Source organism: Alosa alosa, chromosome 14 (assembly GCF_017589495.1).
Source record: "Alosa alosa isolate M-15738 ecotype Scorff River chromosome 14, AALO_Geno_1.1, whole genome shotgun sequence".
NCBI classification, from domain to species: Eukaryota; Metazoa; Chordata; class Actinopteri; order Clupeiformes; family Clupeidae; genus Alosa; species Alosa alosa.
Genome location: NC_063202.1, coordinates 10,420,586 through 10,548,970, shown reverse-complemented (window position 1 = coordinate 10,548,970; position 128,385 = coordinate 10,420,586). Strand labels below are relative to the sequence as shown.

The following is a 128,385-nucleotide window of genomic DNA, read 5'->3' as shown; positions in this document are numbered from 1 at the left end:
AGAAAGACAACAAAGCCCTGGGGTCCCAAGTAATTACTCCAATATAGAAATAAGAAAATTCCACAAAAAAACAAAACTTTGCATACCATGGCTGAATTAAACACTGCGAAATAAAAACAACCAAGATGTGTTGGCCACTACCACTCTAATACTAATGACAAATGATTAGAGCTCTTGGTGACGATCTGGCAGCTACACAGGGAGCTCCTGTTCCCTACACCCCATTATGTGTGTTCAAAAATGGCCTGTTGACGTGAAATCTCGTTTGAGGAGCTTGTTTGAAGGAGGCAGTGCGACGTGCATTAAAGGATTAGTTTTTCATGACAGCTGAGGCAAATCTGCATCTATCTCTCTATCTCTCTCTCTGTCCCAGAGTGATGCTCTCACACATTATCACCTACTGAAGGGCAACCCCAGGCTACAGTGTGTGAGGACACTGTTAAGTTTTTACATAATATCACAGACAGAGCTCCTGACATGTCGTAATGGAGGCGGGGGAGCGAGCCCTCTGATTATCACAGTTAGGTTGACAGTGACTGGATGGAACCCAGAGGGTTCCCCATGATGGCAGAACAGGAGATGAGCGCCTCAGGTCCGCACTCAGAGCAATAAGTTAATGAAGCCTGCCTCCATCTCCTGATGGATAGAGAATGACACTGACTTGTAGGAGGGCCTGTCTGTTTATCACTGGATGGAAATGAATGCCACCAGGAGCCACGGCTTCTTTTTTGTTACCCTCTGTGTCATCTGTCACAAAGAGGAGGTCGGGCAAAAAATTCCATTATTTGTCTCTTTTTCCACTTGTGGGAGGCTCATATTTTGAAGTGGTCAGGATATTTCGGTCTCAGATTACGATGCCGCGTGTGAAAACGTGCTGAGCTGAATCAATGGGGTCTGCAATGATGGAGACTGTATATCTGTTTTCAGGGGAAGAGGGAGGCATGCAGCACATCAGTGCACACAGCACAGTAAAGCACTACTGCATAATGTGGACATGCTCCACTACCAATATGACACATACACGTTCCCCCAGCAGTACTGGCTTTATTCTATGAAATAGTGTCTCTGCAGATGTTTCTCCCAAATGCACGCACACATTTAAAAAATTAATCAGATTTTTTGGTGACACACTGAAATTTTCTCTCAATTACATAACACACGCTGACCTCCCTGATCTGAAAAGCAATGGACCATGTTCTTTCATTTGACTGCCAAGTACTGTACTCCTTTAACGTGTGTGTGTGTGTGTGTGTGTGTGTGTGTGTGTGTGTGTGTGTGTGTGTGTGTGTGTGTGTGTGTGAGAATGTACTGTTTCAATGTTTGTGTGTACAAAGAGGAGAGAGAGAGAGAGGAGAGAGAGAAAGCTAGAAGAAGAGAGAGGGGGGGTTGCCCTGATAATAAAATGGGCTCTTGTTAAGCATAGTACCATATGCTAAGCCCAACAACAGCTCCCACAATAAGAGAGAAACATTGATGAAAAACATTGCCACTTTACAAAGGGAAATGATGCACTGAGAGCCTGAGCAACAATGCACTATACTGTACTGCTGTACATGTAAACATTGACTTTACCCACACACCTGTAAACACATGTGTTGATATCTAGGAAATATCGATGAAAATATTATTAACTGTGCATACGCACAACTGAAGATAAACACCGAGCATACAGACAAATATACAGTACAGTGCATACACTTCCATACATACATTCACACCCCCACTTCCCAATGAATAAGGCATGAAGATCATTGACTTGCTTTGCTCATTGAAGATGCACTGTTTGATAAGCATCCACACACACATTCACAGAAAAGCATCCATGCACAGAGAGCCAAACGCCTATTAACAAAAACAATGAGAGAAAGAGAAGAGTGAGCACAAGTGAGTGAGAGGGATAGAGAGAGATAGAGAGATAGAGATAGAGAGAGAGAGAGAGGTAGAAAGAGAAAGAAAGAGTGATGTGTATAATGACACATGCATCAACACTCTCTCTTACCTATCGGCTGGGAGTGGATGGAGGGACTGAAAGCGACGGGTCATGGAGCATCATTTATATTCACATCACAGAGAGCCGCAAAGCAGTGCGGAGGACGACCAGAGAAGAGGGGGAAGAGAAGAGTGGAGAGGAGAGGAGGAGAGACAGGAGGAGAGGAGGAGAGAAAAGGAAGGTAGCGCTTGAATATCAGGCGGGAGATGATGCCACCGAAGCAGAGGCAAAGCGCTCTCTCTCTCTCTCTCTCTCTCTCTCTCTCTCTCTCTCTCTCTCGCGCTCTCGCCCTCTCTCTATCGGTCTCTCTCTCCCCACTCCACTCTGTGTGCCAGACAGACCCCCTCCCCCTCAACTTAATGCTCTGCCTACTAATAGGATAGAGAGAGTAGTCTGATGCTGCTTACTATCTCTCTCTCTTCCTCTCTCTCCCTCTTTCTCCTCCTGTCTTTATTTCTCTCCATCTTTGTATCTGTATCTTTCTCCATCTGTGACTATTGATCTCTATTTGGCAAGGCTAGGCAGGTATTTCTGTGTCTCTGGCATTGGTGTCCTTATTTCTTTGTTTGCTGGATAGGGTAAAACTGCAGACTGTTTAGGTAGCTAGGTGTCTGTTCTGTAGCCTTGGCAACGGAGTGGAGGGAAGAGGAGGAACAGAGCGGGAGGGAGAGAGAGAGGGAGGGAGGGAGGGAGGGGTGAAAGTGTGTGTAGAGGATGAACAGATATCACGATTGAACATCTCTGAGCAATCTCACCCAGTCATAATGTTGCCCTGCCTGGCGACATGACAGTGCTGCAGTCTGAACTGCTGGCTTCTCCTGTTACAATCCCCAGTGTGGCTCATCACAGCCTTCTGCTCCTCATACACACTCCAGCTCTCTCTCCCTCTCTCTCTCTGTTACACACACACACACCCTCTCTCTCTCTCTGTTACACACACACACACACACTCTCCTTCTCTCTCACTCACACTCACACACTCACACACACACACACACACACACACACACACACACACACACACACACACACACACACACACACACACACACACAAACATTCACACACTCTCTCCTTTTCTCTCACTCACACATTCACATGTACACACACACACACACACACACACACACACACACACACACACACACACACATGCAGGAAAACATGCACATATACATAAAAAATTACATGTGAAAAGAGAATGTAAAATGTTGATGTGAAAATATACATTTATGGGTGGATGTACAATAGTACATATACAATCCTCTATCCAGACACATAAATACACACACACAGACACACACACACACACACACACGTGTATGGAGATATTTCCCTCTTGTTGCTTGGCACTTCTCTGTCTCTGTTTCTGTACATGCAAAGGAACAGAGCCCACCCACTCTCCTGCAGCGTGCATGTATGCAGTAAGACTTCCTCCTTTCCCTCTCTCTCTCTCTCTCTCTCTCTCTCTCCCTCTCTCTCCCTCTCTCTGTCACCCTTCATCCTAGTTGTCACCTGTGAAGCAAGCACACTGCGCGAGGAGACCATGAATGGAAATGCGCATGAATGCGGCGAGGCTGCAAGCAAACAGGTGCTCAGGGGATCCACTCGCTCCAATAAGGCATCCATCTCAGCCAACCCAACAGGCACACAGCTCACCCCCCCACCCCCACCTCCCGGCACAATCCTATCCTAAGGTCATTCTTTGGAATTACCTTTCACACACATCAGCCTGTGCAACATATATCTAAAGTGAATACATCACAAGATTTACCATAATACTGTAACAATTTCATAATGAAAAACGAGATGAGTTTAAAACAAAAGTTACCTCCATGTTCAAAAAGAACACTTGCCTTCTAAGCAGCATGCTGACATCAGCTCTTCCCAAAGGCTTCAATCCTCATGTAAGAATGAGGTCTCAGTAGCAGGAAATAAATACTGGTATTTATTCAACTAGAAGAATACAAACGCACTGAAACCTACACCTCATATGAGAGCAGAGTTGTTTTCTAAAGCAATGTCAGACGCCATCTAGTGTCAAAAAATAGTTACACGAGGCCATTTTTACTGACAGGGATGGTAGCAAGGGCGTAAGTACAGACATGTCCAGACCAATATTTTGATATTACAAAATTTTTCCTACCCATATTTTAGTGAACTCATTCATATTATTTTTGATGTGTACGTTTCCAGGACAACCAGTTTAGACAGGCTTAATTGCCTGAAACCAAATGGGGATTTATCTTATGCATGAAAGTGCCACAGCACAGGGTAAGAGGACACAAGGCACAGGGTACTTCTCGTGTGTGTGTGTGTGTGTGTGTGTGTGTGTACGGCACAGGGTACTTCTCATGTTAGTAGCAGACACAGAGGGCAGAAGCAGATGTATACCACAGGAAAGGGGAAACTTCTGATTATTATTCTGGTAACACTTTATAATAACTACACACAGTTCATAATTTATATATACCTACTGGCCTACTGAATATAAAAATGTGGTCTATTAATGTTTGGTGCCAAAGAGTACAACATTGAGATTGATGGTTGTTGTGTCCTTACCAAAGCTCAGACCAAATGTACGCCATTGGGTGGTAGACAAACCTGTCTGAACTTGATGGGGAAGTGGAAGATCAATGTAAACTAGAGAATGTAATTCCTGGGAATTACGAGTGCATGAAAATGACGCTAGGACAGACACGGTGGTTGCATAGCTTAATAAAAGTTGATAGTTTAAAAGTAGACAGTTTAAAAGTTGAATGTAGATATAGTTGTTAATAGACAGATAGTTTAATGAATGTTGATACACATAGTTTAATGAATGTTGAAAGTTTAAAAATTAAATGTAGATAGTTTAAAAGTTGTTGATAGACTGATAGTTTAATGTGTGTTGATAGACAAATAGTTTAAAGGCTCTATATAGGTAGATAACTGATTGTTGGAATGGCTCTAATGTTTGCTAGCAGTTATGCTAACAAAGCTAATAATGCTAACCAAGTTATTTAGCTAACTTAGCTAATGTTTTCTAACCGGTTAAAAAAATGCTAATAATGGTAACGATGCTAACAAAATAACTATGCTAACCATGTGACATAACTTAGCTAATCATTTTTAGCAGGTATGCTAAAATAATAATTATGCTAACAATGCTAACAATGTTAACAATGCTAACCATGTTACTTAGCTAATAATTTTTAGCAGTTTTACTAAAAATGCTAACAATGCTAACGATGCTATTGTGATGTCATAATCTAATGTTAAGTCTATGGGGAAATTTTAGTAGTTTTTAATTAATAGTTTAAAAAGTATAAAAGTTACAAAGTTGAAAAATACATAACTGAAGTCACCTAAGTAAGACCTACGCAACGCATTTTGAATGAAGTTTCTACGTTAAACGGTTGAAGCCGCATTAAACGCACAAAAAGCGTTAGAAGAAGAACTAGAAAATGTCATTTTGAGGAAATTACCAGTGCATGAAAATATAAACATACTGTATATTAACATAAGATGCAAAACAAACTTTTATTTGGAAACAGTTGGCAGGAGTCAGAGTTGATAACAACTGACAGTTGAAATGGCTAAACAGTTAAATATTTGAGTAGTTTAAATAGTTAAATGATTTAATGAGTTGAATTATTGTAGTGAGGACATTTATTTTGAAACAGTTGTGGGCAGAGGAAATAGTTGAACAGAATCTGTAGTCTTAAGAGAGCCAGATTGTATGCTTAAAGCCTGAGACAGAGTATATAGTTTAAAAGTTGAATGTAGATAGTGTAATGGATGTTGATAGACAGAAAGTTGAATGGATGTTGATAGGCAGATTGTTTAATGGATGTTGGTGGATAGTTTAACGGGTGGATGAGTGAATGGTTTGAAGAGGATGAATGGATAGAAAGTTGGATGGAATGTGCCTTATATCCTTGTAGAATGGGAGACACAGAGAGAGTTGGCCTAGTTGAACAAAAAGCAGTTGATACAGGTGCAATCAGTTTAACTGGCCCTTTGATGGGTCCTAGTTGAGCAGCTGGAAGTTGATACAGGTGCAAATCAAGTTAATTAGCCCATTGTGATGTCATCAGCCCAATGTTAAGTCTATTGGGAAAAATATGCTTGTTTTTTATTAATATCTCAAAAAGTATAAAGTTTACAAAAGTGAAAAATACATTCCCCAAGTGTCCTTTTCAAGACCTACGTTACAAAGTTTGAAAGAAGTTTCTACGTTAAACGGTTAAAGCTGAATTAGACGCAGAAATGTGGTGCTTCACCTGTAGGTCTCACCGTACTGTGTTTTACCATAAGTGGCATAACCAGACACAACAGAAGAGTAGTTATGCTGCAAAGAAAAACGTATAAAAGTATATCTCAAAATGATATAAAACAAAAAAAAACATTAAAATTCCACACTGTATTGTAAGGAAACTCTCACTTGACCTCATCCCTGACCTAAATCCATGCCTCATACTCCCAGTCTTCTTTAAAAAGAGCAAGAGCTCATTTTCTTTTGTGTGAGAGCCTCAAGGGGAGGGTGATAGCTGGGTTTGGAGCTTTCTTGTTTACAGAATAAGTAGCCTTGCCTTGGAGCCTAATGAGAGAAGAGGGGGATAGCAAACTTTGACTGCTGTCCCACCCAAACTCTAGGGACTCTCTCAGCTGTAGCAGACAATTTGCCTGTACTTAAGATCAGGCCTGATACAACCATCAACAGGGTCATTTTGACGAGACTGTGGTTTGTCTTATAACTGACTAATTCTGGTTTGAATAGAAAGCGACAGACACTGAGAGAGCAAGGTGAGAGTCATATTGTGAGAGACGGAGCGGCCAGACAGAGAACAAAGACAGAGAAGAGAGAGATAAGCTTGCATCTCACAATTACTTGTCCACTCGTGTCATATTCTCTCTCACTAACTCATTGTGGTTGTCACATCCTTATTCTGCATAGTGTGTGTTTACTGAAGGTCAGCAAAAAGGAAGAAGACTACTGTATGTCAGATACAAAAGCTGAGATCTCTGTTATGGCAATGAAGTGTTGGAGGCAGTCAAGAGAGACCAACAGCAGTTAAAGCAAGAGTGGAAATGTGTTGCTTCTCTTCCCCTTGTTGATCATTTATTGACAGTCTTTACAGTGGTGTTCTATACTATCTTTATAGCTCTTTAATCCAGAACTGGGAATAGAGAAGGTAGGGAGATCATGAGTAAACTAAACCAGTAGAACTGAAACCAAACCAAGGTTGAGACCACAAACCTGTTGATTCACTGTGGAATATGTATAGTGTTTTAAAGTTCACCTTTAGTGGCAAGGTGTGTGAGCTGAGCTGGCTTCATTCCTTATTTGAATGGGCAGTCACTTACTTTCTGTCGTTAGGGACATATGTTCATCACTCATGTTAACCAAAGCATATCTGTCTTCATGTTGAGAGAAGGACTTTTCTGACATCAGGGGCAGCTGTGGCCTACTGGTTAGCACTTCGGACTGGTTCGAACCCCGACCAGTAGGAACGGCTGAAGTGCCCTTGAGCAAGGCACCTAACCCCTCATTGCTCCCACAGTGCTGCTGTAGCAGGCAGCTCACTACTCCGGGTTAGTGTGTGCTTCACCTCACTGTGAGTTTACTGTGTGCTGAATGTGTTTCACTAATTCACAGATTGGGATAAATGCAGAGACCAAATTTCCCTCATGGGATCAAAAGAGTATATATACTTATACTTATCATTCACCATAACCAAAAGGGACCATCTAGCCTCCCATCCATTCCATCCAGCCTACTTTAATAAAGTTCTTAAAATGCCACTGCCACAATGTTTTTCTTGTAAAACAATACAATACATTAAAACAACATAGCCTAACATGACAGAAGGCTAAAGGCAGCATATTGACAGTAGGCCTATGCTACAAATTATGGCACTAAATGTCTACAAAGTGACGAGTGAGGAATTGCATTATCAAACAACGGTTCATATTCTCGAGCAAAACACCTACCGATGGCCTCTCAAGGAAATATGGAAAGTTAGCACATAAAACATTTAATACAACCTACTGTGTTGACATTTTTTTTTTCATAAGGTAGGCTATAAAATAATCAGTCACGTTTCCATGTCTCTTGTTGAAAGTGTCAGAAAGAGGCGACACGTTTGAAATACCTATGGTCAAATTAAATATAGCTTCAAGATTGAAATGGGTTAATACATCTCTCGTGCAAGCAGCCTGCGACCTTGAAGTGCTAAAGGGGCGGGCCACCGGCTTTCTGAAGTCCCTCGCTTTCAAAAGTTGGTGGTCATGTCATTAGTTTCCTCTGCTCCACCCCGAAAGTTTTCTCTGTTAACAGTGAGCGTTACTGTATCATCCTGCGGGGAAATGAGCACCTGAGTCGCGGAGCATACAGTCTGTCGCATTTACAGGTTCATTTTAGAAAAGTTTCATTAGTTTCGAAGACAAACAGGGGAAGTTAGCTGAGAAAAAAAAAAGAAATCCGCGTCCGTCAGACATGGTCGGACAAACCAACTAACTTTTTGTGACCAGTTATTGTCCTAACAATGAGGCGTTTACAATCATTCGCCACTGTGCTCTTGAAGGCTGCAATCTTACTTTTTGCCACTGTAAAGGTAAGTCATGAGCTTTAAAAATGTGTTTTCTCTTAGAGACTGGTTCTTCTTGGCTAATGGCAGTCTGGGCAGTTGTTATATAGGTACAGCAGCCTATTGTGAACAAGTTAACGACAACCCCAAACCTTCTTTAAGACATATTTTGTATAGGCCTAATCTAGATGAATAGGTCTATTTACAATACAATCTTATAAAGAGATTAGTCGTCAAGCGTTGGGATCATATTGCATTTTTACACGTCAATTTAGTGGATGTCATTTTCGTGGAAACCGTTCACCTGTACAACTTATCTGTTCATTTGTGAAGTGTGAAATATGTCTCTTATATCTCAAAAGTAGGCTACTGACTTTTATCTGTATCTCTAACGTTAAGAAAGATATTATTGTAAACAGAATTGAAGCTGTCAGAAGATCATTAGCCTACCTCAATTTCTCTCTGATTGCCCTACTGTTAATCTAAAATTATGTGAATATTTTGTTTATAGTGGAGAGCACATTGCTCTTTGCTTTGTTCATGTTTGTTTTTTGCTTTGTTTGTTTGTGTGTGTGTGTGTGTGTGTGTGTGTGCACGCAAGTGTGAGTGTTTGTGGATGTTTGCATGCACATGCGTTATGCTTTTAACTATCTGTTCCACTGGCAAGTTCTGTTGCCTGCTATAACAATGGATATTTTCCATGAAGTGAACTGTTAACCAGAAGTTCACCGTATCTATGCAAATATCTGAGGGTGGTAGTTTCATATCTTCATAGGCCTGAAAGGCCCTACGGTGGCTTTGGCAATGATGCATCATACCCACTGAAGTTGTGGTGTTGCACCATACCCGATGCATTCAGGTTTAGGCAATGTGTGCTTTGTTGTTTAAGCTTACTTAGTCTACTCTACTGTTCTGTGGCTTCTGAGTCAGAGGTTGTGAAGATTCAGTTGAACTACATATTAGAATCCATCCCTAACCTCTCTGTCCAGATATGATGGAAAAATTCACTGGGTGAAATTGTGATGGCTCTTCTGATATTCCTGTCCAGTTGACAATTACCAACACTTATTAGGCCTACTAACAATTATTTTCAGAGCAACAAACATGATGCCGTTTATAGCAATATAACACCTCTCCATCACACGTAAAGATAAGTAGGCTATAACAAGTGTGGTTGGTGAGGACTGCACACTTCACAGTTCAGTTTCACACATTTCTAGTATACTTTTAGCTAAGCTGATACATCCTCACATACCTGACAAGGTGTTGGAGTCCTACCCATTTTTTTTGGACTTACAGGTCTCTGATAGGTAACATCAGAAGACTGCCAGCATCGTCACCGTCTCCGTCTCCGTCCCCAAATCCCCATTTAACCTCTGATGCTGACCTTTCGTTATGTAACCAGCACATATCAATGACGGGTAGATTTGGCTGTAAGACAGCTGACACGCAATAGCTTGATCTGAGATCTGTGCACCTATGGAGTACAAAGCATTGAATCCATCATCAGTTTAATTTCAACAGTAAAGCATATATTACTGCATTTTAATTTAGAAACCACACTTTCATTTGATTAATTAATACTATTTCTTTTCTCCTTAGTATGTACAATATTGGATGTTTAGTTAGTTTGCACAATACAAGGCAATACAATACAAATGTATATAATAAAATACATTACTGTTTCAATCACCTACATAAAACTAGCAACTAAACTAAACACAAAGGGGCTTTATCTAGATGATTTCCACCGTATGATAGCTTTACAGTGTTTATTAAATTGGTGATTCATGGTGTCAATTGTGATCAAAGGAGTTAAATCTATAGTCATATTTTCCGTGCGGAGTGTTTTTTTTAATCCTTGATGTACCCTAGAGTCTGCAAGTAATGACCCAGGAAAGTACAGCATTTTGCATACATGTCCTGAGAAATTGACGCCCAGCCAGCCGAGGCAAAATCAACTGATAGGCTGCTAAACGAGGGGAACATTGTGACGTGGATATCTCCTCATCACAGAACTGTCTCGGAACAAGGAAAAGACAGCTTTCCTTATTCCTCTTAAACACTGTCCATGCCTCACAGGTGCAAACTGGATGTGGGCTGGCCCCCTTTGTGGGTAAAAGAATGCTTTGACATTTGCGAGTGAATTTGAGGACTTTAAGTTTTCTCTTTGTGTGACCTCCTGCATACTTTCAGGCAACATTTGCATAAGCACTTGCATGCCCGAGTGCATAAAGTGCATATATTACATGTGGCACAGCTCTTTGGCACACTACATGGTGCTGGTTTATTTCCCTTTGTGGTTATTTGTGCTGGCCACGTGTCTGAGCCTTCTCAGTCTCATACATATCAGTGGTCCTCACCTGACAGAAAAAAAAAATGTGTTCTCTGAGAAGTCAGTCATTGAAATCAACAAAAATGGGATATGGCCCTTTATAAATCTACTGCTTGACTGTAAATTACTATTGTTGTCACTATGATAGATTTAAATGTAGTGTTTATAATATAAACTAAGGCAGAAAGACTACGTAAATTTAAATTCACTACGTACATTTTTTTATCATACTTCATCAGTTTGCTGAATTTTTAAGAGGTGCAACATTTTGCCTCCAATAGGATCAGGGAAATGAGTGCCTGGTTAAAGCGAGTGCCTGTTTAAATGACTAGTCTAACAATGGGCCTCCTCTAACTCGCATATCTTTTCCAGCGGCCCAGTAATAAATGAGGTCAAACATTTTGCGTTTTTTGAGATGAATTCTGCATATTAATTCCAAACACAAAGAGCTCCAGTAACCATGACCCATGAAAATGGGAATCCATTCTTTTCCACTGCTCAATGCTGTCATTGTGTGGAGATGGAACGCCTGGATCCTGTGTGCCTTAGAACAGGGAAGAGAAGCAGTGGCTATTTAAAATAGCCAGAACTAGCTGGAAAGGTCAGACCATTTAAATCAGATTCCTGTTTCAGAGATTGTTTATGGCACAATTAGTTTTGCAGGCACTCTGACCATTATTGAGATTGTGCATTAAGTCTCTGTAGTATACATTGATTATGTATGATTATGATTATGTACAACACTGGAATGCCTAAATCTGTTTTGCCTCTTTAAAAGATAATCACTGTAATGGCTTTGTCTTTCTAGGCTTAGTGTCATAAGAAAATCCAAACTGTATCTGATAACTAGTTGCATTGCTAGTGGCATTGTTCGGTGTTCGGAGTTGGTCGGTGATGCTTCACTGAGTAAACTTTTCAGTTTAACACTGAAACTGCACCAAACGTTTTTATGCCAATGCAGCAGACTTCACAAGTTCCCAGCCACCACTGCTGCTGTCTTTTGCTGAGCCAAACACCCACACAAGCAAGCAGCCGTGATGTAGTGGGCTGGTTATCACCCCGGTACAATTTAATTGGCAGGACAAATCAGTGACTTTATCAGTGCTGGAGACAGACAGTCCACTGATCTGCCTTTTTGGAGAGAGCACATTGGACAGGGGAGCGAATGGGTTTTTTTTTTTTGTCTTTCCCCCGCTTGTTCTCTTTTACTGCCACCATGCAAATGTGAAGTCTGCAGGTCTGTTCGGCGCGTTTGCATGTCCCTTTTAGCTGCGCTGGCCACTGTAACCCGAACAGGAAGTAGGGGTCTGATCGGTTATACAATTACGGCTGATAGAAATCTGCAGTGAGTAAGAGGCCTGACTGAGGGACAAGAAGTGCTTCACTGCTAAATATCACATCTTATTTCCCTAGTCCAAGATGGGCCTGGCGATACAGTGGCTGGGCCAGTCCTTGTAGGTGAGAGGAGAGAGGAGGGCTGAAGGGCTCTTTACCTGGCCTGTAGGATAGGACAGGCCTGCAGTCAGAACCAGCTGGTGACAAGACAAACACGCAGAGCAGGCTGTGGCCACTTTGATCTCCCATCAACGTCAGCATCCCTTTGACATCACCATTGTAAACTCCTCACACCTACTGTAACCTAAACTGACAACTCAGTCACAGCCAAATGAGCACAAACAAATCAGCCTCACTATTGGTGCATCATACTTGGTATGAACACATTACTGGTACGTCATTCATTCATGCAGCGAGAACACTGTCTCTACGACTAAAGGCTTGATTTAGTAAAGGTTTGTAGATACAAGACTGATATTACCTTAAAATGTAGCCCATCTAAGGTATCAACAGGAATGAATGACTAGATCCTGTGTATCATTTTCAGTATTAGAAAGTCATAATCTTCAGTATGCCCCTGTATTTTAAAGAAACATTATCTTTTCAGCTTATATCAGGGCCTGTATGTGAGTCAAGGCCTCAGGGTCTACATCGATACTTGTAATCTGTTATCAACAAGGACAATGGACAAACAGTAGAATTAGAAGTGTAAGGTTAAGTATTCTGTATTTTCCACATTCTAATGCTTGTCTGTTTTGAATGCATGCACGGGAGCTGCACTTGTGTTCAACAGAGAAGCAAAACTGAACCGAAACAGACTGTGTCTGAACCAATTAATCATAATCATAGAATATGTGGGGATATGTTTTCTATTATGCTTCTCACATGAATTATTGTGTGGGGAAGTTAAAATCAAGCAAGGCTTTGTTTATTGCTCATTCCAAGGAACTTGGAGCTGTCATTAGAATAAACATCGCTGACCTGAATATACCATAGCCTCTTGGTAACAGACAGCCGCCAAGCATTCACAAGATGCACTGGACCATCTCTGCAGATGAGTCTGGACAAACATCACTTTTATTTCCTATAATTGAGCTTATTAAGTGGATTTAGGATATTACAACATGTCTATAATGAAGACTTTCATTTCACAAGCCGTTTCTCCTGTTTATCGGATTTTCCCTGTCAGTTTGCAATATTAGCTAAAGAATCAGAGTCTGTGAACGGAGTTTTGCAGAAAATCCAATGACCTATTCGGTGATCTGGTCAACCACTGGCCAAATTAGTTATTCACATGGTGGGCTGTTAAATGCAATAACAGCAAGGATTCTAGACTAGATTCTAGTCTTTTAAGAACACTGATTGTGGTGTGGAGGTGTGCACACAATCAGGAACAGTAATTATTATCTCTTGCATAGCCATCATTTTTTTGAAGCAACACCCTTCAGAAGTCCCATCCTGGTAAGCCATAATCTCAGAGATGAATGAGAATGAGCTCATGTTAGGAAGTAAACAATACAAATTGCTCAACGTAAGATTAGTCATAATCCACAGTGGAATAATAGCACTTAGTCAACATACTTGTCTTAAGGTAAAAGGTTGAATTTTCTTTTCAAACATTGTCTGACATACAGTAAGATTAGTTGTTCCATATGGGTTTAAAACCATGCTGGTGGAATGAGTTTCCCAGTGCTCTCTGTTCCTGTTATAGATTTGGGTCTTTCAAGAGGGGTCTAAAAGACATATCTGTTCAACATGCACTTAGTTTATTAAGTGTTTCTTATGTGTTATGGTTTGTATATTATAGTATTTATTTATTTTCATTAGGCTATTGATTGAACTGACATTGTTGTTTATTATTGCTGTTCTCCTTGGTGTAGTTTTACCAACCTTTTAAATTGTTTACTGTTAAATGTAACTATTGTATTGTTGTTATTTGTATGTCGCTTTGGACAAAAGCGTCTGCTAAATACCATAACCATAAAACATTTGAAATGAGTTTACTTTCATTTTAATGTGAAATTAGTCTCACAGCCTCTACTGTCAGAGTACGCAGAGTTTGGTTCCCAAATGCAATATCTTTTATTTTAATGAATTTTCATAAATCATTTTTTTTATTTTGTTTTTCAGGTATTCAGTGGAACTGCAATTGGGTTATCATTATTTGATTCATCTTTACTCAATTAAAACAACACAACTGTAATTGTATTAATATTACTTAAAATAAACAATTAAATAATATGACTTTTATTAAAGTTGTTGTGTTTTGGAACTGAACTCGCTGTGCTCAGGGGTGCTGCTATGCTATGGGCTCACGTAAGTGAGACTCATTAAACAACATGGACAAAATTACAGATCTTCCCTTCTGACAGGTCTTTGTGAGCCTCTGCCTTAAACTAGTCTTATCTCCAAAGGCGTCCAGGTCCCTAGGATGTCAGTTACGCAACACCATGTAGGTAATTAGCTTGGCAGAGGAGTGAGTGGGAGCAGAGAGGAAACAGTTATGTTTATTTCTTTTGTTTAAAATCTTTTCCTTTAGATTAGCTGGTATTGCACATTGTAGCTTGAAGTGTTACACATGACTAGCCTTAAGGATTGACTCCAGAGTACAACATCACCTCTTGCGCTGTGACTGTTTACTGCGATGGTGCTCCGACTGTACTCTTTGGGTGCCCCTCTTCAAGTGGTAATATGTAAATCCACAGCTCTGCAGAAGGAAGTTGCTTGAGCATGAACGTAGCAAATAACGTAACACGCAACATCACAGCAAACTATACCGCTGCGCAAGTGACCACAGGAAGGTAATATCCTGTGTCATGACACCACTAACCATAGCCTCATTCCAAAGCCTATCTTTAACCAGCCAATTATGCATTGCTGTTGAATCATGTTGTATCATGTTAATTAGGCTTGTTTGTGGGAAGTCCCCAACCAATTGTGCAAGGAATTTATTTTTAATTTCCCGTGTATAGTGGAAAAAATGACCAAAATAAACAAGGATGATGCGCAGGTGGATGGGTCACCCATCCCTGTGTAAGAGTACAAATGGCATTTTTTATCACATGGATTCAAGTTGCCTGGATCTCTGACTCGCTACAAGATAGCCTACTCCAAATGATGTGTGCATAGCTTACATGTCCTGCGCATGTACAGCCTATGAACAAAGTTAAAAATAGAGTTGAATTGGCATTGTTGCTGATGTCATGCCTGCGTTCTCTAGGGAAACAGGGCAAACCCTTAACTGGGCCTAGCCCTGGTCTGGTCCTCTTCCTGTGTGCGGCTGGCGAGCAGTTGATAAGCCTCCCTCAGAGCATGTCCGCGAAGCCCCGGTAGCAGCCTGTGGTCAGGGTGAACTGAACGCCCTCTGTCTGATGCAGCTTGCTGGCGGAAGTGAAAGCAAGTCTATTGTTTTGACCCGCTATCTGGATGGCTGCAGGTTGATTGCACCAGCGACACTCATCAAACGAGTGAAAGGTTGAGTATGGTGAACTGGCTGTAACACCCAAAACATGAATTCATTGTTTTTTCCTCTCTGTTGTTTGGTGACCAGCTTAACCTTGGGCTTCAAATGTACAGCAGTGCTTACTAAGTCACAACTGGGCCTCAGGTTTTTTGTGTTAGGCTAGAATTTCAGCTGACATGACCACCACAGGACTTTAGTTCCTGTTTTGTTTTTCCTTAATTTCTTAACACATTTGTTGTGTATGTGATTTCTTACTGTGGGATTTTCAAGGCATGAGAAATGAAGACATTTTGGTCTTTTTGTGTTGTATGGGGAAGTGCAAAAGATGTTTAGTTAACTATGTTAGATGATGACACGGTCACACTCAATAACTAGTCACACTGGCACTGACTAATTTTGTGTCTGTTTCGAATTGGTCTGTATTTCCTATGCACACAATGAAGAAGCACCATTAAATGAATTGACTTAGTTTGTCTAACTTATATTAAGCCATGGATGCTAAGCACAGCCTGTTAACTTATTTACTGAATGGCCAATAATATGTTGTGCTAGGCGTAGCTAGTGTTGTGCTGGCAGCCCAGCAGGATGGGTTCAGTGATGAGACTGTAATGGGCATCAGGTCCTTCAACAGAGGGATCATCAAGCAAGGACTGCAGGGGCCAGGGGCCTTCAGGGGTCATTAGCCTCCATAGTGCTCTTAGGAGTGAAGCAGACACCTCTCTGGTCAGTGGTGCATCTAAAGCTGTGCAAATTGCACTCGTGATCATTTAGTATTTTTGTACTTCCTGCCACATTCACAGTTTTCACGGCTTAAAAGGGGAAGGAAACTGTGTCGTCTTGGACCATTGCACCCAGTATGGGGATGGGGCAGGGGGCTGGTTAGCTCTAGACTAGACTAGAATACTATTCTCTGCTGTATGAAAATGTTTAGTTGTGCTTTTGAGCAAGGAAAGGTCTGTGCTTATGTCAGATAGTTTATTTGTTTATTTGTTTCCTTTTTCCCTATGCCTTTTGTTGTTGCATCAAAACAAATGTTGTGGTCTCTGAAACCTAACTGAAAAGATAACATGGAAAGGTTATGTAGAAGGAAATGTAGATATGCAAAAATGAGATGTGCAAATCTGCAAATATACAGCCAGGCTAAGTGCAACAGATTAGTCTAAACCATTTGATAGTATTTACACACATTTCCTATAGTTCAAAAGAGTAGTTGCATGTACTGCGTGTTGCAAGCACTGCCACCCTTAAAATGTGGTTTAAGTCTGTATAACATAATTATGACCGCCGCGCAGCGAAGCGGCGGTCATATAGGTTTAGTCAGATTTGTTTTTTTTTTTTTTTTTTTTTTTTTTTTTTTTTTTTTCGCATGCCCAAATTTCCGTCAATGATTCCGGGACACTGAAAGACCGGGGTACACCTAAACTTGGTGGACATGTAACCCACATGGATAGCATGGAACCATCGTTTTTCGTTTTGATCTGTAGACCCCTGCTGAATTGGACCCCGAAAGGAGGGTGGGGGCAGACACAGTTTTCTGTGAATATCTCGAAAACCGTAGGGTTTAGGAGGACCATTTTTTTTGTATGTTGATCTCAAGGGGCCATGTCAACCCATTCCATAACCACTCATTTCATGTATAGCGCCACCTAGTTAAACACAAAAAAGTAAAAATGAGGTGGTGTAATTGAAGGTATCTGTGACCTAACATAGTCAAAACTGCACGAAATTGGAAGTGTAGGATCATTATGACACCCTCTGTATGCACGCCAAGTTTTGTGGAATTCCGTTCATGGGGGGCCACACAATAAATTAATTTATGTTACTATACACCAACTGGCCTGTAGGTGGCGGAGACAGTTTTCTGTGAATATCTCGAGAACCGTAGGGCCTAGGAGGTCCACCTTTTTTTGTATGTTGGTCTTAAGGGGGCATGTCAACCCATCCCATTACCACTTATTTCATGTATAGCGCCACCTAGTTAAAAATTAAAAAGCAAAAAATTAGGTGTTTTCATCTCAATATCTCTGGCTGACAAGGTCAAAACTGCACGAAATTAAAAGTGTAGGATCATTATGACACCCTCTGAATGCATGCCAAGTTTTGTGTACTTTAGTTCATGGGGGCCTTACAATAAAATAATTTATGTGTACATTTAGTGGCGTACACCAACAACAAGATTCGGGACACTGAAAGACCAGGGTACACAAAACTTGGTGAGCATGTACCCCCACATGGATAGCATGGAACCGTCATTTTTCGTTTTCATCTGCTGCCCCAGCTGGACTGGACCCCGAAAGGAGGGTAGGGCAGACCAGTTCTCTGTGAATCTTTTATGGTATGTTGGTCTCAAGGGCCCACATCAACCTGGCTCATAATCACATTTCATTTGCCCCGGTAAAAATGAAAATCAGTAGGATTAAAAGAAAGCCAAAATAAATATTTCATCATCATCATCATGGCTGCATTTTCAGTATTGGCGAAGTAGTCGTTTGTCCACTAGATGGAAGCATAGTTGCAGTGAGGCGTAATTTTGTTGGAAGTTAAAAGTGGGTTGGAAAAAACAATGGGCGCTTCATACAAGGACTGTAATTTACCGCAGGCGAACATCTAATAAGGATAGGGACGATGTTCACATGAAGTGTAATTCCCATTTCTTCTTGAAGCCGAAATAAATCTGAGGATGTTTATCGGACATGCTTGGTTTTACTGCAGATGCGTTAATCTTGTAATATCAATAAGGACCTAGGTAATGTTACCGTTAAGCGTTGGTTGAGTGATGGAGGCATTTGATTTATTGCATTTGTAGAAAACTATAAAAATGCGGTTATACCAAGCAAATGTATAGCAGCACTGTTTGTATCTTCGACTGTCATTTATTGCACGCGTGCTACAAAATCATTCTGTGCAATGGAAGATTTACCAACGTTACACCGGTCTGATACAGTTTTGCCTATACATGCGTGAGACTGAGGCGCCTGTTTATTTTGTTTTAAGTCGCGTGCAGGGTGTGAGAGGGGAATCGATGTGCTTTGATTACAGCTTGGTAGTTGTAGTCTGTGAAATTAAAAAGCGTGTGTGTGAAGTATCAAACAATGACACCTTCATTTCATTATGGCTGCTTTAGCAAAACACCTTAAGCTACTGTGTAGTGGGTCCCATTTAGAAGTGTCTACTTCATTCGCTTTCCTTGACTCATGGAGCTGCGTGAATGTTATTACAACTTCGCCCGCGACGGACAGTTTAAGTCCGCTTGATACTGTAAGGCGTGTAAGCCATTGGTTTCAAAGGAGATTTTATTTGTGTCGCCAGCATAGCCTATTGACAATTTATGTTGTCAATAGGCCTACCTTATAATCCTACCTGTAGTTTAGGGAAGCTAACAACTTTCTATTAGGATCTAGTTTGTTAGTTACCGTTTTGTCATAAGTCCCTGATGCATTTTTTGCATTTAGAATAGCCAGAGCGTGTATATCTCAATCGGGAAAATTAAACAATATCGGTGCCTATGGACTAGGCTGGGTGAACCCAGCCTGATCTGCCCGCTATTTATTTTTTGATTTCTTAAAAGATTGAGCTTGGTCTGATGAAAGCCAGACTAGCCATGGACCTCAGTTAAACAATGCAAGGGAACATGAATCAGCTTATATTTGCACTAACAATAGCGGACAAAAGCTCTTCAACTTTGGCCCGTTAAAATGTGTATGAACAGTCTAGCGGCGCATTTCATCAAGGCCCATTTGGACATGTCAGTTATTTGCACCACTGGTTAGATGTAAAACAGCATTTCGTTTCAGACTAGGCTACTGTTACTTAATTTGTGCATTAACAATAACGTTTCAGACTACTGTTACTTAATTTGTGCATTGACAATAAAGTATTACATGAACTAAAGATGACTAAAATCTTATGTAGAAGAAGAAACATTCACAAAAAATCCATCCATCCAAAATGACCTTTGTTTTTGATAGCTGTTGAAAACTTGGCATGGAACTGACAGAGATGTTTTTGTTTATAAATACACAATAAATAAATAAATAAATAAATAAATAAATAACATTATGCTGATACCTTTTGCTTTTCCCAAATACAATGTAGCCTACAGGTGTAAGTGACCTTTCATCAATCCAGTTGCAATGGATGAACTGTGATGAACTGCCCTACTTGTGATTGTTTAGAGATTTTAAAGGTTTTATAACAATTCTACATCTTCTTTGGCTATTCTACAATCTATTCACCTTTTCAGCACCAGTAGGGTACTTTCTGTGCAGCCGCACACACACACTCAGGCATGCCAAACAAGCATACACAAAAGTTTCAAGAGTGGGGGATGGAGTAAAATATGGAGACAAATTGAAGTGGAACGGACGTACAGGACTGAGCGGCGGTCATTTTTTGTACCGCTATGCGGTACATCTAGTTTTACCATGCTCCTGTCCTGATCATCAAGATGTCAGTGGAACAGAGTGTTGAGATTTGATCCTTTATGTATGTTAACTTTCAAACTTCAAACACAGAAATGTGAATGGATATGAGGATCTACTATATAGCAGCACAGCATAACAATACAAAACAATTACAAATTATAGATAAATAAAACTGGACTATTTTATGCAAGCATTGTCATATCATAGATGTGTGTACATGGAGGATACTGTTGGCTGATCAGTTAATAGTTTTAAATTACAACCTACAACCTTTCATTTCACTTTTTTGATTAAAATGTTTCCTTTTTTATTATTTCAGGTTTTACATACACAACAATGTAAGTGTCTGTTTAAAATGTCTTCCATATGGTCTTGATCAGATTTAGTATTTATTTATATTACTTGTCTATTATTTTATGATTCTTTTGCAATCATCTAACAATCCTCACTGTTTTCTTGCTTTGAAGGCCAGCCTTGTACCTATAAATCTAACCGCATCACCACAAGGCAAATCTCAATACAAGTGGCAGTAAATGCCAAATGCGATGTTTACAATACCACCTTCAACCAGACGGGGGATAGCTTGATCATCAATGAACTGACGCCAGGAACCAAATACTCTTTTACCATCAACTGTACTGATGTGCAGAAGTGCTGTGCTAACTTCACTACACGTATGTTCATGCAGCTTCCTACAGTGACTTTATTCAGTGATACCCTAACCTGTGCATTTCAATAAAATGCCAACAAATAACAAATACTATGACTCATAATTCCCAACTAAACAGGAAAACATGGTAATGCTGCTGATGTACTGTAGCTTGTATGTAAATATTTTGTATATCCCTATAGTCTATATATATATATGTATTAAGGTTTTGCACCTACGTCATAATGTCATGTGACCGTTTGTTTACAACTAGAGTGGTAGGCAAGAATGGTAGGCAAGGCTACAACAGTCGGGTTGCATAGGCTACACATAGTTACAAATAGCTTCAAAATTGAAATTTTAATATCAAATATTGACCGGGATGCCGACCACTTGTGTAGGCCCTAACAGTTGGTTTTACAATAAGAAGCAAAAAGGCGACAAACAACCGTTTAGCCTACCTATCCTCATGGTTGTGGAGGATGATCGTTAGCAGCTGTGAAGTCTTTTATTCTCAAGATAGCCTAATGGTGTAGCCTACTGTCTGAAGGCGTAGGCTAAAATACAACTATCTACAGTCATCCAAAAAATGAATTGCCAGAGACAGGCTATGAAGGGAAAAAGTGCAGCATTTTAAACATGGCAAGATTATTTTTACCGGAACAGTTTGTTCTAATTTGTCTCGTGAAATTCGTGCTTGTGGACATCAATCACCTATCTCCTGTCCTTCTATTTCAAGTTATCATGTGTGTCATTTGATTATATAATCACAACAAATGCTAATAAATGAAAACAGAATAGGCTTTTGTGCTATAGGCTAACGTTACAGGTCACTTAGGCTAACTCCGTATGTCAAAATAAACTGATTTGATCCTAATAGTTTAGCGATCACACACAACAAATTAACACAGCAACCTCAAACACCACTGTTGAACCCTAGGCTACTGCTTCAGTCATGTAAGAAATAAGCAGTTTATGAATTATCTTTACCCGTTTAATCAAGTCCACATGACCAAAATAACATATTTAAAGGCTGAGCTAGCATAACAGCCTAATATATGGCGATGCTGCAATGGATAACTAATAAAAAGTTTCACACAATTAATGAACTTTATCACTCACATTCTGAGTTTTTCTGGGTGGTTATATATCCATGCAGATCGTCTTGGAATAAGCCATCGCTGTTATATGATATAATATGTTACAGGATTCATGACTAACGCCATTAATGTTATGATGCTGACTGGCTGGCTATAACAGTAGCTTCTAGGCTACCGTTTTAAAGTCTGCTGAGTCTACTGCCTACCAAAACCTGTCGCTGTTCAGTTGAAGTTAAATGATCAAATATTGTTTGATTTTGTGTCAGCTTTCAGAAGGAAGACATGTTCCTTTCTGGTCAAATTTCGCAGCTTCTAAGAAAGGCTATCGTCTTCGTGTAAACCGAGTTTTGAACAGAGAAAAAAAAGTTAGGCTACCATTAGGCTACATGCAGGTTCTCGATACAGATCAATGCACCAAATCAGGGCGATTTTAGCGAAACAACGTTCCTGTGACAGGCTATCAAATATTGAACAATGGGATAACGTTTCATCATCACCTTTATTGATGCCTGAAATGTTGACATTGCTGAAATACAGAGATGTAGCCAACTGAGAGGCAGCTGCAGACAACGATGTTCAATGGGTTCAACTTGTCCTTTGCCTACCAGCTGGATGTAAACAAAGCTATAGAACCTAGAATACCTCACATGAAAAACGTTAATAGTCTATGGACCCTTTCAAGAGAGTTCCATTATCAGCATCATAGTTGGCCCCACAAGACTTCCTTTTTAACATTCCATATGTTATCTTAATGCAGAGGAAGTAGATTGGGGCCCAAATAGAACGTTCAAGCATTGTTGAAAGGGTCTATAGCCTACATGTATTTGTGATGATGTGAGTCCAGACAGAAAAAAAAATCTCACACCTTTACTCCCCCCTTCCCACATCCTTCTCTTGCACGCACAGAAGCAGTCAATCTTACAGTCATGCACATCAACACAACATCTGTGAATGTCACCTGGACAGGGTGCCCCGTTGCAAATGCCTCGTTCATGTTCACCACACGTAAGTCTTTCACTACCTCCTTGGAGGAGTGCGCATGCTCACCAGCACCCCTCAAACACCCACGCATGTGAAACGGGCGAAGGCATTTCAGTTTTTTTTGTGATGATACCACCGTATTTCCCGCGTGACCAGCAGGAGCTGACAGCTGACCAGCCCCCACCCTCTCTCTCCCTCACCCGCTTTCTTGCACACACAGGCCCACAGGTCGTCAGCAACTTGGCCGCCAGTAACGTCACTTCCGAATCCGTGTCTCTTATTTGGGTCAAGGGCCAGGGCGAAAGCTCCTTCTATAGAGTGCTTTGGGAAATCAAAGGGGCCAGTATGACCGAACAGAAAAGCACCGGTGACACCTTTGCCACGATAGCAGGCCTGGTCCCGGGCACTAAATATAATTTCATGGTCAAATCAGTCGGGGCTGATAACCAGACTGAAGGTGACGTAGCTGGTCTGCAAGTGATAACCAGTAAGTTCTCATTTTGATGGGTGACTGTTCAGTCCTGGGGTCTTCTTACGGTTGCTTAAGTCCAACATCTAGCAGTTGGTTTATTTGTTTGTTTGCCTCACTCAAATAGTTAATTAGTCTCCTGTTGGGATTTTGCTCACAGTGCTTCTTAGTACTGTAGACTAGTGCATTAGCAGCAAGTATCAAAGGTCCTCCTTTGTTGAAAAAGGAGCATGATGATCATATTAGTGTGTCATCACCTGTCCAGAAATCTCACTTGAAGCATGAAAACTGCTGCTTATAATTTGTGGTGTAATGAAACTGTTTTCAGTAGGTCATCTAAAATGTAAAATATGTTTGGTTCTTAACAGAGCCAGGAATCGCTGAAAACATCACAGCTGTCCAAGGGAACAGCTCTTTGAACGTGTCCTGGGACAAGCCCCAGGGCTCTGTGTCAAAATATGTGGTGCAGCTTGGAGGGCAAAGCAAGTCACCAGTCTCTCTTCATGTTGAATTTGAAAATCTCCAAGCTGGAACTGTATATAATTGCAATGTGACTTCAGTTCTTGAATCAGAAAACAGCACCTCAGACTCTGTTGAGTTGGCTACCAGTAAGTAGAGGTCTCAGTGATATCTATGGCGTTTCTGTTGACCTGCTATTGGTGTTGAAAAACAGGATTTTTCAATTAAGTTCCTGGACATGTGTTTTGCTGATAGTCATAGTAGAAAATTATTTCTCTCTTTTGTTAGTATCTCACCCTAGTCTTCTTCTCCCCTCTCTCCTCCCCCCCTCTCTCTCTCTCTCTCTCTCTCTCTCTGTATCTCTCTCTCTCTCTCTCTCTCTCAGAGCCCAACCCTCCATACTCTGTCAGCATCAATAACAGGAACAACATCTCCTTGACTCTCGCATGGAGCACTCCTCTCCTGATGAAATCAGGAACACAACTCTCTTATGTGGTGTTGTACTCTTCCAGTGACTCGTCAGAGCAGGTCACTAAAAATGGCACCTCTGCCATACTGTCGGGTCTGCACTCTGGGACACAGTATAGCATTAATGTGACCACCATTGGACCTCAAAACCTGAGGAGCTCCACTGTCTCTTTGGCTGAATACACTTGTATGTGTCACATGTTTTTTTTGTTTGTTTTACTTACACTGCTTCCATGAGTTGAGTTATGTAAAAAAAAAAAACTGAGATATTAAAATTTGCTGTAGAAACAAAAAAGAACCCCTAGTGATGAGGGATGTATTTTAATTGTAGTCATTTAAGCACATTTAATTTCTCAGTTTTGTCAAACTTTTGGTAAACTTCTGTGTAAAGTTTTACAGCCATATCTGATCTCGCCAGCATTAATGGCGTTTTCAATTGCCATTGGGTAAGCGCCTAAATCACATCTTGTTTTTACAGTGCCCAACCCTGTGATGAACCTCAGAAGCACTTCTATGTCTACCACATCAGTGAAACTGGAATGGGACAGTCCTCTTGATCCTCAGAGTTACTATAGATATGTGGCCAAAACAGTATCTCCAACGCAGACAAATCAGACTGTGTCTGAAAGCAGTGTTGACATTACAGGCCTTCAACCTGGAACTGAATATAACTTCAGTGTCACAACCACTATATCACCATCTCCTATTGTCCAGGGGCAGTCTGAATACGTTTTGGGCTATACAAGTGAGTATTTTTGTGAGACAAGTTTTGAAATCAGACTTAAATGTGTTTATTTCATCACAGTGAGAGAATGGTTACTTTGTTTTTACTATGGATTTTTGCCTAAAAAGATTTTGTCAATTTATTTTTCCAGAACCCACGACTGTAGTTAATATCTCAGCAGTGGCTCTCAGCACAACTCAAATTTGCCTCACATGGGAATACCCAGCAGACCATAAAGAGTATTACACATATGAAGCACAGATTGTTAGTGGCTCTGTCCAGAGCATTAGCACCTCTAACAAGAGCATAGTTTTTGACAACCTGGTCCCTGGCACCAATTACATGTTCAAGGTCATCACCAAAGCAAATAACAAGACATCTCAGCCAGTTGATGTGTCCTCATTCACAAGTAAGAACCCATTTTCTTTGTCACACCTTGTTGTAGGTTGTCACACCTAGTTGCACCCAAGTGATTCTTTTGATTTTAGCCCTGGCTTTTAACTTTTGGCAAACTGGAACTTTAGCTATTTGCCAAAGCTTGCCACATAGTAATAACAAATCATTAATTAAAATTAAACGAATTGAAATAGTTTTTTGCTGACCTCTGTTGATCTTTTTGTAGAGGTTGGGAAAGCAACAGGCCTGACTGCGATCGGAACCACAACAAGCATGGCAGTCACCTGGGACAGTCCCACTGGAATCGTAGCGACGTACGTCATCGTAATCTGCCAAAGCCAAACTCCGATCCAAAATGTGACTGAGGTGACAAACCAATCGGTTGTTTTTGAAAATCTGCTGCCAGGCAAAAGCTACACAATCAAGGTGACTACCAAAAGTGGACCATTCCAGGAGGACTCAGACATGGTCACAAATGCCACATGTAAGTTAAGCATTAAATCCAACAGGCCGGTTTCTTGTACATGGATTAAGCCTAGTCCTAGAGTAAATGAGAACTTCAATGAAAATGTCCACCGGAAAAGAGCTAAGTCTATGACACAACTTGATAAACAGCAAATATTTTGCAAAGATATTTCTTTTTCAATCCATCCTCAGATCCCAACCCTCCCAGGGAGCTAGTGGTTGAGCAATTCACCAACAGCTCCTTAAGCCTGACGTGGAAGAGGCCTCTAAATATGACATTGGGAGAGTACAACTACAGTGTGACCAGTACAAGCACTTCCAATGTGACGATGAATAACAACATAACCATGAATAACCTGTTGCCAGGCACTCAGTACAACGTTACAGTGAAGACTGTGGGTCCCCTGAACTATGAGAGCACAGCGGTCACAATCTCGCAGTACACCAGTAAGTCTCATATCTCAATACAGATTCAGCATGCTCTCTCTCTCTCTCTTTTTCTCTCTCTCTCTTTCTCTTTTGCAGTTTTTGCTACACTCACAGCGTGTGTGTGTGTGTGTGTGGGGGGGGGTCTCCTCTTTGGGGAACCCGTCTCTCAGTTCTGTCTCTGTCTCTATAAGTCTTCCTAAAGTTGGTGATGATCTCAAATCAGTTGTATTTAGTTCAAATGAACAGAGAGGTGTCATTTCAAGGCCTTGTCTCTTACAGATCCCAATCCGCCGAGTGGGCTGGAACAGCTCAGAATCAACACGGGGAGTGTGACAGTGAATTGGACTCAGAGTGATGCTAAAGGGGGCTATTCGTACCAGGTGACTGCTTACTATCCTAACGGGACGCAGGTTAAACAGCTCTTATACAATGAGACCACAGCAACTATAGAGGACCTGCCGTCTGGAGGGGAGTACAACGTCACTGTCATCACTCGGACTCCAGGGGGCACTCAAGCTCCAGCCAAGTCCATCATTGCATTCACAAGTGAGTTTGGTCTCCATCACTATCTCTTTATCAAACAGTGCGTAAGAACCATACATTTTACATTTGGTAAAGTGGGTGAATCAGAAGCTTGTTTAAAAGCACCCCATGTAATAATTTCTAAGAAGCTTTTTTATAAATACATCAAAGTAAAATGAGTGATTGCATAGGTAGGCCTATGGTAGGCTACGTGACCGCAGTAGGCCTGGGATCCCCTAGGGCCTGGGCTACTTCGCAAACTGCTGAAAACGACTTGATTTCTCGTTTTTCGATTTTGTATTTTAAAACGGAAATCAAATAATCCTTAGTTTTTTTGTTTTGTTCATTTTCATTTCCGAAACGGAAATCGATTGGCCAGAAGATCCACTGACCGTTTATAGTGGTGTTTGTGTGTGTGCAATTTCTGTTCTGTCGTCAACATCAGGCATTTCTTTCCTTGTTAAATTTGTGACATCCCCGAATTACTGCTATGCATATTGAGCTTGTATGGCACTCTTTTTTTCCAGAACCCAACCCAATCACTGGGTTAGTAGCTATCACACAGAACGAGTCTACAGTGTTCTTAAACTGGACCAAACCCATAGGCTTCCCTTCAGGCGGGATTTACTACATAACAACCAACTGCAGCGATGCCCAACCCAACCGGACAATCCACGTTGAAACCATCTACATCACAGGACTGAGCCCAGGAATCTCCTGTTTCTCCACTGTGTACAGCCAGGTCAACAACATCTCAGGGGACCCAGTCAGCATCGAATATAGCACAAGTACGGAAGCTTGTCTTCCATGACTTTCTTGTCCTAATTTTCAAATCTGGGATGGCTCACTATACACTTTTTTTTTTTTTTTTTTTTTAATGGTTTGTCATGACTATGTGCCGTCTGAGTGAACCCTTACCTAGATTTGAGCCCCTAGTCAGATTTTCAGTCACAGGACTTGGCTTGCACTCAGAGTTTTGCTTTTCCGGCATGTTCTTAAGCACAGCCCTCTCACTGCTTCCACACGATCCAGTTTTCGTAGCACTCCTCTCTCTCCTCTCTCTCTCTCTCTTTCTCTCTCTCTCACACATGCCCTCTTTTTTATACACGCTCTTCCTCTCCCCCTCTCACAGAGCCTCCTAAAGTCTCTCCTGAAGTCAAGCATGTTGGCAAAATGGGCACCCTCTATGTGACATGGACACCCGTGAAGGGTGTCGACAAGTACGTTGTCTCCTTGGCCACTGCTGGAGCCCCCGTCCAGACTGTTAACATTAGCAACAATGAGAGCACTAATCACAATCTGTCACACACATTTTCCGACCTGCTGCCCGCCACCGTGTACAAGGTCACCATTACGACAGTCAGCGGCTCCTTCAGTGAGTCGTCAGATCCGGTTTCCATAGCAACCTGTGAGTACTCAAACCCGACTGATTGGATTGTCTGTAGTAGAGTATGATTGCTGAATTGTCTGCCACATCTTGCTTCCCTCTCGGCTGACTGCATCCAGCCTTACAGTGCATTAGGAACATCAACTGAGAAAACCATGCTCACTGCTTTTCTAAACTGTAAGATTCACTCAACCCTTTTGTTTTCCCCTGTAGATCCCACCAAACCTGGAGCAATCACAATCATAGAAACAACCACAGACTCCATCACACTAGCATGGGTCAGTGCTCCAAACATGACCAATGGCAGCTTCAATTATGCTGTCACATATGAAACAGCAGGAGCTAATAGTAGTGAAATCACCACCAACAACATCACCCATCTCCTGTCCGGCCTCAGTTCTGGAACACCTTACAACATCTCTGTGGCAACTGTTGGTCCAATGGACCTCAAGAGTGACTTGGTGTTCTTGTACCCTGTGACAACAAGTAAGGCTTTTGAACTACAAATAAATTGCAACTACTATGCAACATCTTTATGAACAGTCAAACAGACAGTCAAATGGCAAATACCAGTCCTCTCTGATCCCTTTCTCTGTTCAGGATTGTATGGTAGCAGGTGATACCTTTAGGTTGATTTTAACCATCAAATACATAAATGAGAAGTCTCACATCCCCTAACTCTGGTGCACATCCTCTTGTTTGGGCAGGACCTAAAAGCGTAACCTATCTGATTGTGTCCGCAACAAACACAAACAGCATCACAGTGCAGTGGACACCCCCTTCTGGTTTCAAGGATGGATATAAGTATAACGTTAGCGGCCCGAAAGGAACACCATCGAGCACCACCCAAAGCAATAAGTTCACATTCACTGATTTAAGTGCTGGAAGTAGCTACAACTTCAGTGTACAGACCCTCACTGCCGACAACACTGCAGGAGCTCTGGTGTATACATCAGGTTGCACAGGTGAGCATTGGTCACACAGCCGTGGAGGTCAGTTGGGTCCTCTAGGCACTGGTGCAGAAATGGGAGTGCTATTATTTTTTTTGCAGCAAATATTTATGCATTTAGCGGACACTCTTATCCAGAGTGACTTATTGAGACCATCAGCAGGAAGAGTCCCCCTGAAGCAACTCGTGTTTATGCGCCTTGCTCAGGGACACTACGGGCGGGGCAGCCAGGAATCAAACACGTGACTTTCTGGCTTCTGCCTGGAAGCTGAATTCCCTAACCACTACAGCATCACTGGCCCATTGAGTAAAGTGTCAATGTGTCCTTGTTGCAGAAATCATCATTATTTCCTACAGTGCTAAATAATATTTCACTTCTCAATGTTTCTGTAAACATAAATAGATTTCACCTCAGCAATAAGGCATGTGAGAATATTGTAATAGCTGTCAGCGTACGCTAAACATGACGTGTATGTGTTGTGCAGATGCAGCTGAAGTGTCTCCCTTAACCTGTACTGGGCCCAACCGGACAGAAGCCATTCTGCAGCTGACGTGGAATAACCCTCCTGGCAACAACATAGGGTTTGAGATCCAGCTGGGAAACTCAAAGGAACAAATTTCCAAATGTAACCCCACTGCATGCAGTCATACCTTCTCTGGTCTGTCTTACTACACTGATTACACGGTTGACATCGTGACAAGAGGCTGTGGGAAGAACAGCTCTGTTAAAAGTGTGTCCTGCAAGACTGGCATCACAGGTGTGTGTGTGTGTGTGTGTGTGTGTGTGTGTGTGTGTGTGTGTGTGTGTTTGTCTTTCAGTCTGTCCATCAATTTTAGAAGAAGAGTTTACACATTTTTGTTTCTGTACACCTCTGATTGGTCAGTTTGTGTGCTTCTTGCAGTCCCTCCTACAACGAGCACTGAAAACACTGTGACGACGGCTGACGTAGAGTACAACAAGTTCACTCTCCAGCTAAGCACCAGCCTGTTCAACAAAACCTACGGCCCTATAGTCGCCTACGGCATCCTTGTCACTTCAGACACTGGTATGAGTATCAACAGTTATGTTCTAAATTGAACTTCCTCCACATGAGTCTTATATATTCGTCTTTGTAAATTATGATTTTGTTTATTTTATTGTATGTATTATTTTCCCAACAAGGGTTAATAAATGGTGGAGGAGCAAGCAGTTACCTGACCAATACCCATTCAGACTGGACAGCAAGAAAGACCAGCACATACCTGGCTGTTGTTCAGCAGTTCCAGTCTGATGCTTCCAGTGCTGTCTCTGAGAGGTCAAGGCGCAGTACAGGCACGGTCACCGCGGTGATCGGAGATGAGACTCAGTGGCAGGACTACGTAAATGGACCACTCAATGCAAAGGGGAGTTATAGGTAAGTGAACAAAAAAAAGATGTTATCTCCGAATTACATCGGATCTACAGTACACGTTTGTTCTTTTCAAATGGAGATGAGATTGTCCTCAGTGAGAAACATATTTCTATGAGTGAGAAACATGGTATTCTAGCACCATACATTCTTCAATAATCTCGTGGGGGAGGCAGGAGTGGCATGTTTGTCAGCCTATGCAAATGTCTGATGAACTGTATAAGTATAAGTATATATACTTTTTTGATCCCGTGAGGGAAATTTGGTCTCTGCATTTAACCCAATCGGTGAATTAGTGAAACACAAACAGCACACAGTGAACACACAGTGAGGTGAAGCACACACTAATCCCGGGCGCAGTGAGCTGCCTGCTTCAACGGTATTTCCGGGGAGCAGTGAGGGGTTAGGTGCCTTGCTCAAGGGCACTTCAGCCGCGGCCCACTGGTCGGGGCTCGAACCGGCAACCCTCCGGTTACAAGTCCAGAGTGCTAACCAGTGGGCCATGGCTGCCCCTAGTGAAGTGGCCCTCATGTGATGGAAATCTGAATATCACCACCTCTGTCTTTGTGTGATGGGCTGCTCCTGTTCCTTTCACCTGTACAGCTATGCCGTTGTCACTTTCACCCAGCTTGAAGTGCAGAATGGGCTTATTTCAATAACTGAGTCCTACTTCTCAATCACTGAGTTCCACAGGACACCTGTAGATCTTCCTGAAAATCCAGGTAACAGCTAGTAGAGCCCAAAGCAAAGCGTCATCTGTTTCTCTTAACAGCTAAATGGCAGCAATAGCCATCCTTTTCCCACTCTAAATCATATAAATATCCCATTGTTTAAGACATTTATGCAACTAGGAAACAACTATGTCTTTGACATGTTCTGTCCCTCCAGCGGTCATTGGTGGAGCCATAGGAGGAGGTATTGCAGCCATAGTCATCATCCTTATCGTCACTATGATTATTGTCGCCACCTTTAAGAGGTTTGTTTAATTACTACACCTTTAAGAGGTTTGTTTAATTACTACTTCATCCTTATCGTCACTATGATTACTGTTGCCACATTTAAGAGGTTTGTTTAAAGGAACCGTATGTAAGAAATGTATTTCAATTAATCATAAAATGGCCCTGATATGTCACTAGACATTAAGAAATCATGTTAATTTCAAATACTTATATCACTGACAACAGTAGTCCGGCCAGGATATTGTCATTTAAAAAGTGAAGTTGCAGCCCTCAACTGATGTTGATGTTGTCATGTTGTGTTTTGGCTAATCACAATGTCAGTAGCGTTTCGGCATCCGGGTTGCCAGCTCTGCCAATCAGGGTGGAGGGGGAGGGGATACACTGCTCTACAGTAATTTGAAAGTGATTGCAGTACCAGTTTGGCCACAATCTTACATACGGTTCCTTTAATTACTACGTCATTCTTATCGTCACTATGATTATTGTTGCCTAGCAATTTTGAAACTTTTGTGAAGATGTTCTATCCTCCATGCACTGTATCTTACTACAATAATCTTTCATTTTAGAAAGAAAAATAAGGAGGACACTCCAGGAGTCCCTATCCACTCCATACGGTCAGTTTGTCATAAATCAAGGCCTGGATGATATATATTTATTTTGAATTAGCTATTTAACTTACGTCTGTTCCATTTATAACGTGATAATTGTTGATTACTAACCCAAAAATACCCCTCCTTTATTTTTACAGAAACAAAGTGTAAGTAACTCCACTTAAAGACTCTTGACACTGATCTTACGTGACCTGTAAGATTGTCCCTCTGTATAAACTATGGCATATAGAGAGTAACATTTTATTGCACATTTAAAGTACATATTTCTGCTGTTATTTTGGTTTTAAAGGAGTGAACCCATAAAGGTGGAGGACTATGAGGCACACTATAGAAGGCAAAGAGCTGATTCCTTCTGTGGCTTTGCACAGGAATTTGAGGTGAGTTCTTGGATCTTATTCTCCACTAGGTAACAGCTGTCACATTATTTTCTTTTTAAAAAATTATGCTGGTATTATACAGTTAGCATATGTGCCCATTGTGAACAATGGATTCCAGGGGAGCTGTTGCTAACACATGTAACCATGCACACTGTTTGCTGTCATTGTGAACTCTAGGCCATCCCCATTTTTAAGAGCATAAGAGAGTGTATTATTTGTTTCATAAATATGTCCTGTCCCTGTGCCCTGTAGGACCTCAAGCCTGTGGGTATTAATCATCCCAAGAACCATGCTTTAGCCCCTGAAAACAGAACAAAGAACCGCTACAACAATGTGCTACCCTGTAAGTGTGTGTGTGTGTGTGTGTGTGTGTGTATGCATGTGTGTGTGTGTGTGTGTCGCCGCGTGCATGCGTGCATGTGCGTGTGTGTGTGCGTCTATAGAACCTAAAAACCTGCAGTTAATACATTGTTGGTGTTTGTGTAATCTCCTTGTCTCTGTTCTCGATGTAGATGATAACTCACGGGTCAAGCTGTCTATCCATGGCAATCCATTTGATGATTACATCAATGCCAGCAACATGCCCGTGCGTATCCCTCCCAGTGTGGTGCACATTGTGCACTCCGTTCAACTCCTGCATCTCTCCTATCTCTATTACTGTACATGCTTGTGACTGAACAAGGTTGTTAATGGAAGCGCTGTTTTTTTTTTTTTTGTTGTTCCAGGGTTACAACTCCCGTAAGGAGTTTATCGCCGCTCAGGGCCCCTTGCCTGTCACAGTGAATGACTTCTGGAGGATGATTTGGGAGAAGAATGTTCATACGGTGGTCATGCTTACCAGATGCAATGAGCAAGGACGGGTGAGCTGTGGCTAGCAAGCTATGCATGCAGACACACTGGGTTACAGCCAAGTCAGTGGTGTTTATGATGTATGATGTTTATCTCCTGTAGGTGAAATGTGAAGAGTACTGGCCAGTTGGCCAGGAGTCCAAACATTTCACTAATCTGATTGTGACCACAACCTCTGAAATTCCTCTGGAGGATTGGACAATTCGAGACTTTGATGTCAAAAATGTGAGTTATTTCAACTAGAGAACCAGATATAGGACTCCACAAAACGCATTAACCAATTTCAGTTGTTTTTTCTTATTAGCCCATTTTGACATAAACTGTTCAGACTGCACGATTTGCTTTGACACCATCCTTATCTGATTAGACATCAGTGTGTATGTGTGGTAAGTGATCCCCTATGCTCCTCTCCAGGTGAAGACGGCAGAGACGCGCGCCGTCCGGCACTTTCACTTCACGGCCTGGCCAGATCACGGCGTGCCGGAGACCACCGAGCTGCTCATCAACTTCCGGCACCTGGTGCGGGAGCACATGGACCAGTATTCCCGTCACTCCCCGACCATGGTGCACTGCAGGTCTGCAGCGGTCAACACTGACCTCTCCTCACCCCTCACTCGTTTCTGACTTCACTTATCTGATTTATGTAGCACAAGTTTCAGGCACAAAAGCAACTCACTTTACAAAATATAACATAAACAATCTTAATGATCAATAAGTTAAATGGGTTAAATTCAACTGACTCAATGTCCAGGGCAATGATGATGATCTTTAAAGCAACACAATGTAATAATTGGTATTTACAAATGGGATTTAGCAATAAGGCAGTGCATCGAACACTTAGGCAAAGGGTCATGGTCTTGCACAGTACAGCAGTTACACAGTACAACACCAAACATTTCAGACCAGGACCATCAATGTCAGAGATGCCATTCTTTATATTATCTCTTATTCAAAATGAGTTTAAAGCTGTTATATAAAGGTAAAAGGACTACATTGAACACTCTCAGTCTCACACTGCTACACCTTTGTTATCAGACTCTCTAGTCCTGTTTATGTTAGGGTGTGACCTAAACTGTTTCTTACCAACAAACAGAGTCTGGGGTCTGAGGTCTGTATCTTTCCACTCTAACACACAGCGCTGGCGTGGGCCGTACGGGGACGTTCATTGCCATCGACCGGCTCATCTTCCAGATTGAGCGGGACGGTGTGGTTGACATCTATGGAATCATCCATGATCTCCGAATGCACCGAACACTCATGGTACAAACTGAGGTAAGTGACACAGTTTTCGACATGTACAGTATTGTCAAGGGGAGACTTAAGCTGGTGAATGGTTAAAGCCGTTGCACTGAAAAATTATGTGAATTTTTTTTTTCTGTGTGTCCCCAGGACCAGTATGTGTTCCTGAATCAGTGTGCCATAGATATTATCAGGTCACGGACGGGGACTAATGTGGACTTAATCTATCAGAACACAGCTGCCCTCACTATTTATGAAAACTTTGAACCCATGAAGAAGTCCAAAAATGGATACCACAAAGCTTAGTTGTCCGAGCCTCTCAACAAGCTTGGCGTTTTCTGTGGAACCACTGAAGTAATTGTTAAACTAATTCTTTTCTACTGTTTTAATTTCCATAGAAGGGATTTTTGACTTTTTCATTTAGATATTTATTTAACCGTAAGTATGAATTTGCAGTTTTTGAAGGAATTGAAAGAGAAGTTTCAATACATGAAGACCACTTAAATTTTTTACAGCTTGTTTTGGTCATTTCTATGAACCAGGTACTATCAGTGTAGTTTCTTATGCTGGTATTTATTTTACTCCGTGTTTACACACTGTAGATGTATTAGGTGTGCTATACTTCTGATTTTCAAAATAATTTATTTTTATATAAGTTAAAATGATTCATTTGTCTACTTTTATCTGTGCAATACATCATGTCATCTAAATGAATATGCAAAAGTTTTATTTTGGTTAATATATATATTGCACTCAGGACATCATCGATGATATGCTTTAGGTTTTTGCATATACAGTATATACATGCTGATCTTTAAGTATGCTGTTAAATATTTAAATTGATTTAAATGCTATATTTTAATGTATTTTATAGAGTATATTGTTCAGACATGAGCACTTTCTTAGCAATACATTCCATCAGCTACTTTAGTGACAAGGTGTTGTCTGCCCCTCTCTACAATGACCAAATGTCTTATTATGTCAGGTTATAATTTGCCCTCCACAGTGTTTTCTGTTTAATTCCCTCAAACCTCTGGTAGTTTTCCTGTCTCTTACTGTAGCTCTGCTCTACCCTAACCTTAAATGCACTGAAAGACTACTTTTCTCCCTTTAAACCTATGAAGTTGTAATGTTTATTTTCTTGACGAGTGTAGGCCACATAACCTTTGTTTGTGTTACCTCATAATTGGTGTACTTTGTTATATAGACAAAAAACAATGATGGATCATAGATGTAAATGTGACAGTCCACAGACTTGCTCATAGCTATGTATACTTTTTAAAAATACATTTTATACTGTTTTTATTATTTATACATTCCACTGCAATACCACTGCGATACAAAATTACATTTATTTCACTGTCATTGGTCTGTCATTTCAAATAGTAATTTCTGAAATGATTTTGAATCAATGGCTTATGTTTTCATCCTGAGAACATGCTTTGGTCACACTTCAAAAAGGGATCTTGATTGACCGTTGTTGTAATTTTTTATGTACTGTTCCTTTGACTACTGTATGTATTGTAATATGCAAAATCTTTGTATAAACGTGTGTGTGTGTGTGTGTGTATGTGTGTATGTATGTTGCATAAACATTTCACAGAAACTTTTCAAGATATGTATGCTTTAAACAGTTCTCTTTTCTTGTTCTGTAGCTAAACTCTAAAAGAGAAATGCATTATGCTGGTCACAATGACAATCTGTACGTGTTCATATTGAAGAGTAGACTTAAATATAACACAACCTCTTTAAATATACAGTTGTGTCCTGTCCTGTCTGTGTGCAGATGGCTGTTTGTGTTGTGTCTTTTGTAGTGTTGGTGTGAGGGCTATCAGTCAAGCAGTACTGTCCTGAATTGGGCGACTGCACAGCAGACTTGACACTTGGAGGCAACAGACATGCAGCCCATTTCCTCTGAAATACTGCTGCACCTGACGATCTCACTGGCATCTCTTTGAATCAATGCATGTGACTGTTATCACAACATGTACAAATTTAGGCTACAGATTTTATATCGGAGCGGTGGCGCCGGGTTAAGAATTCCTCAATGGATAAAAACATCTGTTTCTGAATCCCATTCTGATGGGAGGTGTGATAAATTAGGCCAATTACTAAATTCTTGTTTCTTTCAAATAGCTATTACTATACAGTATATGACAAGAGCTAATCAATTGTAATATATTTTGTAACATTTGCTCCTGACCACTATACACTATTATTGCATGGATCACATTTCTCATACCCACAAAAGTCCTGATCTTATACTTCAGTAAAGCAGTGGAGTGAGTTGCCTGAGGTGTAAATCTATACCCAACATACTTTTGGTGCAGTGCTGCCTGAGAGCTTTCACAGTGAAGCTAGCCCTCCCTAACTCCATCTCTCTCTCACACACACACACACGCACACATACACACTCCCCTTCACATCGTCCACCAGCACCCCCTTGAAACACACAGGCTCATACACCACACTGCAGAGTCCTTCGGTGAAATGACAGCAAAGGAGCCTCATGTTGCTGGGTCGTTTCCACGGTGACACGGTACCAAGTCAGAGACAGGACTGGGAACACGGAGGCACACACGGACCTGCACCACAGTCCCAGCTGGGAGCCGACCGGCTGCTGGACCGACAGGCGGACTGGGTCTTTCATGCCGTGCTGCACTGTGAGTATAACCTGTTTCCAGCTCTGGCTTGCTAAAGGCACAGGACAGCAGGTTGGAGCAGAGCACACAGATCTGTCTGGTGTGGGCTGTGGACCTCTGCTATTCTGAAAGCAGAAGCAGGGATAACCTTCTGCTGTGACTTTTTCACAAATGAACAGAGACTGATTGAAAAGGGCACTTTCACTCTCTTGTGGTCATACACAGCATTGAGTGCAGCTATGAGTTGACTTGACAGTGAAACACAGGTGCTGTCAAAGGCCCCTGTGCTTCCTGATGTCCTTCTTCAACATATCAACCTTATGTAGGCTATTACTTGCTATTTACAACAGTGTTAGTTGCCTATAACACACATAAACATTATTATGCAAACTGCAATGATCAAGCATGTATCCTATTCCTATCAGACTTTACTAATTGTTTTTTTCTGTGTGATCCTATGACCATTCTGTGCTCTGTGGTATACCTACCGTGTCGTTATTATTCATATGTAACGTGACAGATTATCGATACAGTTGATAGAGATGCCAGCTGTCTAATGTAGCCTAACCGTGCAGTGGCACCATCATACAAATACGGTACGGTATTCACAATACATCACATCACTACCATCCGTCGCCATCCCCATTCCATGCTCCGCTCCATGTTTACCACCACGCCCCCTCCATGGCCAGACAGCCAGTGATACTTTCCTCCATGCACATCTGTGGACTTGAGAGACTGGCACCCACGTTGTCTGCCTCTCTCGTGTTGCATTGCACGGTTTTAAGCAACTTCTATCCACTGCTACGTCACCGTTCTTTCTGGAACGCCTTGGTTTGGCGGACTGTATTTCGCGTGGTCGGTGGTGAGGTAAGACTGCATAGGCTACTATTCGTTTGCGTACGTAAAAGCGGCTGCATTGCCTAATGCCCCCAAGCTATTTTATGTAGTTCTAAAGAAGCAAGGCTGTTGAAGCTGGAAGCGGTGGGCAGAGGGTGGCACATGGTAGTTCAATGATATTTTCTCACACCAGACCAGCGTGACGCAAATGAGGTCTACTCACCGAAACATGCAGCGCTGACAACAGGAGTTAACATGTTTAACAAATCTCCTTATCGCTTTATTCTGTGGAACTCCATGACGTCTTTGAATTGAAGCAGGTGAGTTTTGTATCTAAATGCTTATTAATTGCTTTTGACGTAAACGCATGCACTCAGGCTATAGGCTACGTGCGTGTAAGATAGTCACACAGCTTACTACGCTCAGCTGCAGCTTTAACATTATATCGTCTGACTGATGTTAACACTTTTGTATAATGTTGCATATCGGTCCTAGTTAAATCATCGGCATGCAGTGCGTGGGATATGGCATGTTGCAGTTAATCAAATATACATTCCTGACATTTATGTGATGCAGATGCATCCATGTTTTCGCAACGATGCATCTCTGGAAGTTCTCCATGTCCCAATTCTGCTGCTTTGGTTTCTTTGCTTGTGTTTCAGTCTTTGAATACATAATTCACGAATTATGTAAAAGAGTGACGTTACCAAAATCTGGCCAGCTGTATGTATAAATTAATTTGTAAATTGTCGCTATTATAATAATTATAATAATGGCAATGTCTTCTGTGCATAGCCCCACACCCCATGTAGACCGTTTTACAGTCGGACGTGCTGCCAACCTGTCAAAACCAGACGGCTACGTAGAGCTCAAACTTGTTCTATTTCCGTCATACCCTATGGGCATTAAAATATGTAGGCTATGGAAAAATAGGGATTACCTAATATGCATTGAAAACACAAGGAGTAACATGGCCACAGACGTAGTTCCTCTAACAGTTAATGCAATGCATAGGACGTGCAGTGAGACATGTTTCTAGTAGGCTCACTTCACTTCACCGATAACCCAATAACTTACTGAGGAGAGCAATGAATTGAGACTAAGGACCAACGAGACACCGATAATAAGCCTACAGTATGCATTTCATGGGCAGTAGTTAAATAGGTTACAACCTTTAATTAATTGTCTTTAAAGTCATGTTGATAACTGCAGAATAAGTCAACATTGATTTTCTGCCCAAGTGCTGGAAAATTATAATCCCTTTAGGGATCATGATCAATGCTCAGTAACAGTCTAACAATGATCCAAAATTTGTTTTCAGTATTATACTATATCTCTGTCAATTTGGGTATTGTTATTGGTCCAGATTATCCAGGCAGGGTATTAGCATAATGGGGCCAGACAGTACAAGCGCAACTGTTTCTTGTTCTGTTTGAGTCTGAATCTGAATTGGTCATTGTTGGTACAATATGTCCACTGTTCTTTAAATCCTAGGTAGCTGATTGTAAGCTCCAGTAACCAAGTCTGCTTAAGATTCTGCCACAGCTGGCCAAGAGACCCTGTTCCGTAACAATAGGAGTGGACATTGGTGATGAATTGCTTAGGAATACATGGTGCTGAATCTGGTATAATGGTTCACTGTAGGGGAGTCAGTATTGATTATAGTGATTGGTCAGATGGTGCAACATTGATGCATTGTGATTATGGAATGTCATCCATGCCAGCACATTTCAGGAAGCCTCTGCAACCACACACATTAGAATTGTTTTCAGAATTTAAAACTTAAAAGCTTCACTTAGGTGTACAACGAGGACTGACCTGAAATGGACTAAGCCATCCCAAGAATGAAAGGTACCCAGAATCACCACTTCTCATAACAGTGGAGAATAATAGAGAATTCTCTACATTTAGGGAACAGAATCTGAATGAAGCTGTTGTAAAGAGAGACTGGCAGTTATTCATACAAGGAGGAACTGGTGCAAAGCTATCATGTGGCTCACTTTTGCAGTATATTTGTGACCACAAGCAGACCTTATTCTGGGTTGTTTTCTCCTCTGTTGGCTGGGGATTTAGATATGGAAGACACTCTTGCATTGCATAAAAGATGAGGCTCTCGTTGCAACACTGCAGTTTTAAGACTGCGGGAAGAATCAGAGCCCAAATTAGAGGACCTGGAAAAGTTTCAGCATCCAGCTGAATTTTAATAAGGTAGTTTTAGCCATGACCCGTCTGTTTACAGTCTTTGTGATAGATAGTGCCTTTACTTTTTGAAAGCATTGCCACAATGAAAGCTAGGGTACTTTACAGTAATATGACATGGCAACATTAGTGTGCTTTCTGTAGGCCCTGTTCCTGATTTAGCAAACAGTTCAAAATCATTGAAATACATCATGTGCTATTTCTTACATGTTATAGGCAATGACTTCATATAGTCATAAGTAAATAAAATATAGATGAACTGATAGATTATTTTACTATTGATTAACTACAGTAATTCATTTGGTGTCGTTTATGTATCCTAGTCATTGGTGCCTCCATCTCAATATTGCAGTCCAGTGATTTTGATTTCAGCTGTTTGGACATGACGATTTCAGGAGTGCTTCTCATGAAAGATTTCTTACTTGTCTTGAGTGAAATGTCAGTCTGTATCATTTCCTACCCTGGTGACTAGTCACTGAAAGATCCTGGCATGGGCTAGATCTTCCTGGAAGCGACATTCTTTGAAGAATGTAATTAATTAACCTATTTTTGTAGTGAGCTGTTCAGCTTTCAAGCTTAGTGCTCAGTGCTGTAATAACTGCTTAATTAGATACATCAGTATAATGGGAGAGACAAGAGGAGGGCTCATGAGATGTTTTTGTTTCCTTCCTGAACTTCACGTTTGTTGTGGAATTGTGTAGAAAGATGTCATATAGTAGGCTATCACATCACAGTAGTTTGATGTCTGAACTTAACCGCTTCATTCACATGTCTAACAGTGAAAACTAATACAATCGATTTTAGACGGTTCAGACTGCAAACATGGTTTATACTGTATGATGGAGAGGATCAGTCTGTGCAGATTTCAGTTTGAAGCTGTGCCATTGCTCTGCTAAGTGCCATGCTAATCAATTTTTGAAAAAGCCCACAATGTGTGTTTAGGTACATGGCAATACTGAAAAATTATATTATCAGATTTTCTTTGTCATACTGGGCTTGTTAGCCTAGAAATCTAGACGCACCCTGGCGGCAGCAAATGTAATTTGCAGCCAGGGTCGTCTAGCAACTCTCCGTTGGCATGCGAGCTGGAAAAACCAAACTCTGGTCAAGCCAATCACATCGTGTATAGAGTCGGTGGGCGGGCTTAACAGAGAGTTTGCGATGGTTCCGTGTGAATTCCCTACTACTTAAAAACAGAGAAGATAGCTGCTGCTGCTGGCGAACAGCGGTCTTTCGAATCGGCTTTGGCCTTGACTCTTAAAGACTAGGAGTTAAGTGTTTCTTTGAGAAAAGAACAAAGAACGCCACTGAAGTCATTCCTAAAAAAAAGGTTGGTTGTAGCGCTATCCTATTGCGTGCAGAGGGAATTTGAAAGACAACCATTTATCCCGCCCCTCGGATTGAGCTTTGCCAATGGTGTGTTCCCAGACCCAACATCTTGATGTAGGTCTGGCTTGTATCATTGTCAGTTAGTGATTGTAAGCTTTCTTGTCTGTGTATCTGTTATAGGTTAAAGGTATTTCAGAACCTATTTATAACAGTTGTGTAAATGTAATGTAATAACAAAACAAGGTCCCTTTATCATTTCCATGTCTACATGTGTAAGGTATTAATAGCACATGTAATGACACCATACATCACTGATATCCTCGTTCTTTCTCCGTACCAGCCCTGGTGCACCTTCCACACATTTTGCCTGCCAGTGCTACTGGTCTGCCCCACCTTCTTTATGAATGGTGTGCCACACTCGCATGGCTAAACTGAGTCTTAAAGTCAGTCTTTCTGTCCTACTTTTGCTCTTACTTTTGCGCGGTGGCTGGGTGTGCTGCTACTGTGTGTGTGTGCTATATGCTGTGGTGTGTGTGTGTGTGTGCACTCTGTGTGCTCTATCCTGTGGCTCTGCTCAGCTCTGCTCTTCCCTGCTAAATCTGATACAAAAAAGCCCATAAGTGGAGCAGAGAGGAGAGTATACATAACAGTGCTGTGTATGATATGGGCTAAGTCTGCTCAGTGTTTTTTGGGACATGTGCTTGCTTTGCTTATAGGGGCTGCACTAGAGCGACTGTGTTGGTGTTTGCTTATAGGGGCTGCACTAGAGCGACTGTGTTGGTGTAAACATTGCTCACTGTCTACAGTAGATGCTTAAGCTGGGAGGTATAACAGGAACAGAAAGACTTGGAGACACGGAGGCCGTGCTGTCTGAGGTCGGAGGTTTGCTTACCTGGTCTGTAGAGCAGAATGTGACCAGGAGTCATGGCATTGTTTTTTTTTCACTCATCATTTTTTGGCCATTTGTTTGTGCTGTATGCTTATTGAAGTCACCAGTCAAACTGGTCATAACATATTATCTCCACGCTTTACACTCTATTAAAAATCATTAAGCTCATGTACAGTGTGTTGCTCGTAGAGAGTTAAGTCTGTGAAATGACTTAAACAAATTCAAAAACTAATTTGATCTGTATCATATGATCTTAACGTATACTGTACAACAGCAAGACCCGTCATATCAGTGTTCTATATGATCTTAACGTATATGTGCAACAGAAAGACCCGTCATATCAGTGTTCTATATGATCTTAACGTATATGTGCAACAGAAAGACCCGTCATATCAGTGTTCTATATGATCTTAACGTATATGTGCAACAGAAAGACCCGTCATATGAGTGTTCTATATGATCTTAACGTATATGTGCAACAGAAAGACTCGTCATATGAGTGTTCTATATGATCTTAACGTATATGTGCAACAGAAAGACTCGTCATATGAGTGTTCTATATGATCTTAACGTATATGTGCAACAGAAAGACTCGTCATATGAGTGTTCTATATGATCTTGACGTATATGTGCAACAGAAAGACTCGTCATATGAATGTTCTTCTTCCCGTTGTTGCGTTCCTGCAGCCTGGCCTGTGCTTGCTCTGCTCATGCACGGGTAAGGTGACATATACACTAGCCATCAGTAAGCCAGTCTGCACTGCAGCCAGCCAGCATGACACCTTCAGTGCCATACAGTTCTTTTCATGAAATGGTGCCAGGCTATTCCAAGGTGTACAGAGTGTAGAGTGGTATGTATAGACAGCAAATGGAAACTGTGTGTGTTTGCTGTTGGATAAAGGGTGTGTGTGCAGGGTGAGTCCCCTCGAGGCCAGGGAACTGTGAGCAGAGGATATTGTAAGATCACCACCTGCGCGTCTCACAGCCCAGGCAAGAAAATTCTGCGAATTCTGCGAGTGAAGATCGAGTATAGGTAGTTTCTGTGGAAGTGAGAATTAAGATTACCGGTAAGTGACGATTAACTAGTTTAGAAGAAAATGTCTTACTGCTTGATGTCTTACTCAGAACATTTCTGTTTGTTACTGAACAAAAATGTCATCTCCCTTGACTCCTGAAATGCAAACATAGCATATTATAACCATTATTTTGCAAAAAAAGACAACATTGGCTTGTGATCAAACATCACCAGACTTAAATCGTTGGGAGATAAGATAAATGTGTCTAATCACTCTAGTTCAGACTCAGACATTTATTTATTTATTCAACTGTCAGTTCTGGTATTACAGCACCAAAAAGGGTCATGCAAACCCGCGTTGTTCCCTGGGACATTAAAAGAATAGGCAGTGCGTTTCTTCAGGTTTATTTTTAGATCTTACTGCACCTCTCAGTTCACACCAGAGGTGCTGACCCTCCCTGGGCTGTCAGTCCTCCTAGGCCTCATTACCTGGGCCCAGCCGGCAGGAGGGCAGCAGGGAGCTGATTGTGCTCCAGGGACACGACGCTACAAGACTCTACAAGTCCTGCCGCTGCCACTGCACCATTCCCCATAGTGTACCACTGCGAACATCCCTGGACATGACGAATAACAAATAGACAGGCAACAAGTGTGTAAAAAGAGGCCTTTTCACTCATTGAAAGTGCTTCTGATGTGTGATAGCGTGTTACGTTATTTCTTATCTGTTTATTTATTTGTTTGTCATGAAAGAGTGTGTGTCTGTGCTGGGTGAACTGTTAGGTAGTGTTGTCTCGTGCTGACGCCGTTTGATTGAGCTGTGAGAAGTCACGTCGTACACGCCACCACTGTCTCCCAGTCCGTGACACGCTGGCCTGAGCACATCAAACCAGAACAACGCTGGCCCTCTCCCCTGATGACTATGACAAGGGTGGAACAATAGCGATGTCAGCTGCCAGCCAGGCAGTCTCCCTTACCCAGTACGCGCCAGAGGGAATCAGCAGCACAGCCAGGACTCACCAGGAAAGAAGATCTTAAAGTGGAAAAGAGGCCACACCCCCACCCACACACACACACACCCAGACACACACACACACACACACACACACACACACACACACACACACACACACACACACACACACACACACACACACACACACACACACACACACACACACACACAAAAGCCTGTCCCCACAGCCCTAAAATGGCATGGAATGAGACATTCAGAGAAGTTTACCTTTGTATTCTTGTTACAAGAATACCAGAGCTCACCATGGTGTTTGGCTTCAGCTTCAGCTCGACGTTCAGCTTGACATAAACCAACTAGTGTTGATCTATCGAGACCATAATTAACCTGAAATATGTCAGATGCCCAGTTGGTGAGAAATGGCTTGTTATTCTTGACTTGCCTTACGGTTCCCATGCTGAGTTCAGATCAAGTGGATGTTCATTTGGGGTCTCCCACTGCAAGCAGTAGGGGCTATACAGAGAAAGGAGCAGGAGAGAAGTTTACTAAAATAGCCACACACACACACACAGGAGTTTATGAATGCACTGTGGAAAATGTGAACTGCCCCCCCCCTCTCTCTCCCTCCTTATCTTATTTCTCTCCTGTGGACCTGAGAAAGAGTTGGCAGTTATTCTCAGTGCTCAGGTGACTCCACCTTTGATTGGATAAGACCACCGACTGAGTTTATTCTGCCCAGTTAAGTGCCGGGCAGTCTGGTCCTGCAGTGCTGTGAAAGTTTCATCACAAGGTGTAACCTCCCATTCAGCCGTAGGCTGCTATAGATTTTAGAGGCTGAGATAACAGCCTGGGGAAGTACAGCAAAGTTTACCTTTTTAAAGAAAGAAAAGTCAGACAAGTCTACCTTTTTGGTATGGGGCACTTTCATATATGAAAAAATATATAATGTCCGCAACACTGCTTTAGACTCCCATATATTTAATGTACAAAAGGCGTTATATATATCCAAGTACTATAAGACTACTATAGAAATACTATAGCGGCTCTAGGATATTATAGAGGTATTACAGAACATAACATTCTGTGATGTTCTGGACTATACTAGTCTTATAGTACTTCTATAGTATGTCCCAAAATACTATAGTATTCCTATAATATTACTATAATGTTTTGTCCCAAAATACTATACGATTCCTATAGTAGTAGTCTTAGTATAGTAGTCTTAAGGGTGGTTTTATTTTGATCACCAGTTAGAAAAGAGATTGAGCATTTAAATCGGTAGTTTAAACACTTTACTTCAACATGCACTGTCATGAATGATATCCCACAATGCCTTTCTGCTTACTAATGCAATTCATCTGAGCACCTCATAGCATAGTTTCAAATGTAGCTGTTTAAAGGTCAGAGTGATGTTGGGCGTCTACATCATGTGATATAGGGATATGTGTATGTGACGTTTTAGGGGGTGGCCTTTGTGTGCATATCCCCACATGCCTTTCCCATGCTCATTGTGTGAGCAGAAAAACTCCGTCAGGGCCTGATCACGGAAGAAGTAGGAAGTTACCATGGCAATGGAAAATGTTATCTTGTTGAGAAGCATGGTAGAAGGATTTTGTCTCAAAGTGAAAAGAATTCTTATCTGGTCTGTCTGCTCCTTCTTACCACTTGACTCTCCTGTGTTCTGATTCAGGTTCAAATGGTTCATTTCTCTCACAAATAGACCAGAGGAAGTAGAGTATAAGTGCAGTAAGAGGAAGTCGTTGTAGCTGTGGTCTTAAAGTGTGCTTTCTCTCCTGACATCAGGCTAAACATGACCAGATACTGCCATAGATGAGTTTAAATGTCCCTGATGAAACAGAAGAATGACACTCTGATGTCAGAGGCAAGTATGCACCTTTGTGTGTGTGTGTGTGTGTGTGTGTGTGCGTGTGTGTGCGTGTGTGTGTGTGTGTGTGTGTGTTTGTGTCTGTGTGTGTATACACATACTGTAAGTGTATGTGTGTTTCACTACTACTGTATTGACTGTATACTATGTGTGTGCATCACTGTAAAGACATTGGGCATTCATAGATATTTATATTCCATAACATTAAGATAAACAACTATATCAACTAGATGTACCGCAGAGCGGTACAAAATATGACCGCCGCCCAGTCCAGCACATTTTTTCCACAAAAATAAATCATGCTGAAAGGCCTATATGATTATAAATGTTTCACTAAATTGCATTATTCACACTCAATTCTCACTGGTATCTGCTAGACAACAAGTACCAAAACATGATTAGTTCATAGATTTCACATGTAAAATTCATTTTATACAAGCCCACCTCCATCTTGCCTGTTCATAATTCTCAGAAATTCTTGAATTGTGTGCATGTGTGCATGTACATGTTTATGTTATGTGTGTGTGTGTGTGTGTGTGTATGTGTGTGTGTGTGTGTGTGTGTGTGTGTGTTGTGCGTGCTTGTGTGTGTGCCTCATGAAAATGTGCCAGTGCATGCATGTTTACATATGTCTACTGTGTGAGTATGTGTCATGCATTATGATTACTATGAATGTATGTGTGTGCGTGTGTATCTGTTTGTGCACATGTGTGCACATGAAATGGGTTAACATGACCCCTGGAGGCAAACATACAGAAAAAAATTGGTCATCCTAGGCCCTACAGTTCTCAAGATATTCACAGAGAACTGTGTCTGCCCTACCCTCGGGGGGGGTCCAGTCCAGCTGGGGGGGCTACAGATCAAAAACGAAAAACAACAGTTCCATGCTATCCATGTGGGGTTACATGCCCACCAAGTTTTGTGTACCCCCGGTCTTTCAGTGTCCAGGAATCCTTGTTGGTGTACGTCACTAAATGTACACATAAATTATTTTATTGTAAGGTCCCCCATGAACGAAAGTACACAAAACTTCGCATGCATTCGGAGGGTGTCATAATGATCTTACACCTTTAATTTTGTGCAGTTTTGACCATGTCAGCCAGAGATATTGTATTGAAAACACCTCATTTTTTGCTTTTTAATTTTTAACTAGGTGGCGCTATACATGAAATAAGTGGTAATGGGATGGGTTGACATGCCCCCTTAAGACCAACATACATAAAAAAGGTGGACCTCCTAGGCCCTACGGTTCTTGATATATTCACAGAAAACTGTCTCCGGCCACCTACAGGCCAGTTGGTGTATAGTAACATAAATTAATTTATTGTGTGGCCCCCCATGAATGGAATTCCATGAAACTTGCGTTCATACAGAGTGCATACAGAGGGTGTCATAATGATCCTACACTTCCAATTTTCGTGCAGTTTTGACCATGTCAGCCAGAGATATTGTGATGAAAACACCTCATTTTTACCTTCCTTTCGGGGGGTCCAGTCCAGCGGGGGGGCTACAGATCAAAACGAAAAACGATGGTTCCATGCTATCCATGTGGGGTTACATGCCCACCAAGTTTCGTGTACCCCGGTCTTTCAGTGTTCCGGGAATCCTTGACGGAAATTTCGGCATGCGAAAAAAAAAAAATCTGACTAAACCTATATGACCGCCGCTTCGCTGCGCGGCGGTCATAATAACTATAAAAATATTATAAGTCCTGTGTATAGAGATATCTGCCATTATATTATCATTGACTTTCATTTTACCCCAAAGTATTGTAACCAAAATATCAAAGACACAATGGAAGTACTGTATGCTTGTAACCTCTGAATTATTAAAAGTGGAGCATATAAAAGGCTGACAATGTACATTGCTCTGGTTATACTAATCTTGAGCTGATTCTTCTGACTACTGGCTATGTGTATTCACATCACATACTCTGCACATCTGCAGTTTCTACATTCAGGAGACCTCTGCAGTTTGCACCATGTCCTGTATTGAGTTTGTGGTTGTTGAATACATGTCTTACACAGCTTAATTGATGAACTCAGCAGTCCAGATGTTGTTGTGAATTGTTTTAATGCTCATATATTATTATCATTAGGGGCAGCTGTGGCCTACTGGTTAGTGCTTCGGACTTGTAACCGGAGGGTTGCCGGTTCAAACCCCAACCAGTAGGAAGCGGCTGAAGTGCCCTTGAGTAAGGCACCTAACCCATCACTTTGTGCTGAGTGTGTTTCACTAATTCACGGATTGGGATAAATGCAGAGACCAAATTTCCCTCACGAGATCAAAAGAGTATATACTTATACTTACTTACTATATTCACATTAAGCTGTGAAAAAAATATTTGTCGCTAATGTGTCAAACCGGGTGATGATGCATATTTCAGTGTTGTATGTAGTTAGGGATTATGGTTGTTGAGGGAGTGATTCTCATGAAATGGGTCTCATGTCTGCTGGTGTGGTGTACACTGTTGTTATCTTGCTCAAAACACACTGTGGCTGCTGAGCCTAGGCAGTCAGTGATAGGGGTTAGCTGACACTGAAAGTGGTGATGAAGCTATACAGTAAAGTAGGTGACGGGTGTAGGGAGATGAGAGGGGAGGTTAGAAGGGGTGAAGTACAAACAGTCATGCGTCTAATGCTTTATCTGATGGAGGGTATTTGTTTTCAAACAGAGTACGAGTACAATACTGTGTACTTGTCAATACCAAGTACCAATACCAGCATTCCACCACAAAAATAACTAAAGTTAGCATCAAAAGGCAATACATTAGAAGACAGGTACTCACCCTAAGAACAACCAAGTTTAAAGATCTTAGTGGTCTTGATGGTGCATAAGGTAAAATCATGTCTGACAGATGCTAGTCGATTGAGTGATTTGAAACCTAAAACTTAAAATCAGTTAGTAAAACTAACAGGCAATGGAGGGACTCTGGTATTGACTCTCCTTCTGGTCTAAGACAAAACACACGCTGCTGCATTCTGAATTATCTGTAGCTATTTAAAGTTTTCTTTGACAGACCTGAAAAGAGTTTTATAGTAATCAAGCCAGTGAGTCATAAAAGCATGTACCGTAATTTCCCACCTATTAACCAATGCTTTGACTTTGCAAAATGTCATCAGCTATGAGGTTAATACACAAAGGTGGGCTACAGTATACATGGGGATGCATTTATTTTCTTCATTCCTGCACTTAAGCTTTATTTCTCAGATGATAAAGGCAAGTCAAGTGATATTGTTGACATTTGACTCAACGGCAAGATTTGAAATCAAGATTATCAACAGGACTGGTGTCATTGGGGGATATGGAAATGTAAAGTTCTCCTGATGATGCTTCCCAGTAGAGCATGTGGAGGCTGAATAGGACTGGTCCCAGGATGAACCCTTGGGGAACCCCACCTGTAGTGCCAGTGTTAGCAGAGGAGTGGTCACCGAAGGCAACAAAGAAATCTCTTTGGTCTTGGAACATATGATCCGACTACAGTCTGGAGCTGAAGCAGGAAAGGCAAAATGTACAAGTGCAGAGCTACACCGACACACCAGTCAAGCTCAGTTTCTCAGTTTGTCCTAAAGTGGCTGTGCAGTACAACAAAGCATCTTGCCAATAACATCTTGTATCAAACAATACACTGGTAGAAATGACAGCTACAAGTGAACCACTGTAATATTCTCTCTTGGTCATGTGTAGAGTTCAACAGATGGGTTTCATTTGTTTGCTATACTTGCCTGCCTGTGACTCTGGAGTCCCCCGCACAGTATCACACAGGCAATGGGATCGGCAGTGATTATGTGCTTACCTGAGACAATACAGCCCTTATCTTCCCCAGAGCTGTCACCTCTATCCATTTTCCTCAGGAAACTGAGTCCGATAACGGCCGGCGTCCTGGTTGTCATGAGAGCTCCTGCTCTTTATCTACCTCCTATCAGGATGGAGAGGCAGTGGGAAACCTGCTCTTTGCTATCCTCAACAACCACTCTCTCTATCTCTGGATATTTTTGATACGTCAAAGGAAATGAGACAAGACTATAAAACTGGTAAATGATTATAAGCAGAGATGTGTTTGTGTTTTTGTGTTTGTTATTTTTTCTGGATGAAGTGCAGAGGAGAGATTCGATTTCTGGCATTGGAGAGGGATCTCAGATTGCCCTTGCTGGCCCCCTGGTCAGTCCCCTGACTCTGGCCAGGCTGATTGGTGTGTGCCGGATTTCAGACGGACCAACTTGAAAAAGACAAGCGGATAAATAGACATATCCCTGAATAACCTCCATCTGGGTTAAATGTGTGACCGATATGGATTTTCACTTATGCAAGCCTCACTGATTTGGAAGCGACACCCTCCCCTTTTTTCATTTCATTTTTTTCCAGTTCCCCGTCCCCACCCCTCCACCCTCACCCACCTCTGTTTCTCTTTCAGCCTCTCTCCTTCTCTCTCACGCTCAGCTGGGTATACGCTCCGAATTATATTTGGGAGAACTCTTCTGATGTGCCCTTGCGCAGCAGAACATTTGAGTCCCCTGTGTATTTAGTTCTCAGGCCTCCTGCTTGCTGCATGGGAAGTCACATGGATAGAGGCTAGGAGGCAGGGTGAGGTGACTGATTTCAGAGGAGGAGGGGAGGATTTTCTGAAGCAGGACTCCCTTCATATAACCACTCTGTCATCTTTTGAACTTTCCTGCAGGTCATTCCCTCAACTCCAAAAATAGCAGTCCCCAGATCCCATCACTCTACAACAAAAAGTAGTTCATATCGAGAGCAGAACTTCCGGAAGGCATTCCCAGTCTATAGAGGATGAAACAATTAAACAGTCTCCTCGAGTACTTTAGAGGGATCTGTCGGTTGTTTGAGACCTGGTGGGAGGACGTGTTTGTTTCTTTTTTGAGATTTGTTCCACAGCGGGAATTGTGACCCCCCCCCAGCAGGATCTGAGCTAAAAGTAAGAGCCACACATGGCTATACTGTCTCTCTCTGCAGAGTGCAGGAATGAATGAATGTGCATGCCAAATACTGGACCGTGAAAGATGAAAGATTACTTTCTCACACAGCCAGAGAAAATGCCTTCTCTACTGACGTGTTGAGCCTCTACGTTTAAGTCAGTCATTCATTTTGTCTGCTGCGTGTGTACTTGGCCTGTCACACAAAGAGCAGCTGCTGCCATGTGTTTATTCACTTGGTCAGTGTGTGGAAAGTTTAAATGTCCACTCTGTCACATATCCCAGGAGAGCGTCTACTCTAAGAGCTTGTCTCTGAATAGACGCTAATGCCTACTTAGAGCAGACAGCAAAGAGAGGACCAAAGGAGATAGAAAGAGAAAGAAACGGAAATAGAGAGTGCAAGTGTCAAGAAATAGGTCTGCAACACATAATACTAAGGCCTGTGTCTGGTGTAGATTTTTTTGTAGATCCTAATTTTATTGTGTTTTGGTGCAGTATTTGCACACAGGACTGCACATTTGCTCAAACGTACTTTGTAGAGGTTATATTCTCCTATTGGTCCACTGGGTCCTGGGTCACTATATAAATGCCAATATGAAATGGAACTGTGATTTTCCTTCATAACTGCATTTGGGAGAGAAGCACAGTGCTCAATGTATCATCTCATGAGAATAGAAACCCAAATGCTCAGTGTTTCCAGGAGTTGGTCAGTGTTGGGTGTGTACAGTATGTGGCCAACTGCTGGCTGTCAGCTTGGAGCTGTGTGAGGTGTCACTGCCGTTTGTTGATCCCCTTCATCTGTTTGCTTGTTGTGTTTGTTTGTTTGTTTGTTTGTCATTTTCATGACACACACTCCCGCTCCCTGTGGAGTGGACATGGGGAACCTGCAGACACGTCGGAAAGAGAAAGTGGGTCAGCCCGTCCTAGGGTGGCTTGTGTCAGGCGAGTGCCGTTGAAAAGGCCTGGAGGACGTTGTTGACACTCCACGGCCACCCACACAGTGGGGGATATTTATCTATTTCTGCCAGCATATCTGTCTGTTATTGTGCGGATTACTCTCCACATTGTGTCTCCACAATCCTTGTCCTTGACCAGCACACAATGCACAGCATACTGACCTCTGCTCAGAAATAGATTGCTAAATATATTTCAGCATTTAGGCTGTACGGTGGTGTAGGGGCAAGGGGTATTTCCCCCTCCCACTAGCATGCCAACATTTTGTGTGCAATTCCCAGTTATTCATACTGAGCTTTCTGTACCAGATGCCAATGTTGTTTCTGTTCTCAACTTAGAAAATGGAATGATATTACACTGTTATGTTTAAATCCCCAAAGTGCTTGTAAAACAAAGTGAGGCTCCCCCCCCTTCCAAGTGTCCTCCATTCTCACATCTTTAGTACATTTATAATTAGCATAATAAGCATTCATTTCATAAGCTGTATCCTCTGTTTTGCAAATGATTCCATTGTAAGATATTCATTGCTGAAGCTCAGTAGCTAAGCATAAACAGTGCTAAATTATTCTCATGTCATTAACTCCTCTCTGAGTGCACTACAAAGGTGTTTATAGACTGGGGGAGAGGAACCAGGTGTTTCACACCCTGCATCACCATGGTGTTGTTACATTGGCCCTGTTTGGTGTGCAGATGAGAATGTGCCAAGGCCCTGATTTAGAATTATGGGTAATCCACGAGAGGAAGAACGTGTTAAAGACATGGTAAAAGTGCCAAAAGTTGCTAAGTCAGTAGGTACTCTTATGACCTTATGACCATAAAGTGCCTCATAAAGTCATATTTTTTTTTTTGCAGTATGCGGTGGGATGGAATAACAAGACATTGTATCTAAGTGACATGATTATTGTTATGTTATAGAATAAAAAATATGATTAAAAATATAGTGTCTGAACACCTAATGTCCCTCACAGATGTGTGTGACACTTAAAGTTACACTGTGCAAGATTTTCACCTTTACAACGCCAATTTGAAGGTAAACAAACTTGTAATAGCCGAATCGTTCACCTAGCATACTGTTTACAGCATGCGTAGCGAGTCGCTACCGAGAAAACCAGACATGCAACTTCAAGAACGGAGGCCCGACAAACCTTGCGAGAATCGTGAAACATTACCTTGTCAGTAGATATAGCTCTTTGGAAACAGCTTCTGCCTGTTGCTAATCCTTCACCTCCACAACAAAAGCATTTTCATTGTGTACAGGGGGGATAAGTCATGAGAAGTTTGCTATTTACAACAGCAGAGTAAAATATAAATATATCATGACCTGCATAGTGTACCTTAAAAGAGAGGCGGGAGATAAGGAAAAACAGACTTAAGTTACTCCTATTGCATACCCCTCTCTCTCTCTCTGGTTATGTGTGATGTGATAATCAGGGTGGGGTTTAGTTCTAGATTCATATCCGTTGGCAGTCATGAGAGCTGTGCCAGGATGTGTGTGTGTGTATGTGGGTTTGATCCTGTGTAATCCCTTGAAGAGGACCCAGAGGCCAGCTGCAAGGGCACAGATGTGCAGGCCAAGCGCTTCCCTGTCCATTCACTGGCATTAGCAGATTAGCATTAGCTTTGACACCCCCGCCCTGGCCTCCAGGGACGTGAGTGAGAGCTGTGTCAGGCCGGGCTCCGTGCTGATGCGTGTGTGAACATATGCTGCTGATGCCCCAGCCAGCCTCATTCCACTGCATTCTGTCACAGTGCAGGACGGGGCTGCTGATTGGAGCTCTGCGCTAGGCTACCTCCACTGCATCAGGCTCTATTTTTAGCACTCTCTCTCTCTCTCTCTCTCTCTCTCTCTTTCTCTCTCTCTCTCTCTGGCTCTTTATTTCCCTACCTCCCCCTCCGTCTCTCTCTGTGCCTGAAGTCTCACTCTGAGGAGGAGATATTTTGAATTTGCACAGCACTCCCTGCTCTCGTACATTATTAATAGTGGCAAGTGAAATGCTGTGGGAAGTAGGAGGAGGGGCAGGGGGACTTATGTGGCCATGACTGTGGTCCGTCTGGCCATCTGTCAGGATTGTCCTGGACCTACAGTGAAACCTCTGCTCAAATGTTGCATTGTTACAGATCCCACACATGGAGGAATATAGCCAAGTAGATCAATATTCCTCTGAATTTCTCTTTGTCTGGTACTTTTGGCAAAAGACCATCGCAGCTGGGGCCACTAAGGAAACTCAGGCTAGTTCTGAAAATGACCCGTAGGCCAAAGGGGATGATTAGGAGTCTTTCAGCCCACAGACAGCCTGCACATAGTCATTGTGATGCATGTCTACTTACTATGAGCTTCTGTATTTTGTGGCCAGTCCTTGAGAGCAGCCAGACCTCGAGAGCAACCAGGAGTTTCCATACAGTATGTTTCCTATGTTTGTGTGATCTTACAGGATAATTATAATAAAAGTGTGGACGAACCACTCAAACCACTATGTGCATTGCTCTAACAGTTCAATAGACTTGACTTTACTAGTCTAAACTAGCGCAGTATATTTGAAAGTTGGACGAGACCAGCTCATTGAATATGTTGTTCCATCTGAAATGCCCCGTGTCCATATTCCATCTGCATGCATGCATCATATCCATGCCCATTGCTGGTTTGTCGCCTTGGCAACTGGTATAGAGCCTCTGCATCCTCAGGCATTTGCATACAGATAGTCATCAGATGAGAGGTATCCGGGTCTGCTTTCACCGGACTCAACAAACACACTTTGCACATTTGACATAGGTGCTTTTAGTAATAAACCCAGTCCTACCATTAAATTAAGATGAAGGAAGGCTCACCATGTTATACCATGTCAGACCAAAGCCCCTTCTGTGGGCATAGTGTGTGTATACACATGGAGTGCATACATATTCTTAGCATGTGCGTCACGGCATTAAATCCAGCTTGCGTAAAGACTGGACAGACCTGCTCACTCAGTCCCCAGCCAGTCTTCCAGCACACACGTGCACACACACACACACGCACGCTCATACACACGCGGCCCTGCTTAATATAGCCGGGGTGTTTATAAAGTCTCCATCCGGCGAGCGAGACTTGAGTTCCCCCCCACAGAAGTCAGCGATCCCACTCAGTCACGTCAGAAGAGAGCATCCCTGCCAGACGGACACCGGCAGATGTGCTCGGGTGTTATCAATGACACGGGCTTATGCTGGCTTCACTATGAGCAGCATGTTAAGCCTGAGTGGAGAGAGAGATGAGCGATAGGGCTAACAGTCATCGTGAACCGCCTGACAGGTGTCAAATGGTCATGGAAGTGGACTATGAAGAGGTCACTCACCGGGGTTTTAGCACAGAGACAGTAATGGCTGCTTCTGTGCTGAGCTGAATTACGCACAGCTGCATGCGTCACAAGCCGTGGGGCAGCCGTGGCCCACTGGTTAGCACTCTGGACTTGTAACCGGAGGGTTGCCGGTTCGAGCCCCGACCAGTGGGCCACGGCTGAAGTGCCCTTGAGCAAGGCACCTAACCCCTCACTGCTCCCCGAGCGCCGCTGTGGTTGCAGGCAGCTCACTGCGCTGGGATTAGTGTGTGCTTCACCTCACTGTGTGCTGTGTTTCACTAATTCACAGATTGGGTTAAATGCAGGGATCAAAAGAGTATATATACTTATACTTATACTATACTTAAGCCAGATGTATGGATGAACATGATTACGAACTCAGCGATCGCTTGGATTTGTGGCCATGATCCCTGATCTTCCATTTAAACTTATAATAATGAAAAACCTGATCCCTGCTTTTTAATGTGAACTTAAACGGTTTAATAAAATATGTTCAAATGCCAAATACTTGTGTTAGGGAGTTTGCTGGTTAAATATGCAGTAGGTAAACCCAGCTAAGTGTTGTCACTCACAGCTGACTCCTCCTCAGTCCAAGCGTAGTTCTGACATGTCTCCCTCTTGTCTCCCAGAAGTCGAACCCAGCGGAGAAGATGAAGGAGCAGAATGCTTGCCGTCGGCGGTTCTCTCTGTGTCCGACTGTGTCCTCTCCGCAGAAGGTGGACCCACGAGGCCTCTCGCGAAACCTCTCAGACGGAGACCATCACATCTACCCTCTCAGTCCAGGTAAAGCTCTCAGACAGAGACTATCACATCTACCCTCTCAGTCCAGGTAAACTTCTCAGACAGAGACCATCACATCTAAACTAGGAACTCTCCACATCTACCCTCTCAGTCCAGGTAAAATAGGAACTCTCCACATCTACCCTCTCAGTCCAGGTAAACTAGGAACTCTCCACATCTACCCTCTCAGTCCAGGTAAACCTCTCAGACGGAGACCATCACATCTACCCTCTCAGTCCAGGTGAAGTAGGAACTCTCCTACCAACTCAACTCCTCTCTCCACCAGCACCCTACAGCAGCCATACTGTAGGTCTCTATTTGTGCATATGGTAAGTTGGTGTTAGTCAGAGTTTTAAGAGGTGCACCTGTTGAAAGTATCTTCAAAATGTGGATCATGAGGGCCTCGTGTGAGATATCTTTTCATGGATCTGCAATGTTGTTCAAATATCTCTGTCACTTGTTTTTCAACCCGAACATGTGGGTCTTTTGCGATGGAAATTCCAAACGGTGTCATGATGCCACAGAAATAACAATGATGATAATGGTCCTCGCAATAACGTACTGTATGCCTTGCAACAGTTTGGCAACATCCAGAAATGGATGACATATGACATAACCTATTAAACTGCCCATCCAGTAGCTCCTCAAACCTGCATGTGTGTTCAGCAGTGTGTTTGTAGAAGACACACTTGAAAAAGACTGGCTATAGGCTAGGCATCATCCATCATTTAGCTTGGCCAACAGCCCTGTACAACATGTTGTTGCTTCTTGTGGGTTTTTCCTTTCCATTGAGGCTTTGTACTTTGTTCAAAGCTGAGTCTTTAACAAGTGCAGCTGGGAATACAGACAGGAAGGGAGGGAGGGAGGGAGGGAAAGAGAGAGAAAGAGAGAGAGAGAGAGAGAGAGAGAGAGAGAGGGGAAAGGAGGGAGAGAGAGAGAGACAGAGAGAGAACCTCTTATTTATCTCCTGGCTGCCCTGAGGCTGTAGGGCTCTTGTCGTCCGTCTCGCGCTCAGAGGAGTGGTTAAGGAGGACACCTGAGCCCACAGCCACTGAACTCATCTCTGTGTCACCCACTCTCTCTCAGACCCACCACCATCAGTTTCGGCTCTCACATATAGTATATTAAAAATGCTCACTATATGTGTAGCTCTGTGGACAACGGACATGGTAAAAAGGGAGTATTTGTTGTTGCTGTATGCATTGTGCATCTGATCATGAGGTGGGATATTTTCTGTTTATTCAAAGAGCTACATTTTCAGGGTCCAGAAAGGACAAAGCAGAAGCAGCATGTAGGAAATGTCTGGGAATATTTAGTGACTTATGAAATCATACCCTAGGAATTATAGTCTCCTATATGCCTGTGTGTTTGTATCAGATCAGGCCCAAGTGAATCGGCCCTGGTGTTTTCAGGGAGGGGTTCCATGAGTTACATAAGGGAAGTCATAGATTCAAAGAATCTTTCCACTGATCTGTTTTTGGGTTACAGTGTTTTTTGTTTCGCACAGGGAATGCCATTTTGAAGCATATCCGTCTCTAGGGGTTTCTCTGACTGAAGCTGCAGCAGTGCAAATGACTCACCCATCTCTTGTGTTGTTTTGTGATGCATTACAGGCAGTGAAACGGAGAAGGATGGCACAGCAAACCTCCAGAACAACGTCAGTCCTGCTGTGTCCCCCTCAAATAAGGTACTAAAAAAAAGATCTATCATCTGCCAACGTCTCCTGACTTTACCAGCTCTCCTTAATGTGCTGTGGCCATACTGAGTCACTTGTTAATATATTGATGTAGCGTCTTGATGCAGTGAATTATGAACTGTGGGTAAAAGCCTAGCTCCAGCCCCCTGGCTGTAAAGAGTGTCAGGAATATCAGCACTTTCTCTGGCTGACAGTGATTAGATGGATGCAGCAGAGCAACTTGGCTGACTGATTTCCCCTTTAGGTCTGATCCCTTCCGCCTAAGAGGAGCCAGGGTTATGTCAGGATAGGGTAGGTCACATGGTAGGGAAAGCACTGACTGACAGGTCTAGCTAGGTCTACCTGTGGCTGATTGGTTAAATGAACACCTCTCCGCACCATCACTTATGCAAATTATTTAGATTATTATTTAGATATTTATCTACTGAGTACTATGTTTCTGAGTAAAGGACACACACATGGAAACTAAAGGGTTCACATGAGACTCCACATGATATTAGGTGACATTATTCTGGTACAGTTTTTTTTAACTTTGGTTGTTTAATGTAGCTTTTGGTATATATTTTTAGTCTGCAACAAAGGTTTTCAATGGCCATGAGAAAGAATGCTCTAGTCCCATGGAAAAACTGGATCGAAAGGAGTCTCTTAAGGTGGGTGCTAATGACTGTTAATGGTGTATTTGTGTTAAATACAAATAGAAATTAAAATGTGTATAAGTGAGTGTAATTTGCATTCACATCAAGCAGACGCCTTATCAACTGTAAATTTTGATGTTATGAAGCCAAGTTCTGCCATCTTGTGGTGTAATGGGGTAATGTGATTATGGTAGATGGTGACATTTCTGTATGTGTTTGATTCAAAGGTCCAAAAAAAGAATTATCGTCAGGAGAAAAAGCGGGCAGCAAAGGAGCTTTTTAGTGCTTTGAAGGACCCCACTGTTGTCATCATGTCCAACTGGTTGAAGGTGCAGAAATATCTAACTTGTTTACTGAATTCACAGCTTACTATGTTTCTGTCAATTATTGTACTTCTGTTTGTTCTTAACTATGTTGTGTTTTCTCGGGACATTCTGTGAACTTGCCCTCCTTCCTCAGATTCGCGGGACATTGAAGAGCTGGACTAAGCTGTTCTGTGTTTTGAAGCCTGGAGTGCTTCTCATTTACAAGTCCCCTAAGGTGGACCACTGGGTGGGCACCATCCTCCTCAACGCCTGCAAGCTCATCGAGAGGCCCTCCAAGAAGGACGGCTTCTGCTTCAAACTGTACCACCCGCTGGACCAGTCCATCTGGGCTGTGAAGGTGTGCCACCTAACCTCACGTTAAGCAAGGTCGTCAAATGGAGGCATTGTAGGACAGTGTTCTACCCACCCAGACAGTATAAGCACTAGGGCTGTGCTTTTGATATCGAAATATATCAATATATTGTATTGCCACTTGTGCAATATATCGTATCACCACTGCCGTCAAATATCAATATTTTTTATTAAATTATTAGGCTGTGCAATAATGTCTATACAGCTGACTATTGTGATATTTTTAAAAATTATTTGTCTGCTGAATTATCAGTGTAATGTGATCTACATATTATACTGCTCAGGTGGTACACAGCAAATTGCGTTTCCAGCTCTATTTTTACACTATCGGTAACACATCGCAATATGTATCATATCGTAATATTTTGTGATGTATTGTATCGTGACCCATGTATCATGATGCGTGTTGTATCGTTAAGTCCACAGCCCTAATAAGAACATTACAAATTGTCTTTGTCTGTAATGGAATGTGTAATTCTTATGGTTAAATAATGATCATCCATTTGGATGTGTTGTGAGGCTGCAGTGCAGTTTACAAGTAAGATATATGTCATAATTTGAAAAGTCTAGGCTTACCGGTACATTATTATCACATTTCTTTAAGCATTGTTTTTATTTTGGTGAGCCTGAAATATTAAATTGTTCTGAGCTGACCACTAAAACTCTGTGCTGCCCTCTGCTACCCTGGCTCTCACATGATGTCACTGGTGTGGTCCTGCTGATGGTGTTTCCTGCTCCTCAGGGTCCTAAAGGAGAGAATGTGGGCTCCATCACACAGCCTCTGCCCAGCAGCCATCTGATATTCAGGGCCGCGTCAGGGTCAGATGGTGGGTGTACTGCTATGGTTGTGTGTGTGTGTGTGTGTGTGTGTGTGTGTGTGTCGCATCAGGGTCAGATGGTGGGTGTACTGCTATGGTAATGTGTGTGTGTGTGTGTGTGTGTGTGTGTGTGTGTGTGTGTGTGTGTGTGTGTGTGTGTGTGTGTGGCCCCGTCAGGGTCAGATGGTGGGTGTACTGCTATGGTGGTGTGTATGTGTGTGTGTGTGTGTGTGGCCGCGTCAGGGTCAGATGGTGGGTGTACTGCTATGGTGATGTGTGTGTGTGTGTGTGTGTGTGTGTGTGTGGCCGCGTCAGGGTCAGATGGTGGGTGTACTGCTATGGTGGTGTGTACTGTATGTGTGTGTGTGTGTGTGTGTGTGTGTGTGTGTGTGTGTGTGTGTGTGTGTGTGGCCACGTCAGGGTCAGATGGTGGGTGTGCTGTTATGGTGGTGAGAGATGGAGAGGGTGGGCGACAGTGAGAGATGATTGTATGTCACTCTCCTTCTTCTCTCTCTTTCACTCTCTCTCTCTCTTGCTATCTCACTCCCTTTATATGTGGCTCACCATGTGTATGTGTGTTTGAGCGTGTGTGTGTGTGTGTGTGTGTGTGTTTGTGTAGGTGTGTGTGTGTGTGTGTTTAAGCGTGTGCGTTTGTGTATGTGTGTGTGTGTGTGTGTGTTTGTGTGTGTGTGAGTGTGTGTGTGTGTTTGGTGTGTGTGTGTGTGTGTATGTGTGTGTGTGTGTGTGTGTGTGTGTGTGTGTTTGTGTGTGTGTGTGTGTGTGTGTGTGTGTGTTTGTGTGTGTGTTTGTGTATGTGTGTGTGTGTGTGTGTGTGAGTTTGTGTGTGTGTATGTGTGTGTGTACATGCGTGCTCTGGTCATTAGCTAAGCATGTATAAATGTTGCCCCAGGTCGTTGCTGGATGGACGCTCTGGAGCTGGCCCTGAGCTGCTCCAGCCTGTACAAGCTGACCTGTAAGGCTGGACGTGACGGCGATCTGAGCAGCTCCTCCGAGTCCTCGCACATCCTCAACCTGCACGGCTCTCCTCTGTCCGCCCAGGAGCTACAACTGTGAGTGCAGCACACAGCCAGAGGCTGACAATGTGTGTGGACATACAGAACATACATGCAGGGCAGGAGGGATAGTGTCATTGTCGTGGCAGATAAATTGGGTCAAACTGTTTTCCTCCTGCATTTACTTCTCAGAGTCAGGACTGTGTGTGTGTGTGTGTGTGTGTGTGTGAGGAAGATAGTGACAGTGTTTACGTGAGACAGAGAGTGAATGCTGTTTCATGGCCCTATGTATCAGCAACCAGTCAGAGTCCCTGGCAGGTCATGTGACAGGGATATCATCCAATGCTGCATTCGACAACCCAACATCCAGCCCTCCCTTCTTCCCCACTCATCTCCTCTCTCCTACTCCATCTCTCTCTCCATCATTTGTACTTGTGCTGGAGCCACGTCATGGGCAGAAGGTGGCTGTGAATTGCAGCTGGAGTGGAATGGCTCTGGAGTTATAAATAGGTTGTTTTGAAAGACCTGCCTGCAGTTGCAGCCTCTGGGTAGGTAGAGAGTTCAGATTGCCTACCTTGCATAGTGTATGCATTGATATGATTTCATTTGGAGTCCAGTAAAGCTTTACGAGATGGGTGGAGACTATTTGTTCTCTATGTAATCAAAGTGCAAAAAAAATGACAATATTGTATTGGACTAAAGAATCTCTTAATAGGGTTTTGTTCTAAGTGATCTTGTCTCATGGGTTCACTTTAACGGTCTTATTGTAAATTAACATAATGTCCAGTGCATTTCTTTCTTGTTTCATCACTGCGGTGACAGACCTTAGAGCAGTATAGCCTGAGGAATTATATAGCACACTCTAAAACATGTACTGTAGCTTTTGACCTCAGACAAGATGTACCAGGAGCTTCCATTTTAAAGATAGATGGCTATTGATTTATATTATTGATTATGTACCTCTCGCTTAGCACTGTTACATCCTGGGAGATATATTCAATGTGCTAAACCCATAATGGGACTGATGCTGGCATATCTGAGCTGCTGATCATAGGGAGCATGCTTTCAGTCATTTATTTTCATTTCAAATATAAACTTATTACACGGAACTCTCATATCAAAGGTATGGTGTAACAATGTGTTTGTTGTGTCATTCACTGGTTAGTAGGAACATTAGGAACATACTCAAAGCTGCTGATGTCTCTGTTGAAGCACATGAATCATGTGTTTGTGTCTGCCATGGTCCCCTTAGTCTACATGACTCCATGCTGGTGAATAACCACATGGAGATAGATGCCTGCTCCGACAAATCAGAGAGGGAGGTTCACGAGGAGTCAGAAAATGGGGCCAATGAGAATGGAGACAGACTGAGTGAGGAGAGTGACATGGACCAATCAGATGACCTGTCCCCTGTCATCAAGGCCACTTGCTACATGGAGCAGAGTCAAGAGGAGATTGCTGAGGTATTTGGTTGACATTAACATAATAACATTAATGTAATAAGGTGTGGGTTTTAGAACATTCTAATATAAGATTCTGTTCCACAACTATTCAAGGTTCTAAAATTCTATGTTGAAGGCTCTGGTTGAATTCAATGAACCCAGATATTCTAGAACGTTCATTTTCCAACATTCCAGTCACACCGGTGTGACGGTACACCTTTAAGGGTTAAGGACCTGTGCTCTGACATTTCAGACCTGCACTTGTTTTTATCATGTGCACATAGCAATGAATAATGCTCTTCAGTAACTGAGCCATTTTAAAAGGTATATTGATAAATTAGATTAAATGCATCATATAATCACATATTTATCACATACATAAAATGCAATGTTTATGTAAAGATTCAGTCACTAGGGTGTATGATGGATTATATCCTTCAGGCAGGGGAGGCGTCACAAACAGAGACAGTTTCGGAGGAGAATAAAGGCCTGGTGTGGACCCTACTGAAGCAGCTGCGTCCTGGCATGGACCTCTCCAAGGTGGTGCTGCCCACCTTCATCCTGGAGCCGCGCTCTTTCCTGGACAAGCTCTCCGACTACTATTACCATGCCAACTTCTTATCAGAGTAAGCCAACGAGGGACAAATGTAGCCTGATATTCAACATTAGCAATTCTGATAAATAAAATAGTATGAGATTATACAAAAAAGTTTAATGGAGATAATAAAAAACAATATTTGTTTTACGATACTTGTTACAATATTAGTTTTTTCAATTGTAACATAATTAAGTGAAAGCTGTAAACGGCCTCAATATTTAAATCAATCTTATAAAGGGTAACAACAGTGTCTGACAGCTCAGAGATGGGATAGTAATCTATCTCTGGTCCATATCTGTAACTCCTAGGGCAGTTAAGGAGGAGAGTGCCTATGGACGCATTAAAAAGGTGTTGCGATGGTACCTCTCCGGCTTTTACAAGAAGCCCAAGGTGAGCTAATGCCATTTTTATCCTCCAGTTTTTCTCACCAGTGCTTTTTTTAGCCTACTCCCATATCACAAACTGAGAGTATGCTGTTTACTATGTATATGTTTAGTGCACAGATGCTTACAGAACCTTCATTTGACAGTTAGTCATCTTCAACAAGGACCAGCCATATTTTCCCAGTTCCCACAATACAAAGATTCCAAAGAAACATCTTGGTGCCCTAAAATAAGACGTTGATGTCTCTGATCTCCTGTAATGCTGCCGTGTCATGATGGCTCCTGTCTGTCTCTCCGTCACAGGGACTGAAGAAACCGTACAATCCCATTCTGGGAGAGACGTTTCGCTGTTGCTGGCCCCACCCGGACTCAGACAGTTGCACGTTTTATATTGCAGAGCAGGTGATGGTCGTGTCATTCACCTCGTCATGTCCAACCACTCAAAAGATTAGTAACATAACTAGTCTATTCTCTGGAGAAATTACACTGTGTCTCTCTTCCCTCTCCTAGGTGTCGCATCACCCTCCCATTTCGGCTTTTTATGTGAGCAACAAAAAGGATGGCTTCTGTATAAGCGGAAGCATTCTTGCAAAATCAAAATTTTATGGTACGTGAACAGTTTTCGAACAGCATTTAAATGGTATGTTTAAACTCATTCAAAAATTCAGCAACTGCAACCTGATGTTTTTTTTCTGCTTTTTCAGGTAACTCATTATCGGCCGTACTAGAGGGCAAAGCCAAGCTGCAGTTCCTTAACCGTGATGAGGAATATGTCGTAACTATGCCGTATGCCCACTGTAAAGGTAGGGTCATTTATTTCTCTTGCTGTTTCTGTAAACGGCCTCAATATTTAAATCAATATTTTAAAGGGTAACAACAGTGTAGTCTGTGTGTACTTTTATCATACTGCCGTATATAGTCCAAGGCAACCGTTTTTTCTCAGTTACCTTTCTGTGACCGCAACCAGCGAAACTATTGAGATGAATAAAATACGAATAAAATACGACTATGAGTAAATTCATAAATATAACATTAAATTGAACATTTATTCTCTGTGATAAATGCATCTATGTATAACTGTATGTGAATGATTATATTTGACAGTTTTACTCTTTTTATAGGCATTTTATATGGTACAATGACTTTGGAACTTGGAGGCAGAGTAACAATTGAATGTGAAAAGACTAAGTGTATAGCACACCTGGAATTTAAACTTAAGGTATAAACAGACACTTTGTCTTTGCTTTGTAATACTATATTATGGATATACTGAAAACAGACATTTGTTTGTTCTTACAAAAATATTACATTTCTATTTTCTTCAAAGCCTTTTCTTGGTACTTCTGGCCAAGTAAACCAGATATCAGGGAAAATTCTCCAGGATGAAGAAGTGTTAGCCACTGTTGATGGTCACTGGGTAAACTTGATTTGTTAATTACTAATTTGTTCATTTACAGGAACATTTCCTGCAACAAAAAAAAACACACTTGATTAACACCGTTTTCTACATGATTCATAGTGGAAGTTGTAGTGTGTGTGTGTCTTCATGCGAGTGCGTGTGTGTTTGTTTCAGGACAGAGAGGTGTACCTGATGGACAGGAGGTCCGGGCAGAGGGATCTGCTGTGGAGCCCCACTCCAGAGGTGCGCAGACAGAGGCTCAGGAGACAAGTGGTCCAGCCAGAGCAGCAGGAGCACTTTGAGTCGGAGAGGTCAGTCTCAGCATGGAGCCCAATCATGAAACATGACCACAGCCAGTGTCATACAATAAAAGGATATATTACTGTTGTGATAATATAGTTCAGGGGTGCCCCAAATTCTCCCCCGTCCAGGGCCAAAAACGAAAAAGGGGTGGAGGGCCGTGGGCCAAAACTAAATGTTCAAGTAATGGACCTTTAAATAGAACGTTCTCTATTTAGAAATTCTCACCAGAGCGTGGGCCAAAAAAAAATGGAGCACAGGCCAAATTTGTTCCAGTCCCCAAATTGGGCAGTCTTGATATAGTTATTACATGTCAACACATCTAGTAGCAATGCAATCATGTATATGATATACATTACATCATTGATAATGGTACGATGGCATATCAGTGTAAATGCTATTAAACATTATGTAGTACACAGCCACTAATTATAGTGGTTGATTGTAGAGTTATAACACTATATCAAATTTGTTGAAATATCAGTTGAACATAAACGATAGATAGAGATAGATAGATACTTTATTGATCCCCAAGGGGAAATTCAAGGTCTCAGTAGCATACAGACATCACACACAACATGCACTTAAAGCAGAAAAAGTAATATACCCATAAAAAAACTTCACTGTACAATAGAGACAGTAGAAGATAAACATGATACTAAAATACTAAATACTAGATATACTATATAAACTAAATCAAATATCAACATAGTGTGCTTATGGATGATCAAGCATGACAGGGCAGGGACTGCGCCTGTAATTCAGTGTGCAGCTGAGGATGATCGCTTCCTTGTTGTCCCTGTCAAGGGTGCCATGGTCGTGGACCCCTCAACAGACACAAGCAAGATGCAATATACAGTTGAAAGTGTGGTGATAGTAATATGGACATGGACATATAAGAGACTAATGTATAATGTAGACAAGATAATATAACAAACTATGTCAGTGCAAGAATATGTTGAAGTAAAAGGGTTACAGCCATTGGTCAAGTATTGAGTATAAGCTATTAAGCTTCAAGTACGGCCACAGTCCAGGAGGAGGGAGGGGTTGAGCAAATGTGCTAATATACAGTAGCATGTAAACAGACTATGCAGGTGGAGGGAGGGGTTGTGCAAATGTGCTAATATAGCATGTAAACAGACTATGCAGAGAAGTCTATCTCTCCTCTACCCTTAAGTGAAGCGTCAATATCTTCTTAAAAGCATGACGTTTGTACCTCACCTGGTGATGAGACTACCTGACCATGTCTCACCTTTTTTTTTACCCTTACCTGTTCATATCCCTGTTTCCATCTTAATGCCCTTTGTGTCTGTGTCTGTGTGTGTGTGCGTGTGTGTATCAGGCTGTGGAAGAATGTGACCAGCGCTATCATGGCCCAGGACCAGAACCGGGCCACCCAGGAGAAGTTCCTGCTGGAGGAGGCGCAGCGGCAGGAGGCCCGGGAGCGCGGTCAGCTGCCCTGGATGCCCCGCCTTTTTACCCTGGACGCCATCACCAACGAGTGGTGCTACAAGCACGCCGAGTGAGTCTGTGGAGAGGGCTGATGCCCCAAAGGGAACTTATTTAAAGTCCTGGACAGCATGACCTTACTGTGTTCATGTGGACACTGTACTGTAGTAACACATAGAGCAATCTAATATTGCTCACCGTGGTGTCCCTCCCTATACACTTGGAGGGCTTAAGGATTTAAAAAGCTTGTGTTTGGTATCTACTTCTTTATGTAACATTATATATCTGATATGAGCGCAACATACAGTTGAAGGTTCTTATCAGTGTGTGTGTGTGTGCGCGTGTGTGTGTGTGTGTGTGTGTGTGTGTGTGTGTGTGTGTGTGTGTGTGTGTGTGTGTGTCTTGTGTGCGTGTGTGTGTGTGTGTGTGTGTGTGTGTGTGTGTGTGTGTGTGTGTGTGTGTGTGTGCACGACTCATGTCCAGCTCTAAGCCCTGGGACCCAGTCAGCAGCTTGAAGCAATTTGAGAAGGGTGGGATCATCCAGACCAGGGAGAGAGAGCAGCCCCAGATGCAACTCAACGGCCTCTTGTACAGCCAGAACTGGGCAGCGCAACAGCAGAAGGTCAGACCAGCACAGGCTCCCTGAGAAACACTCTTGTTACCACAAATTATACACTATACATATACAATATCTCAGGACATCCCCACTCGGACTCCTTACTTTACCGCTAGTAATCACTCCGCATTTCGCATGGAATTGTCCAACTTGTATTTACGTATTTGTTCAGGATCAAAATCAGAATCGGATTTATTTGGCCAAGTGAGTTAGTACACACAAGGAGTTTGGTCCCAGCCAATACAATGACAATGTACAAGGATGATATAGTCTATTGTCAATATACAGATAATGTATATTAGTTAGGAAGCTATACAAGTAATATACATACTTTATACATGACAGTGTACATTAGTGCAATGTGTATGAGAATGGAATGTGCTGCACCACAGTTTTTACATAATTGTTTGACATGGTGTCAGTTACTGTAGTTTCACAGCATTGATACCTTTCTCATTTTACAGTAGTATATGAGTGTTTTTGTGAATGTGTGGGTGTATGTGTGTGTGTGTTTGTTACAGGCCAAAGCCCAGGGCAAACACAGGAAGTCCAGCAGGCAGCCGTCCAGCTGTAGTCAGAACACGGAGAGCAGCAGCACCTCAGACCCGCTGCACGAGTCCTCGGACAATGAGGGTGAGTTAGGCTGCAGGATAGATAGATAGATAGATAGATAGATAGATAGATAGATAGATAGTTACTTTATTGATCCCCAAGGGGAAATTCAAGGATATATGGTGTATTGGGCCCCCACCCTCGACTTCTAGGCAGCGCTGCCTGGAAGGCACTAGGGTTAGGATTAAGATTAGGATTAGGGTTGGCAACACTGCCTTGAAGTCGACAGTGGAGGCCCAAAAGACCATTAAGCAGCCTGCAGAAAAAGCCCAACACACTGTACAAATGAAAGATGGACTAGTGCACTCAACAAAACCTAGTCAAGTCACCTTGTTGCTTTGACTGAATTACATTACAGTAGGTGAACATGTTTCTGTGTAATGTGGCACTATACAGTGACATAACTTGCATGAGTGCTTATAGTCATAGGGCATGGGTTAGCTTTATTTTGGGTTTTCTTTGTCTTTTTAGGGTTATCTGAGGATAGAATAGTCATTAGTCATGATGAATTTGCACAACAAAGAGCACTAACATGAAAGTTGGATTAAGTTCAAAAGGAAGATGAGATGTTCTGAAGTTGGTTAAAGTACGTTCTGCCTCTTCTCCATGGCTCGTGTAGGCCAGGCACCGCAGTGCCCCCGGTGTGCCCAGGAGACTCTAGATTTTGCTGAAATTGAATCCTCCATCGCGTCCATACAAAAGATGCAGCAAGATATTCAAAGGTGAGAAAGAAATAGCTTTTCCTGTGAATTCCTTTACACTCAACAGTATTGAACACGCTAAGAAAAAGCAGTACACCAAGGGCAAGGAAAGGCAAGGAATACATTTGCTTCCCTTAAAGGTTGGATTTTTCCTATTTTCATTGTGAGATTACAATAAATCACCAACAGATTATGTTTTATACCGTTTTTTAGGCAACTTTAGAGGTGCCAATAATTCTGGAGGGTACTGTATTTGCCCCACTGTGTAATCCTATGGCTGTGACTATTCTTCACTTGTAAACGTGCAGTATTCTGCCAGCATTTGCTACAATATCTATTTAGTTTTGTACAGCCTTAATTACCTTCATGCATTTTTATTTATCATAATCTCTGGCAGGCTATCAGCATATAAGGTTTAGTTGTTTATTTTTTTTAATCCTCTGAGTTATTTAGAAATTATATAATTGCCATTTGTAATCAGTTCCACTGTGCTAGAAATATCAACAGCAGTTTAATTAATCCGTTTCTTACAGCCAGTGCTGTGCATTTCTCATTACCTCTGCATGTCCTCCTGTCCACCTCAGGAACCTGTGTGCGCTGAGCCAGCAGATGCTGGTCTGCAGCCAGTCGGACGAGGGTGTGATGCTGAGTGGCCGAAGCTGCCTCATCCTCTGTGTGCTGCTATTGCTCCAGCTCTTCATCAACTACGTGTCCACATGAGGCAGTACGCCCACACCGCCAGCAGCAATAAACCGCCACCTCACCTCCACCCACCTCCACACAATACTCCGAGATCTGTACTCACACTCAGGCACAAAGCACTTTGGACAGAGAGAGAGAGAGAGAGAGAGAGAGAGAGTAAGACAGTGGGGGAAATCATGGAATGAATGAGAAATCAAATTAGGCAGAGTTGTACATGTGAAGAACAACAGAAAAATATAAATATTTTAATAGCGTGCTTGGAATATTTGATGTTCTTTCACGGCTATTTGTGGATGTGCACTTTTATAGGCCTTGCAATACTGTTTCAGTTGTTCTTCTTTATGTTTGATTATTTCAACACCCCATGGGGTATTCTCCTTCCAGTTTGAACTTTGGGCCTTAATGCTAAAGCCAAATAAGGGGGACAAATCATACACCAGAGAACAAAATCTAACATTGATTGTGCAGTTCTTGTTTTTTGATAAATGTTTGGTAATACAATGTTTTGTTTTGATAATTTACCAAACAGTATTTATTGTCTTTCATGGAAAGAGTTTACGTTTACAAGTAAGATTCTTCAAAAACCACAAAGCCATTATGACTTGTCAGTAGTAGAGCTTAAGTTAACATTTCACTGTACGCTGTGATGAGAAATCTGTTTGCTTCATGCCATGACACTGTAATAAGCATGCCTAAAGACTGTAAATGCCTTATCAAATTTAACAAATGGTTTAATGAGACATATAACCATAAGAGGGTAGAGTAATTACTTAATGGAATAAGATGTCTCCTTACAAATCAATGCTTGTTAAACATGGTTATGACTGATGTTGTAACAGAGTCTGGTCTATTTTTGTCAGACAGATTCACAAATATGTCCATTGTGAAACATGTAGCTCGGACAAGGCATCTTATTGAGATTCACAGGGTGCGTAAAGGCTTAACACAGTGGGACTTTTGAAATGCCATGTGATGATAAATGAGATGTTTCAGGGAGGACCACAGTTTTTCCACACATTTTACTTGTGTTTGCTTTAAGGAATGAAATGTGTAATAACCAAATACCAGTTGAATGAATTAGCTGAATGAAAATGTACTGCATTCAGTCTTGCCTATTTTTCTTTTGCCCTTATGAACATATGCATCACTCTTTTTAAAGGTATAATACCAAGACACAACTTCTTCCTGGGTACTATTTGCAAGTACGTATTGCTAGTCATGCATTTATAACAAGCATATTGCATGGAACTCAATGATGTTGGAATTTCTTGTTTTGAGATATCTTTACAAAGTACAGTACTAGTACATACTCTACTTATAATGCAGGTGAGTCAATGTGACAGGTTCTTAATAGATTTTCAGTCAATAGTTTGTTACATATGAGGCCACAATTAATGAGAAGACATCCCTGTCTCCAGGCAAGGGGTTAAAAGGTCTTATTACAATGGTGAAATTCTCCCATTAATAATAAACCTCTATTACAAATATCTGTAAAATCTTCCTTTAGGCTACTTGTTCGTTTCAGATGTTTCACCAAAAATGTTAGCCTGCATTGGGGGACTATTGTGAATGGAAATGAACAAAACTGATAATGAACATTAATTTCTTGGAAGATCTGTTCTGACTGAGTATGACATGTGTTTCATTGCAATAACTGAAAATGTGTCTTCATCGGATAAGGTCAATAAATCTAAATAATGGACCTAGTTTCATCTGTAGTAGATTGTTTATTAATAAAGGTATAATCGTGGTCACGCCTACTGTGTGTTTACGCCTTGAAAAGTGGGAGGACTTGAACATTGAATTACCCAACACCAAGATGGCGAGAAAACAATTCCGGAAAATACAATTGTCAAATGCAACGTAAAGGAGGTAGCCTATGTATTGGAGTTCATAAACATATGCATGCATCTACTGTACCTAAGTGACAGCGTTGACCGGTAAAAGGTAACAGTCAAGATTCAGCAACACTCTTCCTCTGCCATCGTAGTTCTCAGCCGAATCTATGGAATAGGTGGACGTAGCTGACATTTTCGTTAGAGTTATTCATTGGATTGTAATCATTAACTGAACACAATACGACATGATAGCTTCAGATGATTGAATAGTAGTTTATGCTTTGGTGACACAGATTGTGTGCCTGCACTAAGGATACATTTGACCAAATAGTAGTTTTGTGTCGATTTATAGCAGCTGTGTCGAAGTGCAACAAGTTCACCAATGGCACTAGCTCACTCACCTCTCCCTTAGTAGGCCTATTTATGCACCGTCATTCAGAATGTTTGGCATTGCTGTTAATAGGCTACATGTTAAATACAATGTGACGTTACACGTCTAAATCAAACGGTGTTCAGTAGTTATATAGGCCATAAGGCGACAGCAGACAACCCGAGCCGTAGGCCTAAACAAAACTTTTGTGTTTCGTTTTGAACGGAGGGAAGGGATTTTGATCACAGCTTCGCACTCTAGGAAAAGTAAGAGATGGAGTCGAACAAGAAGATGGATTCTCTGGCCGGCATAAATAAACAGAGAGTGATTTTGGTCACTTATCTGATAGCCGCTATGGACATCACATGGCTTTTCCTTCAGTTCTCTATAACACCAGTAAGTACGTTGTTAACCATGAGTAGCCTACGATGTTTCGCAGTTTTATCTCATTTCATCGTTGCTGCAAAGATGGTGAATTGCGCTTACTCGTGTAATGTCCTCTAAACCACAGGTTTATGAAATGCTTAAAAGCTATAACTCTTCTTTACTGTTGTACAGTATTTGGCCAAAAGACTGGGTTTTGATACTTTGTGGTTTGGCTATCTTCAAACGACAGTGGGGATCATCCAGCTCCTTGGAGGGCCCATATTTGGCAGGTGAGTGAGTCCTTTCCCTCCAAGCGATAGGCTAAGGTGTTTTGACATAATCGAGTCAAAGTTCAATGAACTCAATCCCCAGTCTAACTCACTTGCTGCTGCAGCATGGAAAACATTGACACTGTCATTTCATCAAGTTTGCTGTGGGACTACATTTAGTTCATTCATTGACAGAAACCCTTAATGTTGTCACTTACATGTCAAGTCAAGTTTATTTATATAGCACATTTCATACACAGAGGTCATTCAATGTGCTTTACATGTCATACTCAGAAATGTCTCACTTCATGACCTCATGTAGCTTCCAACCACACTGTCCACAAAATTATCACGGTGCGGCTTAAGTTTTGCAGCACTGAATGGTGCCTGTAGGCCTACTAAATAACTAAAATGTTAGCTCTGTCACCTGCTTCCTTGTGGCCTCTGATTCAGATGATTAATATGAGCTCTCAGTCTAGAGAGTCTGGATGACAGAGGTTTGTGCTGTTTGGCAGGTTTGCTGACCTGTTTGGGGCACGGGCCGCTCTGTCTGTGTCCTGCATGGCATCGGTGGTCTACTTTGTGCTGCTGGCAATGGCAGACAGCACTGCAATGCTCTTCATTCACAAACTCCCTGCAGTGTTCATGCATGTCCTTCCAGGTAATGTCCATGCTAGAAATAGCAAACTGTGCACTGCACTAAAGGATGTTTATTTCATTACGCATGGTGAAGTGCATGTTCACTGACTGTATAATTTCACCTGCATGCAATGTTTTAACAATATTATAACAATGTTAGTATATTAAGGGTGTATGATGAGTCTCAGTTTTCATTGTAACTGAATGTGCTCATGTGCCGCAACATGTATTGTAGCACTCACTATTGTAGCCTTAGTTAAACTGGATCGATGTTGCCCATACATCTCCATTTAATGTTGAATTTTACTATTGAAAGTGTTTTATGTAACAATTCTGCTGTCAATGTAGGCCTCTGCCCTGCAGATCAAGGTTTCATAATCAGGCATACTGTAAATATGAAAATGATTTAAGACATCCTAAATTTGTAGAGTAAATTTGTACTCTTGAACAGCAAGAGTTGTGCATATTTAGTTGTGTTGCCCATTGAGGCATCCCAGTTGAAGCACAGTACATGCAGCGCTGTGCTGTGTTTGCTACCCTGTCAGCACTGTCCTGTCTAGTCCTCATCTTACTGTACGCCACTGCTGTGCTGTGCAGGGACTCAGATGGTGGTGGCGGACCTGACGGAGCCGGAGAAGAGGGCTGATGCTCTGGCCAAGTTGGGCCTGTGCTTTGGGATCGGGATGATCACAGGTTCCACTCTAGGGGGCACTCTCAGCACACGCTATGGGTAAGCTAGAACTGCATCGTGAGTCCTGACACAAACATGTCAGCCACACTATACAATATGCTCCATTTTGAGATGTGTTTGTATAAGCAGCTACTTTTGATATCATCTGCCAGATCATGTTCATGGTGTATGGTCATGTTAAGGAGAGATAAACACTCCTGCCACTTCCTCAAGCCATCCAGGCTGTGCGCCTCCAAAATGCTCCCGATGTGCAGGTTGGCGCCTTGTATGGCAGCCCCCACCATCGGTGTGTGTGTATGTGTGTGTGTGTCTGTGTGTGTGAATGGGTGAGTGTGAGGCATGACATTGTAAAGTGCTTTGAGTTCTCCGAGGAGTGGAAAATATAAATGCTATATAAATGCAGTCAATTTTCAATGTAGTTCTCTGGTCCAGCACCATACCATGGAAATGTAAAAGGCTCCACAAGGCGTGATGTAGCATGTGAGCAGCCTCCTATCAGTGCCATAACGTTGATAGTGGTGTGTAAAGCGTTTACATTTCTTAAGCAGTCAAAATGTCACCGTAGCAGTGGTAGGATATGTCTGGCGTCCGACTAGTCAGGTCTCACGTGTCTCATAACTAGAAATGAGAGGGAAGGAAGGCAGATAAAGGCTCACTTTCCCATGTTGAATGGTTACCAGTGGAAGCAATGACTAAAAACGTGTGAATGATGGCTTATGATTAATCAAAAAGGCAAACAAAATCTTAGGAGTGGCAAGAAGGATGGGTCCTGGTCATATTTGACCAGCACATATGAGTCAGTAGATAAGCTATACAATGTACTTTTGTTCATTTTTCTCTGAGTATGTGGACTGCTGTGAGTCTGTGTCCAGTTGGGGGTCAAAGGTATTTCTGAGTGGTACAGTAGGAACCGAACCATACAATACTAGTAAGAATGGATACGTCCAAGAATGGATCCTAGCAGTTCCAGATAAAATGTTTAAATATATTGAAGAAGTAGAATGAATGCTGGAATGTCAAACACAACTAGGCTACTTAAAGATAATAACAACACACACATTCTGTAGCTTTTAGCAGGGCTTATGTGAAGCAGTGACGTATGTGTCCACTAGAGGGTGCATTGGTGTTAGAATTGTAATGTATATTTGAGCACTAATCCAAGGAGGAGACTACTGTTGTTCCGCAGTCGAAAATCTTTGCTTGTTTGTAACAACTGAACTGAAACCAAGCAAATTGGATGCATTTACATGTGCAAACAGCATATGATGTTCCACTGCAGCATGTTGACCCAAGTCTATGGATCTAGCACAGGTAGCCTACCATTGCAACTTGGTGCATGGGAAGAAAATTATTTTTTGTAGGAATTATGCTAGATAGATCTGAGCCATCAGTCATTTGAAACTTGAAAAATGTATGCTTTTGAGCACATTCACATACTTAGTTGTATACAATCGGAAAGGATGTTTTTATAATGAACCCAATTTATTCAGTAGGCCCAAATGTCAACAATGAATCTGATTTATTATGCAATAATGCAAACAATTCAAAGCCTTCACTGAGGAAACCACTATGTATGTGTGCGCATTGTGTTTGATTTGTAGTTATAGGCTCCAATAAAATCTAAACTGAGAGTACTCCTGAGGTGCTGCAGCCTGCCCTGTAATCCCAGTTGTAAACTCAGCTGCCGGCCCTGTGAGGGTGCGCCTGAACCTTGATGCTGGTTTCCTATTCTCCAGTTATTGGTTCAACCAGGTTGCCTCCTCACCTTGGCCTCTGCTGTCTACTTACCCGCTCCTTTGATGTGAACCACTTGTCATTTCAAATCCTAGCGGGGGACACTGGGAATAAAATAGACTGATATATTCATGTTGTCAGTGAAACTGAATTTGTGAGACATTTGTCCCATGAAGCCTTTTAGTGGGATATTCCACTTGTCTTTCCCCCTTTTTTGGTGTGGTATGTGTTTCACTGGTGATGTGTAGACAGTGGTCCTCTGGGTTTACCGTCATTGAGGAGTGATTGACTCTCATGTTTAGTCATTGCAGGAACAACAGTTAATACAATTTTTATAGACATAGCACTCAGCTTTTCCAAAACTCAGCTCAAAGAGAATTTTACTCCTTGTCCCTCCCTACAAACTTTTAGTCATTTCCATAACCTGTCATGAGTTCTTGTCATGAGTGATATTGGATGGTCATACACTAAGCAAGCATCAGAATGCGCTCATGCAGAGCTATTCAAATACTCTGCTCTGCCTCAGTGTTTTGTCTGGCTGACATGGTGTGTGTGCGTGTGTGTGCGTATGTGTGCGTGTGTGTGTGTGTGTGTGCGTCTCTGTGTGTGAATGTGTGTGTGTGTGTGTGTGTGTGTGTGTGTGCGTGCGTGCGTGTGCGTGCGTGCGTGCGTGCGTGCGTGCGCGTGTGTGTGTGTGTGTGTGTGTGTGTGTGTGTGTGTGCGTGTGTGTGTGTGTACGTTTGTGTGTGTGCATGTGTGTGAGAGAGAGAGCGAGTGGGAGTGACAGAAGAGGCTGTGACTCAGGGCTTAGGGTTGGCCTGGAAACCGTACCTTTCCATCCAGGAACCACACATTCAGGACACACACATAGCCCTGTGGGTTTACACCACAGACTGTATAAAATATGATTTACACAGACCTACTTGTATATATGATGTACACAGACCTACTTGTATATAGCCCTGTCGGTTTACGCCATAGACTGTATAGAATATGATGTACACAGACCTACTTGAACATAGCGTAGAGGCTGGAGCTCCTGTATAGTACAGTACGTCAACTCTCTCTTGAGATCATGGATGTTTCAGACAAATGTCATTTGGGTCGAATCCTACACAAGCAAAGTATTTCAGAGGTTGAAGCCTACACTTGATTATATTTCAATGACCCATGGCTCTCCTAAGAGTTAACACTTTCATATGATTGTTATGTAGCAACACCCTCAACATGTAACGGTTCAATCACATGAACTTAGAAATATTTGTTACAGTTACTCACTGTATCTACAGTGATATGAGGCGTGTGTCTAGGTGATGTAGTAATGAAATGAGAGGGTGTCAGTATTATACAGGGTGTTTCCAGAGTGCGCGTAGTATTTGATCCGTTTGGTTCACATGCCTAGATGTAATGAAATGTTTGTTTTAACACTGTAATTACTGATAAGCTGCTTTCCTTCTGAGTATAGGCTTTCCTTCTCACAGAGGTCTTTGCCTCAGTGTGTCTGTGTGTGTGTGTGTGTGTGTGTGTGTGTGTGTGTGTGTGTGTGTGTGTGTGTTTGTCAGTGTGCGTGTGTGTGAAATTGTAAAATCTGGGAGTGTTCTGTTTGATCTGCCTGCTGGCTTTGTGGTGGAGCGCCACAGCCCCTGGAAAGCCACCTGCATATACTGACCTCCCCCGCTCCGCTCCGTCAGAGGGGCAGGGTTCAACTGCAGCTGTAAAGATAAACCCACGGCAATCCACTGAATACTCCCTGTGTGTGTGTGTGTGTGTGTGTGTGTCTGTGTGTCTGTATTATTGTGTGTGTTGTGTGTGTTTGTGTGTACTGTGTGTGTGTGTGTGTGTATTGTTGTTGTTGTCTGTGTTATTGTTAGTTCGTGTGTTGTGTGTGTGTGTGTGTGTGTGTGCGTGTGTGTGTGTGTGTGTGTGTGTGTGTGTGTCTGTTTGTGTGTGTGTGTGTGTGTGTGTGTGTGTGTGTGTGTGTGTGTGTGTGTGTGTGTGTGTGTGTCTGTGTGTGTTTGTGTGTCTGTGTGTGCAAAGCTTTTGTCCTCGGCCTTTGATGAAGTCAAACGGAAGCCGTGATCCTCGTGTCCAAATAAGGCCTGTGGTTGGAGGCCCATCCTCATTCCAGCGGAGTGTTGATTCCACTAATTTGTGTGTGTGGGTCTGTGTGCGGCGCGCTACCAGTGTTTTTCACAGATCCCTGATTTATAATGGCTTCCTCGTGATACTCAGAAGAACTTTTGTTTGTTCTAAGATAATGCTTCCCTTTCCCAGAATGCCTCCAGTGGAGCCTCTGAGGGGCCTGGAGTCCCATCATCAGTAAATTAGCACTCTGTGTCCGTGTGTTTGGGTGTGTGTGTATGAGTGTTTGTGAGTATAAGTGTGTGTGTGTGTGTGTGTGTGTCAGTGTGAGTATAATCATGCATATATGTGTGTGTGTATTTGTGTGTGTGCACATATGTGTGTGTTTTGCTCTGTCTGTGTGTGTGTGTGTGTGTGTGTCAGTGTGAGTATAATCATGCATATATGTGTGTGTGTATTTGTGTGTGTGCACATATGTGTGTGTTTTGCTCTGTCTGTGTGTGTGTGTGTGTGTGTGTGTGTGTGTGTGTGTGTGTGTGTGTGTGGATCAGGGCTGAGGGCTGGAGAGAGTGTGGCCAGGGGGTTGGTTAGTGGTGGTGACACTCCGGCGGGGCCCAGTCAGTCTGTCTCTGGCTCGGGCTCCACACAGGTCAGAGGGCCGCAGGGGCTGTCTGCGCTCTGATCCTGCCAGCCTGACGGCCAGGGGACCTGCACTCAGCAAAACACACACACACACACACACACACACACACACACACACACACACACACACACACACACACACACACACACACACACACACACACACACACACACACACACACACACACACACACACACACACACACACACACACACACACACACACACACACACACACACACACACACACACACACACACACACACACACACACACACACACACACACACACACACACACACACACACACACACACACACACACACACACACACACACACACACACACACACACACACACACACACACACACACACACACACACACACACACACACACACACACACACACACACACACACACACACACACACACACACACACACACACACACACACACACACACACACACACACACACACACACACACACACACACACACACACACACACACACACACACACACACACACACACACACACACACACACACACACACACACACACACACACACACACACACACACACACACACACACACACACACACACACACACACACACACACACACACACACACACACACACACACACACACACACACACACACACACACACACACACACACACACACACACACACACACACACACACACACACACACACACACACACACACACACACACACACACACACACACACACACACACACACACACACACACACACACACACACACACACACACACACACACACACACACACACACACACACACACACACACACACACACACACACACACACACACACACACACACACACACACACACACACACACACACACACACACACACACACACACACAGTGTGTGTGTGTGTGTGTGTGTGTGTGTGTGTGTGTGTGTGTGTGTGTGTGTGTGTGTGTGTGTGTGTGTGTGAGTGTCTGTGTGTGTGTGTGTATGTGAGAGAGAGAGAGAGAGAGAGAGAGAGAGAGAAGCGAGTCCAGACTCCAGACATTGTCTGCAGCAAACTCAGGTGCAGTGGTGAGCACACAAAGGTGTGCTGGGCCCTCCAGGGGTTGGAGGAAAGGCCTGCGGATGTTTGCTGTGTGGTTGTAATGGCGTCTGGCTGAACAAAATAGCCCATTCATGTGGCCAGGAGGGGAAGCAGGCACGGGACAAGTCCCAACATGCCCTGACAGAGAACAAGACACACAGGCCAAGCTCTCTTTATCACGCCGAGTGCCATATAAAGAGACCTTTCGTGAGGTGGCTCCCCCCACCTTTCCCTCTCTCTCCCTCTCTCTCTCTCTCCCTCTCTCTCTCTCTCTCTCTGGGTGCTGTGTTGGCTTCCCGAGGATATGACTTGATTGAAATTTCATTCCGGTGTCATGGAAGAGGAGGGATTGGCGCAGACATCGGAAGAGAAAGGGAAAGCCAAGTAGAAATGTTCCTTTTGAGTTCTGTTTTATGTCTTTCACATTCAGACCCGTCGGAAAGCTCTAGTAAGATCATGAAGACTAACTTGCCTGCATCCTCTCTTTGTTGAGTCTCACTGTCGCCTGTTCATCATATTGTGTAAATCATTTTGACATTATTTGGGCACTGAGTCACTTAATTCCTCATACCTAGTAGAAAGTCACTGCTCATTGGTGAGGAACTGAGTAAAGCTGAGTGATGGGATTTGGACTCAGCAATACTCAGCTCGTGTGTGTGTGTGTGTGTATATACCCGTCTTGGACTATAAGTGTCTGTGTGTGTGTGTGTGTAAGCAGGCTGTGTGTGGTAGACGGAGGTTGTAGCGTTGTAGCGCTGGCTTCCCTCACCTCACTGCGCCCCCGCCTCTCCCATCCCGCACATCACTGCAGCCTCAACACACACATGCTGCATGTAGCTAACCTCAACACACACACATGTTTACGCCGGATGTCTTTCTGCTGTGTGGGGATAGTGTGGTGCACAGTTGATGTGCAAGTGAATTTTGATTTTCAAACACAATTTGTCACATGAATACACACACACACAGACACGTGGATACTTGCACACTCCCTCTTGTCACACAGACATGCAAGCAGACACACGGACACACTCTCTTGGTCAGGCTCTTTGGTATCTCCTTACAGTGTCTGTCACTCACAGCTGTCCTGGGCCCATACAGTCACAGTGGTAATGGCTGTGGTATGGGCCACAGCTGAGGCTGTGTGTGTGTGTGTGTGTGTGTGTGTGTGTGGTGTGTGTGTGTGTGTGTGTGTGTGTGTGTGTGTGTGTGTGTGTGTGTGTGTGTGTGTGTGTGTGTGTGTATGTGTGTGTATGTATTTATGTGCATGTGCGTATGTGTGTGTATGTATTTATGTGCATGCATATGCGCGCATGTGTGTGTGTGTGTGTGTGTGTGTCCGGAGTGACTCATTCCTGAAGCATTCTCACTTCCTCGGTGACGGCCAGACTGTGTTGATGAAGAAAGCCTATCTGTTTTTCTCACAAGCCCACTTACAGAAAATGAGGACGGGAACACAAGCACAAGCCCTGTCTTTGTTTTTCAGTGTGTGTTTAGCCAACTTAAATATGTTTTACAGATCACATTACATGTGTTTTGGGGGTGAAGAGGCAGCGTTGGATGTGGGTCCAACTTTCCTAACGGTGTTTAGTGTGACAAATGTGTGCTGCCATATATGACATAAGAACAGTTAAGTGCTCTGTTTTTCTCTGTGCAATTGGACTGAGTGAGTCAGGCCTTTTCTACCACACAACAAAAAAGTTTATTTTGGTGGGGATTTCTTTCCAGCTCTCTCCCTCTCTCTCTCACAAGCTCTCTCTCTCACTCTTATTTTCTCTTTCTTTCTCTCATTGTCCTCGGTGCATCTGTATGGCTTGATTCTCTCTCTGAATAATGCATATGGTGGTTTCACTGACCTTTTCAAGAGACTGTGTGGGGCACAGATTCTCACATTTCTCAATTATTTTTAGTCCCAACTAAACACAAAGGCGTCTTTTCTCAGTCTCTCTGCTCTGGGCATTCTTTCGGCAGGCTTCTGAGTGGACTATTATGTGCTCGAGTCTCCAGGCTCATACAGTGAACACTGTACAAATACATTGGTGCTTAGGATGGTTTTAACCTCTATGAAAAAGGTCCGTATGTTCAACATTTTGTTCCCATTAAATGAGATATTCAGGCCTTTATTCTATTATAATGCTTCCTGAACACATTACAGTAGGTCATTATTCATGCAAAAGGTTCTAAATTTATGGTGACATCTCTGTTACTGCATTATTTAAAGAACAATTTGTCGTTGTACAATGTAATGTGTTAGATATAACTGCAATGTGGCTTAATTTAAAGCAGGAGAGGTGCATGCATTAATGGCTAGTGTGATGTATTTCTACTTCACAGGGAGGGATATGCTGCTTGTACTGCTGTTGTTGGGAGCTTTATTAGTTTGCTGTTGGTTTTGAAATTCATCCCCAAACACACTAAAGCACAGAGTGCACAGGACCAGAATAACAGTAAGACTCTGATAAGCAAATCTGACGGCACGCTTTGAGATAGCCCATCATTTTTTACAGCGTTTCCACATGTCTCACCAGAAGGTCAATGGCCTGTGTGATGTCATTTGCTTTCAGAGAACCGCTCCATCTTTAACCTGGGTGACATCACCAGGCTCATGAAGTACCCTGGAGTGGCGAAGACCTTCATCGTCAAAATCACCTCTGGCCTCCCCTCAGGTGACTAGCATTCTCTTGGAAGAATGTGGATCATAGAGTTACCTTGTTTCACTCACCCATAGAGTTACATTGTTTCACTCACCCATAGAGTTACATTGTTTCCCTTACCCATTATGAAATGTTAATGAGGCATATGAAGTATGCATAGTGCAGGAAGTGCATCACAGAGCACAGTGGTTCAAAGCACTATCCTGACAATAGAAACTGCACAGCATCACAGTGTCATAGCACAACAGTGACTGCTGCTGTTTGGAAAATATAATCAACAATATATTAGTGCAGATGCACAAATCTGATGCCCTTTGTTATTTCCAAGTAGTGTTTCCATCCAATGTGAGCTGTCTTTTGGCAAGGCTGAGCCAGGCAAAGATACTGTATTAAAGACATCTGCCAGGGACTAGATGAGTTTCCTCTTCCTCTCGTGTAGCTATGTTTGTTTTGGCAGGAAACCGCATCAGTGGTCCTGTGCAGAAGTGATGGGGATGTCAGACACAGACTTCTCTCTTTATTTCAACACTCATCTTTTATGTCTGCTTCACCTTTGCACCACACACACACACACACACACACACAAACACATACACACACACACGCACACACACACACATACACACACTCACAGACATACACACACCAGTAGGGCTAGAAATAAAGCCCTTCGTCATAACAGTGAAGGGCTCTTGAGTTTGTGCGTTAACAGGAAATACTTCAGCCCTTTTCCCTGCGAGTGAGCGCTCTCCCTCTCCATCCTCTGACCTCAGAACCACTAGAGGAAAAAGCTCACTTGTAGAGACACACCTAGAGAGCAAACATGGCTTGAGAATATGGAAACACATGTGTCACAGGGCCGGGGGGAGCAGCTCCCCAGTCGGACGCTGTTTGGGTGTGCCCTGCCCTCCTCAGCCCAGTCCAAATTCCAGAACTTTTAGGGGACTTTTTCAAAAGCCTCCTTTGTTTAATAGGCAAACTAAGCGTTCAAATGTATTTTTGGTCGTTTTGAGGGTTGGGATTAGCTGCAGAGCTCTCACTATCTGTTCTGAATAGTGTGTTTCATTTCTCTCTTTTGTCTCTCTCTTCGTTCTGTCCCCTGACACAGGTATCTTTCAGGTCATGTTCTCCGTCATTGCCATCAATTTCTTCCAGTTGCAACCTGAGCAGAATGGCTACCTGATGGCCTACTTTGGGGTGATGCAGATGGTAAGCAGCGACCTTCATTTGACTCTCCATGACATTATGTTTCAGCAAAGAGAACTGGCAGAAGTCATACATTTCCTGTTTGCCAGGACCTTCCATTCTTAACAACTATTTTGCATGTAGGCCGACACCACATTATAGCCTTGGGACAGATTCCTACTTGGTAGCCAAATCTGTTGGAAATTAGCAGGCCTCAAGCAACATATAGGGTAATAAAAAGTGCTTTATCTCCCTTTTGGTGTCTCATCAGAGTGGAGACTCTGTCTCTGGCTATAAGAGTTAATGCAGTCAGCGGTGGGCATTCGTGGCATCCCAGGCCTGGCTGTCACTCAGGCACTGTTGCAGGGGTTGATCTCATCATGATGCAATAATCTGAAACCATAGATCCCATGTGACCTCGCCAGCATATCACCACTCTCCACACTTACGCCTCACAAGATACAATAGCAATGGTTTGATTAAAGGAGATCATTTAGCGATATTAAATTGTGACTTAATTGTTTTAAAAAAGCCATTCATTCCATGTGTTGGAATGGTGGTAGAAAGTTGCAAGTTGTAGCTCTGAACAAATCTGTATTTTAGGGCACCCTACCACAGAATCAAATCTCAGGTCACATGTCTGTGCTATGTTACGTTAGTGTTGTGTGTCCATGCTGGAATTCATGCATGCTTGTCTTCCATCACACTGGACCCTGCCCAGTGTGATGGAAGACAAGAAAGCACTGCTTGTTGGGTCGGTTACTCCCACGTTGCTTGTAGCACAGCAGTCTCTGTGTGGGCACAGTGAGTGAGTTAGATAGGGAGTCCAGCTCTCTCAGACTACAACGGCTTCACTTTTACTCAGCTGAATTAGAATTCTTTCTAATTGCCGGGGAAGTTCACATGAACTTGTTTATGAAATCTCCATGGTAACCTCCATGGTATCACCGCGTGAAATATTGTGATAGGGCAGTGGAATGCCATCCATATTTTTAGCCTCCACTTCTGAGCCATTTCTTAACTCTTGTATAACATTGGCACATACTTTTAGGGTATTCAGATGTCATTGGCCTGGTGTTTACCTGACTCCTCCTCTGCCAGTGACTTTGTAGTACTAGTCATGTGCACCGACATTCCAGCCCCAGCATTCAGCATTCCAGTCCAACTCCACAGAAAGCCTGTGTTTACTAACACAGCAGGGAGAATGGTACACAGACTACATGCCGACGCTTTCCAGACCACCATATGAGTAGGCTCAGCAAGCTCTGTTATATTTGACATCGGATAGGATGTTGAAGGAGCTGTTTATCTGACAAAATCCTTTTCAAAAGTCTTTTCACTCTCACACACACACACACACACACACACACACACACAAATATATTTCACAAATTGAAGTGAAAAATTTAGTTTACAGAAGGAGCATGTCTCGATTGTTTTAAGTAGAAGGTCTCATGCAGTATTCTTCTAAAGCCACCCTCCACAACCACAACCCCCATCTATTGCGTTGTCCTTCTGTTTGTAAACTCACTGTGTTTGTGCTGCGCTTGAATTGGGGCTAGTGGCTTTGGGTTGATTTGATTGATTTGGTCTGCTGGTTGAAGTTTGCCTTTGCTCCACTGAGCTGTCTATTGAATGTGCCTGTAATCCACGCTCACAGAATGTGTAGGAGTGGCGTGTTTATGGCCGTTGGAGGATGAAGGGCTGGCTGCTGCAAGAGTGCGTAAGCAGTGCTGGGCTTTAGCTAATAGCTTCTCTGAGTCACTCTCAATTAGGACAGTGGTCTGAAAATGTAAGCTCTCCAACATTGTTTCTCACAGTTTACCATATATCTTGTTACTATATAACAAGATATCACAAAATAAAAACACAGAACAAAAATGGTCCTAAAATATGATGGAATTTATATGATTATGCTGTTTGAGGGTAGGATTTATAAACATTTAAAAGGGATATAAATAATTCATTCTTTTGTCATTGGTTCAACTTACAGAATTGAACAATGTAATGTAATGTAAGAAAGATTTAGTGACGAAATGCATAGCAATGCTATCATATGTGGACAAGTAAAGCACCTAGTTTTCCCAAAGCACTGGGAGAATGAGTCACCAGGAGCAAAAGTCGCATGAGTCAGGAGACTTCAGAGGGAGCGCAGGTGCTTTAGAGACAGCCCTGATAAGCCTCTTGAGTGACGTCTCTGCGGTAGCACTTAGACAGGTTTGGCCCACAGAGCCAACTCCCAGGACCCGCTGCTTTTGTCATTGCTCAAGTAAAGCCTATTCTGGTTTACCCTGCCCACCCCCTATACACACATACACACACATACATGTATACACACACACACACATTACTACATATACTGTATATGTATACAAATACTAATGTACACACACAAAGACACACACACATACATTCATGAAAGTTGTCTTTGAGTGCAGGTTTGTGGATGTCTAATGGTGTATTCCTATGTATTTCAGAAGGTCACAAGATAAGAACTTTAGTCATTTGTTGCACAAGCTAATATCAGATGACTTGTGAAGTCTAGCGCAAGGTCCTCCCAAGGACTTCACTAAAAACAGCAGACGGTTTATTTGAAGTATGAATCCTTCATGTACTTTGCATTTTCTCTTGCTCTCCTTACGTAGGTCATGCAGGGGGCTGTGATAGGACGCATGACAGCCAGATACTCTGAAAAGACGCTGCTGCTCCTGTCTGTTGGGGTGTCTAGTCTGGTGGGCCTGGCTCAGGTAAGCATGCCTGAGTACCCCACACTTGGGTTAGCATAGTGTGTCCCAACCACATTGTAAATAGATACACATGCAGCAGCACTATCACCACATTACATTCATATACAGTAGTACTTTACAGTATCTAAGTATCCGTATCTAAAGTGTTTACATCAGACTAACTATGAGCATGTATAGACTCATATACAAGGTGAGTGCCATTGATGACTTTAGTTTTTGTTAGTCACTAAAACAAATGATTTCTAAAGTTTATTGACTAAACTAGTTACGTAACTGATCAATTGACTAGTAATTAATAGTGAATAGCTATCTGGCTTACATAATGTACAGACACATCAGCTCTACCAGCCGTCGGTTGGGAGTCCCATGTGTAAGATGCAGGCCAGCTCCCATCTGTGCACAGGAAACGTCACTGACTGGCCCATTCATTCTCTTCCCCGTAACCCCAGGGCTCGGCCAGAACACAGCGTCGGCTCTGTTCTCCGTCCCCAATTCAATTCCATTAAAATTGAATCAGGGGGCATTTTTAGAACCTGTCCTGCAAGTGGAGCATATAATGACACAAAAGTGCTTTCTGCTGTCAGCTGAACTTTTCTGAATTTGAGCTTTTTATCATTTGTCACAAAAATGGCATACTTTAAATATGTACATTGTGTCTTGCCTTATGCAACATCCTTACACAAATTGTGTATTGTTTTACCTCTTTGTCTTCTGTGTTGTTCTGCAGGCACTCATGGCCAATGTATTCCAGTTCAGTCTTATTGTCATTCCCATGATGTTCTCCCTGAGTATGTTCAATGTAATCACAGACAGCATGCTCACCAAGAGCATACCCTCATCAGACACAGGTGAGTGTGTGTGTTTACCCCCAGGCTATTTCACAGTCCAGCATTTAATCAGCCTGCCTTAACAAAGGCTTGTCATGCAAGACGAGCAGTACAGTCGCTAGGATACCTGTTACATCAAGAGTTGTTCCATGCTTCTCTATGCATCTGAGTGTGTGTGTGTGTGTGTGTGTGTGTGTGAGAGAGAGAGAGAATGCTATGTGAGTATTACTATGTACCTCGGCTCTCCCTCTCCCTCTAGGCACTATGATGGGGCTGTGTGCTTCAGTGCAGTCCCTTATGCGCACAGTTGGCCCTACCATTGGAGGCCTCTTATATGAGAACTATGGCGTGTCTTCATTTGGATACATTCAGTGTGCCGTAAATGCTGCAGTCTTTCTTTTCCTTTTCAAGGACAGGAGAACACAGAGAGTAATCACTAGAAAATAGGAGTGTTTACAATGAGACCGTCCCTATAGAGACCAGAAACTCAGGCATTCTGTACCAAAAAACTGTGATGACATGAAATGTGTACAACAGAGCTGCCAACTCTAATGCATTGACCGTGAGATTCATTAATTTGATTGGCTCCACATGCTCTTACAGTACAGGTTATGATTTATGTGATCATTCTGGCTGGTGACCTTACCTGTAAACCCAAAATCACCAGCCAGAATGATCTCATAAATCATAACCTGTACTGTAATTATATGAATGAAAGCAGAATTGTTATATATATATTGGCAGAGATTATTGTATGTATGATTGTATTCACAGCCTATGATGTATTTTCATTATATTAAACACCTATGTTATAGTATGAATTTGAATGAATCTGTTGTTATGAGTGTTTGACAGATATGTAGGCTACAGTCTTGTTAGTTATGACTGCTGGTGCACTGATGTGTGCAGAATGGCCAGTTTGAGTCTGAAGGGCCATGAAGATAGGGCCTGAGCATCAAAAGACACACCTGGCGGTCCAAAGCACTTCAGTGTTGGCACAGACACTTTTGGCTGATAACACTTTACTGCCTTAGTGACTCACAGGATGTAGGAAGGAGTACATGGAGTACAGTGATTGTATAACTTCTGTACAGGTATTTCAGTTTATGACTATAAATATGCCACTAAACTTTTTTTGTAATGGAAAACCTCCCAAAATGAGTACTTGGTTAAAGACTGCACTTTACAAAACAAATCAGTAAGTCATGCTTGGTTTTATAGAAAAGTCATTTATTTAAATAAATATTTTGAAATACGAAATAAATTAAAACATTAAAATGTAATGTTTGACATGTTCATGTGTTTTCATGAATGAATAAATACATACATATGTGCACAAAAGCATTCTTTCATTAAATATGTCTTGCATTTGTAAACGTGTATGGAACTCAGCTCCTTCTTTCCTCAGTCCATACAATAGTCTTCAGGCTATGTTTCATGCCAGCGGACTGTAGTAAGTTCTCTTTCGAGTCTCAAACAACAGCTTCTGTCCCTCAGTCCTTCAATAGTCCTTCATCTTCCCTCAGAAAGTCCTTCCTTTGGTCCAACGACTGTCTTCATGGTCTGTACTGGACACATGGAAATTTGTCAGTTACTAACTTTGCAAACTTGTTTCAATAACATTTCTCATTTTAACTTGAAATTAAATTGAAATTGAAAGTTTGTTCGTCTCCTTATCAGGACACAGAAGAACAGCGCAATATGCGGAGTGAACTGGGGATCAGATTAATGTAAATAAACTCACCACTGAAAAACTGTGAACTGTCGTTTAGTGGTTGCTTATGGAGCTCTCGCCATGTGTCTGTCTTGATGCCCTGGAGATGCATTATCTGATTCTTGTCGTGACTTGAAGTCCTGAATGGCTTTTCGGTTTTGGAAGTCGATAAGAGCCATGGTGATCACAGCATTCCAACATCCATCCTCGTCCATGCATCTGAAGTCTATCTCTTTGTTGTCAGTGGTGACGATGGTAAAGTAGACGAACTTCCCTGTCCTCTCCACACAGTCAACTTTCTTAATCGCCTGAAGTTTCAACTCTTTGCCTTTGGATTTCTTCTGAGCGTCAGGGTATATGCTCAGACTGTCTGGCGTTAAGACGCACGTCTTTCTTTTCCAAAACTGAAGCAGATTGTCACTTCTTTTCTCCAACTCTCCCTCTTTCAAAACCATCGAACTGGTAGTCTCTGCAGCAGACATTTTCATTGTTTTAAATCAGTTATGTCGCCTTTTTAATGTGTCAGAAAAGCAGAGCGCGTGCCTCCAGACTGCTCGCCTGTTTGCCGCGTGTAGTCCAAGTGTTGGCTATGAATGGAAGTCGCAGCAGTAACTTTTTATAGCAAGTGACTCGCACCCTTCCCAGCTGACGTCACGCAGGATGGAATGTACGAGTAGGTTGGGTTTCTGAGCAGTGAAACCAAGAAGCATAAAAGTGTAAGAATAGGCTGTTTAATGGCAAGTGATTGGTCTGTGGTAACTTAGTACTTACATTTATTATACAATATAAGCAAGAATATTACTATTTATTTAGCCTAAAAATGGCATGCCCAAAAAGTATACTTCTGAAAGAATTTAGTGAAATCCTTATTGAATTATATTTTTATAAGATCTGTCCTTTTAAACATGGTACAATATTGCCTGGCTGCACACCTTCAAGTGTTCAAGATGCTATTTACTGCAAATGACAGTGTTCCCAGTCTGCTACCACACTCTTAAAACAAATGTGTTGTCCTACACAGAGAGAAGTTGTGCTGTTTTCAATACTTTCGTTTTTGAGTGCAAATTAACTCGAAATGATCTGTGTTCAATGAAAATGTTCCGTGATTTAATTTAAGGTCTATTAATATTGGATTATTTCAGATACTGCTGATAGTTTGATCTTTCTACATTTTGCAAACAAGACATCTTTCTACATTTTGTAAACAAGACATCTTTCCTGAGGTAGCCACAGTGCCCTGTGGAGCCGTTTGCTCCTGATTCCAACCCTCACTACAACCCATTCTCAACACTCACTTTTCATGTGTGTGTGTGTTTGTGAGTGAGTGTGTGTGTGTCTGTGTTTTGGTGCTGAGACTCGGTGACATGAACCTTATCAGAGGAACAGCACTTGGAAATGTTAGAGCTCTTCACTGCCACAGCACTGGCAGCAAGCAACAAATAGAGGCAAGGGGAGAAATAGAGGACCTGGCCTGGACCTCGTTGTACCAGACCCACTCATTGTGCAAAATTAGGGTGCCTGGTGTATGTACCTGGATGTGAGTCAGTGGGTAAGGCTGTTTGCAAATAAGGAGTGGAGCAATTTGGTCACCAAGGTCATCAAACAATGTGTGACAATCTTACGGTGAGATCCCAACATGGCAATATCCTTCTCAAAAAAGCAAAACTGAAAGTATTATAGGCTATATACGAAACAAATGTAAAACCTTTATTTTGTCTGATCATCCATATTCTGTCTCACTTCTCTACATGGATGGTCATGGTTATGTGGAGGAATGTAGAGTTTATTAATGAACACTGATGAGTTCTGTGTAGGACTGTTGTCATGTGTATAATAAATCTAAGAGTTCACATTACTGTTCACCTCAACTCACAGATTAAACAAGGGTGTGAAGCACGTCTTTCACAACTAGCCATAAACATCTGTACGCAACAGTTTACTCATGACAAATAAAATAAGTTTAAAAGAATTTAATCAAACCATCAGTAAAGGAGTCACGAAGGAGTGTATTTTAAGTGATAAGATGAGACACTTCATCTATAACCGTGTAGTCAAATCAGTCAGTTCTTAATAATGTTAATCACCCCCTTCCAAATGCGTCAAGGAATAAAGGTCGGGGTCAAGCTTACTTAGATACTTAAAGATCCGACAGACCCCTCACAAATGTTTATGGTAACAAACAAATGTGTAATCTTGGCAAGCCCTGGGTGTCAATAAGATGGCCCCTCTAATCTGGCCATGGTGCCCTGCTGCATTGCAACAGGCTTCCTTTAACAAGAACATACCCTCTGGGAGCCACCATTGTTATGCACCTAAACATAGCCCACAGAGAGGGTCTCGTTTTCATGGGGGCCCCCCAGTCATGGGCTCTCAGTTTTCAAGTGCACGCCACGCCACCCACACGCATGGCATCCCAGTAAATGCCCTTGTGATGGGCCATGCCAGGTATTTATGGCATTGTTCAGATAAGCCTCCACTATTCGAGTCGGGCCCAGCGAACCGTGGGAACAAAAGCAGGTGGCACATAGAGAGGGCTGGGGGCATGGCCCCGTGAGGACAAGGCCAATGGGGTGACAGTAAAAAAAAAAAAAAAAAAATGGGGTCATGGATAACTGCTTACAGAATTTACATACATGCCAGTAAGTTATATTATGCTTGTTCAAGAGAGTGGTGTAATTGAGAACTGGAGTAAACAATAGCTTGATCTCGCAATAGAAGGCCTTGCAAATGCTATTTCACACCAGCGATTGGTCGTGCGCGTGTGACTTCCAAAGACAACACAATAGCATAGCAACAGATTAGGACCCGTTGTTCGTGATATGCCAAGTCACAACTCAACACATCAAACTACATCATAAAAATAGTGCCAATAGTCATCACTGTGAATAATGGAGCCTGCGTGTGTGGGAGATTTCGCCCGCATTAGGTATCATCACTGCAGAGGCTGATCATCAGCTGTTAAATTCTTCCTCCGGTCTCAGATGGGCAGGGAGAAGGGCCTCTGCCTACGGACAGAAGGGATGGCCGCACACTTGGGCCCTTAAAGGGTTTAATGGCATTCTGCAACCCCGTTTTAGTCAACCCCGCTGACCAATTTGACTTTTTCATGAAAAATATACGCTCATTTGGAATTTAATGCCAGCAACATATCTCAAAGAATGTTCTGTCTTATTAAAAGCACAAATCCCCCAAAATCATCCAAAGAAATCTTTGTAAACAAGGGACATGCTGAAAAATAATATTGGATATACTATCCAATATTGGATAATATTGTATGGGCACAGGAAATCTTCTAATACCACTATCTATGAACAGTTTGAAGCTTCATCCACAAACGCTGGTTAAAACACTATGCAAAGGAACCATATTTAGATATAATCCAGAAATCTGGGCCAAACCTCATTGAAGATGGACTAAAAATTAAGTAGAAACGGCCCTGTGGTTACACCAATCAAAACGTGTAATCCTGTTTGGAAATCATGGGACTTTACATCCTTGAGAGGGACCATCCAACTTATAAGTGCACAGTTCAAAAGCCAGCATGATGGTATGGGGGTGCATTAGTGCCTTTGGCATGGGTAGCTTGCACATCTGGAAAAGCACAATTAGTGCTGACTGATACAGTATACACAGGTTTTGAATAACATGCTTCCATCCAGACATCTTTTTCAGTAAACATATTCAAAATTTCAGGAAAACTGTACATATTACAACAGTATTGCTCCATATAATTATCTAAATATACATATAAGTAGTTATACATAAAAGTATCTATCTATCCATCTATCTAGAAGGAGTCCAAGTGATAAAATGGCCAGCCTGTAGTTCATATCTGTCCCACTGGGTGCATCATGGAATGAACAAAATAAAATAAAAAAAATCCCAGACTGGTGAGCAGCTGGTATTTTAACCAGGCAAGAATTCACATTATATTCTCAAAACTCCTACAACTGGTTTCCTCCTCCAAACATTTACAGACTGCTGTTGCGAGGTGAAGCAACTCAGTGGCAAACATGACCGATCCAACTTCTTTTAGACGTGCTGGCATCAAACTCAAAATGATGAACGTATATTATTCACAAAAAAACAGTAACATTTATATTTCAGCAACAATAAGCTGTCTTTGAACTATTCTCTATTAATAATATTTATAATTTGTAAACTATTTTTCTGTACATTTTACACAGCGTCCCAACCTTTTTGGGAAATGGGGTTGTTTTTTGAACACTTGCAGAGAAATACACAAGTAGTTGTATCTCACCAGCTCACAAATAAGACAATGTCAGTGTCATATTGCTTGAATGTGCCATACAATATATTGTGATTAAGAAACACTGAATACTTTTATTACTTGTCAACTAGCCCACGTGTAATCAAATCTGTAGAGCAATATCCTACAGCATACAATTCCAACAAAATGGAGTGATACTCCGCAGGATGAGTCATGAAGTGTTTCTATTCAAAGGCACAAAATACAATCTTCCTTACAGCACAAAGAGAGAGCTGGACAGTGACTAGATCTACTTTTATTGCAACTAACAGCTGTTCCTGCAGCAAAGCCACCAGAGGCTTTTTCAACACATAATGTTAAACAATGTCTATGGAGTGAGCCTCTAGTATTCATCGCATAGTTGAGGATGAGAGTTTTGAAGAGAGGTCAAACTTTGAGGTAGAGAGGACCGTGATTTACAAACAGCCACAAAGAGACTTCACCTCAAGACATAAAAAAAAAAATTCTGGAAACACTTCAGGGGGAACAGGTGAGGTCACAGAATAGGACAAAGGCATACCATACCATACCATAGGTTAGGGTAAAACAGAGACACCACTTGACTCCATTTGGCAATATACATGTTTAATTCTTTAGTAAGCGCTTGGGTTGTCGAACAAGAGCACTGTTGTTAAAGTTCTATAAGGGCTATGTGTCCACAGGGTATGGTACACAAAGTATACACTCTCTCTCTGGGCTCCACCAAGCTTCATGAGACTGAATTATGTAGAATAGGTCCAAACCATTAAAAAAAAAAAAAAACAAGGAACATTCATATAAATAACCTTACAAGTGAAACTAGAGTTTCAAATATTTCTGAACAGGGGAGAAAAAAAAAAGAAAAAAAAACATTTAAGTGGGTGTCATGTCCACAGTTTCACATTGGGTGCTCACCCTCTGTTTCTTGGCATATAAAACCCTGAGTAACCTATGATATCAAGTCAACACGGAACTGCTCACTTGACTGGGCTGTGTTGGAGCATACTTTTTTTAAAAGGGCAATCTGGAATGTGGCGTCAGATTTAGGAGGAAAAAAAAGAAGACATCAAGATATAAAAAACAAACAAACTAAAAAACAAAGACAAAAACAAATGAAGAAAAAACAACTCAACGTGACACTTGCAAAATGTGACCAGACGTTTGCTCCTAGCTCTCATTTCAACCCTCATTTACAGAACACAATGGCCTGACCCTATCCCCTCCCCTTTCCCCATTAGCAATTATATTTACAATTTCATTAACACTATCTGACTTTTTTTTTTTTTTTTTTTTTTTTTCTTATTTTCTGAGTTTAGGGGCGCATAGACAAGTCATGCATAATAAAAAAAAAAAAAAATTCAACTTTTGTTTATATCTCTTGTCCACATTTGTGTTGTGTATTGCATTGGGACTGCAGACCAGGCAGGCACTCTGCAGAGTGGTGGTGGCTATACGTGGTCTACAGAGCCCAGTCCAGCTTATGTTAATTCATGTGGATTTGGGCCTGGAAGGTGGAGACGTCCGCGCCGCTCCTCACGTTACTGCTGCTTGCACTCGGCAGGCTGGGGGTCCCCACCCTGAGCAACAGAGATAGGGGGACGAACAACACATAGAGACCAGATGAAGGACAACACACATGGACAGAGAGAGAGGGGGGGGGAGAGAGGGAGGGAGGGAGACGAGTGTAAGAAGACAACAGGTGGGAGGAAATGACACACAGACGGAAGAGTCGGAAGGGAGAGGAGAGAGACAAAGAGAAAAGTTAAAGACCGCAGGGCTACTTGGGGTCTTTGTTTTGGTTTGTTTTGTTGTGACACGAGAGCTGTAGTATGCACACAGGTTAGATATGGTGTGTAGACAAGAAAGCAGCAATACAAAGAAATACAGAAAATGCCCCGATGAGACAGAGGCCAGTGCAGTGGAGTAAACACACACACAGAATCTAGAGCATCACACCTAGGAGGGGTGCCACCACCAAAACACAGGGCATCCTAGATCTTGCCCCCTTATGCTCTCCTCTGAGGAGAACTGCCATCAGTAACTGAAGACATTCTATAGAAGTTGAAATATAATCTTCTAATATCTACTAGTTAGGTAATGGTCCTAAATGAATGACTACTGTATGGCTTCAGGGGTGAAGGTGACAAAGCAACACTAAGGAGCCCTTTCAGTTGTTCAGTTGTTAATTTGCTAGTAAGAAACTAGGGAGCAAGTTCAGAAGACACAAATACTAGTTAGAATGGCAATAGGGGTGGATCTACCAAGGTCTACAGAGGGGGGAGAGAGAGAGAGAGAGAGAACTGTAAGTCCAAAGAAAGACAGACAGAGTGAATGGACTAGGGTGGACCTAGGGACAGGAAGGAGGCTGGAGTGCGCCCATGTCATTTCCCCCTTACCTAGAAATGCATGAGGTGAGAATGAGTTATGCCTGTAACAGGGGAAGGGGGAAGAAGGGAACACACAGGGACCCGTCAGTACACACACACACACACACACACACACACACACACACATCAAACTACACAACTCAGAGTTCACAGAAACTGGGGTGTCAGCCATTCAAACTACACAACTCAGTTGAGTTCATATAACCTGGGGAGTCAGCCATTCAAACAAAGGATATTTTAACGTTTGTATGGGCTAAATTTAATGAACAGGACAGAAATGCAAAGGTTGTTTTGTCTGAGACGTGTGGTCTGGACAATTTAAATGTATACTTTGTGCCTAACAGATGATAAATGACCATCAGATACTCCACATTTGGCCTCTCCACTTAAGTTCAAATCCTGTACCCACAATGCCCCACTGGCCATTTTTCCTACGCATCATTATTATGCGTGCAGTATTGAACTGACCTTGGTATCGCTCTCTCCCTCCTCATCATCGTCTTCATCAGCATCGTCATCCTGATCCTATTCACATAGAGAGAAACGTCACCTCACCACACCAACAAAACAGATGGTATCAAACAACCATTTGTCCAAATGACTTAAAGCCCTTTCATTCTTATCTCTTACCTCTTCCTCCCCTTCATCCAGTTCCTCTTCCTCAAACTGAAGGTCAACGCAAAAACAAACACGTTAGATCAGTGAAAACATAAAGGGTTTTAGAGATGGCACAAAAAAACGAGATATTGAGTATTTGAAATGACCCTACACTCTCATCGTCCTCCAGTGCCTCCCCTGTGAAATAAAGCACAGCTCGGGGAACTATCCGCTCCCGGAAGAAGTGGCCAATCTCAAAATCTGTCGCAAGAGTGAACTCCGAGTCCTCATCCTGCAAAGACACACATATTACATCAACACACCATCTGCTGCAGCCACGAATTAATGAATCACAACTGCTCCACCACAGCAGAATTGGCAAACGATTAGAGACATGATTAACTTTAACTGACTTACCAACTCTCCATCTGACGAAACTGTAAAAAGAGAGGGAAAAAAAGAATTTAGGTTAAAGGAATTATCCGGAGTAAAATGCACTTTAGATCGATTTACGGATGATTGAGAGTACATACGTTGAGTTGACATCCAAATCATGTAATTCGGATGTGTTTTGAGAAAGTTCGAAAGTTCTGGAAATTCACAATTTCGCCGCCCGTTTAAAAAAAAAAAAAATAGTCCAGTATTTCTTTTTGAAATTGAAATTAAGTTGTATGGACTGGACTATGTTTTTTTTTTAAAACGAAATTGTGAATTTCCAAGCACACTTGGCAATCGACTCCTACGGACTTTCCCCTTAAGATGGCAGCAAAGATGGCAACATTTCGAAAGGTACTGGCTTGATGAAATTCATTCTGGACTCTCTATCCGACCACATAAAGACCTCGGGGATGCCGGTTTGGCTTTAGGGACCCTCTACTCACTACCACGTAAGTGCAATGTTGTTTGGAACTGTAGAAGAGGTATAAAAATAGCGTTTTGTAGCGGTGAAATAATATGCCCTTCTCACTTCCACGCTTAACGAAGCTTTGACTAAAAACGGTAACATCGAACTTTCTCAAAACACATCCGAATGACATGATTTGGATGTCAACTCAACGTATGTACTCCCAATAATCCGTAAATCGATCTAAAGTGCATTTTACTCCGGATAATTCCTTTAAAACAAAAAAATGCTAAGGCTACCAACTAATATATGTTTCTGAATGGGAAAATCCACAAACATGTTCTCTTTGACAATATAAAGACAAATATAACTTTCAAAACACCACAAGCTTCCTGAGGAGTTCTCTCTGAGGAGAGCCTATGTACAGCTCTGGCAATACCATGCTACTGCTGCCATCTACTGGTGCTACTGATCAACTGCTAAGAGGACAAGCTTAAAGCAACACTGCACCACTTTTTGAGGTATGCTTTTATCAGGCAACTAGGCTTTAATAACATTTTGAAATTCATTTTGATGGTATATGGTCATTTCTAAAACTGATAGTTCCAGTCCTTGATTGTGATTGGCTGAATCGTGTTTGATGTTGTTGTAAAATCCAGCATAAACATACACCTTGACCGCATTTCATATTAATTCGCTACCATAACTTGATACAAAAGTTAAAGTAGCTGTGTCTCTACGTTGCTTGGCAATCAGATAAAAGAAATATATTTCTTGGTGGAAGAATGATTATCTATGAATAAATCGTTACTTGTTGCTGTGCCTTTATTTTATAAAATCTTCCCAGATATACAGTATATAATAACCGTTTTAGAAAAGCAATAAGCCACTCAATAAGCCTAACAACGCCCCTTAGCTGTTCTAAAATAAGCGTAACCTACGGCCTCTCGGGGCTTACTGCTTAAGTGAACGGCAGAGCAATGCATTTGTCATTCCCACCGGTCATCCAGGATATGCACTATGCAGGTTTGTGTTCTAGAGTAGGAACACACTAGCCTGGAAAAACCCAAACTCATTCACAGAGTGAATAGAGGCTGGTAACTCTCAAAAAACACTTGCATCGCGACTGGCACTGTCAAGGGCTGTGCTCTTGAGTGTGGTGGGCTACCTTTGATGGGGTTGAAGAAGTTGAAAAAGGAGTCGTTGGGCACTTGTTTGGTGACCGTCCTCACGGTCCCTCTTCCCTTGTGCTTCTGCTTCTTCTTGATGGTTTTCACCGTCACATCCTTGCCTTTCTTCCAGTCGATTTCGCAGCTATCACAGCAAGAAAGGAATGCGCAGATTTGTAGTGGTACAAACAAGACCAAAAGGTAAACATAATTCCATTGGATCAACAAACTGAAAATCCTGCATCCTGCTTCAATTACTTAATCTACTGAATGATGAACAATTATTCAATCTTTTGAACAGCATGTTCTACTTCAACAGGAGCAGACATCCAAGCCTCTAGTCTTTACTGGAGTTGTTGTTGAGGTAATTTTATAAAATCTGACTGCAAACTCACCCTTCACAATCAATTATCTCAGGTCCTTCAAAGGAGAAGGGGTCTTCAACATCTGGCTCAGACTTCATCTTGTACTTTTTAGTGAGAACAGTGTTGTTGAAGTAATTGTTGGACTCAAAGTGAAACTCCAACGTGAAGCTCTGATGACGGAAAGACAAAACATAAACAAGGAAAGGCGAGTTTAGAGATATAGTACTTTTCATAAACAACTATTTACTTGCAAAGCACTTTACAAAATCCATTTTGAAACACCTATGAGACATTACCGGTGTTATAAAGAGAATAAAAGTAAGAAAAAGACAGTAAGTAAACAGGAAGTAAATTGACAGAAAATCAAACAAAGGCCTGAACAAAAAGACTTGGTCATCAAAACACTGCCAGTACAGAAATTTCATCAGGCACTGGGCCAGCTCATTTCAATCGTACATTGAATCTAGTAACATCAATTAAATCAGTGCACTATTTTTATCTGAATTTCAACTTCCTACAATCTCATTATGCCACTACATACAAACAAAAAAATACCTTAGCATTGCCTTACCATTGGCTGATTAGGCTCGGAAAAGAGAACTTTAATATCTTGTAGGTGTTTCAATATAGGCTCATCATGCTCCTGTTGGAAACAGAGTTAAGAAATTCAGGTTAGTAATCAGAAAAACCGACCTAAAAGACTTGGAACCCACTGTCCAACATGTCATGTTTCATTGTCCACAATCACCTGTAGCATGTCACTGAGCATGTCGACACTTCTGAATATAGTGAGCCAGAATTCGGGAATTCCCTTTGGATTCTCCTCTGCAGTATCGCCTTCCTTCTTCTCCTCCATTGTTGCTTTTGACTTCATTTCCTCCTAGAGACATGCATAAGAATGCCTTCTTATCTTTCTCTATTAGTTCTCTTTGTTCTCTCTTTGTTGAAAGACTCTTTATCTAAGCACTTTGAGCAGCCATTGCGCTAGCAAATACGTTATATTAATCTAACCTACTACAGAATTTTCCAAATGGAAATATGCCGTTTTAAACAACCATAATATCTGGTTACTGCCACAAATATGTGTTGACAATTATGCAACTTGTGATCAATAATAAAAAGGTCTTCTGATACCTGAACTTTGCCGTATGGTTATATCTAGGGGTTATGCAAACCAAGTCTGTATTTTTCATCCAAAACTGTCGCACATTTAAAAACAAGCACAACCTCATCTTGTGTCAATCACTTTTACTCATCAACTCAGAAGCTTTTGTCCAATAGTTTGCAGAACAGACTACCTTTTGTGCATTTTTCACACCTTTTTTGTGTGAATGAGGTTTCCTAGTACAGAGTTCTTAATTTGACATATTAACAAACACATACAAAAATGCAGACTTGGTGTGCAAAGGCCTTTACAGCTGTGTTTATAGAGACACTGATTTGAAATGCAAAAGTGAATTGAAATCCTCCGCGTGGGCCAACTCACAGAGAGCTCCTCCTCCTCATGGTCACTCTGCCACTCGCACTCCTCATCTGTGGGCTCTACGGCACCACACACCACCTCTTTTCTCTGGAAGAGAGTCAAAAATAACACCATGGGTGCACTCGTACATGCAACCTGGCACTCTGAAAATGGAATAGCGCTCAGCAGTTCATCTCCCTATGAATTAACAAACAGTTTCTCATGGATCAATATCGGTCGTTTTTTACACTGAGATCGCACAACATTCACGGGAAGAGCAGACATCTTTATGCCACATCGTGTGTCTAAAAACGATGCGAAACATTGCCAGCCTTGTACTTCGTACCCGAGTGTATACATACAAGCCAGCAAATTGAGGAGCCTGGAGGCAGGACCAAATAGCAAAATGAAGCGTGACGTGCACCATTGTGTGTGAGGAGTAGCCTAACACATGGGAACACATGGGAACAAACTATGCATGACTTTTTGAACTGGGGATTTTGCCATCACTAATTTTACCCCCATAATTTTTGACAACTGAAAATAAAATGTGATACAATGAACAGAAAGCCTCTTCAATGTGCTTAATAGTCATGTAGGCGATTCATTATTGTATGAAAATAAAGTTGTGCGTCACATTAGTGAAGGAGAGGAATGTTGCTATTCCCCGAAGATAGTCAGATGTAGGATACAGTTATGTTGGCCATTCATCTACAAATGCTTTTCTTATGGATGCCAGAAACTGCATATCCTATTATACTATGACAGTTTGTAAGGGTAAAGCCTGCTACCGCAAGTTTTGGGCCAGGTCCATAGGCTATATAGGCTACAACAAAGTGTTTCTGGAGAGAATGTTGAATTTAGTCAGACATGTGTGATAGCCTGGCCAAATTCTACTATCTCTATCTAGCTCATATGGAGAAGGATGCATGACGGAAATAACAGTGGACTAACTATGGATAACGTGTAAACCATAAAGGTAAGAGTTCATTGTCATTACATTTAGCTGTGTTTGCTTGTTTAGCTGCATAGCATGCTAGTTTGTTTGTTAAACAGTGACATTAAGCCATGTTTGCTAATGTCCAGCTGCTAGATGTTATGTGGCTAACAGCAGTTATAATGTGAAAATGTAAAAGCTGGCTAGGACAGATGCTCAAGGAGTTCTTGCTTTGTTATATCGCTGGATTTTAGGATGGCCTATATGGCAACCGATTGCATTCAGGTGTTAAATGATTGGAAGCTTTGTGGATTTAAAGATTGTCGTAATGTGCTGTCTCTGCTATTGCTGCTTTTGATCAGTCAGATTTTAAATCTCCTGTGGTGGGTTGGACATATGTAGCATCATCAAAATCCCACCATTCTGCCTTAAAGGTGAGTTGCACAGTTTTAAAAACAAATGTTAAGGGTTGTTTTAAGGACATGTTTATGCATGCCTGTAGGCAGCCACTCTGAAGCAGTAAAGGCGATTCAAAACGAGTCAGAAACGTCGAGACAGGACCAATCATCAAAATTTCGGTGTTCACCACTCTAGTTCATCCCAAACAAACCAGAAAAGGGACTCAAAGTGCTAAATACCAGAATTTTCCTTTAACGCATTTACACTGGTGGCGGAATAAATTGTTTCGCCTTTATGTCTACCCTGTTTGGTGGTAAAATTGGCAGGCCAAGTCGACCCGCCATTCCGCCTCGTGTGTGTAAAAAGGACAGGCGTTACGCGATAAAGGTACATACATTTTCGGGAAATAAGGCAGTGTAAATAGGGCTCTTGACATTAACACTAACAGCGGATTGAATTGAGGTGAACACGTGACCGATCTGGTTTAACTACTGATTATATGGTCTATAATTCCATGTCCGGATCAGTCCTATTTCCTCATAACATGCTCTGCCACTGTTTTTAGTTGGAGTGACTCTGCCACTCTGTCCCTTCTGCTGGAGTGCCCAGAGTGTGCTCTGAATGCGCGACACTTAGAATAAACAAACAATTACAACAACACTCCAAATTTACGAACAGGTTCAAAGTGCCAGAGTGTGCTTGGAACGCTCAGAGTGTCAGTTTATGAACACACTCCATGTCTGAGATCCAAGTGATCAACTACCTTGACACTTGACATAGAGGAAGGAAGGGAGAGGTTTTTTTTTTTTTTTTTTTTTTTTTTCCATTTTAAGGTCATGGGAACAGCTTAACTAACACCTCATGCAGAGACAAAATATGATAAACAAATACCCCAGACACAGCATTAGTCAAAATGTTCCTAAACATGAGTCCCAAATACAACATAAGTCAATGTTTCCAAAAGCGAATCCCCATGTAGCATCTTTCACAATGTTCCCAAAACTGACTCAGTCTTGAGAAACCCTTCTTACCTTGTCAAATAGAGGCTGATAAAGGGCGGCATATTTTCTTTCCAACTCGTGAACCTCTTCATAAAATTTGGCTTCTATGTGTGCACTCTTCACCTGAAGATTCTTTAAGGCGTTGACTCTTCTCTTCACAGCCTTCGGTAAACTGAAAGAGATGAAAACCGAGCACTACATATTCATTGTGACCTCATGTCAAGTTTACCTAATGACTTGAGACAGCTGCTTTATTGTCTAAATGTGACATGCAAGGTTGTAATTCACCCATAAGAGAAACATTACTTACGTCTCCATTATGGAGGGGCCATGTGGCATGCTGTCCAGTCTGTCCTGAAGAGCTGCCAAGGCCTGAGGGTTCTGCATCACCTGATCACCCACTTTACCTGTAATACAGAAACATAGGACACCTAATATTATTAATCTGTAATTCATCAGAATAGCTGATGACCACATTTCTATTGGGCTAGAAATAAATGTGACAAACCAGAAATAGAGCTGCCAGACACCACTTTCTCAAGGAAAGAATATTAAATGTGTTCAGAGCCCCTTGCTTACATTTAAAAGATCAAGTGTGTTATCAAGATGTGTGTGGCTTACAAGTAGATACTCTTACCACCACTCTTAATTTCACAGGCATGTCTTGGCAAGGAAAAATTGAGCTTCATGACAATTTCAGTGACACCTGATCAGTTAAGGCAATATGTCTCAATGGGCTCAGTGTCCTTAAACAGCATACATATCTAATTACCCACGCTAGGTATAAAAAATAATTGCCATCAAATTAATAATTCAATAACTACATTTAGATTGGATTACTTGAGTACCTGGCTTTATCACAAAAGAATGCAAAGATAAAATCAGTCCTTCAGTACAATTAGGCCTATACCATAGCTTACCTTTGGCTTCACCCTTGTCTCCGTCCATTTTAAAATCACAGCTCCAGTTTCCTATCAAAACAGAGTAGTGTCACATACCGCTGTGATGGCAAGTCATGATGACAAGTCAGAATTGCTATCGAACTATGGATAAAGTATTTAAAAACGTTAACGTTCGAGACTTTAGATCAGTCAAAATAAATAGAACTTTTGAGATGCAACTAAAAAGTTTAGGCTGTAAGAAAATATTGCAATTACTGAATTAGGCTAATGTAACATATGATTGCTAGATGATATGATATACTAGCTAGCCAAGACAGTGACTATTTAACATCAAATTGAGCAAGTTAAACAACTTGAAGCTCAAGTCAGACAAGTTACGTTCGGCTGAAGTTATAAGGTTAAGGTTAACGTTAACGTTAAAGCTCCATTACCGTCATCATTTGTATGGGGCATGTAACTTGACTTGCCACTCTTATAAGTGCAACAGTCCCACATTGTTTACGCTCATTCCGCTAGTTTCTGAAAGCTAACGGTCATCGATGATTGCAAAATATTGTAGCTGCTAAATAGTTACCATGCTATTTGGTGTGCAAGTTAAAGTTTGCAGGTTTGTATTGTTTTGAAATACAAACACGTTCGAATCAGTCATGCCGAAACTACGATGATGCGCAGTCAATGACGCAATGCAAGCTTAGCTAAAGCAAAGTAATGCTGGAGTAGTCATTTCTGTGCTTAAAGAGGACAACGTTACATTTTCGACAACATAGACATAGGCACCGACATATTATGAATACACTGGTATAGTGTACATTGGTCGTGAAGGTGCCATTTAGCAGCAACGAACAGTTTTTAAAAACAGCAATTGGATGTAGCTAACAAATGCTAGCTAATTACTCGCTAGTTAGCAACAACCAACATGCTAGAACTATCCATCTAGCACAGATAGCTACAATAAGTTACCCAAAAGGCTAGGACCTACAATGCTCACTGCGTGCCTCCATAAGAAAATAAATTGGGCGGTGCCACTTTTCAAGCGGACAATCTAGAAATACACCGGCTGAGTTAGCAAGTTCACAATAACATCAGATAGTCGTCAAACAGACAGCTACCCAACGTAAGAGTATTAAATGATCTGCTATAGTGGCATATGAACATATTATCTGCAATCATGACATAGCTAGCTGGCAAGCTAACACTGACAGCAGTACAGCTGACAGCATTTTAAGCTAACCTAGCAATCTAGCTCTTCTAACATTTGCAGGTATTATAAAGTGTTGGCTTTAGTGTCCATGCAGTTAACAATGCAATATATAGGGTAGACAATAGCAATAATACTTGTCGTTCAAAATAAGCCCCAAACTCTGTTAAAAGCCAAAAGTAACTGCTTTGCTACCTTGATTCGTTCCATCTCGAACGCGAACATTAGCCCGCGCCAGTAAGCTTACAAAATGACCAACACCATTGCACGCAGCAAATTTACAGGTTGTAGTTAAGGGTACACATTTCGCATTAGTATGCGCATTAAGAAAGAACTAGCAGTGAGCAGCAAATAACGATACATTTTACAATCTTTGTTCGCCAAGTTCCGATCCTTACCTTGGTTTGAGCTGTTTTTGTGACTTCACGCTCGAAGCCTCAATGAAGCGGCCCACTAAGCAGTGAAGTTAAACCTCATTGGTCAGGAAAAATCTACATTTGAGCACCAAAATCTCAAAGCTCACAGCACAGTGCTTGCATCTGTTGCTAAATGTCATAAAGCAACACGAACAATAATATAAGGTTATTATATCTCTCTTTATTGCAATACACTCTAGATACAGAGTATTATAGTTACTTGAAAAAGAAATTGTCAACGAAGTAGAAAGTTAAAGTGTCTGTCAGATTCCTGCTTTTATTTTAGTGTCATCAACATCAATTTTATTGCACTTTAATTTAAAAGGGAGGTGGGCAACTAGGGGAAGAGCTAATAGGTTTAAAATAATGAGTCATTAAAAATTATTGGAAGAATGTATTTTATTATTTGTGTTTCATGTCCTTATAAACATTTGTTGGAAATATTTTTCAATATTTCTTTAACCATTATGGTAAACCTGCAAGCTGAATGGGAACACAAATTGACTGTAAAGAGGGCATTCAATACAGCCTTATATCTTAAGAAGTATGTTCTATCATGTTTCCATTCACTTGGTCAACCCCCGTTGATGTCCTCTCCTTACAATTGTTAACACCACAGTAAGTTGAATCACTTGTCAGTCATGTCCCAGCCACGTGGAAAATATAAAGCCCAGTATCAGTCCAAGGACACACAGATTACAGGCATCCTGCTGGCCTCAATTTTAGAAGTGCACCAGGACATAGAAAGGACACAGAATGGGCGGATTGCAGGGTTGGGCCAGACGGACTCAATCTCCCAGGATCCTCAGTTGCCATTCTGACTCGTCTGAAGATATTCTTGATGTAATTTTTCTTGTGCCTCATAAAGTTTGCGTAGTTTCTTGGTTTGTCCCTTGCTCAGCTCCTTGCCCTCTGCGTCATGTGTGGGGAAACCCTAGTGTGGGGAAACAGTGTGAAATTACATTAGTCATAAGAAACCTGCAATAAAGAGGAAGGCAAGAAGAAAATAACATAATGACATACAGCTACTTATTAATGATAATGAATGATATTTATCTCATAAAATTTTGCTGCAAACATAATATTCACACAAAAATGAGAAATGTTTGCTACACAATCTTTCATGGATCAAACGTAAATAAATCAAATTTGAGTTTGAAAACGTACAGTGTCATCAAATGCAGAGAATTTGTCTGTTTCAGTGCGGAACATCTCACTGGGAGGAGTCTTCATCTTGGCCAGTTTAGCCATCTATGTGGGGGGGAAAACACAGAAAAACACAATTGTTGAGAAATCATTTCTACAAATATGCTTACATTCTACTCTCTACAACTCGATGGAATGATCGTGGAACTGAAACTAAATAGATTTTTTACTAATCCACTTATGTGTATTAATCTGTGATAATGCATTCTCAACCACAACACAAAACATGTCATGCAAGTATTGTTATAACAAATGAATCCAAATGCATGTACAGCGCCCCTCATCCACTCACCTCCAGTTCCTGTTTCCTTTTAGCTGCCTCCTCCTTTTTCTTCCGCTTCTCCTCCTCCATCTGAAAAATGAACAGAATACCATTGTTAAGCCATTTACCGGAGCGAGGAGAGTGAATGAAACTGAATTACCAATGACGGGTGCCTATTTGTGATTCAAATTCTCATCTGAATCACGTCCTGCTTCATAAATTAATCGTGATTGTCACAGGAAATTACTTCCCAAAAAGCATCCGTCAACACCACAAATCAAACTTCAGAATAAGCATAGCTCTAATAATGCTAGGGCTCAATTTACTTTGACTTTAAATTGACTTTGTTAGTATGAATTCAGTTAGGTTCCATAACTGTGTAGCAAATGAAAAACATTTAGGGACATTTTTGATTTAGACTTAGTTAGAGCTCCACATTTTCCCAGGTTACAAAAGTAAAAATGAAAAGCTTTGACCTCACACCAAATCATTGTCTGTGGAGATAAACTATTGTTCTAACAAGTCAGTCAGTACACATACAGTACATGCAACTTTCTATTCCCCCAGCCTTTTGCTAGCCATGTGAAATTCTCCCTCAGACTGAAAGAGGAGTCAATAACAAGCTATCCAGGAACACAAGAAGAATGACTAGGGTGTAATTCTCAGAAGTCAGGAAACGGTTCCACCATGTGCTAAGCATCTGCTGGGTTTAAAGCATTTCAAAGTGGCCAAAGTGGCTTGTGTTCACAAAGACTTTGCTAGGAGTAACTCAAAACAGGCCCAACAATTGGCATGTGCAACACGAGCCTCACAATATATTCTTAAGCCCGCCATTCATATTGACAGGCTCAGATACATTTTTTATGACTTGTGTCTAGGTCTTTTCATGCTTTTCTTGTCTCTGCATCCTTGAGCATGCATGAGATGTTAAGGCACATTTTCCATTGAGAGGAAGGCTGATCGTCTTACGAGAAGGAGGAGATAATTCAGTGCTGATGGACAGCTACTGTCAAACCCCATGCAGATTGGCTTTGAATGAGTTCTGTGTTTGGGGAAAACTCAGAGGTGCCTGCCTGGGCACTTACCCTTTTCTTATCCTCCTTCTCCTTCATCAGGGTTTCCCGATCAACCAGCTTGACAACGGTGGGAAGTCCTATGGAAAACCAAAGAAATCCCAGAGTTCCAAATTTAGCAGAAAGAAATATGCGTTTCATCCATTTGTGCATATCAATTTGGCAATGTGATGCAATGTGATGCAATCTCGTGCTAATACTCTACTGGCCACGTCATACTGTATGTCTGTAAGTCCATTCATTTTATTAGGTGCAGAGCCACTGAGAGATAAAGGACAAAGGAAGCCCAGCATGCGTCAGCACTTTTCCCACAGTCCTTTGTGGACGTCATGCTTCATGTCAGTAATCTGAGCAAACTGTCTGACGCTGGACCCTGTGCAGCTCAGGGACGCAGGCATCTGGAGCGTTGTAAATGACTGTGTGAGCAGTGTGAGGAAACACACAATTACCTTCGTGGTCCTCAAAGCGGACGCCGAGTTCAGGCAGAGTGTCATCACGCACCACATCGCACAACTGCAGCACCTCAGTCACTGGGGCAGAACAGAGCACATGTCAGTCAGTCAGCTGAACAGGGTTGTTTGTTTGACACATTAGTTTAGAGACAAAGGATTTCCAGGCAGTGTCAACCAATCTCATTTACCTTTCTGCTCCCGTGCAATTTTCCTCACTCCTTCCCTGAAGTCTGACAGGACTTTGAGATATGGCATCACAGTGCTTTCCAACTGCAAGGATACACACCATCAGAGTGATGCAACATACTATGTCACAATTCCAAAGCATGACTGGTATTTATAGTGTGTGCACTTACATCAGCACTCTGGCCACTTCCTCCAACAGGGAAACCAATGGTCTCAGATCCCTCAATAGCACCAAATATCTACAGAGGGGTGCAAAGCAAGGTAAAAATGCTCAGAGATGCATGCTGGAAGGAATTATACTTGGTAACAATATACAGGGCAACTTTATGGGCAATGTTGCTGGGCAGTTTTACTGAGCGTTGTTGGCACTTATTCTTTGATATTAGGCAACAATGTTTTATTAGGAGAAGTTCAATCATTAGTTATCGTCAAATGAAAACCTTTGGAATCAATCGTGATTGTGCAACACTGCTCAGAAAGTTGACCCATGTATCACCGCTGTTAGGGCTCTCGCTCTCACCCTGAGCATGTCTGTCAGGTAGACAGCGATGCTCTGGAGCAGCATGCGGTTGGGAAGCAGCTTGGAGCTCTTCCTGCTGGCGATGTAGGTGTTGCTCTGGCTAACCAGAGACCTCATCTCCTCCATAGCTGTCCGCGTGTCGATGTTGTCACACAGGGCCTCGTGCACTGCCGCTCTCCGCTCATAGAGACTACAGACAGGACAGGACAGGACAGGACCGCTGAATGGTTAATCCCCACAAGCAACCATCACACCATAAAGGCAACGACTATAAGAAGTTATTAATGTAACTATTTGGTATTTACTACTATAAAGATTTCATGTTTCAAAATATAGTTATAATGATACAGTATGTTGTGAACCATTTTTACATGTAGTATGTATATCCTCTGAAGTTTCTCACCCGTTGTTGAGTTCAATCTCTGCAGCCTCCCATTTCTCAAACTGGCCTGTGATGTCAGTGGGGCTCCTAAGGATGTCCTTCACATTCAGGAAGAACTCCTGAAGCCAGACACCAAAAACAAACAGCTCATCTTAAATGTGTTTACAAACAAAAATAGTTAACGTTAACAAATTGCTTTAATACAGGTCAGATATATTGTTTCTTTAGGTTTAAGATATCCAATGTGTTCATAACTCACGTTCATGAACTTCTCATACTGAATGGCGGACTCCATAGTGTTGCTGGAGTAGTCCAGTGTATCCTTCCAGGAGTGCATGAGGAAGGCCAGACGAAGCTGTCGTGCTAGAGGGCAATGAGCGGGAACATGTCACTACATCATCTGCACAGGAAGTCATCTCACATGACCAGGATTCAAATGGAAAGAACACAAGACAAGATTCACTGAGGTTTTGCTTTACATGCAAATTACCTGAATTTTTAGCCAATGCATCTTTAATAGTGATGAAGTTTTTTAAAGACTTTGACATTTTGCAGCCTGCAATGGTAAGGTGGCCAGTGTGCAAAAAGTAGCGAACCCAGTGGTCATTTTCAAAGAAGGCCTGTGAAGATGCAATTCAAACAACTGTCAATATACATAACAAAATGAACCAGTGACAATAACATGACATTGGCTGGCTTGGGTGAATGGTTCATCATCATAAACTGCATCTACCTCAGATTGTGCCAACTCATTGTCATGATGGGGGAACCGAAGATCAAATCCTCCACCATGGATATCCATTGACTCTCCCAAAATAGATCCTGCCATCGCTGAACACTCAATGTGCCAGCCTGGCCGCCCCTACAGCAAACCAAGTGAGTTATTTAAAACGTCAGTGCAGCTTCCCTGAAAACAAAGTTTAGCATAACTTTCCTTGGCAAGCTTAAAATGAAGTGTGTGTGCATGTGTGTGTGTGTGTGTGTTGTGTTGAAAGTTCACCTTTCCCCAAGGGGAATCCCAGGAGGGCTCCCCAGGCTTGGAGGCCTTCCAGAGGGCAAAGTCATTAGGGGAACGCTTCTCACCGAGTCGATCCGCAGAGATGCTCAGGTCTCCTACAGAACAGAAGAGACACAGCACGCTCAGTCAGACCAATTTACCAGCTCAGAAAGAAAGAAAAACCAGCTCAAAACACTTAAGACCATATGAATTTATAAACTGAAAAATGAAAAGATAAATGCAGCTTCCAAAGATCTAAGTATAAGTATAAGTATATATACTCTTTTGATCCCGTGAGGGAAATTTGGTCTCTGCATTTATCCCAATCCGTGAATTAGTGAAACACACTCAGCACACAGTGAACACACAGTGAGGTGAAGCACACACTAATCCCGGCGCAGTGAGCTGCCTACAACAACAGCAGCGCTCGGGGAGCAGTGAGGGGTTAGGTGCCTTGCTCAAAGGCACTTCAGCCGTGCCTACTGGTTGGGGTTCGAACCAGTAACCCTCCGATTACAAGTCCGAAGCGCCAACCAGTAGGCCACGACTGCCTAGGCAATCAATGACTTGTGTTTCTCTCTTCTGACCAATACAATAGTGCGACAAGACATAGTGAAAAACTCCATCTTCCTGCCCATCCTTCCTGGTATCTTACCTTCACCCTCCTGAAGAGCCTTCTGGTCGCCAACTGCCTCAGGCACCAGTTTGGCATAGGAATGTTTGGGGTTGCTGTCAAACTTTGCCGTGTCAAAATACACAGAACCATTGGACTCATATCTGCAAATGGAAGCAAATGGTGATTGGCCTGGCTGAACAAATATACATACACGAGAAAATGGAGGAGATTCATATTCTTACCCATAGCCGTTGCCTACAACTTTCTTCACAAAGTCTACAATCTCTGGCACATACTCGCTGACCCGTGTGAGTACATCTGATGGAAGAACCTTCAAGTGAAGATCAGAAAAGATTTGTGGAGTTGGTGACAAATATACATATATAAATACAACCATCATACAAAAAAAAGCCTCACACCCTTGTGATGCTGGGCTGTATACTATACAGTGTATAGCAAAGTGAATTGCCCTGGTTTAGACTCAGACCTACTAACCTCTTCCTCAGACCTACTAACTTATTCAGTCTACTAACCCATTCAAATGCAGCACACCCTATTTTGTCTCATGACTTGAGTACTGGAGTTCATAAATAGCACTCACATTGAGGGCATCCATATCCTTGTGGTATTCTCCCTCCCAGTATTTGGGCAGAAGCGAGAAGATGGAGTTCTCTGTGACCTGACTGCCGAACTGAGTGTCCAGCCAGTCAGAGAGGAGATCTTTGGCCTCTTCCAGCAAAACCTTTAACAATGGAAAATGAATGGAAGAATAAACAAACCATCTACATGCGCGTGATACAAAATACACAAAGATAAGATAAGCATTATACATACACACAGATAAGCATTAGGATCATTTCTGCTTTAATTATAGTAATGAGTAAGTGTAATGTAGGAAAATATGTCTTTGCCTTCAAAGTTTTCCTTCAAATACACATTGCTGAAGCAAGTATCACCCTTGGCGCATGGTCACTTGAAACCAAGTAAATTATAATGGTATCAATGGAAACAGGGGTTGGCTGTGGTGGAATGTATCAGTAGCCACGTTTACATGGACACTTCTATTCTGATTAGAAAAAAATATGTCCATGTAACCATGGTAAGCTAGTGTTATAAGGGACCTTGCCCAATAAGCTCTTTAGTTATGTCCTAGATCCGCTGGCCCACCTGTGCCTGGCTCTGGACGCTGGCGTCGGAGGCTCCACTCTTCACTGCCTCCTGCAGAGGAGCCAGGGCAGCGGTCACAGCCGAGTCCAGCCTCTCCAGCATCTGCTTTTTATCCGGGTCTGTTGTTTCAGCCAGCTTCGTCTTGAACGGCTGCGCAAACATGACAACAACGTCACAAAACCACAACAAGACCAACGACAATCAACTTAACCACAGTCATTTTCTTTGGCACTGAGCTGCCTATAAACCTGTTTACACAATAAAAAAAAAATACCACTGAGGTCACTGATGAGACAGAGTGGTAAATCAATATCACCAATATCAGGGGCACGTTTAGTGTGTGCTAGTGAAGAGAGCACTCTTCCTTCCTCACCTCCCTGGCTGTGAGGACATCCTTCAGGATCTGGGCAGCCACAGGTTTCTTCTCTTTGTACTGCTCCAAAAGGTAGTTCTGTCTGGCTCTCTTGATGATCTAGTAAACAAGCAGAGTCTATGGTGAGAGAATATAAGCAGCACGCACAAATTCTTACACAGGTAATTCAGGTTTTTAACAACATACATGATGCAACCCATACACATGTAGTGGGGAAGAGAAAACTTATCTTCAACTTCTCTCACCTTGTCATCTATATCTGTGATGTTCATGGCATAGAATACATCATATTTGAAATAGTCCTTCAATATTCTTCGTAGGATATCAAAGGATATGTAGGATCTGGGGAATAAGAAGGCAAGGAATGTAGTGACGTCACACAACACCACAGTCAGGACATGATGCCAATCAATATGGCATGTTTCCTGATGGCATGTTTCCTGATGGCAACCTTAATTGTCTTTGGAATGCTGCATTGCAGGTTAACATGCAGAAAAGTACAGAGTGGCTTGTTGTCTGCAGACTGACTGACCCAACTGGGTGTATATAACATGCCTTCTGGCCCTACTGGGTGTATTGACCAGTTACATTAGCGTAGTGACGAAATTCCATTTCTGTCTTACAGTGGGCAAACCAAACAGGAAACTGGTTTGCAGTGGTTCGTCACTACGCTAGTGCAACTAGTCAATAACACGCCGTCAGGCTGCAGAGCTCCGTAGCATCATTACCTGGCATGGCCCATGTGTGAGGCATCATAAACCGTCGGTCCACAACAATACCATGATACCTTGTTTCCATTCTGGGGCACAAACACTTCCTGCAATATACAAAAATACAATAATCATCCACTACACATCATAATGAGAGAATGAGAGAGAACAGCCACCTAACAACAGGTTTGCATTTTGCTGTTACAAAACTGAGACCGAACCAGAGGCCAACAGCCAAAGTGCTCCGCAGCTGCACCAAGATCTCACCTTGCTGCGTGTGAGGCTGTTATAAAGCTTGAGCTTGGATGGTTCACTACCTTCGGGAGGAGACCAAGGAGGCTGGACTCGCTTCCCCTTCGCTGAAAGACAAATGGTGGGTTTTGTGAGCTCATTATCCCTCCTGGGCCTAGGCTGCATTAGCAGCAGAGAGAAAGTGATTATGCTAGGGATTAGAGTGGCAACTGTGTACGTTCATGCTCCATCTATGCGTGGGTGACAAAGGTAACCTGTGGGAATAATCCCGTGCAGGTACACCTGTTGGTAGAAATCAGTTTGAAGTGGAAATGGTGCAATCTCATAGACAAAGCCACCACGTGCACATCAACTTGCAAACATCTGCTTATGGAGACCACAACACACTGATACATTCATTTATTCACACACACAAATGCACACATGCGCTCACGCACAGACAAACACACACACACACACACACACACAGACACACAGACACAGACACAAACACACACAGACAAAAGGTACCGCGAGATAATGGCAAAATTATAGTGAAATAATGTGGATGGATCTAGCAGGCTCAACAAAGACAAAACAAAAGGCCCAGCCTCTACTACTCTGAGTCAGTATATTGAAACCACTATTTCACACTCAACGGGGGGGAAAAACTCAATTCATTGTCTAGCAGTGTGCATGCTCTAAAGACAATTGCCCAATCAAATTGAGGGCATAAGGTTTGTATAATAAATGCATAGCATATTTACTCTTATCTCTATGTCACTTTTTGGCAGCATACTACATGCACTCACTACTGTACACACAGAGCCTGTAGCCTGGCCTGACCTCAGGGCCTGTCTACTCACTGCAGAGTTCTGGGGGGGCCTGGGGGCCCTGCTGAAGGGCCTCTATATGTCTGTACCAGCGCAGGGCGTGAACATGCTTTGAGAGTGGGGGCTTGCCCAGAAGCGCAAAGGCTTCAGCGTCGGCTGGAGATGGACAAAAGCCGGCCAGGTAACTGCGAGTGCTCAGGTACTCGTTCAGCGCCTGTGCCCTGCGGGCCTCCTCCCTTATGCCCAGCAAGAAGCCATAATCAAAGGCTGTGGAGACAAGAGGGCACACACACAAACACGTACAGACGGTGCATCTGCAAACATTCTTGTGGGTCTGGTGGGCTAGCACGCCGAGGGATGGGTGATGCTGACATGTGTACGCAGGCGAACAGTCAAGTAATGGTAGAGGTCATATGCCACTCACCTTTATTGATCCCTAGGGGAAATTCAAGAATTTCCCCTAGGGATCAATAAAGTATATCTATCTATCAATACCAGGACTATCAATCAATATCTATCAATACCAGGACTCGTATGTTCATAAAGGACCAAATATTCGAAGACTAAATGTGTATGAAGGGGCGCTGGCTCTCATTAGAAGTCATTTCAAAACTGAAAGGAAAACTGACCCGAGAAATAAGGTTAGCAGTCCTACTACGTCTACCGGGATTACTTAAAATCAGACATTAACAATAGTAGAGTGTGTAGGCTACCATGTGGATAATGAGTTACCAAGAATCAGTTTATTATTCTGTCAGTTGAGGCAGATTCAAAGAATATGCTGGTTGAAATACATACTATAGTTGATAAATATACGAATATACGAAGCTACTGGGACGTGCAACATACACTGAGCCTACACTCACTCCAAAACAAAGGTTACCAGAAAACAGTGTAAAACCAGATACATATGGTTCTAAGCTGAACAACATTACCATTAACATCAACGTTAGCTAGCAATCTAATCAGGACTCAACCATCATACCTGGAACAAATTGTTTGCTTGTTCTATGTCAGGCTAGTGTATTATCTTCCGTCTTTATTACACATTGATAATGCAAAATGTTATGTTAGCTGGGAGGCATTATTAGCCATTTTTTGATGGGTCAAACGTAATTTCCAAACAGGTTTTCCATCCACAGATTGAACAAAACATATATTTTGTATTGTTGCAATGTGGCATGCCTTCTTACGCTCTCCTCGTTTGGATAGGGAAATAAAATGTTTTATTATCTTCTTACCTTGCTCTCCTGAGCTTGCCATTTCTTTCAGTGCTGGATATCTGATGCAACAATAACGTGTCCGGAAAAGGAGGCGTGTCTTCTCGCATCTGATTACTGTGAACCGTTCTGAGCACCATTTTGGTAAGGTCGGATATACTGTGAGGTCAGCCACAAATGTAATGATTCATGTCCACTTTTCACTTTTTTGACACAATATCGAATTGATCCTATTGCAGCAAAATTAACATAGCATAACTTACAAAACTACACATATGACAAAAACTGGACAACCTTAAATTAATAAGTATTTTATGTATAGATAATTCTTAAATCATATTCTCAAAGAAAAATGCTGTGTGACATTTGCAATCAGCACAGAACATCTAGACGACTTTTCCCACAAGACTGGAAGCCAGAACTGTATAGCCTACTGTGCATCCTCCCAGGAGTAGCCTATGGCGCATGAGACATGAACAAATTGAACTCAGTTGAGTTCCTAATCCTGTTTACAATAGACCCACCTGGAAGCCACCTGATGGAAAATTGTGTATAAAACTAAACTTCACATGCACTTTTTCATGATTGAATCATGTTTGGCTGTTGGAATCTTGTAGGCCTATCTGACTTTTCTGCATCCCATCAGCCCCACCACTTGCGTAAAACTACACAGCCTCGTTACTAGAATAACATCAACTGCAGATAAAAAATATCAATAGCCTACGCTTATTTGAATATGAGGCTCAAGTAATCGACCAAAATATTTTAATACAACGTGCATAATAGTTCTGGAGTTATGGCACCACCCTGTGGTTAAAAAGAAAATATATGGAAATATATCAAAGACGGTGGACGAAGTCGCCTCAATAGCCTACTAAAATGAAGCCTAAAGACTTTCAAAAAACAAGAAACTGAGCTCATTTAAATTTGAATTGAATTGAATTGAACTTCAAATGCAGGCTATCTACAAGACAGCCTCTTCTGTCGAAGGCTGTGTAGTTTTCAACCATGAAAGCTTAAGGGAGCAGAGCAGATAAAACAGAAATGAAAATTGTGAAATTGGTGTTTAATTGAGTTGTGGCACCACCTGCTGGTATGGCCTGTGATTGTGGGACGGATCAGAGAATAATTAGCTTTTCTAGTGTCTCAGAGAATTTGAGATGTAGGCTACATTTGTTTTTAAATGTGTAGTTTGATACCTAGGCGACAGTGGCTTACTTTATGATGATGTTAGAATGCACCAAGTGTGTTCCTAACGCTGATGTCATAATACAATGTTTGCTAAAAACGCACAGAACGCTAAAGGTAGACCATTTCAGAAAACACAATCTCGAGAAAGCCACGACTTTAAGAAGCGCAAGAACTTTACGGAACTATTCAGATGATTTCAAATATGGGTGTTTGCAAAGAGGTACTTGAATGAGAGCTAAATTAACTTCTTTATCTAACATATTATCTTTCAGGTAACATCAGCCAGGTCTGTAGGCTATATAAAAGAAACAGCACCTCAGGAAAATATTATAACGTTAATTCTTTGACAGATATCTGCACGACCACATTAGCATATATATATAATATTGTAGTTATTATTATGTTATTACTATTTAATTCATCTCACTATTTTAAACCCTGATCATTTCAGATCCACATCGTTGAACCCCACTGGGAACATGTCTTCCACACCGAGAAGGTATTTCATTGTTTTGTTTTTTAATCAATATATTCATTAAACTTAACTTCAGTGTGCTAATGTGTGACAGTGGGCATAGTCTGTGTGGATAGGTGGGCTCTCACTAAATGCATTTCTTGCAGAAGGAAATGTTGACGATTTTCATGGGCCTCCAAAGGCATGGGATCATAAGGCCCCACTTCACCATGCATGACATGATGGAATATTTGGCTTATCAGGAGAGAGAAGCCTTCATGGACAGGTCAGATTGAATACTGAACTCTGAAATTTCAATATCTTGATTACAAGAATGAGGGTTAACAGTGGCCTGGAAGATCATTTTGTATTTCTCTTAAACAGGTCTTGTCAAATGACTGGGATTGTTGATGGCCCATCCTGTTTGGTAAGCAAAATCGATAATTATTATTATTCCTGTTGATGTTGTTGATTTAGTTCTGAAACATTTGAAAGTTAAAGAAAATATTGATTATGGTGTTAAATCAAGTTACAATGTTTGGTTTAAAATATTTACTTAGATCTGGGAGGTAAACATCCTCATAAAGCTGATGGATATCCAGCGCGAGATTGACCAAGAGCTGTTGGAGGTTAAGGAAACTTCTAACGCTCTAGCAATTCGGTAAATTATACACAGTCGTGAGATTAAAGTTTTGTTGAATTGTGCATTGATACCTTAAATTATAACCTTTCTGAGTGTTGAATATCTTTGTGTTCTAATAGACAACACTTTGTCCTTTTCAGCAGTGAGATATCAAGCATCTCCTCACCACCACTGTGGGCAGTCAAAATGGCAGTGAAGGTCATTGGCTACCGGTTCATCTACCGGCCATTTGCCCAGGACCACCACATATCCGAAATAGTGGTGGATGTGGTTGCCAGGCTGGTCCATGCCATGGAGGCCGATCTGCTGGTAGATGCTGCCAACCATGCCCTGTGTCTCTTTCTGAGAGCCAAGGCCGGTAGCATTGCAGTGGAGGTCCTCAGAAAGCTCCCTCAAGATAGGATTGCGTATTATACCCATCTTACAGCCATGAGGATAGTCCAGTCCCTTCAACGCAAACTGAAATCCATGGAGATCATGAAACAGGCCGCAAACTGCAACAGTGATGAATTAATGGTTTTATTAACTGGATTTATTTTTTGTAAACTTTCAAAGCACTTTTGTTCAAACTCTTTGCCGCTGCTACCTGGAAACATCCTGACTCTCATGCTGAAGGCTTCAGAAAGAAAATATCCTACTGCCTCCATGAAGCTGGTTATTCATGAAGACACTGTGACATGTGTCTTAGTTTTTGTCCTGCGTCTGGTATTTCCAGATGACGACAATGTTGCTGCTCAGCTACATGTCTGGCCAGTGTTGGACGAAGTGGTGGACAGACTGGCCATGTGTGGGGCAAGGGTGACCAGAGACGACCGAAAAGACAATTTTCATATCCACATTAAGGAGGTCATTGACATGGCTCGCTCCATTTATGAGCAGCTACTGGAGGGCTCAGGAATACAAGCCAACTTACAGTATGCGGTTGCTGCCAGGGCTCGCATGGTCTCAAGAGACTTTGCCAGCTTTGTGTCAGAGGCCATATTAAAGACACACCAGGATAGAATAGATCATGTGGTCGGCACGTCAGAGAAGGAGGATGATCCATGCCTCCATCAGAAAAATGCGCTGATAAATCTTGTGGCCAGGTTTGTCTACAGACTTTTCCCGTTCTCAGACCTCCTCAAATGCTTCCAGCTGGCTGACCAGTTAGGTACTCTCATTCAGCAAGACATAACAGACAAAGAGGCAGCACTCCCACGGTCACTGGACAAACTGCAGGAGTCAACTGTTGTTGTCCATCAAGAGATTGCAGGACGGTGTTACGATGGTTACTTGCTAATCTTCCCTGTGAGAGACGGCTGGGACATTGACTCATTTCTGACTGACAAGGAGCACTGTATACGCACAAAAGGCTTAATTGTAAAGAGCATTATTCATTATTTCAAGGACATTTTATCTGCCCGAGAGGAAGAAAAGAGAAGGAAAGCAGAACAGGAGGCAGAACAGAATGCCAAGGATCCTGAAAATACACTTACAAATGTAGAGGAAGAAAATGAAGGGCCCGCCCAAGGGGAGGAGGAAGTGAGTCCTTAGTCTTCCAGAGTTACCAATGAAAAATGATATCCCAAAAAGCATTAAAAATGAATAGAACTAAAGTATTTGTACATTATTTTGTTTCAGTGTGATGCACACATAACTCCTACCATGAAGAACCCTGACACCTTCAGCATCGCATCAACCATTAGCAGCCGTAAGCTGAGGACTCGTCTCATTACGAAACATTTCTCACTTTCATAATGCATCCCTTAATAGTTAACCTTTTTAGAGATGAAACTGACCAGAAGTGTGTGCCTTCTATAATCTGCAGTGACCCCTATCCAAGGCTTTTTCAGAAGGATGTGGAGGGCAGTGTGCTGCTGTGCAACTTCCCAGGAGGAGGATTGAGACACTCCAATAACGACCTCTTCTACCAGGGGAGAACAACTCCTGGCACCTTTTAAACAATAAATGAATTTGATTTGCCTCCCCTCAGTGTTGTATTAGCAATGGTATTATATCCAGCTGTGCTGGTGCTTTCTTCAACTAACAATCTATTTTGTGTTGTGAACTTTCAGCAGACTTTTAGCTTAAAGATGGACTCCAGCAGTTTATAGAACCCCTAAATCTCTTGTCTGTTCAGACATTCATTACATTCAGAAGTGCAGTGTATATGTGCAGTGTATGATTGAAAGAGCACTGACAGTAGTGAATTGGCCGAGGATGTCAGTCATTAGACTTCTGACCAAACTTAGTAAAAACAGGTCTTGTGTGGTGATTCAGTTGAACGCTAAATCCTAATACCTAGATTTGAGGATACAACAAGATATTTATACAACCCCAAACCAGAAAAAGTTGGGACGTTGTGTAAAATATGAATAAAAACAGAATCTAATAATCTGCAAATCTCTTAAACTCATGTTTAGTTGCAAAAAGAACACAGACAACATATCAAATGTTGAAAATGACAAATTTGACTATTTTGTGGAAAATATATGCTAATTTTGAATTTGATATCAGCAACATGTTTCAAAAAAAGTTGGGACGGGGTAATAAAATGCTGGAAAAGTTGTGTAATGATAAAGAAAACAAAATGAAGAATGTTTCACAACTAATTAGGGTAAGTGGCAACACAATTGGGTATGAAAAAGAGCATCCTAGAGAGGCAGGGACTCTTAGAAGTAAAGATGTAGAGGTATTCATCACTATGTGTAAACTTGCGTGCACAAATGATGAAACAATGTCATTTTTAATGCTTCTTAACATGAAATTGTGAAGTATTTGGGGAGTTAATCATCTACAGGACATAATATTATTAAAACATTCAGAGAATCCAGAGAAATCTTTGCAAACAAGGGAAAAAGCTGAAAAACAGATTGGATGGCCGTGGTCTTTCGGACCTCAGATGGCACTGCATTAATACCAGACCTGTTAACAGACCTGTCATTGTATGGCCATTGTCTATGTGCACAGTTTAATATCAATTCAAAAACTGCAGCCAACATTGTAACAGCTAAAATTGTATTCAGACATGATACAGAAAATACCACCCTCTTATCTGGGCCTGAGCTTGTTTAAAATGGACTGAGGTAACGTGAAAAAAGGTCCTGTGGTTAGACCAATCAAAGTTTGCCATTCTTTTTGGAAATCAAGGACTCATCTGGGCTAAAGAGGAGAGGGCCTATCCAAGTATCCAACCTATCCAACTTGTTTTAGTGTTCACTTCGAAACCCAACATCTATGACGGTGTGGAGGAGCACTAGTGCCAACAGCATGGGCATCTTGCACATTTGGCACAGCACAAACAATTCTGAATGATGTATACAGGTTTTGAGCAACATATACTGCCATCCAGGCAATGTCTTTTCCAGAGACGACCTTGAATATTTCTGGAAAACAATGCCAAAATGAATTCTGCATATATTTAAATAGTATTTCTCCATAGAGGAAGAGTCCAGGTGCTAAGATGGCCTGTCTGCAGTCCTGATTTGTCAAATTAGGTGCATGATAAAATGAAAAGCATGACTAAGAATACCCCATACTGTTGAGCAACTGAAATTCTATATTGTGGAGTAATGGGACAACATTTCACTATCAAAACTGTAGCAAATGGTCTCCTCAGTTCCTAAACATTTACAGAATTGTGTTAAATGAAGAGGTGAAGCAGCACAGTGGTAAACCTGCTTCCGTCCCAACTTTTTTTGAAACATGTTGCTGGCATCAAATTCAAAATTAACACATACTTTCCATTAAATAGTCCAAATTTTCATTTTCAACATATGTTGTCTATGTCCTTTATGCTGCTAAATATGGGTTTACGAGACTTGTATATTATGACATTCTGTTTTTATTTGCATTTTACACAACGTCCCAACCAGGGTTGTGCAAAATTTGAATTGCAATTCTGCTTCCTGTTTGCTACCTTAATTGAAATGCAAGTAAAATTCAAGAATTGAATTGGAATTTAAGAGCCAGTTTCAATTCAATTCTGGAATTTTGCACAAGCCTGGTCCCAACTTTTTCTGTTTTGGGGTTGTATATCAAAGAATGACATAAAAACATATCAGCCACTTACAGGATTTTATTAATAGAGAAATTGGCAAGCATATTCATGAATGTTTGTGTTTCTTTAGAGCATTTGACTTACACCATGAAACAGTATTTTTCTATCACACAATCACACTATACAGCCAAACATTACCAACACTACTTCTGAAATTAAATAATCAACACTATTAACATACAACACTACAGTCTGGTCTTGGCAGTGGCCGAATATTTGAAAGGTAATATTTAAGGTTCTCTTATGAAACGTACCCAGCAGAACTGCAGATAGTTGAGTTTGTTTTATAATGTATTCATTTATCCATTTATTTAGAGGACTAGGGAAGGACAAAATGACACCTCGTCTTCTTTTCTTTTGGACTTCAGGATATAGAGCTAATTGGATCAGACTGGCTAGATAGCTGGTCAGTGCATATCATTTTGCTAAGGGTTCCTCATCACATCTGATCAATGGTTTCCTGATTCAACCCTTCCCCATGAATTGCATTTTGGCATGTTGAACAAAAAGGTATACTGACATTAAACAAAATATGCTACAAAAATGTGCTTCACACAAAATATTTCAGCAGATCAGGCATGTATACCTGTTCAGTGATTTGAGGGAGAGTATCATTTCACTGAAATAAATCCTGATTTACATTTACAAGTGGGTCCAATCTCCTCTGAACAATATATAGAGCTAACCATTTGCTATGATTATTTCCACAATTGTGACGGCAATGTACATATCAGGCTGCTCAAAGCACCTGTTGGCTCTGAGCACATCACAAGACAGAAACAAGTCAAAAGCAGGATCTGAGAACATATTGTACACACTATTTATAAATAAAGTATTGATATGTATTGACAAATTAAATCCAATATAAAGTCTTGATATTTATAGGCCAATTGACAGAGGGGATCAAGGGTCTATCCCATGGCTTTCCACAACAAGCTGCAAAAGAAGATGAACGAAGGTACATGAAAAGAAGATCTTTATATTTCCAGTTTAAAGACTAGATGTAATATCATAGGGTGGGATGCAACAAATAAAGACTGGTGTCACACGCAGGCAAAAAGCAGACATGAAGTATATTGGGTTCTGGCGTATAACACAGGTTACATCTGATATTTTTAACTCTGTATGCAGTTATAACAAAGTCCTTTTAGGCAAGTCCCTCCACTCGGCGGCCATTTTGTAACGCTTTTTGGGCACTTATCGGGCATCTATTTCGGGCAGAACTGCGTGTACGCAAGGCTTCACGAATCATGTTACACTAACCTCGCTCCAGCTGCAAGCTCACAAAACATGATTGGCACGATGTATTCACAACATACCACATGATTGGCACGATGTATTCACATGACAACTTTTGGTGGCAGAATATGTGTAGATGACTGCCATGTTTGGCCATACATTTCTATGGGAGATTCTTTGAGTGCTGTGTCTCCTCATTAGAAAGTCTCCACTTTCTCCACAACAAAAAACATTACAAAAGACCACACACAAACAGCTGGAGCATTTTTGGGCTTGATGTGCAGTGCACCACAGTGTTCATAGTGATGCCTGCACACTCCTGAACATGAAGCCTTCCAGAAGCAGGCCTATACTGAATATAGATAAAGGATGCTTACCGGTATATTACATGATAGACGATGTAATAGAAGAAAATCTTAAAGATGATGAAATCTTAAAATAATCAATTTTGCTATACTATTATGACAGGGTTAAGGTTAACGATGTTGTATTTAAATTAATCAAGATTGAGTCCTTTGGATCTCTACTAGCATCGAGTGTCTGGAGCCAAGAGACTTCCACTGTTTCTAGACTAAAAGGCAGAGGGGAAAAGGACTACTAGCAGAGGATGCGTACTAGTATAGGTAGAATACAATTATTAATTATTGTTTATTTAGAACGTTTTAGTAACATTCTGTACGAATACAGCAGGGATGTGTGTCGCTTTGGACAAAGGCGTCTGCAAAATACCATAACCATTACCATTACCATGATGGTACATACCTGTATCTACTCCCAGAAATATCTCAAGTACCAAATGGTTTCGTTCTTCAACTGAGGTCCAAACAAGGGGTTGGTTTGAGCCAGGATGGCTATTAACCAGCTGAGATGGAGCACAAATTAATTAATTACATGATACTTACATCATAGTTCAAGGGTGAATACGTTATAAGAGGTTAAGACAGAGAGTGTTACTTGTATAGGTCTACTTGATAGCATATTGTTCAATGGCCTACAACAGAAATGGACGCACGTTTATACTTACAACAAATAGCAGCAGACGGCTGTCAATATCAAACTTGTGATGATAACTCTGAAACGAAAACAAAACGAATAAAAAATGATTAGATGAACTGGTAGATGAAGGATCACTTAGAGAATGTGTAGTTTACATCAGACATAGTGAGAAATCAAGGTTGTGGCAGTCAGGCAGAAATAGGTAGCAAGATGCACTGCACTACACTGCGCTAAGGATGCTAAAACGACGGGCCTTATAAGAAAACCGTTCCGAGTCCTCCTTACCCTAAAATACAAACAACATAAAGCTCAACCCGAAACAACACAATATATGTTTCTCAATATCCTTGACTATCCATTTCGTTCGATGGCCTCAGATAAATAATTCAAAAAATCGTATAGAGGACTACTAGAATCACTGACGTTTAAAGCCTACTTACCCTCTATTTGGACCTTTTGGCACGAAAAAGGGGGCTACAACTCCAACCAAACCCCACAGTGTTGTAAAACAAATCATCGGCCAGGCAAGCGAGTGGGAAACCATTTTGCAAAACGATTATTATCTTTGTTTTATCCTTGGTGTATCCCTGATGATGGGCTGGAATAACGATGCGTTCTCACGTAAGCTGCAAGTGGGCGACTTGTCCCACCTACTTTCGTCAGACCGCTTTAGATTGGCTGCAACGCTCTGTCAGTTCCGTTTTACTCCGTTTTTACTGGTTCAAGTGCAGCATCAATCAGAATTACAAGCAAGGCTTTGGCACTGGTTGACACAGTCCGCAGGAGGGCATTGACAGTCAGAGGGCTTCCACAACGGTCAGTTTGCCTCTAAATATCTTAAAACTAAGAACACACCTGTGCGCGCATATGACGTCTCTATCTTACCCTTTCCGTAGACGTAGCGTAGGCTATTGGTTTATGTGTCTCCCTGATCAAAAATGAATATGAAAACATATGGGATGCAATCTTTTTAAATGTAGGCTTACTGACAAAAATGTGTGGTTCTCTGGGTCTTCATTTATTCACTTGGAATAGGCTAGTATCCTACACTTGCACAAAACGACTTGCTCTTAGACTAGGAGTTGTAATGAACTTTGATGAGACAAAATATGGACCCTGTTACATGTATCCAAATTAACCAGTAGATGGCAGTGTCAGATTAAATTTAGGAAAACTTCGGAAGCAATGCATTAGGGCTACAGGTAGATACTCTGAATGTTTTAATGCGGTCTTAAAACAACAGTGAAACCAATCTATAGATCTCTTTTTGGTTTGAGCCACCTAAATCCTACAAGGCCACATATGTCTGGCAACGCCACTGCCACATGGCTCTTACGTTACAAGGTCAGATGAGGTTGGCATGGAGGCTGCCAGTATAGTGGTACATGTAAATCTCAAAGTTACAGCCTTGCAGAGTTTCTAGCCACCAAGCCAGCGGCCCCTCTGGCTATTTGAAGTTAAGAAGCCATGTGAGAGAAGCATGATTAGTGTGCAGGCGAGAGTGGCTCCAGTAGGCCTGGCTCTGTGGTGGTGAATCCCCCCAGGATGACTGCCAGCAGCTCTCGGCACAGTTGTTCCTCTCTGGTTGGCTGATATAACAGCTGATATAGGAGATGACTTGTCCCTCGCGCTTGCCCTTGTGGAGAGATCTGGAGAGATACCCACGTTGCAGTGTCTAGGAAGAACAGTGAGTGCGGGTCTGGGAACTCCAGCACTGGGGCCTAAGGTCTGCTGCTGGACTCGATGATGCCTGTCTCCGCCATTTCTTCTGTTTGTCCACTTTGCAGCCGACAAGGGCCACTTCAGTGTTGATCTCATGCTGGACCAAGCGTGACCTCATCAGGACATTGGTGACGCGCTTCAGAAGCTTCTGCAGCTTCTGTCTCAGGCTAGGTGCAGATAGGTGCTTGATCGCCTGTCCGGTTTCATCTGTCAGCAGTTGTCTTGGGACGGCAAGTTCTGGCAGTGGCAGCCGTGGTGCAGAAGCTTTTCTAGAACAGGTGGCACTGTTGTGGTGGTCTCTGGGACCACCAGTGGGCCGTGCCGTGCCATGGCACTGCAGTAGCTCTGTTTGACTCATGACAGTTGTGATCACGACGGTGGTGAGGTGGTGGGGTCCAGGACCAGTGGTTGCAATATGGAAGACTCCTGGGTTGGGTTCAGCATAGCAACCCAGGTTCTCTTTATTACTCCAATGGCAAGAGACCAGCTTGTCTTGATCTATGAAAACTCGTCAGCCGAAACAGCACTGGCGTGCCCCTGTGATGGCTGCTCTGCTGACTGGTGACCTGCCGGGACATTGGCTTGCCTTCCAGGCTAAGGGTGACCTGGTCCCCTGTCTCCTCTGACCAGGTGATTAACTGGACTGCTAGCTAAGATTTGGATGACGTAGTTCTCAAGCAGGTCTTCACCCTTGTAGCAGGATAGCTTCATCATTCCTCATCATGGTGTCTCCACTGCTATCACCTGGACGGTGGTGGTCTCAGTGGCTGATTCCTCCGTCTGTCCTGAGTGATCTATGGCACCTGGACTCGAAGTTGCAGTGGGGCTACCTGGTCAACTGGGTCCTGGTGGAGTGGTGGACTCTGTGACTTCCTCCTTATACTGACCGTGTTGGGCATGGAGCACTGGCTCCATTGGCTACTTCCTCCTGCCATTCTAAAAGCAGGAACATGGTCGGATCTGTTAAGGTTCTCATGTCCTACCCTGCTGCAGCAGGTCAGTCAGAATCTCGGTTTGTTCAAGTGTCGTCATCTCAAGATTGCCCCTCTGACACCAAATTGATTGTTGTGTTGAAATGAGGCCCCAGGTTTTCTGAACCGCTGATAGACTTAACAAGATGAACAAGATGACTCTCATTTTAGCCACACACCCAAGTATGTATCAATTGTGAGAGCGGACTAGATTAAAAAGTTCAGTCCAGCAAAAGAATCAGCACATTTGCCAACATAAACGTGTGAGTAATGTTACGCTTGGACGGCAGCTTCACCTCCCCCAATTTCTGCGTGATGAGGGAAGAGTTAAGGAATCCTCTGAAGTATAGGGAGTGCTGTGAGATTCAGGAGCTAACAGGGCTATTGTGTCCTGGGATGACTCAATGGCAGCTGCATCCAGGGGGAGGGAGATATCGCCTGCCTGCTATCTCCAAGCGGCCTGGAGGGTCCAGTTGGGAGAGTGAAGACAGGCAAGGACTCGGAGCCCAGATAAACACCATATCCAGGGACAACAGAAGCCACTCTCTCTCAAGTACTGCTCTGAGGTCGGCAGTATTTGCTTGAGAGTTTTGATGGTATCTATGGTGATGAGACAAAGTCTAGAGAGTGTTGCGTGAGAGACCACAATAGTGAATGAAAAATGGTATTGTATGACATAGGTCTGCTCTTATCTGATGAGCTCTGCACACAATGCTCATCATCATTCCATTGATGTTTCAGGGTAAATAAGGTTTTCTTTGTGTGCGTGTCTATTTATCTATCTGCCTGTCTATCTCCATCCCTATCAAATTACACCTGCCTCTATCTCTGTCCGTCTTTCTATTTATCTATCTGCTGATGTATTAATTTGACCACTGTCTGTATACACATGTATGTACAGTATATGACATGCTTACCTTGCCCATTGTTTCTCAGCCTGAGGGGATCTTTCTTGAGACGTTTAAACATACAGCAGCCTTTAGTCACTGAGGCACCCAGCTAGTTTTGCCGATGACAAATCGTGACTGGGCCGTGACACTACAGAGAAGCATGTCATGTAGTCTGATATGCCTGGAGCTCCACATCGCCTATAATAAATCACATGAGAGCTCTTGTCTTCTTTATGAGTGGCCTGACATGGCATGCACACAGTCACTTCATAACCCAAGAATGCATTTCCCTCACAGGTCCATATCCCACGAGAGGAAATGTACTCTGTGCAGGAGTTCAGCTCAAGTCCAAGAACTCTAAAATAACTCCATTCATTCCCCTCTCATTTCAAAAGAGTGTGCAGGTAAATGCAAACCATTAGAACTAGTTTTAAGAGTTAATGATGCAAACACACAGTAGTGGGATTTCATTGAGAATCCAACAGTCTGATTACCCTCTACTAGTTACTTACGAGTTATAAAATAAATGATTAGGCAAGATAAGATATTATGTTAAGGGATTCCTACAGAATTTGCTAGAGTAATGATAACCAGGTATGGGGTGGTTTCAGCATGTGGGCCGAAATAAGATACAAAGCAGGGATGGAGCCCACATATGGTATTGACAACCCCCTGTGGAAGAGCCTTATCGGCCAAGTATGTGTTATATAGGAGGTTTACGTCAACGAGTGCTGCGTGGTTACGATATGCGACTGGTGACCTCACTGCCCAAACATCCCCTCTTAGGTTTTGACGGGTCATTTTTAAGCGGCAGCTCTCGTCCACATCCACTTAGGAACTCTGGCCTTATCGGTTCCGAGTGCGGTTGGAGCTGACTCTGTCCACACACTGGCCTCCTGCAGCTACTATCAGGGATGGGAAAGAATGTTCAGGGGTCGCTAATCTGCCCTGACATGACATTACAACACTACATAAGATTAAGATGATGCCAGAGAGGACAATGATGATACAGACTTGTAAAGAGGCATTATGGAGTTTTGTTTAAAACTAGGGAGTTAACCAACCAACCAACCAAATAGCCTTGTAAACAGCAACAATAATAGGCTTTTATAAAAGCTAGCTAGCTTCCAAACTGCTGTAATTTGATTGTGGGTTTCCAAGCAGGCTAAACAGTATAGCCTTGGTGGCCAGAGGGAATGTTAGTTGTGTTGATCTCTCCTTTACATGATCATTTACCATCAGAATTAATTAGAAGATTTTACAGAAATGACTTACTTGACATTAAAAAACATCAGAACCTGCTGCGCAATGCAGTTGTTACATAATCCAGACTTTGTAGCACTTTGAATTGTATTTGAATTATAGACATCTGCATATTATGTGCTTTCTGAATATACACCATCATTAGAAAGATATAGCAAGACCCTCTTGTGAGAAACATAAAAAAGGAAATACTGCAAACTAAAACAAGTCAGTTCATTTATTGTATGTGTGCATTGCTTTGAATATTATAAAGAAATTAATATGCACATTTCCATTTGGAAAATACAAGTTTCACTTGAAATAACTTTATACAGTTTTACAACATGTCAGATAAAAGGTGCCACTTAAACTACAGTCCACTCAGGTACATGAATCCCAACTTGTCAAGAGGACAAGGACTAAGGAGCTCTTGAACGGGTTTCAGAAAGAGTAACGGATTCTGAAATAGAGAAGACAAACATAAAAGACAGAGAAATATAGAAAATAGGAGACAGTTAAAAAAGGCCAGCATTTTTTCTTGCAGAATTTAGAATGAACATGCACTCAAAAAGCACTGCACCCCATCAGAATGAAATACAGGCATGCCAAAACACACTTGAAATGCGAGGC

At 42.0% G+C, this 128,385-nt stretch overlaps 10 protein-coding genes across 41 annotated transcripts in view; 4 read left to right on the top strand and 6 right to left on the bottom strand.

The window, feature by feature from the left end:
- Positions 1-3,882, bottom strand: part of ptpn5 (protein tyrosine phosphatase non-receptor type 5) — a 24,413-nt gene extending 20,531 nt beyond the window's left edge. For 2 of the 3 annotated variants that reach the window (XM_048262269.1, XM_048262270.1), the window contains exon 1: positions 2,000-2,383. The gene's annotated coding sequence lies outside the window, so the exon portion shown is untranslated. Of the gene's footprint in view, positions 1-1,999; positions 2,384-3,821 lie in introns of those variants that run through there. The other variant, XM_048262271.1, reaches the window with a different exon arrangement.
- Positions 3,883-8,297: 4,415 nt separating this feature from the next.
- On the top strand, positions 8,298-36,297 carry LOC125306734 (receptor-type tyrosine-protein phosphatase eta-like). Of its 4 annotated transcripts, XM_048262203.1 has the most exons (31): positions 8,298-8,589; positions 20,439-20,457; positions 20,587-20,793; positions 22,775-22,873; positions 23,070-23,336; positions 23,687-23,926; positions 24,163-24,432; positions 24,724-24,990; positions 25,121-25,378; positions 25,592-25,849; positions 26,023-26,277; positions 26,539-26,805; positions 27,309-27,569; positions 27,914-28,189; positions 28,382-28,654; positions 28,876-29,133; positions 29,603-29,875; positions 30,020-30,163; positions 30,280-30,511; positions 31,109-31,227; positions 31,394-31,481; positions 32,031-32,078; positions 32,213-32,221; positions 32,365-32,452; positions 32,705-32,795; positions 32,965-33,038; positions 33,178-33,312; positions 33,404-33,526; positions 33,716-33,876; positions 34,438-34,573; positions 34,691-36,297. In XM_048262203.1, the coding sequence occupies exons 1-31, from the start codon at positions 8,521-8,523 to the stop codon at positions 34,844-34,846; spliced, it is 5,421 nt and encodes a 1,806-aa protein (XP_048118160.1). In that variant the 5' UTR covers positions 8,298-8,520; the 3' UTR covers positions 34,847-36,297. The 4 variants fall into 4 exon arrangements, with proteins under 4 accessions (XP_048118160.1, XP_048118161.1, XP_048118162.1 ...); XM_048262204.1 differs by lacking the exon at positions 23,070-23,336; XM_048262205.1 differs by lacking the exon at positions 27,914-28,189.
- A 556-nt stretch (positions 36,298-36,853) lies between these two features.
- osbpl5 (oxysterol binding protein-like 5) lies at positions 36,854-71,094 on the top strand. 9 transcript variants are annotated; one of them, XM_048262224.1, is made up of 24 exons: positions 38,075-38,342; positions 43,341-44,103; positions 44,205-46,306; positions 56,153-56,306; positions 57,917-57,990; positions 58,569-58,649; positions 58,862-58,963; positions 59,094-59,297; positions 60,054-60,138; positions 61,040-61,199; positions 62,395-62,605; positions 63,026-63,210; positions 63,491-63,572; positions 63,869-63,967; positions 64,076-64,172; positions 64,270-64,368; positions 64,687-64,784; positions 64,893-64,982; positions 65,139-65,275; positions 66,607-66,786; positions 67,197-67,335; positions 67,851-67,962; positions 68,561-68,663; positions 69,227-71,094. In XM_048262224.1, the coding sequence occupies exons 3-24, from the start codon at positions 46,265-46,267 to the stop codon at positions 69,360-69,362; spliced, it is 2,670 nt and encodes an 889-aa protein (XP_048118181.1). In that variant the 5' UTR covers positions 38,075-38,342; positions 43,341-44,103; positions 44,205-46,264; the 3' UTR covers positions 69,363-71,094. The 9 variants fall into 9 exon arrangements, with proteins under 9 accessions (XP_048118184.1, XP_048118185.1, XP_048118179.1 ...); XM_048262227.1 differs by lacking the exons at positions 38,075-38,342; positions 43,341-44,103 and adding an exon at positions 36,854-37,203 and having other exon boundaries at positions 46,228-46,306; XM_048262226.1 differs by lacking the exon at positions 43,341-44,103 and having other exon boundaries at positions 46,228-46,306.
- A 53-nt stretch (positions 71,095-71,147) lies between these two features.
- Positions 71,148-87,317, top strand: slc22a18 (solute carrier family 22 member 18). Of its 4 annotated transcripts, none has more exons than XM_048262280.1 (11): positions 71,148-71,291; positions 71,814-71,948; positions 72,111-72,208; positions 72,703-72,848; positions 73,424-73,556; positions 81,422-81,534; positions 81,652-81,753; positions 82,850-82,950; positions 85,572-85,673; positions 86,401-86,521; positions 86,760-87,317. In XM_048262280.1, exons 2-11 carry the CDS (start codon positions 71,826-71,828, stop codon positions 86,945-86,947), a joined length of 1,227 nt encoding a protein of 408 aa, XP_048118237.1. In that variant the 5' UTR covers positions 71,148-71,291; positions 71,814-71,825; the 3' UTR covers positions 86,948-87,317. The 4 variants fall into 4 exon arrangements, with proteins under 4 accessions (XP_048118237.1, XP_048118236.1, XP_048118240.1 ...); XM_048262279.1 differs by having other exon boundaries at positions 71,781-71,948; XM_048262282.1 differs by having other exon boundaries at positions 71,152-71,216; positions 71,781-71,948.
- Positions 87,318-87,713: 396 nt separating this feature from the next.
- Positions 87,714-88,789, bottom strand: phlda2 (pleckstrin homology-like domain, family A, member 2). Of its 2 annotated transcripts, none has more exons than XM_048262313.1 (2): positions 88,245-88,789; positions 87,714-88,068 (listed from the first exon to the last, which is right to left on the bottom strand). In XM_048262313.1, the coding sequence occupies exon 1, from the start codon at positions 88,700-88,702 to the stop codon at positions 88,280-88,282; it is 423 nt and encodes a 140-aa protein (XP_048118270.1). In that variant the 5' UTR covers positions 88,703-88,789; the 3' UTR covers positions 87,714-88,068; positions 88,245-88,279. The 2 variants fall into 2 exon arrangements, with proteins under 2 accessions (XP_048118270.1, XP_048118271.1); XM_048262314.1 differs by having other exon boundaries at positions 87,714-88,063.
- A 3,931-nt stretch (positions 88,790-92,720) lies between these two features.
- Positions 92,721-104,209, bottom strand: nap1l4b (nucleosome assembly protein 1-like 4b). 4 transcript variants are annotated; one of them, XM_048262285.1, is made up of 15 exons: positions 102,958-103,206; positions 102,545-102,595; positions 101,935-102,031; positions 101,655-101,796; positions 99,312-99,395; positions 98,574-98,705; positions 98,397-98,468; positions 97,856-97,995; positions 97,460-97,605; positions 95,865-95,884; positions 95,620-95,739; positions 95,481-95,516; positions 95,319-95,375; positions 94,860-94,891; positions 92,721-94,040 (listed from the first exon to the last, which is right to left on the bottom strand). In XM_048262285.1, exons 1-14 carry the CDS (start codon positions 103,019-103,021, stop codon positions 94,886-94,888), a joined length of 1,167 nt encoding a protein of 388 aa, XP_048118242.1. In that variant the 5' UTR covers positions 103,022-103,206; the 3' UTR covers positions 92,721-94,040; positions 94,860-94,885. The 4 variants fall into 4 exon arrangements, with proteins under 4 accessions (XP_048118242.1, XP_048118243.1, XP_048118244.1 ...); XM_048262286.1 differs by lacking the exons at positions 94,860-94,891; positions 102,958-103,206 and adding an exon at positions 104,123-104,209; XM_048262287.1 differs by lacking the exons at positions 94,860-94,891; positions 102,958-103,206 and adding an exon at positions 103,920-104,057.
- A 312-nt stretch (positions 104,210-104,521) lies between these two features.
- Positions 104,522-114,492, bottom strand: cars1 (cysteinyl-tRNA synthetase 1). 2 transcript variants are annotated; one of them, XM_048262231.1, is made up of 23 exons: positions 114,390-114,446; positions 113,182-113,415; positions 112,352-112,443; positions 112,103-112,191; positions 111,620-111,716; positions 111,375-111,473; positions 111,002-111,151; positions 110,436-110,576; positions 110,077-110,165; positions 109,874-109,995; positions 109,222-109,334; positions 108,955-109,083; positions 108,712-108,841; positions 108,481-108,584; positions 108,243-108,340; positions 107,840-108,029; positions 107,490-107,558; positions 107,322-107,403; positions 107,131-107,211; positions 106,694-106,761; positions 105,639-105,698; positions 105,308-105,391; positions 104,522-105,074 (listed from the first exon to the last, which is right to left on the bottom strand). In XM_048262231.1, the coding sequence occupies exons 1-23, from the start codon at positions 114,409-114,411 to the stop codon at positions 104,946-104,948; spliced, it is 2,472 nt and encodes an 823-aa protein (XP_048118188.1). In that variant the 5' UTR covers positions 114,412-114,446; the 3' UTR covers positions 104,522-104,945. The 2 variants fall into 2 exon arrangements, with proteins under 2 accessions (XP_048118188.1, XP_048118189.1); XM_048262232.1 differs by lacking the exon at positions 113,182-113,415 and having other exon boundaries at positions 114,390-114,492.
- Positions 114,493-117,042: 2,550 nt separating this feature from the next.
- Positions 117,043-118,853, top strand: LOC125306762. The gene is made up of 3 exons (XM_048262278.1): positions 117,043-118,177; positions 118,277-118,346; positions 118,464-118,853. Exons 1-3 carry the CDS (start codon positions 117,086-117,088, stop codon positions 118,538-118,540), a joined length of 1,239 nt encoding a protein of 412 aa, XP_048118235.1. The 5' UTR covers positions 117,043-117,085; the 3' UTR covers positions 118,541-118,853.
- A 1,845-nt stretch (positions 118,854-120,698) lies between these two features.
- On the bottom strand, positions 120,699-123,581 carry atpv0e2 (ATPase H+ transporting V0 subunit e2). Its single transcript, XM_048262319.1, has 4 exons — positions 123,371-123,581; positions 122,959-123,006; positions 122,697-122,796; positions 120,699-121,631 (listed from the first exon to the last, which is right to left on the bottom strand). Exons 1-3 carry the CDS (start codon positions 123,472-123,474, stop codon positions 122,703-122,705), a joined length of 246 nt encoding a protein of 81 aa, XP_048118276.1. The 5' UTR covers positions 123,475-123,581; the 3' UTR covers positions 120,699-121,631; positions 122,697-122,702.
- A 4,394-nt stretch (positions 123,582-127,975) lies between these two features.
- mical2a (microtubule associated monooxygenase, calponin and LIM domain containing 2a) overlaps positions 127,976-128,385 on the bottom strand; it is a 39,367-nt gene continuing 38,957 nt past the window's right edge. For 9 of the 11 annotated variants that reach the window (XM_048262210.1, XM_048262208.1, XM_048262215.1 and 6 more), the window contains one exon: positions 127,976-128,385. This exon is cut by the window's right edge. The gene's annotated coding sequence lies outside the window, so the exon portion shown is untranslated. The other 2 variants (XR_007195595.1, XM_048262212.1) reach the window with 1 other exon arrangement.

Bases quoted from the DNA above. Each gene is read 5' to 3' on its own strand.
- osbpl5 (XM_048262222.1), top strand. From the start codon at position 37,867: ATGGCCAGACAGCCAGTGATACTTTCCTCCATGCACATCTGTGGACTT. The intron at 63,968-64,075 runs GTGATGGTCGTG...TCCCTCTCCTAG, and splicing joins CGTTTTATATTGCAGAGCAG to GTGTCGCATCACCCTCCCAT. The intron at 64,785-64,892 runs GTATAAACAGAC...TTTTCTTCAAAG, and splicing joins ACCTGGAATTTAAACTTAAG to CCTTTTCTTGGTACTTCTGG.
- phlda2 (XM_048262313.1), bottom strand. From the start codon at position 88,702: ATGAAAATGTCTGCTGCAGAGACTACCAGTTCGATGGTTTTGAAAGAG.
- nap1l4b (XM_048262284.1), bottom strand. From the start codon at position 103,021: ATGTGGGACTGTTGCACTTATAAGAGTGGCAAGTCAAGTTACATGCCC. The intron at 99,396-101,654 runs GTAAGAAGGGTT...ACTCTCTTCCAG, and splicing joins ATCAGCCTCTATTTGACAAG to AGAAAAGAGGTGGTGTGTGG. The intron at 97,606-97,855 runs GTGAGTTTGCAG...TTGCTGTGATAG, and splicing joins GAGATAATTGATTGTGAAGG to CTGCGAAATCGACTGGAAGA.
- LOC125306734 (XM_048262203.1), top strand. From the start codon at position 8,521: ATGAGGCGTTTACAATCATTCGCCACTGTGCTCTTGAAGGCTGCAATC. The intron at 30,164-30,279 runs GTATGAGTATCA...TTTCCCAACAAG, and splicing joins CCTTGTCACTTCAGACACTG to GGTTAATAAATGGTGGAGGA. The intron at 32,796-32,964 runs GTAAGTGTGTGT...TTCTCGATGTAG, and splicing joins CTACAACAATGTGCTACCCT to ATGATAACTCACGGGTCAAG.
- slc22a18 (XM_048262280.1), top strand. From the start codon at position 71,826: ATGGAGTCGAACAAGAAGATGGATTCTCTGGCCGGCATAAATAAACAG. The intron at 72,209-72,702 runs GTGAGTGAGTCC...GCTGTTTGGCAG, and splicing joins GGAGGGCCCATATTTGGCAG to GTTTGCTGACCTGTTTGGGG. The intron at 85,674-86,400 runs GTAAGCATGCCT...GTTGTTCTGCAG, and splicing joins GTCTGGTGGGCCTGGCTCAG to GCACTCATGGCCAATGTATT.
- atpv0e2 (XM_048262319.1), bottom strand. From the start codon at position 123,474: ATGGTTTCCCACTCGCTTGCCTGGCCGATGATTTGTTTTACAACACTG. The intron at 123,007-123,370 runs GTAAGTAGGCTT...TTTTCGTTTCAG, and splicing joins CCAAAAGGTCCAAATAGAGG to AGTTATCATCACAAGTTTGA. The intron at 122,797-122,958 runs GTAAGTATAAAC...GCTCCATCTCAG, and splicing joins GCCGTCTGCTGCTATTTGTT to CTGGTTAATAGCCATCCTGG.
- cars1 (XM_048262231.1), bottom strand. From the start codon at position 114,411: ATGGCAAGCTCAGGAGAGCAAG. The intron at 108,341-108,480 runs GTGAGTTATGAA...GTCTGGCTTCAG, and splicing joins AGTATGAGAAGTTCATGAAC to GAGTTCTTCCTGAATGTGAA. The intron at 107,212-107,321 runs GTAAATGAGATT...GTTCTGCCCCAG, and splicing joins AATTGCACGGGAGCAGAAAG to TGACTGAGGTGCTGCAGTTG.
- LOC125306762 (XM_048262278.1), top strand. From the start codon at position 117,086: ATGAGGATAGTCCAGTCCCTTCAACGCAAACTGAAATCCATGGAGATC. The intron at 118,178-118,276 runs GTGAGTCCTTAG...ATTTTGTTTCAG, and splicing joins CCGCCCAAGGGGAGGAGGAA to TGTGATGCACACATAACTCC. The intron at 118,347-118,463 runs GTAAGCTGAGGA...TATAATCTGCAG, and splicing joins CGCATCAACCATTAGCAGCC to TGACCCCTATCCAAGGCTTT.